This window comes from Populus nigra, chromosome 5 (genome assembly GCF_951802175.1).
Source record: "Populus nigra chromosome 5, ddPopNigr1.1, whole genome shotgun sequence".
NCBI classification, from domain to species: domain Eukaryota; kingdom Viridiplantae; phylum Streptophyta; class Magnoliopsida; order Malpighiales; family Salicaceae; genus Populus; species Populus nigra.
The window spans coordinates 17,709,288-17,850,997 of NC_084856.1; the positions used below are offsets into that span (position 1 = coordinate 17,709,288).

The 141,710-nt window shown below is 33.5% G+C and overlaps 13 protein-coding genes, 3 long non-coding RNA genes and 2 pseudogenes across 23 annotated transcripts; 9 read left to right on the forward strand and 9 right to left on the reverse strand.

Annotated features, from left to right (window-relative positions):
- The first annotated feature begins 862 nt into the window (after positions 1-862).
- LOC133693166 (putative GEM-like protein 8) lies at positions 863-1,970 on the forward strand. The gene is made up of 3 exons (XM_062114325.1): positions 863-1,166; positions 1,268-1,542; positions 1,630-1,970. Exons 1-3 carry the CDS (start codon positions 956-958, stop codon positions 1,825-1,827), a joined length of 684 nt encoding a protein of 227 aa, XP_061970309.1. The 5' UTR covers positions 863-955; the 3' UTR covers positions 1,828-1,970.
- Positions 1,971-6,879: 4,909 nt separating this feature from the next.
- LOC133693125 (GEM-like protein 4) lies at positions 6,880-7,960 on the reverse strand. The gene is made up of 3 exons (XM_062114260.1): positions 7,653-7,960; positions 7,274-7,548; positions 6,880-7,188 (listed from the first exon to the last, which is right to left on the reverse strand). The coding sequence occupies exons 1-3, from the start codon at positions 7,858-7,860 to the stop codon at positions 6,985-6,987; spliced, it is 687 nt and encodes a 228-aa protein (XP_061970244.1). The 5' UTR covers positions 7,861-7,960; the 3' UTR covers positions 6,880-6,984.
- A 4,597-nt stretch (positions 7,961-12,557) lies between these two features.
- LOC133694846 (NDR1/HIN1-like protein 12) lies at positions 12,558-13,205 on the forward strand. Its single transcript, XM_062116544.1, has one exon. The coding sequence runs from the start codon at positions 12,558-12,560 to the stop codon at positions 13,203-13,205; it is 648 nt and encodes a 215-aa protein (XP_061972528.1).
- A 3,446-nt stretch (positions 13,206-16,651) lies between these two features.
- On the forward strand, positions 16,652-17,263 carry LOC133694477 (NDR1/HIN1-like protein 12). Its single transcript, XM_062115996.1, has one exon. It carries the CDS (start codon positions 16,652-16,654, stop codon positions 17,261-17,263), a length of 612 nt encoding a protein of 203 aa, XP_061971980.1.
- Positions 17,264-19,220: 1,957 nt separating this feature from the next.
- LOC133693794 (valine--tRNA ligase, mitochondrial 1-like) lies at positions 19,221-27,852 on the reverse strand. The gene is made up of 21 exons (XM_062115115.1): positions 27,591-27,852; positions 27,141-27,193; positions 26,993-27,049; positions 26,744-26,901; positions 26,585-26,657; positions 26,367-26,432; positions 26,171-26,254; positions 25,813-25,890; positions 25,612-25,695; positions 25,393-25,472; positions 24,813-24,870; positions 24,435-24,737; positions 24,157-24,327; positions 23,647-23,846; positions 22,866-23,268; positions 22,518-22,769; positions 21,909-22,409; positions 21,690-21,796; positions 20,564-20,666; positions 19,636-19,784; positions 19,221-19,553 (listed from the first exon to the last, which is right to left on the reverse strand). Exons 2-21 carry the CDS (start codon positions 27,189-27,191, stop codon positions 19,391-19,393), a joined length of 3,141 nt encoding a protein of 1,046 aa, XP_061971099.1. The 5' UTR covers positions 27,192-27,193; positions 27,591-27,852; the 3' UTR covers positions 19,221-19,390.
- Positions 27,853-29,900: 2,048 nt separating this feature from the next.
- Positions 29,901-36,204, reverse strand: LOC133695039 (transcription factor SRM1-like). Of its 4 annotated transcripts, none has more exons than XM_062116790.1 (3): positions 36,086-36,204; positions 33,628-34,391; positions 29,901-30,826 (listed from the first exon to the last, which is right to left on the reverse strand). In XM_062116790.1, exons 2-3 carry the CDS (start codon positions 34,011-34,013, stop codon positions 30,325-30,327), a joined length of 888 nt encoding a protein of 295 aa, XP_061972774.1. In that variant the 5' UTR covers positions 34,014-34,391; positions 36,086-36,204; the 3' UTR covers positions 29,901-30,324. The 4 variants fall into 4 exon arrangements, with proteins under 4 accessions (XP_061972774.1, XP_061972775.1, XP_061972776.1 ...); XM_062116791.1 differs by lacking the exon at positions 36,086-36,204 and adding an exon at positions 35,809-36,007; XM_062116792.1 differs by lacking the exon at positions 36,086-36,204 and adding an exon at positions 35,382-35,689.
- A 5,925-nt stretch (positions 36,205-42,129) lies between these two features.
- LOC133695273 (uncharacterized) lies at positions 42,130-46,125 on the forward strand. 3 transcript variants are annotated; one of them, XM_062117190.1, is made up of 9 exons: positions 42,130-42,688; positions 42,930-43,132; positions 43,701-43,803; positions 43,903-43,968; positions 44,776-44,949; positions 45,085-45,181; positions 45,348-45,487; positions 45,586-45,702; positions 45,813-46,125. In XM_062117190.1, exons 1-7 carry the CDS (start codon positions 42,327-42,329, stop codon positions 45,468-45,470), a joined length of 1,128 nt encoding a protein of 375 aa, XP_061973174.1. In that variant the 5' UTR covers positions 42,130-42,326; the 3' UTR covers positions 45,471-45,487; positions 45,586-45,702; positions 45,813-46,125. The 3 variants fall into 3 exon arrangements, with proteins under 3 accessions (XP_061973174.1, XP_061973173.1, XP_061973172.1); XM_062117189.1 differs by having other exon boundaries at positions 45,348-45,480; XM_062117188.1 differs by having other exon boundaries at positions 42,131-42,688; positions 45,348-45,484.
- Positions 46,126-46,237: 112 nt separating this feature from the next.
- Positions 46,238-47,502, reverse strand: LOC133695274 (uncharacterized). The gene is made up of 2 exons (XR_009842418.1): positions 47,000-47,502; positions 46,238-46,868 (listed from the first exon to the last, which is right to left on the reverse strand). It is a non-coding gene; the product is annotated as an uncharacterized LOC133695274 (long non-coding RNA).
- Positions 47,503-55,749: 8,247 nt separating this feature from the next.
- On the forward strand, positions 55,750-63,125 carry LOC133695138 (cellulose synthase A catalytic subunit 2 [UDP-forming]-like). Its single transcript, XM_062116978.1, has 14 exons — positions 55,750-56,023; positions 56,849-57,044; positions 57,140-57,375; positions 57,474-57,576; positions 57,664-57,850; positions 58,565-58,831; positions 58,983-59,328; positions 59,494-59,631; positions 60,117-60,242; positions 60,382-60,594; positions 60,682-60,949; positions 61,038-61,234; positions 61,333-61,683; positions 62,128-63,125. Exons 1-14 carry the CDS (start codon positions 55,943-55,945, stop codon positions 62,707-62,709), a joined length of 3,291 nt encoding a protein of 1,096 aa, XP_061972962.1. The 5' UTR covers positions 55,750-55,942; the 3' UTR covers positions 62,710-63,125.
- Positions 63,126-67,881: 4,756 nt separating this feature from the next.
- LOC133693117 (uncharacterized) lies at positions 67,882-68,556 on the forward strand (annotated as a pseudogene).
- A 3,689-nt stretch (positions 68,557-72,245) lies between these two features.
- Positions 72,246-78,383, forward strand: LOC133695389 (ribonucleoside-diphosphate reductase large subunit-like). Its single transcript, XM_062117366.1, has 17 exons — positions 72,246-72,661; positions 72,967-73,028; positions 73,127-73,214; positions 73,505-73,768; positions 73,905-74,145; positions 74,233-74,309; positions 74,442-74,612; positions 74,706-74,798; positions 74,887-75,036; positions 75,127-75,213; positions 75,349-75,513; positions 75,601-75,720; positions 76,102-76,307; positions 76,390-76,539; positions 76,624-76,771; positions 77,059-77,142; positions 77,233-78,383. Exons 1-17 carry the CDS (start codon positions 72,434-72,436, stop codon positions 77,344-77,346), a joined length of 2,448 nt encoding a protein of 815 aa, XP_061973350.1. The 5' UTR covers positions 72,246-72,433; the 3' UTR covers positions 77,347-78,383.
- An 11,290-nt stretch (positions 78,384-89,673) lies between these two features.
- On the forward strand, positions 89,674-91,481 carry LOC133694425 (ethylene-responsive transcription factor ABR1-like). Its single transcript, XM_062115923.1, has 2 exons — positions 89,674-90,364; positions 90,612-91,481. The coding sequence occupies exons 1-2, from the start codon at positions 90,019-90,021 to the stop codon at positions 91,313-91,315; spliced, it is 1,050 nt and encodes a 349-aa protein (XP_061971907.1). The 5' UTR covers positions 89,674-90,018; the 3' UTR covers positions 91,316-91,481.
- An 856-nt stretch (positions 91,482-92,337) lies between these two features.
- LOC133694367 (26S proteasome non-ATPase regulatory subunit 12 homolog A-like) lies at positions 92,338-98,232 on the reverse strand. Its single transcript, XM_062115865.1, has 11 exons — positions 97,848-98,232; positions 97,545-97,739; positions 97,335-97,442; positions 97,094-97,198; positions 96,948-97,004; positions 96,455-96,651; positions 94,843-94,942; positions 94,645-94,757; positions 94,395-94,548; positions 94,212-94,289; positions 92,338-92,849 (listed from the first exon to the last, which is right to left on the reverse strand). Exons 1-11 carry the CDS (start codon positions 97,848-97,850, stop codon positions 92,631-92,633), a joined length of 1,329 nt encoding a protein of 442 aa, XP_061971849.1. The 5' UTR covers positions 97,851-98,232; the 3' UTR covers positions 92,338-92,630.
- Positions 98,233-99,514: 1,282 nt separating this feature from the next.
- Positions 99,515-102,950, reverse strand: LOC133694368 (protein S-acyltransferase 8-like). Of its 3 annotated transcripts, none has more exons than XM_062115869.1 (5): positions 102,686-102,950; positions 101,882-101,932; positions 101,103-101,408; positions 100,286-100,516; positions 99,515-99,863 (listed from the first exon to the last, which is right to left on the reverse strand). In XM_062115869.1, exons 2-5 carry the CDS (start codon positions 101,930-101,932, stop codon positions 99,705-99,707), a joined length of 747 nt encoding a protein of 248 aa, XP_061971853.1. In that variant the 5' UTR covers positions 102,686-102,950; the 3' UTR covers positions 99,515-99,704. The 3 variants fall into 3 exon arrangements, with proteins under 3 accessions (XP_061971853.1, XP_061971850.1, XP_061971854.1); XM_062115866.1 differs by having other exon boundaries at positions 101,747-101,932; positions 102,686-102,949; XM_062115870.1 differs by lacking the exon at positions 102,686-102,950 and adding an exon at positions 101,747-101,772 and having other exon boundaries at positions 101,889-101,910.
- A 3,900-nt stretch (positions 102,951-106,850) lies between these two features.
- LOC133693379 (uncharacterized) lies at positions 106,851-107,663 on the reverse strand. Its single transcript, XR_009842117.1, has 2 exons — positions 107,455-107,663; positions 106,851-107,361 (listed from the first exon to the last, which is right to left on the reverse strand). It is a non-coding gene; the product is annotated as an uncharacterized LOC133693379 (long non-coding RNA).
- Positions 107,664-121,411: 13,748 nt separating this feature from the next.
- On the forward strand, positions 121,412-123,829 carry LOC133693290 (uncharacterized). The gene is made up of 4 exons (XR_009842107.1): positions 121,412-121,666; positions 121,830-121,999; positions 122,087-122,236; positions 123,637-123,829. It is a non-coding gene; the product is annotated as an uncharacterized LOC133693290 (long non-coding RNA).
- Positions 123,830-127,131: 3,302 nt separating this feature from the next.
- LOC133694847 (probable serine/threonine-protein kinase At1g54610) lies at positions 127,132-133,646 on the reverse strand (annotated as a pseudogene).
- A 1,564-nt stretch (positions 133,647-135,210) lies between these two features.
- LOC133694277 (TSL-kinase interacting protein 1-like) lies at positions 135,211-137,844 on the reverse strand. The gene is made up of 7 exons (XM_062115768.1): positions 137,752-137,844; positions 137,389-137,525; positions 137,051-137,286; positions 136,726-136,969; positions 135,942-136,355; positions 135,500-135,592; positions 135,211-135,416 (listed from the first exon to the last, which is right to left on the reverse strand). The coding sequence occupies exons 2-7, from the start codon at positions 137,452-137,454 to the stop codon at positions 135,318-135,320; spliced, it is 1,152 nt and encodes a 383-aa protein (XP_061971752.1). The 5' UTR covers positions 137,455-137,525; positions 137,752-137,844; the 3' UTR covers positions 135,211-135,317.
- Positions 137,845-141,710: the final 3,866 nt, after the last annotated feature.

Consider the following 141,710-nt stretch of genomic DNA (forward strand, 5'->3'; position numbering starts at 1 on the left):
GCCAACACTGCACTTGTTCAGCAAAAGCCCTTTTAAGCCCCCCTTTTTCTTATCTTGATGTCAAAAGAAGGATAACATCAGAAAGCTAAAATGCCAACTCAGAAGGCATCAACGCCACACTGTCAAAAGACACACCACAATGCTTTGTTTGGATTTTGCATGATTTAAAAGTTGTCCCCACATAATTGGAGTACTGTTAATCTTCTTGGGCCCCTTCTCATGATGGAATTAACTTGATTTCCCCAAAGATTGCCTTCCTTGAATCAGGGCAAGGACGAATTTACGGGGTGGCCTGTTCCTCCCAAAGCTTGACAATTTTTAAGAATCTTCCCTACACTTCTAAAATTCTCAAGGAATTGTTATGAAATAGTCCCCCAAAATAAAAATTATGCATTTTGGCCCTCCAATTTGTCAAGTCTAGATTCGTCCTTGAATCATGGCAGTCTTAAATTTCGTCGATACACAAATAAACCCTCCACAAACCATTGAGTCTTTTTCGTTGCTGTTGTTGTTTCTTGGTATAGCAGAACGGAACAAAAAACAATGGCTAAATTAATTTCTTGAGCAAGTGACGACATTAATTCTACCCTGCCCCAATTTTTTCTTTTTTATTCCCCTATAGTCTAGACTTGTTCATTCTCTATGAAAAGAATTCTTGCACAGCGAGAGCCAAGTTGTTAAATAGAATTTCATAAAAGAAGATTTGGGCCTTTGCATAACTCCTTTTCTGTAAGCAATCAATCTTACCGAGTCTTCCTTTATTTTTATTGACGAGCCGGCCATAGATGATTCATGCTGTGACCCACCAGCAACAACCTATCCCTTTAAATACCTTTGCATAATACAAGATTTCTTCAACCATAGGAATCAAAGCATCTCTTCTTATAGATATCTGTTCTTGCTAATAACAAAAGACACAAGAGGCTAGAGTAAATTTCCAGTCTTTCCATCAGAAATGAAGAACACATTTCAGGATCAAGCTTTAGGACTTCCAATCAACTCAGCAGCATACACTGCTAGGAGATCGCCCCTGAGATACTTGCCAGGACCTGATGGCCAATACCCTCAGGCATATTTTAAACAATGCAAAGCAGACTCGATGCTTAAGATGATGAACAAGCTAGGAAAGAAAGCAGACAATTTTGCAAATGGTGTTCGAGAGCATGGTAACTACTTTTCTCCTGGAATCATCCAGTCTTCAAATTTCATGAGTTTTTACTTTATCCTAACAATGGTCTTCCTATTCTTGATACTTTTGAAACTGCAGTGAGACTAGGGCCAAAGATTAGTGAAACAGTCAAAGGAAAGCTGAGCCTGGGGGCTAAGATTCTTCAAGTAGGAGGGGTGGAAAAAATCTTTAAGCAGTTATTTGTTGTTAGCGAAGATGAAAAACTGTTGAAGGCTTCCCAGTGCTATTTGTCAACAACAGCAGGTCCTATTGCGGGCCTTCTATTCATCTCCACTGAAAAAGTCGCCTTTTGTAGTGAGAGATCAATCAAATTCTCTTCTCCGAGTGGAAAATCAGTTAGAGTCCATTACAAGGTAACTTCAACAACACGTATTTGAATAATTTCTCTCAGCTTTTCTTCCTCACACAATGTTTTAACATTTTACATGAATATTTTGCAGGTATTGGTTCCTCTCAAGAAGATAAAAATGCTTAACCAGAGTGAGAATGTAAAGAAGCCATCACAAAAGTATATGGAACTAGTTACAGTGGATGATTTTGAGTTCTGGTTTATGGGATTCATAAATTATCAAAAAACTTTCAAATATCTTCAGCAGGCAATGTCTCAAATCTCAGATGGGATGAATGTCGCTTTCTAGCTAGTGACTTAAATCTTCTACCTCGTCAGAAATTCAGAATATTAAGTTCATGTAGAGAGCAAAACTAGACAGAACTACCGTACTGTTATCAAATTTTGTTAGTGAATGTATAAATTCTTAAGAAATTACTGTAATTAAATTCTTGTGAATATTCTATGATTTTCAACAAGTTTCTGGCCAGGAAAACAAAATGTCATCTAGAGACAAGTTCTGAAATGCATGTCAACATTTATAATGTCACTAAATGTTTTCCTCATTAAGTGTTGAAAGGTCGAAATATAAATTGGGGAATCGAATCCTAGCTACAGAATGATTATTCAAGAGTTGAGCAACCAGCATATATATATATATATATATATATATATATAACAATCCCATCCGAAAAATAAATATATTTTCTCCATCTTTCTCAAAAGGAATACTAACCATGCCCGCCCGCACCATGTACAAATTAATCAGTCGGCTTTCCCTAACGTGTTCTTCCTTTTAAGCACCGAATACTTTCCTTGAAATGTGAAGATCTACCACCCCATTACTAAAACACCTTTCTTTGATGCACTCGCTGATAGATAGAGGATAGAAGTTCATTTTGTTTCAACTTGGAAAATTGCATTGGCTTAGGTAAGTAACTTTCAGACGTTCAATTGTGAGTTAGACTAATTTCATAATTGGAATTCTATTAACTAAATTGTGAAACAGGCTCTTCATTTTCAATGGAAGGCAAGGATTCCTTCTCTCTTTCTTTATATTCAAGGAAGAGGTAGTTTCCATGATGAACCGCCATGTATGCTGCGAACGTATTTCTTAGCACAAAAAGCATGGTAGGTAAATCTTACCATTTTATGCATGAGTAATCAAAGGCACCGCAACAACAATAAAGGCATATCCACTGACTCACAATAGACATTACTTAAAATATTTTTTGGTGGTGGTAAAGAGGTCCAAGTCTTGTCTGTTGAAATTGAACGAAGTATCAGAAGAATACACTTGGTGTCTCTTGTGCATGACTCTTTCTTTAGGCATATAGAGCTAATGGAAATAAAAGGTTCCAGACACTAAAATATCAGGAAAATGTTATGTTTTTCGCCAAGAAAAAGAAAATAAGATTATGACTGTAGTGTCTGATACAATGTTTCTCTATAAGATCATACATAAATCAAGAGACGGTTAACCAAAGGGATTGTTCAGTTAGTTAATTTACTTTATGGTTATACTTCTCAATGTGGTCTTGTAAATCATACAAAACTTGATTGATTCGTAAAATATCCCTAATTAGTTGGGACAACTTTTAGCCTTTGCTTCTTTTCTTTTTTCGGTCCAGACATGCAATCTCACAAGCATTTGTCTGTGCCTCTCATTTGCTCGTACATTCCAACCCTGTGGTGGTATGGAATTTATTATTTCGAGCTGGAATTCTATAGCTTTCTCTCCGATGCCAATTCTCTTTTTAAAATAAAAGATAAGAAAAAGGAATGGGAAAAGGATGGTGCAGAACAGAGAGATTACTTAAACTAGCTTACATGCAAAAAAGCTCACAATCAGTGATGCTGTTTGAGTTAGTCTTTTACCTTAGATTTCTTCAGATTATAAAACAAAATCTCCTCTTTTCCCCTCATTAGCCATAAATCCATAAAATGGCTCGTGGCAGTTCCCGGAAATTATAATCAGGGAACCATTTCTACGAGAGAAAATCAGTAAATTAAGGACTTGGACTTTCAGTAAATTCACGACAAAAATGCTCAAGGATTGGACTGTCTCCGAATCCTCCTTTCTAATTAAATTCCATTTTTTAGCAGGACATGCGATTTGGCATTTGAACCTTCATTTCTTGGAAATGATCACTAGCGTGCACAGTTCCAAGGAACTGAGACTCAAAGTTTGGCTGTTCTACAGATATCATACCACCATATTTCACGAGAAATTTGGCCATTTCTTTGCAAACAAGGTGCTAGCATCGGTTATTTATTAATGACTTTGAAATTTACAATAGAGCATTTCTGTAATATCTGAATCTAGGACAGCTAGCACAACTTTCTATGAAGAATCTTCTTATTATATCAGAAGGTAGCTTTAATTGATTAAGGGGCAATATGCTCGATTGGTCAAAGAAAAGAGTATGAATAAATTAAGGGCCACACGAAAACAAGACAAGTTCCTTTATGATTATCTGGAATGCAATCTTCTTAGCTTCCTTTTATCATTCTTTAATAAAGTTGATTTATTTAAACTAGGTTTGACAGATTGGACAGGAGGCCATGCAGATACAGATGTCTATTTCAGCATTAATCAGATCTTGGATACAGACCAACAGAAAATTACTGTATCTCCACACTAATTGACATTGTTCGCTTGAATAGTACGTAATGGTTCTTTTTACCTCTTCATCTAAAAGATTTAACATTAGTTGTCAAGATCTTTTTATAAGATACATTTATTATTACAAAATTCCACGAGAAAAAATAAGTCTTCTCTCATATCAATAACACAGTGAAATAACTAAAATACCTTTGAAAATAAAAAAAAGTTTAAACCTAGCTTCAAGAGACATTTTAGGATTTTTCACAATGTTTTTTTTTTGTTATTATAATGTGATCTGTGAGGCAATTTAATATTTAATTAAATATAAAAAAATAATAAGCAATTGAAATGAACAGTAAAACAACAAAACTATCCTTAAAAATAAAAAAATTTAAACCTAGATTCAAGAGGCTTCTTTGTCTTTTCACAACGATTTTTTCTTTTGAAATTATAACATCAGTTTAGTGGCACTTTGGTATTTGAATAAAAAAGGATATGCGTGTGTGGCTTATCCAGAGGTGCACGGGAGGCGCCCGTATCCTTTGTGTGGCGTCTCCTGGCATCCAAAAATGCCTTACCGTTGTGTCGTTAGAAGCATTGCTAAATCCTTTTCATGTTGGTGCGGTGTGCGTCTTTGAGTTTTTAATCAATGGGCCTTTCTTTTTTTTTCTTCATTTCTCTCTTTTTCTTAAAAAAAATTACAACTTAACCCTCTTGATTTTTTATATTTCAACTTCAATCCTTATTCCTTAGATTTTTAAGTTTTGGTCTTGGTTTTTTTGTAAAAGTTTAATTTGTTTTCAATTTAATCATTTAATCTCAATTTACCAAATATTATATTCTTCAATTTGATCCTCATTCTTTGAATTTCTAAATTTTTACCTTGGCTCTTTTGTAGAAGTTACACTTATTTTCAATTTCATTATTCAATTCAAATTGATGGTACAATGTTTTTCAATTTAGTCCTCATTGTTTTGATTTCTATTTATTTTTCTTAACCTTTATATTGTTTATGTTAATTTTGACCCTTTTTCTTTTCAATTTTACCCTTCAATCAAATATAAAATTTATTATGTATTTTAATTTTGATCCTCATTCTTTTAATTGTTATTTTTTAATCCTTTTGTATAATTAAAATTTTTTTTTAGTTTCACCCTTCAATATTTAATTGGTTGGAAATTAGACTTCATGATTTTCCAGATTAGATACTTCGGGTCTAATGATTTAGGTCACAGGTTTGAAAAGTTAACATAAGTTTTTTTTTTAAGCAAAGGTTTATAATTATCTTTTTTTATCGGTGTATTCTAATCTCATTATCAGGGTCACAGGTTTGGCGAGATATCTGGGGTTGGTTTGGCCCCGATTACCATAGTTACAGGTTTGTCATGACTAGTTTTTGTATGTCTTTTTTTTACCCCATTTTAAAATCTAAATGTTATTTTTTTACTAAAAAAAAACAACAACAACAATCAGGCCAATAGTTAAACATAAACACTAAAGCTAGTGTGTGTATATGTGTGGTTGGATTCACAAGGCGCAAAAAAAGAAAATAAGTTGGAGATCCACCTCTCCACCTTTTTTTTGGCATTCTTCTTTTCTTTGATGATCCACTTGACAGGTATTGGCTTCTTTTCACTTGGTCTAGGAACCAATTTTAATGTGTTATTCTTTTCAATTGATGTAATCTCCTCATCTATAGCCATTTCCATTTTTCATCCTTTATTGCTTCTTCAAGCACTATAAGATCACATGTAGCAATGTGACAATATAATGTTACATCATCATCAATAGGATTAGTTACCTCATATAAGTTACCAAGGCTTCTCATCTTTCTTAGTGGATTTGATGGAGTGTAACTACTTGAGCTTCCATGAGAAGAAGGAGAAGGAGAAGTTAAGTTCGTTGGTGTTTATGGAGGTGTAATTATAAGTTCTTGATAATCTTTATACATTTCCTTCTCTTCATCAAGAATCAGTAGGAAATCATATTTCTCATCATCATCATCTACCTTCTAATCTTATGCTCCTTCTTCATTGAACTCAGCATCTCTACTAATCACTATCTTTCCTTCATTAGGGTTGTAAAACTTGTATCTTTTGGACTTTTGATCATAACCCACAAAGATTTTTTTTTTTCATTTAGCTTGTTCATTACTTGATCATCTACATGCTCATAGTCAATGCTTAAAAAAACTTTCAAGTGATAAACACTTGGCTTTCTTCCACTCCATGCTTTTTATGGAATCATGCCATTCAAACTAAAAACAGTAATACAAAGTCAAAAGGCTCAAGAACAAGAAGATTGAGAGAAGTGTATATTTTTATTAAATGTTTCTCTTTAAACTCTCTTTGTTATTCTTTCTCTCTTGTGCTACTAAATAATATTGATTTACAAGTCTTTTATAGATATAAAGTCCTAAATAATCAAGGAATTAAACTAATACAATAAAATCTTAATTTGAATAGAAATTATGTTTTGTTGACTAAATCACTTGATCGTTTCTCAAACAGTTGACCACTTTAATTTATTTCACTCGATTACTCGGTCTCAACCAGTCGACCTGTTCTCAACCGGTCGACTGGTTCAACTAATTTTAAGCAATCAATTTACTTTCAACAATGAACTTTCAAGAATAGGAATTAGGAGGCATCTTTCTTGATTTGCCATACATTGCAAGACTAGGCTCTAGATTACATTTTCATAACGCTTTCTTGGTAATCTATTCAGAATAATCACAGGAAATAAGTACAGTAATTTCTCACGAATTAATATTTTCATTAACAAAATTTTGTACAATGTACTTCTGTTGAGTTTAATTTCCTATCTTAATTTATACAATATTCTGGTAAAGCACAAGATTTAAGTCACTAGAGTGACTTGCAGCTCATCTGAGATTTGAGAGATTGCCAGCTGAAGATATTTGAAAGTTTTTTGATGGTTGAAGAAACCCATAAACCAGAAGTCAAAATCATCTACTGTAACTATTTGCATATACTTTTGTGATGGCTTCTTCACGTTCTCGCTCTGACTAACCCTTTTTATCTTCCTGAGAGGAATCACTACCTGCAAATATTGATGTAAAATGTTAAAACAGCTTGTGTGAGGAAGAGACAGAGAGAAATGAAGCTAATATGTTCTTGTTAGTTACTTTGTAATGGACTCTAACTGATTTTCCATTCGGAGAAGAGAATTTGATGGATCTCTCACTACAAAAGGCGAGTTTTTGGTTGGAGATGAACAGAAGGCCTGCGAGAGGACCTGCTGTTGTTGACAAATAGGATTGGGAAACCTTCAGCAATTTCTCGTCTTCGCTAACAACAAACAACTGCTTGAAAGTTTTTTCTACCCCACCCTCTTGAAGAATTTTAGCCCCCAGAGTCAACTTTCCTTTCACTGTTTCTGTAATCTTTGACCCTAGTCTCACTGCAGTTTCAAAATGATCAAGAATTAGAAGACCAATATAAGGAAGAAGGGATGAAATTTGAAGACTGCATGATTCCTAGTTTGGCAAGGAGAAATATAATTACCATGCTCCCAGACACCATTTGCAAAATTGTCTGCTCTCCTCCCTAGCTTGTTCATCCTTTCTAGAATTGAGTCTTTCTTAGTTTTTTTCAATGCAGGAGGATATTGGCCATCAGGTCCAGGCAAGTATCTCACTGGGGATCTCCTAACTGTGAATTTTCCTGAGTTGATTGGAATTCCAATAACTTGATCCTGAAATGTGTCGTTCATTTCTGATGAAGAGCTGGAATTTTCTCTTTGCTCTTTGCTCTTTGCTCTTGTCTATCTTGTTATTTGCAAGACCAGATATCAAGAGAGAGAGTCGCTTCCTATGGTTGATGAAACCTTGCACATGCAAAGGTATTTAAAGGGATAGGTTGCAGCTGGTAGGTCATAGCTTTTTCCTTGCATGATTCACCGACGGCTCATCAATAAGAATAAAGGCAGAGATGGTAAGTTTGGTTGCTTACATGATAAAAAGTTAATGTAAAAAGGTCCACATCTTCTTTTATGATATTCTATTTAACAACTTGGTTCTTGCAGTGCAAGGATTCTCCTCATAAGGGAAATGAATAGGTCCTGAGGAATAAAAAAAAAATGGAGGCAGGTTCAAGTGTCGTCACCCTGCTCAGGAAAATTGATTCATTTTAATATCAACTGTTTTATTTCCTCGTTTTATACTAAGAAACAGAAAACAAAGTATAGAGCTTATTCACATTTTTCCCTTCTCAAAATTCAATATTGATTCAAGGAAGGCAACTTTGGGGAAATTAATCGAGCTTATCCCATTTTGAGAAGAGGCCCGACAAGGTTAAAAAAAAATAAAATCTGGACGGTGCCTTTTGAGTTGGCAGTTTGTCTTTCTGATGCTATCCCTCTTACAGTTTTAATTAAAAAAGAAGAAGAAGAAAAGGGGAGCTTAAAAGGCAACAAGATATGGTAATATATATGTCATCCATTAAACCACAAGAGCATACAAATTACGTCACCAACTATTAATTAGTAGAATATTGGAAACACATGCATGACGTCTTGCAGCAATGGCTCACGCAGATAGAGGTAAAACAAGTTCCTGTCCTTTTGTATTTTATCATGCAAAAGTGGCTAGCAGAAACCTAGTCTTCAGCTCAGCATTTTCTTTCTTTATACATGGATCAAGGATGGAGTTCTTATTCATACCCAGGGTCTTCATGACTTCCAGGACCCTAGACTAGAGTTAAGAGCCGTCACTGTTCAACCAGTGCCTTATTTGCATTTAAGTGCTTGGTGTTTTTCTGACATCAGAATTTATTACAAGTCTGCAAATTTCTACAGAGAATTTGATTAATCTGTGCTAAAAGAGAATGCCCGATGAAAAAGAGCAACCAGTTCAGTTGCTGGTTAATTACTGGTCAAAAGAGAAAACTTTAAAAATAAATTAAAATAAAACTCCATGACTAAAAGTGCACAAATCTTATCCGGAAAAGAAAATCCAATCCTTGTGGCTTCTCTCCTTTTCTTTTCCAGTACAGTCATAAACATTTACCTCGTCGACATCTCTCTGATTTCCGAATGCCCATATCAGCACTACGTACGTCATGATAGGGAAGACTTTGCCTTAATGGGAAAGGAAAGAGATGCAAATGGAGGGATTCGAAGGGCGGCATCACCTTGTGCTGACGAAAGACATGATGAGTTGTACTTTAATGCCAACATGGAAAGAGATTTGCATAATCAAAGCCACGCCACGCCAGCCCCTTTCCCCACCAGCTAAGCAAGAGCCGAATATGCTACTTTAAGCCAACAGGAAAGATATTTGCCACGTCAGCCCCTTCTCCCACCTGCCAAGTAAGAGCCGAATGTGCTATATGACACACACTAGCCAACTCTACCGCGCTTTGCTGCTTGTTGGATGAAAAACAAATAATAATAATAATAATAATATATGACGTTAATAATGTGTTTTCTATCATTATGGAAAACTTTTAATTATAAACCCACAAGTTGACGTATATATCTAATAAAATAAATAAAAGATTACTTATTCCAAAAAAAAAAGATTTTATGAGATAATAAAAATCAAAAGAAATTAGAATAAATTAGATAAGTGGCTCACGTTACACTGTAACCAACCCAAATTTTTTATAGCATGAAAAAAGTATGTTCAGGCGATGATAGTATTTTCAGTTGATAAAAAAGATCTAAAACACGGGCCATTGATTTGATTGGATTTTATAAGTTCAATTAATTTAATAATATAATTTTTAAGAAAAGTATCGATATTAAATAGTGTGAACAAAAAAATTGACAATAATTAACTATAAAAAAATAAGTTATCAATATCATACCAAGAAAGAAAAGATAGAAAAGCTCATAGGAGATTCACCATCGCTCCATCGTGGTCACTACAACACCACCAGAAAGAGTTCACTAAGATGATTTTAACGCCACTACAAAACACTATAGGACAACACTAAATAGATTACATATGGCATCAAAGCAACAACCTAGAAAGCAAACCAAGCAAAATATCATAAAGTATGCATCTCATGTTTATATTTAATTAATTTAATTTTCATTGAAAAAAGCTAAATTTAACAAATAATGAAAAATAAAAAGACCTAAGATAACCCAAGTCATTTTAAAAAATAATAAAAAATTCTATAGAAAGAAAATAATAAAAAAATAATGGAGCCTAATCTCCAATTAAATAAATGTTGAAGATGAAACTTAAAAAAAAAAAAAAAAACCTGATCTATAAAACCTAAGTTAATTTTCCAAACTCGTAACCCAAAAAATCCTAGACTCATGAACAATTAAGAATCTCAATTCCCAATCAATTTAATGTTAAATTATGAAATAAAAAAATTATCAATTTAAAACAATTGCCTAACAAACCGAGACGAATCTCTTAAACTTAGTTTAATCTTCCAAACTTACAACTCATGCTCAATTAAGAAGATTAATTCCCCCACCAATTTAATATTGAAAAAATCAAAAAAATATCAATTTAAAAATACTTTCAAATTAAAAAAATAGCAATCAAAAGAACGAGAATCGAATTTGATAGAAAAATAAAATTAAAGGATGAGATTGTAAGAAAAATTCAATTTTAGAAAATATCTCAAATCAAAAAAACAATCAAAAAAATAAGGATCAAATCCAATAGATAAAGAAATTAAATGATGATAAAAATGAAAATAAATTTTAATTTTATAAATTATTTCAAATAAAATAAATAATAATTAAAAGAAAAGGAATCAAGTTTGAAAGAAAGATAAATTGAATGACTACTTTAAAATTTAGAGACTCGAGCGCGGAAATTTCAATTAGACCATAGCATCGAATGATTAATTTCAAAGAAAAAATAAATAAAAAAAATAAAAGGTTGTTAGGGCTAAACTGGAGATTTGTTAGCTTAATTCCAGGCATAAGCTGTTAAATTTCAATTAAACCATAGCATAAATGGATATCCAACACAAACCACTATACGAAAAACTTAGTAGAAAATGTCACAGATGGAACTAGAATGACAAAATTGATAATATTACTTGTGAAGTCAAAACTCGTTGCGAGATCGACTTGTCTTCGTCCAAAGAATATTCAAAGTAAACCTCCACCGCGCGTGTCTGTAGGTTGGGCAAGTTTTTCCCGCAAATTTTGAATTCTGTTAACAATCTGCTGTTGAATATAGAGAATCCATTCATTAGGCATCAATCAAAAAAACAATCAAATAAGAATAAGATGGCACCACAAATTGGGCTGATCAAACTTAGATAATGGCTCCTCTGTAAGAGGCCAGTGATGCTGTGATGGAAATCAGGCTTCTATTCATCTTCTCATCGTCTAAACCAACCCCTTTGGGGCTTGCACAGATGTGCTGTTAAAATGATGAGCAGAGTGTCCAAAGGACATCAAGCACAGCAGATCCTGTCGATGCCCAAATAGCAAGTAAACTATGTAGGAAAGTATTTCCAGCTGATCTAAAATATTTCCTAACTTATTTATGCATGGTAATTTTCCTATTAAGCAATGCACGCATTAAATTGTCCTAGGAAAGTCATAAATAATATTTTCCTAATTGAAAAAATTGTCCCCTAGACGGTATAAATTTATGTGTAAATATAAATTCCTTTCTTTGGTTTCAATCGTCGTCTGAATTAAAGCTCTTTCTCTACGTTTATTCAGGTTAGTGATTACTGTTACAAACTCACAATATTGCAATCAGTTTCAGTAATCATGCATGTTAATTAGTCTTTACTGTGTAATTTTATTAAAAAGTTATGGGATGACCAATAAAACCCTAATCCTGTGTTGCTTTATTAGTAAGACGTAATCACTTTTCTTTGTCTTATAATCGAGAAACCATCTAGACTTCAATCACCTTAATTTGATGGTCTGTCTTGAACTATAAATCTTAGGATGTATGGCCATCACACTCCATAGTCCGAAAAATCAGACTTTCGGCTACAAGATAGGGTTGGAAAGTATTGAACTTGCAATCTTTAGTGGTTATTACTAAGTTATTATATATTATATATGCAGTGATATCTGTGCACCCTTGGGGTTGAATTTATTGCAAACTCAAATATTAAATCTATGTATCGTATAATAATCTCTCTTTTTTTTTCGAGTCATAAGTAGTGGCTTTATTGAAAATCAATGCTAGAGTCAACGTGCCATACTCTTGCAACTAGCTTGGTTTTGTTAACAGCATCAATCAATCTGACCATATATAGAAGTTAACCAAGCTAGAGGCTAGAGGCTAAGAAACCGAGGATTCAACTCATGTAATACATTGGATCAGGTAGCTTGAATGTCTTCAACTGATGTAATACATTGGATCAGGTAGCTTGAATGTCGTATAATAATCTCTTCAAATCTGTATACAATAAAGATCTCATAATCAATATTGTTTCTTGTGTATTTCCACAGTTAGGAACATCATTATGGAGGCTCCAAAGGTTGTTGTCAGAGAAGTTGCCCAGATCCCCAAGAAAAAGAGCTATTATTTCTACCTTATATTAGGTGGTGTTGTTTTTCTCATCATCTTGGGAATAACAATCACGTTTTATTTGGGCATTCTGCCACTTCCTCATAAGCCTCAGTTGATCCTCGACGAAGCTAATATCGGTGGCTTGAAATTTTCAGATCCAAACTTGCTAACTTGTAACATGCAGGTCACTTTATCTGCAAAAAACCCTAACATCAATTATGGGATATTCATTGAAAAGCTTGAGGCACGTGCATTCTATCAAAACCAACAGATAACTGTAGCAGCTGAGCTGCCTACGAATTACGTAAGTCCCAAAACGGTCAACGTGTGGCCTCCGTTTTTGTATGGCAATGATGTACTAATTCCTCCACATGAAGCGGCTAATTTGATAGTAGACTTGAATGCTGGCAACTTGCCACTCGAAATCAAGGTTGATGGTAGTCTGAAATGGAAGGTTAGCTCGTTCACGTTTGGAAAATATAGATTGATGGTGAATTGTCTGGCCGATATTCCTCTTGGCAGCAAGGTTAATGGCACCAACTTTGAGTCAGGAGTCAAGTATGTGTTAGACCAACCTTGTAAGCTGCGATTTGAGAACTGATTTTTGAGGCAACAATATTAATATAAAGGGAGTTGTTTGTGAAATTTTTTGCTTGATTATTAGAGTTTGATAATTACAGGTACTTGAAATCTATATATGCTACATTTTTCTGTTCAGTTGTACATGAGCTTTCAATTATAATTTTTTTTTAAAAGTACGTTCAGCTTTGATTTGTTAATTATTGATATGGTTTTAGATGATGAGGAAGTTAAACAAAGATTTATAACTTTAGATAACAGCACAAGATTTAGGACTAATTAGATTGATGTGCTGTGGCTTCGTATTATTTTTTAGTAAAATAATTAAGTGTCATTAATGCATTTTAAAAAAGAAGAGAAATATAATAATTCGGGTTATAACTCTAACCAATTAAATAAGTTGGTTTTATTTGAATCATATGAGAAAAGGTTTAAAAAAAAAGAGGCAACAATAATAAATGGAAAAACATATATTAAAAAAAAAAGATCAATGATGACCAAAATAAACAAAAAAATAATACACTATCAACTTGAATTGAAGAATAAAATTAAAAATAATAAAACTATTATAAAAGATCAAACTGAAAACATAAATGAAAAAATCAAAAGACCAATATAAATCAAGATATTTAATATTGTAACACGGGTCATTAATCAAGTTGTGTTTAATGAATTTGTTTATGAATCAATTTGTATTAGAGATTGACAACCATATAAAATTTATTGAAATAAATAAAAGAAAAAAAATATTATGCAAGGTTTACACATATTAAAAGCATTATAAAAAATAAATATTTAATCTATATAAAATATTCAAAAAAAAATTATATGTGAATCATACTAACCTATGCAAAAAAATAAACATGCTTAATATAATTAAAAAAATAATTGCTATTCAAAGAAGGCTAAAAAACCCATAAAACCATAGAGAAGTGATATTAATTAAAACATAAATTTAAAAATTATTTAAATATAAAAAAATTAAAAAAAAGTAGTGAGGCCAAGCACTACTAGGCGTGGTAAACCAGGCCTGGTGCCTAGCCAAATCAAGAAAGGCCTGTGTGCGGACCTGCAAGGCTAGACCCACTCGCACGGGCCTTTAATTATTTTTTAGTTTTACGGAGCAGACAACGCGTTGTCTTGAAATCCTAAAATCCGACTGCTAGTGTAGCTAGAAAATAAAGTTTTTTAATCCAAAAACTCATTTTTAAACCTTTTTTTACCCAAAACACCATAGTAACCTTGTTAAACCAGTTTATGACCTTTAAAACACAAAAAAACAGCCCAAAACCTGAAATCAAAAATCTTTTTAGGCTCAAATGTGTTTATTTATGTGTTTTCAAGGGACAAAACACATAATCTTAACCTCCCCCCTCATTATATAGAACCTTTTAAAATAAAAATCGATTGTTTTAGTGGTCGAAATATTCCCCAACAGCAACTTTCTCTCTCTAACTCGAAGTTCAGCGACCCCTTCTCTCTCCTCCGCTCAAAAAAGAACTAAAAAGAGAAAAATAAAGTTTGGTATCAAAATGTATTTCTTTAAAATTATAGGGACTGGTCACCTAATAACTAAAAAGAGATGAAATTGAATTTTTGAAACAAATTTTGTATCTTCCATCTATATTACCCGTGTTTTTCACTTCAATCCTCTTGATTTCAATTCAAACCTTTCTCCTAAAAAAACATGCAATTAGATGCTGATTTGAAATCAAAAAGGCTCAATATTTATAGAAAGAAAAAAATTTAAGGACCAAAATAAATGTTTTTAAAAAAATACACTATTACAATCAATAATGAATTGTGAAAGGGTGAATAGTTAAAATGTTTACAGTGTTTTATCCACAAGCTTTAGTTTTTGTTAATAAATAATTAGGGCTTGAATGTGGTTGTTGTCTATTTGATTTTGAACTTTGGAATGGAATCCTTATTTAACATGCGAAGTCTCTTATGATTTCTTCTTTTTCTGTTTTTCTCTAATTTCCCATGAAGAACAAAGGGTGAGAATTGAAATATAGGACTGATATGGATTCAGATATTTAGTTTTTGGTTGGAGAGAGTAAAATATGATCAGAATGCGAATAAAAGAAGATGATAATCTGATTGCTTAATCCTTTGTTATTAGCTAATTGATTGTTATCGATAATCATTCTTATTCCATTGTGTGGTTGTCTACATACACAGACCATAATGTTTAGAAATATCAGTTTCATTAATCATATATATTGCTCGGAGCATGAGAGGATTACATGTAATTAACAATTCTCTCAAACACTAAATTTTAATATTACTTGAATATTGGTTTGAATTTCACAAAAATAAAAGCCTGATTTTTTTTTAATAATTAAGAAAAAAATATAAACAAGAGGCGTGGAAAGAGTTCTTCACGAGCAAAAACGACAAATGAAGTGAATAGGAAAAAAAATTAATGTATACAATTTGTTTTTCGTAGTCTAAAAGTACACCTAGCATACACCGCCATTTACAAACCCTAATAAAGCTTAACCACGCATCAATGTTTCCTAATTACTTCAAATATTTCTATATAGGATTTTGCATTCATTGTCTTCAGAATTTCTTAACTTATTTGTTGTGATTTTCCTGTTCAGCAAAGCAAGCATCAAATTACCTTAGCTAGCATTAAGAAAAAATTAAACCTAATGAGCAGTCATTAAAGAAAATCTCGCAAGTAAAATCAAGATCTGTCGCCACATATATATATATATTCCATGCATGCTTTGGGTTCCTTCAACAAATTAAGTTCGCAATATTCTCCAAAAAAAAAAAACCTAGCTCGTTCATTATCTTCTTCTTCAATTCAAGGCTTTCTCTGCGTCTGCTGAGGTTAGTGTCTGCTGTTATAAATTATTTCTCAGATTCGAAATCATACACATGCATATTAGTTAGTCCGAGCAGTAATTAAAATTAATAAAATCATTTCATCAGACTTCTACCAATCAGTATCGTTCGTAGATGGGTATGCCTTATTTTCATTAAAAACAAAAAAAAAAAAAGATGGGCATGCCTTAAACCTAAACCATAGGATTTATGGCTGTATAAAATCCATACACATCTAAAAGCATGCCTTCAGCATTGTGATGGCTACAAATTAAAGAGCACTAGAAAGTTGTGGATCTGATTTTTAATTATAGATATAATCAGGTCCTGGGTCATTGCTTTTCTTCTTCTTTTTTTCATTACAAAGGAGAGAGGCTGAAACTCTTTGGGGAGGACGACACTAATAGCGATTGAGCTACAAGTTTTGATACTTATTAGAAACATATAATATGACATATGATCATGCTCGCATTCAAATGGAGAAATATGTGTTCTCCCTTCTGGGGTTAAACCTTTTTTATAAATTAATTGTATCACAATGTCTTCAAAGTTCAAACCTGTACAATAACTCGGTCTCAACTTAATCAATACTTATTATTGCTGTTTCTTGTGTATATCGTCTTCACAGTTATGGACTCCACAAAAAATGATGCTCCCGACGGCAAAACGAAGGGGCGCTTCTGTTTTTTAGCTTCTGGTGCGCTTATTTTCGTTGGCATCGTAGTCTTGCTTTATCTTACCCAATTTCAGCCCCATAAGCCACGGTTTATCATTCAGGACGCTACTGTCTACGGCTTGAATTTTTCAAACCCAAACTTGCTAACTTGTAGCATGCAGGTCACTTTATCTACAAGAAACCCTAATGCCCATATTGGGATATACTATGAAAAGCTTGATGTACATGCTATCTATCAACACCAACAGATAACCCTAGCAACTGCGCTGCCTAGGACTTACCTAGATCACGAAGAGGTCTCTGTGTGGTCTCCGGTTTTGTACGGTAAAGATGTACCGATTTCTCCACTTGTGGCTGCTGGATTGATGGAAGACTTGCAATCTGGCTGTGTGTCACTCGATATCAAGGTTTATGGGAGGCTGAAATGGAAGCTTGGCTCGTCGATGATTGGCAAATATCAATTGATCGCGAATTGCCCAGCTTATATTCCTCTTGGAAACCCAAGTAAAATGGAGTCAGCAGTCAAGTATGAATTTGTGCAGCTTTGTAAAGTGAAAGTTGAGTAACTGAGCAAGGCCAGTATTTAACTAAATTCAGCTGATGCTACCTTGCTAGGGTTTTTTTGGGGCACAAATATTAAGAGCTAGGAAGTTTATTTGTGTGATTTTGAGTTTAATCAGGGTTAAATCCAAGTGCATCAAAAAAATTATATATGTTCGATTAATATATAAATTTTTTTATATATTTTCGGGTAATTAATTTGAGCTTTAATTTGTTATTAATGATTTTATATGAGATAGTTCAGTGAAGATTTTACCTTTAAATCTATAATAGAATCTGATTCTATATGATCATGTTTTATAAATTATGTTCGATTAATGTACGCATTTCATCATATATGAGAGAGGAGATTAGACTGCTATAGTGCATGGTTTTTGTCCCTTTTTCTTTTGTTCTTGAAAAACTATACAGTTATGGTCATTAGATTTTTTTTTCTTTTTAATTTCATCCTCCAATATTATATTGATATGATTTTAAATTTTATAATTTGTTTTAATTTACATGCTCTTGCATATTCGCAATGGCAAGAAATATCTCAGCATTAAATTAAAGTTTGATTTTATAGAATAAAATTTAAGTTTATAATTAAAAAATATTAAAACAACAAGAACCAAAGTTAACACTAAAAAAATCTAGACCTTTTGGTTTTTATTGCTTATGGGGCACATAAAGCTACAATTTGCTCATTGAAGTTTTTAGTTTTTATGTTTGGTACTTTTTAGGATTTTTCATTTCAATCTTAAATTTTATTTATTTTTCTTTTCCTTCTCTCGATGTTAATAGAGAGAAGCGAAAGTCATTGAAAAAAAAAAGAAAGGAAATATTTGATTAGTCATATTCCAACAATTAAAAAAAAAATCTCAGTTTCAATGAATTTGTTTTAGAGAGAGGGTTGAATGAGAGGTGGTATTTCTCTTTGAATGTGTAGCAAAAACTAAATCAGAACTTGTAAAGTGGTTTTTAGTCTATTGAATTTTTAGGTGTTTAGAGTGATTATAGGTATTTTTTTGGATTGAAAATTGGTTTATTAATGTTCTTAGAGTTATTTTTTTATGAGTGTTTTCAAGTGAAAAAAAAAACATAAAAGCAAAAAATTAGGGTTTCAAGTAGGCAACTCATCTTATGGCCTATTAAAAAAGTAAGGTTAATGACACATTATTTTGTTGTTCAATCTACATGCACATGAATTTTTTTTCTAAAGCCAAATACGTCTGATCTTTTTGTTAGATATCACTTTAATTTTATTTTTATTTTTTGTAAAGTTTTTAATAAAATTCCATTAAAATCATTTTATTAAAATAATATTTAAGAGATTATCTTATTATATCATTGTTTTAAAGAAGATTAGAGCCTTTTATGATGGTATTAACAATTGTTTTATGAATAATTATGTATTCATCTAATATGTAGAATTTCTAAATTAATTTTCTCATTAATATTGAGTAAGAATAAAATATCTATTTTTTATTTATTTTTTTTAAAATTTCTTACATGTTTTCTCAAATTTATTGGCCTTATATTTTTTTCATATAAGTGTATGGAAATTAATGATCCGTTTATGAGTTTTTTATTTTTAAATTGTAACTTGTGTCTCTCAAATATTTAAGGGATTATCTTATTATATCATTATTTTAAAGAAGATTGGAGCCTTTTATGATGGTATTAATAATTGTTTTATGAATAATTATGTATTCATCTAATATGTAGAATTTCTAAATTAATTTTCTCATTAATATTGAGTAAGAATAAAATATCTATTTTTTATTTATTTTTTTGTAAATTTCTTACATGTTTTCTCAAATTTAGGTCTTATATTACCAAAAAGAATCCTAATTTTTTGAAACTTAATCTATTAACACTTAACCTCCATTGTTTAACTCAAAATTAAACACCATCTAAGGTTTTGGATTGGTTCTAATGCACTTGATTAATTTAAACTCTATATATTAGGCACATTATAAATATATGAAGATATTTTTTAATTACTTGGAAAACGTCGCTCTTTATAAAAATTGATCGTTATAGTTGCCTATCATTGTCACTAATGAAAATTCTAAAAAAATCATTTTGGATGAAAACAATTCCGCTAATGGCTATTCCATGCGAGACTGGTCGAGACCGAGTATAGCAAATTACAAGCTCTTCTCAGCTTCCAGCCGCTCGCTCTCTTTCTCGAAGAGTTCCATTTCTTGAACAAGTTTACTCAGTTTTTCAGTATCCTTGTCCTGAATCTCAAGAGGTACTTTTTCCTTATAGCCTGCTGCATTAATCTTCTTCTCCAATTTCTCCTGTTGTCTGGTGAAAATATTTACTGTAAGTAAATGAAAATATGCTTTACATAAATATGGTGCGTTGTGTTTAGAAGTTTTCGACTTACTTCTGTATCTCATCCATTTTGTTTCTCATCTTCACGAGCTCTACTTCTGCATTAACTTTTTCTCCAGCCTTGAGATAGACTGCAAGATTCTCGTTAACATTCTCAAATGCACATCCAGCTGGGGGGGCATCTTCCCCGCTCAACAGAACCTTCAGAATGATTTTATCTCAAAAATTATTATTTGAGCAAAGGATTAACATAAGAGAAAAAAATGCAACATTCTCAAATGTGGTAGCTCTGAAAAAATTGAATGAATTACAAACTCAGCGGGGTGGAAACAATGATGTTAAAAACCTGAAGGTCATATAAACCTGTTTTGGAGGGTGTCATATAGTATTATTGATCAGAATTAGTGTTATTTATTTAATATCCAAGTTAACTCAAGTAACAAGAGATTATGTTATCTTGAACTGGAATACTTTGTGCCTTAATTAACTTACTCCGATTTCTTCATTTCTTCTCACCTGGATAATCTGAATATGACACCTTTACATATAAAGATAAGAGGAAGGAGAAGGGAAGGGAGGCCAGGTGTAGGTTTTAAGGGAGGGGAGTGGAGGAGCTGCCACTCTTGAAATGATCAGCACCGTCCTGTGTACTTTGCATTCAATTCTAAACTCTGCTAAAACCAAAGGCAATAGCAGATACTTGATACTTGAATAATTTCCATCAGCAACACTAAATTTTAACACCAGCAAATTCCTTCAGAAAGGAAATTTTGGCACACATAACTGTTGTGTGCCAAGGGCTCACTAGTAATTTAAAGACTTGCAAGATATCTGTTAAAGTTGATAAGATGATGGCATGCATGTTAGGTCTCCTCCTATGTTAAACCAAAAGTGGCAGGAACTAAAGAAGAAATCAAAACAGCATACACAAACAAGGAAAAAGGAAGCAAAGCCCATCTATAGCAAATGTGATAGAATACCTGAATAGATGACAAATTTTTTGCAAGGGTTAAGATCTCGAAGTTGTGGCTTGTGAGGATGTCAGCAACTGCTCTCATTTTGCAAAATGCAAAAGCTGGCAGCCTGGGAAAAGAAATGGATTGTTACGGAACATTCGAATCATTTTTAAATACAGTAAAAAAACATCTTAAGACACTGTCAAACACATGTTCCCTTGAAAAAAATACTTCATCACACTCTACAATCGTCTTTTTTCCCATTTTGTTCATTCAACTCTACTACATCCCACTCTACCAGTCTTAACATTTGGGGTGAGTATAGAAATTAATTCAAAAGCATCGTGTTTTATAGATTCTTAAACATTTGTGACTAGGTCAAACATGACTCATCTTGGATGTAAGCATGAAGCAACACTTAATCATGCAAACAAATTAATATAGTTGAGCTTGCGATAACGGGTAATTCTGAGCAGTCAGGTATGAGTCTGCCATAACTAAATGAGAATCTATCCCGAATAGATTACATGGATGGCCTAGCAAATACATCTATGAACTAGAAAGGCAGGTCTAGGACCAGATAAGGTCTGGTCGTGCCAGATCAGAATAACAACTCGAAAGAACTATAACTTTTGATTCGACTACTAAAATTTTTACATGAGTTTTTTTAGACCGTTTTCCCTAAGGTAGCATGGACTCGCTACTTTGACCGTCGGATCTTTAGATTTTAAAAATTTCACCCCAGAGCCCTAGTTTTAGTAGTTTTTGTGATTTTCCTTGTTATTTTTTGATTTCATGCTTCTTTCTTTTGTAATTTCAGAGTTTTAATTTGTTTTCTAATTAAGGTAAGGTTTCTAATCTATTTAAGGCTTTATAAACCTTCTGGAGAATTGTTATTCTAGATAAAATAAAACCTACGAATTTAGAATTCATATTTGCAGCCCCTTTCGCTCATTAAAATTCAAGTGTTCTTTCTTTATTTGTTGTCGTCTTTAGTTTACGGTCTACATCACAAACTAACCAACCAAGACTGCTATATAGAAACACAATCAGAAAGACTGCTATATGGAAACACAATCAGAAAACTTGTATTGAACTAATGCACATAATTAAGCTAGCAACCAAAACAAAACAAAAATCCAATGTATACCTTTCATTTTTTCGGTCCTCAAACACCTCAGCCCTTAACGACCTTAGACATTTAACAGTAGATTCAATAAGGTCCATTTCATATTCCACCTCTTCATTTGTCCAGGCCTGTAAAGTGAAATGAGGATTGATCATCACTGATAACTGAATAAACCTTGAGCTAAACTATGTTGTTAGTCGCAAATCTATCATCAATAGCTAGTGTGCTCTTTGAACTTACATCTGCAGCTGATGGGTACTCAGATGTCACAATCGACTCTTTCCTTGTATGGCCCCTGACAGGAGGAAGGCGTTGCCACAATTCTTCAGTAACAAATGGCATAAATGGATGAAGCAATCTCAGTCCATTATCCAAACATACCCAAAGAGTATCTTGTGCAGAACTCCTCTCAAAGGCAAATGCTGGATCATCCCCAGCAAAGTAGGGTTTAATTGCTTCAATGAAAACGTCACAGAACTGATATTGCCACCATGAATACACTGTACTGGCAGCATATGAGAGCTCGTATGAATCCAAAGCTGACACAGCTTTGGAAATAGCTTTGTTGAGTACAGAGAGTATCCATTTGCAGCTAAAAGGCATGGTTTCTAGATTGAAATTTATTGGAGCAGTATAATCAGTGTCAAATTTGCTCATTGCAAACCGAACAGCATTCCATAGTTTGTTACACCACTGGCGATATCCAACAACTCGTTGGATGTCCAAATTTATTTTGTCAGACTGCAAATAGAAAATGATAATGATGTCAGTAAAGAAATTGAGTGCAAATAAAATTATTCAAGTGATCATAGCTAATTCATGAACACATTGACAAGCAGAAGTATGAACCTGAGCTGTGTAAGAGACAAGAGCAAATCGAAGAGCATCTGTACCGCATTCAGCTATACCATTAGGAAAGTCTTGCTTCTGTCCAGCTTTTGCTACAACCAGCTCTTTCTGATCCAAGTTACCTTGCTCAAGCCTCTTGTGAAGACCTTCAAGGCTTATCCCATCTATTACTTCAAGTGGGTCAATAACATTTCCCAAAGATTTCGACATCTTACGGCCATGTGCATCACGAACCATAGGGTGCAGGAAAACCTGCATGGAAAATAATACATCAATATATCAATGGGAAATAAGGGGTTTGGCAGCTGCAGGCTCGAAAATGGAATTTTAGGAGATGTATTCACGGACCTTCCTGAAAGGTACATCGCCTCCCAGTTGAATTCCTAGCATCACCATCCGAGCAACCCAGAAAAATAGAATGTCATGCCCAGTTTCAAGAACTGAAGTAGGATAAAATGTTCTTAAATCATCAGTATCATCTGGCCATCCCAACACAGATAATGGAAATAAACCAGAAGAAAACCAGGTATCCAACACGTCTGGATCCTGGCTAATATCAAATTTCTTGCCAGAAAATTTTTGGCTAGCCTCAGCTAAAGCCTCCTCCTCATTCCTACCCACTACCCAGTGGTCATTGTAGACTCCAAAATCCTTCTCTGCATCATCTTCAAGTGTAACATACCATGCAGGAATGCGGTGACCCCACCAAAGCTGCCTTGATATGCACCAGTCTTGTATGTTTCCCAGCCATCTATGGAGTTTCACAGCCATACAGAAACAGAGATATATTCAGGCAATGGACAAGCTAAGAAGATAAAACGTAAATGGCAAAATAAAAAAGAATAGCGAGAAGAATTTACTTTATCCATGTCCAAAAGCTATTGAAGAGACTGAAGCAATTACAACATGAAAAATCATATGATAACATTGTCAAAGAAACACATCGGACACTAGTCCTAAGCATGCAGAAACTTTAAACAACAAACGCAAAAGTACATGATCCTGTGGTCATCTCATGTTTACTATTCATTTTTATTTTAGTTTTTCAGTTTCTTTCGTTATCTATCCAAGATTTATATTATGTTTCTCAATTAACTGATGAGAAACAAATGCAAAGACATGAGATAACCTTTTCCATTCAGCCAAAAATTGCTTCGGAATGAATTCAAGCTTTGGATTTTCTCCATCTGTAGCTGCTTGAAGAGCTTGCTTTGCCAAACTATCACAATTAACAAACCACTGGGGCTTTAGCATTGGCTCCACAACATCATTGCTTCTTGAACAAAGGCCAAGATGCATCTCATTGTTTTCAGCACCTCTATACAATCCCTACAAGAAATATAAAGACAGATGCCATAGTAACAAAGACATGTGAAACAAGGAATAAATAATGGTAGAATAAACATAGTTACATGTAATTACATAGAAAATTAATGAATGCAAGATGCATTCTTAAGCATTACTGGACAGGAAACAGGGAAGAATAAACACACTGCCAGGTGTGCATGTGTGAGTGTTTGAAAAGAGAAAGTACAATTTTTCATTTAGCAATCCATCAAGTACGTATTATCGCTTAAAGCTTTAAAATTAAGCAAGAGTTTAATTTAATAGAGAATATTATAAGATGGAAGGATCGTACCTTTTTCTTCAGCGCTTCCTTCACTGCCTCGCGTGCCTCAAAACGTGGCATCCCTGAGAACTCTGCACCGCCATTATCATTTATCTTTCCATCGTCAGTAAAAATAACAATAAATTCAAGACTGTGACGCTTCCCAGCCTTAAAATCATCTTGATCATGGGCAGGAGTGATCTGCAAAACATCAGAGAATACTAACATTCCATAAGGAGAACTTAAAAAAAAAGTGTATATAAATATATATCAATTTTGACTTTCTAAGTTCCAGAATCCAGTCTTACCTTGACAGCACCTGTCCCGAAACTGGGATCAACAAGAATGGCATCACAAATTATTGGAAGTTTTCTTCCATTGAATGGATGATTAGCAAATTTCCCGTGCAGATGGCTGTACCTCTCGTCACCTGGATGTACGGCAATAGCTGTATCACCAAGCATTGTTTCCACCCTAGTGGTGGAAACAACTATTTCGCCTAGCCCTCCCTCAATAGGGTAGGCAAATGAGGTTAAAACACCAAACTCCACTTGTTTGTCATAACCAGGAATATTTAGAAATTTCCTCTCTTTGATATCAATTTTATCGACCTGCAAACCAGAAGAGACTTTTAAATAAGTAGAACATGATCTAAAAGAAAATACTACCAGTTTCAAGAAACCAACTTCATCATCAGATATAGCTGTTCGTAAGGTGCAGTCCCAATGTACTAGCCGGAGATCCCTGTGAAAGATATCATTATAAACCCCCTAAGACATATTCCCATCAAAAAGAAGAAAAAATAACCAAACAAAAATTTCAATATGTATAATATGCAGTAATTTAAATAATTTGTATTAGCTAAATAAGTGAAATATCCAGCTAAATCAAGACAGCCACGTTTTTCTGATTCATATGTGTTATGATCAAAAGACTTTATTTGAGAAATTAAAAATCGAGAAAATTACACTATGAAATCCATAACATTCACTTTGAAGGTTACAAGCCTTACCAATCACCATGCACATCCAAGACTCGTCATAGAAAGTTGGAAAAGGTACATATAGTTGTGTAAAGCACAAGGAAAGGTTCAAACTCTAGCCACAAACACATTACGGAAAATTTAAGGTGTGGTAACAATACAACCAAATTTATTGTTGGTCACACAACACAGTCAGGAGGACGCACCATGCAATCAGGTAGATTCACATTTTTATGTCAGGTATGAATGCCACAATCAAAGTTTCTTACTGTAAAAATAAATACCTATATATAAGACCTTCCTTAAATAGCCGAACAAATTCCTCTATCACAGCCTTTGATCTTTTTTCATCCATTGTAAAACACTAGAAAAGAATATGAAGAGAGAGAACAAGTTAACAATGGTGAAGAAAACATCTATCAAAGGTCTAATTCAGTTAAAAGAAAAAATAAAGTAAATAAATTCATGGAATAAAATCAAAGAGTGAAATTTCTAAATTTTACCTCGCGGGACCAGTCGAGGGATGCACCCAACCTGCGAAGCTGTTGTAATATGTTACCCCCATGCTCGTGCTTCCACTTCCAAACCTTTACATTAGAATTAAAAGAAGATAATGGTCATGACAAGAGGTAAATTTGATAACAGACAAGGAAGTAACCAGTAATGTCAAAGTAATTTTCTACTTATAACAACTCAAAACTCACTTCAGATACAAACTTTTCACGGCCTAGATCATGCCTTGTCGAGCGGCGCTCACGCATCAACTTCTTTTCTACTACGACCTGCCAATTGACATTCAAACATCCTTTTAAGCTCATATAATTTGAAAATTCAGATGTTTGTGTGGAAAAATCATGTGTGAGAGATTACATGATTATTCGAGTGCAAAACAGCAAGTTCACACCAAAAATTTAAGCAAATACTAAACATATCGGGGGTAACATATGAATATTTCATGTACATTATGAATAGCTAGCAGTCCAGATGCCAAGAAGATGGATGCACAGGTACAGATATCTAGAGAAGCAAACTGAAAATTTAAAAAGTAAAAGACGATGTAACCTGTGTCGCAATCCCAGCATGGTCAAGACCAGGCACCCATAAGGCATTAAATCCAGACATTCTCTTCCAGCGGATCATTGTATCCTACTCAAGAAGAACCATGGTTTATCAAGAAAATGAGTAATTGATAAACCATGGTCTATCAAGGGGGAGAAAAAAAGAGGGAGGGGGATGAGAGAAAAGAATGCCACCCCACCTGAATAGCAGCTGTGAGCGCATGCCCTAAATGTAGGTTCCCAGTCACATTTGGTGGGGGAAGCAACTGCAGACCAGATAATGAAGAAATCAAATCAATCAAAAAACACAGAAAAATGAAGTCAGCTACAAGAAGATTAACCCATCATTTATTGGTCTTTGAATAAGTAGCTTTGACGTGTAGAAAGTATGTGAATTATCTAGAGATGGAATAATTACTATAACAAAAGGGGGTTTGGAACTGTTGGCGTCGGCCACAAAAAACCCTGAAGCCTCCCACCACTCGTACCAACTGAAAATTTCATGATACAAAAAATGATAAAATAAATTTGAACACGGCTTAATCAAAGTTTTTTTATAAGGTCAGCAGACACTTACCATTTCTCTACATTGGAGGGATTGTAGTTTTTTGGCATAATAGCAGAAAGTCTTTTCTTTTGTCCAGAAGGAGTGAGGGGGTCTCTATAATCCTCTTCCTCCTCCACCACCTTCTCCTCCTCTTCTCGCCTTGATTTTTTCTTAGATTGGAGTTGTACCTGTGATAAAAAAAGAAGGAAAACACACAAAAACACACGACTTTAACATTTTAGATTCAAGTCAATTCTTTTTATTAAGTCAATCAAATACCTTAAATTTAGCTTCTTTTTGTGCAGCTTTAAGTTTTTTCAGCTCTTTTTCTCGAGCCTGAAATAAATATAAATAAATGAGAATTAAGAATGCAAAGTAATAAATAAAAAATAAAAATACCAGAATTTTAATTTCAAAGAGAAAGAACCTTCTCTTCCTTCTTTTTCTTGCGCTCTAGTTGCTCGGGTGTTGCTTCCATTGCTATTGATTTGTTCAATTGTCAAAGACAAGAATACAAACAAGTTATGATCCGTGTTGTCCTTTGTAAAACCTAACTCACAAACACCAATCTATAATAACTGGCTTCCTGTGTCTAATTCTTGGGTAAAAATGACAGACAAAACAGAACGATCATTGGGATGCTAATAAAAAGCAACCAAAGGAAGCAGCAAAATTTTACAAAATCACAGCTTTCTAGGTCACTTACAAAATTCAACAATTTTCTTCTTCGCAAAGCAAGACAAAATTCAAAATAATTTTCTGGGTCACTTACAAAATACAAAAAGAACAACATAAAAGCTCTGCATATGGTTTTCTTCTATTTTTTCGGAAACCAAACACTACGCAAGTGAAAGGAAAAGAGGATAGGAGAAGTTACCTGTCAGTCAGCAACTTGTTGGCGAAAAAGAAAAAACTTCTGTAAATACGGCTACCAGTTACAGAGAGAGGAAACTTTAGAGAGGAAGATTAGGGTTCTGAAAGCAGACGGCGGTGGTAACTGGGGTGCCAAAAGGGACCAATCATCAATTGCGTATAAACTCCTGAAAAGGAAGGGAGACCTGATAGGAGTCAGAAAATCATGGGTGAATGTGATATGGTTTCCTTTTTTATGGCGGGAACTCTTGCTTTCTTTCCTTTTGATCCATCATTCTGACCCACTTATATTTCTAATTCAGGAAACTGGCTCCTTTTTTTGTCCTTGTTCTCTTCGGACAAAGAAAATAAAATAATTAAGACAAAAAAAATTAAGTTGCAAAAAATCGTGGGTGAATGTAATATTTTTTTATTAAAACAAAAACATTTGGGCACTCGACTCAGCAAAAAATATTTGTATAATATATATAATTACATAATAAAAAAACAGATAACGAAAATAAATATACCAACATAAATTCTCATAAAATGAAGCGTGGAAAAAAAAACTAAGGTTATATTTGACTGACTCTAAAACTATTAGCTATTTGCTATTCATTTTAATAAATAAAAAAATAAAAGAAGAGAGGATTTAAATATTTGCTATTCATTTTAGGGTATCTCTTTTTGTAAAACACTATTAATTTAAATATTTTTCTTCTTTTTAAACCATGTTTTTTTATTTTAATTATATCCTTTAACATTAGATTTATTAAGGATTGGGTTTTATTTTTATATTTTTTAATTTATTTTTTATAAGATTATTATAATTTCTTGATCTAGAATGCAGGTTTAATCGATTGACTTAATTTTTTTTATTTTTCTAATACAATTTTTTAATATTAGATTTATTAAAAATTAGATTCTATGATTTTTTTTATTTTTATATTTTATAAAGTCATATTCATCACATGACTCGGATCATGAATTTGATAGGTTAACAAGAGTTAATTAAAGTTCTTTTGTTTTGTTGTTTTTTTAAATGATTTTTCAATTTCAATTACATCCTTCAACATTAGGTTTATTTTGGATCGAACTTCATAATTTATTTTAATTTATTTTCTATCGGGTTATTTTGATATCATGAACTGAGTCGTAGGTTTGGCAGATTAACCCAGGTTGACTTGAATAATTTTTTTTGGTTTTTTTAATTGGTTTTTTTTCAATTTCATCATTCAACATCAAATTTATTGATAATTGAGCTTTATAATTTGTTTGTATTTTTTTTCATGGGATTATCATAATATCATAATCTGACATATTAATTGGCAGATTAACCTTGGTTAACCCGAATCAATCTAGTATGTTGTCTTTTCAATGTTTATAAAACAAATATCATTTTGAATATTTATTTTGAGATTTTTACCAATCTTTTGGATAGCCTTTAATTTATCAAGGCGACCAAATTATATCGTATCGACCCTATTATGATTTTAAAATAAAAATTCCACTATAAAAAAACTGTAGCAACACCTAACTATTTTTTTATTAAGAAAATTAATCCTGCCAGCAGCACCAGCAAATAATATAATATCAACATATAAGACAAACCCATTAGCATGTTTTCAGTTAGTTTGAAACCCTCCAAAGAAACCCCAAAATCCGAAAACTAAACGGTGAGAAGAAATAAGAGGCTTTGCAAGGCCCTACCCATTGTAATAATTGGGCCTCATCTCTAGAGTTCAAGTAGGCCCATAATCAGCCCACCATCCTCCATAAAACCACGCTGTTTGATGTTTGTTTTTTTTTTTTTCCTTCTCATACTGAGTTAGTTCTCCATTGGCAAACATTATTCCTGAAGAGCCCAGGGTCAGTTTTTTTTTAAAAAAAAGATTTTTTGCGTATTTATTACTGGTGCTTACGTGCTGTACTGTTTGAATATTGACTAGTCCATTAGGAAAAAATAATGTTGCTGTCACGTAATTTCTTAGTAGAAATTGTTGAATTTTTTTTGCTACATGAACATGGCTGTCTAAATTATTTTCTGGTTCATATATGACTTGCCTTTCAGATAGGATCTTTGAAAAAAGAAAATAAAGCACCAAAGATTATCTGTTGCTGTCACGTAATTTCTTAGTAGGAAATCGTTGAATTTTTTTGCTACATGAACAAACAAAATACATTCTTGACTTTCAGATAAATTCGTGCTTGCCTGGTTATGCATTCAAACAGAATACATGCCCATGCCTGTGCTCCATAAAACTTCCGAGGGTTCGTCCCAGGCAAAGATCTGAGAACAATGATCCTTCAACTCGTCGAGAAATTAGTAGCAAGGTGCAGCAAAATATGTGATCGACTACATATGCAACTGTGAAGAGTTGAAATATAAACGGGTTCTTTACAACTTATGGTCATGAAAGAAAAAAAAAATACATTAATTGTCTACTTCTAAATGTCCAAGAGCTTGTAATGTAAAACTATAGAGGATAAATTAAACGGTTGTCCTACCCCATAAATGATGCCATATTTTCCCAAAGCTGCTGCCTATACAGATGTCTATAGTTCTTCTCTCCTCGTGGCTTATTTGAGACTTGAGAGGGGCACCCGAGTAAAGAAAATGACATGAGACAACTTTTGCTTGCCGATAAGCAGATGCGCGGAACCTTAATCAGGCTAAAATGGAGAACCCTGTAACCCAAAATGAGCACAAGCAAAAAGTCTTCTGTCTTTTGTATGCTTGTAGCCAACCACATATGTTTTTACCTATGAGTGGTTGTGTGCGGCATTGGATATGTCATAGGAACCATGTTCATCGGTGCACCAGGAACCACTGTTCCTGGTACTGGGGCTCTAACACCATAAGCCATGTGTGCTGGTGCTGGAAGATTCACCGGGGTGCCAACTGCCGAGACTAGGGGACCTCCTATAGGCTGGCCTATAGTTGGAGGACCATATATACCAACTCCTGGGGGACCAACTGGCTGTGCAGGTGGTTGTTTTGCTGCCTTTCCAGAGGAACCTGCAGCAGAACCATTTGTTTGACCAGTTATCGGTCCTTGAGGTGCTGCAACGTCTCCATTGCCAACACTGGTGATGTCATGAATGCTGGATCGCCTCCTATCTTTGTTCATTGAGTTGAGACGAATAAAATACTTTTGAGCATGGCTTGCTACTTGTGTAGGTGTTCTTGTCACGACAAAGTTTCTTGATATACTTCGCCAATCACCCTTCCCATATTTGTCCAAACCAAGAAGAAATAACCTGTTTATCAGAAGGATACAGGAATCAGCACCACCAACAAAATTCTACTATAACATGCTTATAGATTCTTACTAAGTGTGTTCACTGGAAGAAAACATCCACATTGCCATAAAAGAGAACTGAGGAAAATACAGCACTTATCCTTCAATAGGACATTAAAGGTTCTCCAATTCAAAAACCATGCAATTACAGCTCCTCAACAAAAACTTATGACACCATCTCATGTCTTCCTCTGATTATTTGTGTAAAATAGTGCAGGAAAATAAAGCGCGAGAGAGATTTAGAAGGGGAGATTTGAACTTTATTAATTAAAGAACCAGAAGCTTAGCATAGGCTACTCCAGACCAGACACGCCAGAGAGAACAGTGACTTGCTGAGAGTGCAAGTGCCCTAGAATTGCACTAAAAAGTTGGAACACGAATTACCCCTAGCAACCCCAACAGCCCAAGTAACAAAAACCCATGGTCAAATGCAAAGTGGTGATTACAAAGTTTTTTGAGACCTTTAAGAAAGAGTTTGAAATAATTACACTTCACTCTATCATGTAAAACTTTAAGGAATGCTAGCAGCCTCCACACCAAAGTCAGTCCATATCACCTATTCTGTTCATATGGAAACTTAATTTTTGCAAGCTTCAATGGATGACCCTAAACTAACTAATTACGATATTGCAGGCTATGGACCCAATATTATCACAATCATATTAAAGGAATCTCCGCGAGCGTGTGACCAAAAGGATATTGGTATTGCAAAACCACACGGTGAAAACAGATTCAATAGACCACAAGAAGCAAGACAAAGCTTTACATATTCAAGGCAATCCTGAGCTCATAATTGTGTTTTTAAGTTTTGGTTCCAAACCTCCAATAACAGTCACAAAGAGGCCATGATCACAAGCAAAATGTGCAATTGAAGTTAGATTCACTTCAAAGACTAAGAGAAATGAAGGGAGGAAAAAGAAAGAAAGAAAGAAAGAAAGCAATGATCCCACTAGGTCTTCTAGGAATCTCCCCTAGAAGAACCTTACTGAATTTTGACTGCTAAATGTTTGCAAATTTATGCATCGTTATTCTTCAACCAATTTCTCCAGTTGTTGCTGCAAGACTCCCTTAACAAAGCCAACATAATCTAGGCTTTGTGGTCTCCTTATTCAAGGAGGAAAGTGTTTTACTAAGAAACTGTTGCAACAATTCATAGATTCGTTGGCAACTTTAAAAGGATCCTTATCCCCGCAACCCCCAGCACACACCCATTGTGACCTTCTAATCAATCCACCACCAGAACACATCAAATGAAGCCATACTATCAGCTAGAGCCAAAAACTCGTGTATAAATAGCTCCATTAGTTTGATCTTTCTGAGATATAGAAGAAAAGGAGTGGAATGACTGACAACAAAGCTTCATAGATTTGTGAAAACAAGTCCCTAATCCTATGTACAGAATTTTTGTGAATTTCTCTATTAGAATAACATGACAAATTTATCCAAATGCATCCACTACCATGTGGATGCCAATGTAGAAACATAGACACAAACCACACTAGTTTTTATAAATCTTTAGGATTTCCAACCTCGTTATTGAAACCTAAATGCCGTAGCGTTCATACAAATAAAACATCCAAAAATCATTAAGGAGTATAATAGGTGTTAATGAATGAACGCGAGAAGGAATTTAGTGCTTCACCACAACTTTACATGTTTTAAGTCTTTTTAAAATGTTGAACATGATCATATATCATTTGATTAATCTCCACCCTGATCAAAAGTCTCGAGAATTTATCCAACTCCAAGGCCGAGAAAAATCAGAGGGAGCCTAAACAAATGAGATACAAACACATTCAATTCTTATCCAATGCTAAGGTGTTGAACTATGAACAAAGTACAAACTTGAGAATAATGTAATCTTCTGTTTTAGATAGAGTAAAAGTTTGTTTCAAGACAAATAGCTGTCTTAAGGCTAGGGCATGCAAGAGAGGGAACATACTAGATCTCCAGTTTTATAGTGATTCCTCCATTGTCTCTGTCAATGGAGCAGCTCAATCAACCAAACAATGTAAATCCTTCTTCTTTTTTTCCTCACTCTTCTTTAATTTTACCATTATTGCAAAGTGAATACAGAGAAACAAACTAGATTCCAACACCTACTAATAATGCACCAAGGAAAGATTCTACTTCATGCATCAGTTTCAAGCTTCCATTTACATTCTTGACACATATAGGTGCTCGTCTATTGGAACAACTTTTCAGACAATCAATCACATCATCTCAGTTATTCTCTGACAACTAAATCTAGATAACAAGGTTTCAAGCAATGCAAGTCAATTAGGTTTATTGATTTAGCTTTAGATTAAGACTAGTCATTTCATCCCCCTACAAAACCGAGGATCTTTCACTTCCCAGTCCCTAGACCAGCATCCTCAATTGTCGCAGGTACAACTATGTACTAAATGTTTTAAAACAAATAATCCAATGCAAAATATGAGGTTGAACACAATTCATTCAGGAACACATTACCATAAAAGAGAATAAAAGGTGTGCTCCATCCTAAAAGTCTCAGAAAGTGAAACACATTTGTCTCACAGTTTCGAAATCAACTATCATTCACTTGCTTCCTATCATCTCAAGATTTCCTAAACCTATGGATTTGATCACAGATTAGCTGGTCTTAAGGTGCGTTTGGCAGAAAAAACATAGCAAAAATAATTTAAGTCAGAGAAAATCAAAGATTGCAACGACTCAATCAACGATAACCATCAGAGCACTTGATTTGATGATGAATAAAATGATAATTTATTAATTTACCTGTGCTCATCCTCAGTCCAAGCAATTCCCTTACGGCGTTCCTGATCTGACCTTGAAGCTTTATTTCCATTATTGGAATCACTATTATGATGCCCTAAGTGGCCACCCTTCTTTCCAGTTCCTTCATCAATGGCATGGCTCGTTGAACCTTCTGAAGAAGAGGTATAATTAGGCAATGGTACACAGCCAGCTTCAATCTGGCTAATATCCTCAACCAGAAGCTCGTAATGATGTTTAATCTCTTCTACAGTTTTCCCAGGTACATCGGCTGTTATTTTCTCCCACCAATCTGAAGTATCTTCAGGATAAGTAGCAAGGGCATTCTCGAATGCCTTATCTTGTTCTTTAGTCCACAGAGAACCACTGCCCCCTTCATCCACAGACATCTAGCCTTCTCTGAGTTACCTACAGCTAATAGCACTCACAAGATGAGGAAAAGATATCTACCAAAGTGCTCCAGAATCTAGGCCAGCCTAAAAGCCACTCGCCGAAACCACAGATTTTCTTGGAAGTAGGATCTGAATTATTTCTAAATTTGGAATCACTAACAACCGGATTGACAACAGACTTTAATTATGGGAAACCAGGATATGTCAGGCAATAGAGGTAAGCAAGAAGAGAAAACAAAAGGACCCCAGGAAAGGCCAAGAAAGCTGAACCAGAGTTCACCTCCAATAAAAATCACAGCCCCAGTGGAGTATGTGAAGAGTTCAATGGTGATTTGCTCCACAATTCAAAAACTTGGACTCTTGTGAATTGGTGACCTATTGTTAAATGAAAAGGCATCAAAGTTCAGTTAGACCATGAGAAATATCTGAAAATCACTAATTCGAAGATGTAATAAATAGCAGCAAATAACAATATACAGAAATTAATGCTACGGTGAATTTAACGGTAAATGGTAATTAGGTTAAGGGATTGTGAGAGATGAAAGGGACAACGGAGAAACCAAACAAAGAAGAATAACCTAGAAGCCTGCAGTGAATAATAGGAGCGTTCACAAGGCCATTTCTAATTCCAACAAAAACAAGTTAACTGTGTCCCCTACTTGATAACAACAGTTTTAACAGCACAGGCCCACAAAGAATTTATCATGTCATAATCTCCTTTCATCCACAAGTTTTACAGTACATATAGGCTACAACCTCTTTAACTCTTTTGTTTTTTCCCCAATCTAACTAAAAAGTAGAATTAATCACAAATAAAAAGCAAGATTGCGTTCCAAAATAGAAACTTTTGGAACAAAGAAGAGAGACGTAAAGTTATGCTGTAGAAACATTTGAAATAGCAAATAATCCCATGCATCCCATTTGGGTCTCAGCAGTGAGGAAAAACTAAGATCAAACTACAAAACACTGAACAAAGATAGAAGCCTTCGATTTTTTGTCAAATTCAAAACCCTCGGCAAAATCTCTCCTCTTAGACTTTCTATGATAATCATATTTGTTTCCATCAATAAAGCACAAATAACAGTAAAACCCCTTAAGCAATACCTCAGGTATCAACCACAGATTTAAATACCCACTTGGAAAAAACTAACTCCAGATTCCTTCCTTTCTCACTGTCCAACCCCAGTAACTGTACGAAACACCATACAATGAAAGGCAGCCTACGACTCAATTTCACAATACTAGCACTGTCAAGACTTTGACATTGTAACTACTAACTAGCACTCAAAACTTTACTTTCAAAACATGTACTGCTTAAGTGTGAGAAGTTGCACAAAAAACAAACTGTTGAAAAAAAAATCTGACCTTCACAGTGCACAACCTTACTTCTCCCCCACCTCCTTCTCTATATCACTGTAAATGTTAGAACTTTACTTAGAAACTAATAAAAGTTGATGACTTTGCAACTTCTACTATGCTTCTATTGACAAAACCCACAAGTTCAATAAAACAGAATTAACCGGCTGATTGAACAAAAATTGGGAGAATCCAGAAATCAGATAAACCAAAAGAAAAAACCCATGAAAGAAAACAAAAAAAATGGGTCAAAACATCGCCTAAAAAGGGAAAGCAATTTACAAAGGGCAGCCGTAGAAATTATGAATGATGTTGATGGGTTATCCTGAGAGAAAAAAATCATGTCAGGATGGGTCAATTAGTCCTATCTTTTCAACAACAACTAATACTACTTGCTTACACATAAAAAAGACAGCTTGGACTGAAAAAGGCTCACCCCAAGTTGCCACACTGGAATCCTCAATACCCCATTAAAATCTGAGAAAAGATAGCAAAAAAAGAAGACCCTTTTTGAGAGAAAGTGGAAGAATTCGTTTTCTCTTCTTATGTTCCTTTTTTTTTTCCTCTTTTTCTTCTCTTTCTATCCAAAATGGACAGAGCCCCAGATTGATTCAGTAATTGAAGATAACCATGCCCAGTATGCAGAGCAAATAAAAAAAACAAATACCATATTTATAATTATAGAGGCATGTCACATGTGAATGATTGATTACCTTTGGTGATTTCTTCTTCACAGCCGCGGATATGAGTTAAAAAACTTGTAAAGTTTCAGACTTTGATTAGTTGGTGCTGCCTTTATTTACAGTTTCTGGGGAATGATGATGCCGCTGGCTGCTGCTGTTAAACACGTAACAGTCAAGAGTCACAGTTTATATATACTATACTGGTGTTTTTAAAACAGCAAGAAAAGGTTGTCAATAATTTTTTTTTGGATAATTTTTATATGGATGCAATGAACTTTCTTTTTTTTAATAATGGAATTTCCTATTTCATTATCTAAGGGATCAGGTATATGATTTCTTGATTTTCTTTTCCTTATAATTGTAAGATTCTTCCCCCAAATTTATCCATCAAATGACTGAATTTTATTTTTAGACACTCGAATTAATAAGAAGTATTTGAAATGATTTTTATTTTTCTTTTTAGATGTTTTTAAAAAATATTTTGATTTTAAAAAATATTAAAGTAATAATTTTGAATTATAAAACGATTTTAAAAAGTATCTGACATCAACTATAAACACGTTTTAATAGTTGATTTTTAAAATAAAATAAAAAAACTAGGATGAAATTAGCATTATTATATTTGTATCACAATAATTAAATTGTTTTTATAGTAAGAATATGTCAATGTAATGCGGTTAGAAGATGATGCAATATTGCAAGAACATGTGCACGGCAAATCTTGCAAACGTAATGTCAAATAGAAACGACAAGTTAAAGGAAGAAACTACAGAAAAGTTTGGCATCATTTTGAATAAATAGTCTTCACACTTCACAGTGTCTGCAATCTCCTAAATCTCTAATTACATTGCAATCATAGATTATATCATCTTAGGGATTTGCATTTCTTATTTAATCCAATATTATCATAGATAGCATCGTTTGATGTGATGGGTTTCATCTGAAATCTGGGCCAAATGGCTTCCTGCATAAATCTTCATAGTGCCCTGATAAGGTAAGATTCCTGCTTGAGGCACGTAAGAATTTGCTGGATAATATATATATATATATATATATATATATGGAAACAAAACAAATGTTACTGCTGCTGCTAGTATCGTGAAGATGCTGTAAAATTCACCCCAGTTTTGACGGACTGGGAGATTGTTTCTAGTTTTGTCTTCTCTTCGAAGGTTTCTTGCCTTTGCTGCTGAGCTCAGCAATGAACAGGTTGCTATAGAGCAATCATAACTCGCAGAACAAATTGATACGTAGCATTCATTGTATTTCTTTTCTGAATAAATAATAATAATAATAAAAAGAGGTCCAGATGCAATGAGCAAGTTGTCGTGTCTTGATGTGCTCCTTCAATTATCTGCCACATGAAGAAAAGATCAAGTGACTCAAGCTCTCCGGAACACATGTTCGGTTGGCAAGTGAATTTGCCTTGCTTGCTCCATTTTCTATTGAATTGATGATGATTCCTTTTTCCCAGGTGAGGAAACTGCTTTGTTTCTTCCTCATGCCCGTCTTCTAGTCTGTATATATTGTTCTTCGACTATCTTGGTCCTGATAACAAGGGACGGCAATTCTTATTTATGGGATTGTCAATTTGACCGAACCGAATAGAAACCTTTCATCAAATGCATGTAGTTCATCTGGGCAAAAATTAAAAAAATATATTAATTGCGAATCTTTCAAGAAAACATAAATGTTGATTTTCAAGCTTGGAATTAGGACGGGGAACAACGCATGCTTAGATTCAACTAGACGTTGACATGCGATATATCGTGTGGGTCCAGATTCTTTTTATAAAAAATAATATACTATATTACAAGTGTGTTTCAAATAAATAAATCAATCAATGGCTAACTACTTCATATCATGTTTTACTTTAATTAAACAATAAAATAGTATAAATTAAAAGAATCAAGGTGAAAAATAAAATAAAAATAAATTAGTTAGTAACTAGAAATTTTTTATTAGAGAGTTAAATTAAAAAGAAAAATAAATTTAATAAAAAGATAAAAAAATCAAAAGAATAGGGATCAAATTAAAATAAAATAAAACTCATAAACTTGGATTGAATGATAAAATTAAAAACTAATAAAATTTTTACAAAGAGACCAAGAAAAAAAATCAAAAGAATAAGAGCCAAATTGAAAGAAAAAAAAATATGATAATTTGAAATTGAATAACTAAATTGTAAATAAAAAAAATAAAAATGCCAAGAACAATAAACAAAAATTAGAAATCAAAAGAATAAAAACCGAAGTTGAAATATCAATAACAAAGTGAACTGGCATGTAATTATCGGTGGAGGAGAGAGAAAAGAAAGGGAAAAGGTTAACCGGTGACAAACAGTCTTGTCATCGTTAACACACACCATGTTAGGAGAAATAGGACACGACAAAAAAGGCATTTTATGTTACCAGGAGGCGCCGCATGCGCTGACCCGTGCATTGCACGTCCTAGTTACTTTTTTAATTTAATTAATATGTAATCTTTATTAAAGGATCATAATGCCTTTGATGAACCTGAAAATCACAAGAGCCAAAGTGAAAAGATCAAAAGGCCCCTATACACATGGCTTAATTTTTTTTATTATAAGGGTATGCATGTTGTTTTACTGTATTTAAAAAAAATAAAAAGATAAAAACACCTTTCTTTGTTGATTTTAAAATTTTTGACTTGTAGTGTAATTAGATAATTTCACTGTACTAAAAAAATTGAAAAGATATATACCTTCGGTCAATTCTTTTGTAAAAATATCAAAATACCCCCAAGAACAAGACCATTATTTTTTTAGGAAGGCCAATGGTGTAAATATACTATTATAGTAAATAGTAAATTGTGTGTGCAATGGCTTAGTAAGATGATCTACATGGTTCTCTTTAGTGAGTATTCACTCTATCTTTATATGTTTTATTTCTATGATTTTCTAATTAAATAAAATTATGTAAGTATATATTTTATTATTATTAATGGAACCTTAGTTTCTTTGTTTGTGTAATGGCTCTATTGTTATCATAGTACAGGGCTATTAGATCAACAACGCTAGAAATCACATTTCATTCAATGATGAACTTCTTAATCTAAACAACTTTTTTTTCCTCGAGCATTGAGGTATATTCAATTTTAGTTGTAGAATCTATTATAGCGTCTTATCTAGAATTTTTTCAACTCATGGCACCATTATTTAGAGTCAGATATAACTAGACTAAATTTTTTATTTTCAATATCTGATTGAAAACTAGCATCTAAATAACCATGAACTACCAGCTCATCTCCTTCATGAACTAGAAAAACATTTTTAATTCATTTTAAGTACTTAAGAACATTTTTAATTATCTTCCAGCGACTCTCACCTGGATCAGATTAGTATTTACTCATCATATTCGAAGTATAAGACATCTTCTTAATAACATTTTCGAAGTATGCTGAATCACTTACATCATATATCTCTCAATTTATGTTTTTAAACATATATTCTTATAGGGGCATAGCATATGCAAAATAAATAAGTATTATCTTTTGGATTCTTTCATGCTAAACCATTTTAGTATCTTGTCCATGTAAGTGAATTGAGACAACCCAAGCAACTTTGTAGATTTATCTTTATAAATCTTTATTCTCGATATAAAGGTTGCTTTCTCTCATATCTTTTATAAAGAAATTCTTAGACAACTATATCTTTATTGACTAAAGTAAAGTGATTATGTATTTTATAAATGATATGTTTTGTCTGCCTATAATATTAGAAAAAAAACCCCATTTCAACTAACTTTTTTTTTATATAAACACAACGTTCATTCATATTTTCTATAAAATCAAATTATTTAATTATTTCATCAAGATAAATATTTCAAACTCCCCGTAAATAGATTTTCATAACTTAAGACACTTTATAGATAAATTCCTTGGATTCAAACATATCCCATGACTGGTACAAAACAACTTCACATCATGTGTCAAAAAGTACAAAGGTTAAACCTACCTCATAACCATAATTCTTTCGTGAGCTTGAAATCATAAAAGGTTGAGCGCAGAAAGCGTGTAAATGTCAAACTTTATCAATGGTCGCTAAAAAGAGTGGTCCGTAGTTTTGGATAATCTCTTCCTGATTTTCTCTCCGGCCCCACAGATTTTATAATTTTTTTTTGTCAAGCTTGTATGAACTTTGTAGCAAATACTCTAGTTCTTATCAGCTGCCCAGGATTTATTTATTTTTTTTAATTGTGCTTTAAGAATTACTTTAAAGTAATCATCAGTGAAAAATATATTTTAACATGCCATGGTGTAAAACGTTGTCAAAAGCACGAGGCTTCATGCTAACTCTTGGATGTGTTTATGCCTAATCCATGTCGTTAATCTCGGCTTTGGAATGGAGAATCAAGCAAAGTTTAAGATAATCCAAGCTCCGAAGGACCAGAGCCATGGAAGCTTCGGCCTTTGGGTTTGGTCTTCTCCAGTTTATTGGGCTTAATTTCTTTTTTACATGTTTTTGAATTGATTTATAAAAATTATTATTTTAATATATATTAAAATAAAAAACAATTATATTTTTAAATAGTTCGTGAAAACATGAGTTCATTCATTCCACCGTTTATTTCAATTTCTTTTTTCAAGGGTTTTCAAGCGTATTTGAAATATGGTTGTAGTTGCTTTTCAAAGTAATTTTCACTCGTAAATATATCAAAATAATATATTTTTTTATTTTTACAAAATTATTTTTAACATTAGCACATCAAAATAATTTGAAAACATAAAAAAAAATATTAATTTGAAATAAAAAATTTTAAATTTTATTAAAAATATTTTTGAATTCAAAATTATTTTTTTTATTCGAGGTAAAAATAGGCAAGCAATTCATGCTAGGATACGAGGACTTAGATACGTTATCAATACATTAAATTGCTTAGTGTAGTTATATGCGTACACGTGGGTAAATATTAATCTAGTATTCTTCGTACTTTTAAAGCTTATGCTTAGCAACACTACAACATTAATAATATTTTTTAACAAATCAAATACTTTTTTTATTTTTTATTTGTTTGTCTTTGAATAGAATTTTACTTAGTTATGAGGTGTTTTTTTAATATTACGGGTCTCACAATTTTATTTTATTTTAATATCAAGGTCTCTCAAATAAAAAAGAAAATGCTTGATTTCAACAATGTATGGGGTGGATTTCTCATGACTGGGAGCTGAACTGAATATTACTGGGCTCGCATGTGCTAGTTGGGTCCTATCATCAAGGCCTTGTTTGTTTCAGTTTTATACTATCGTAGCCCATGCTCTAATTACCAGGCCTGGCCTTTTAGTTAATGTTAACACGACTTCTCATTAATTAACTCATCTTTTTAGCCTGCCTATTATCATTAATTATCTCCTCTAAATTACTCACACCTTAAGGTTTTCTTCCCTCCAGGCTCCTTCCTTCTCGAGGGGGCAAACCTTTTCTTCGAAACAAAGAAAAAAAAAAAAGTAATAGGTATAATAAGTAGAGAGAAAATCATACCTATCCCGTTAGAAGTTGTAAAAATTCTCTTTCATGTTAAAAAATTAATGTTAGATTCTGTTTATTTTTGTATTTTAAAAATATTTTAGAAAAAAATTAAAATTTTTTATTTTTTTTGCTTTAAATGAATATTTTTTAGTGTTTTTATATCATTTTAATGCGCTGATTTTAAAAATAATTTTAAAAAATAAAAAAATATTATTTTGATACATTTCTAAATAAAAACTACTTTGAAAAATAACCGCAATCACATTTAAAATATATAAAAGTTAGGTGAGACTAGTTAATATATAAACCATAAGAAATATGGACAAATACAAAAATAAAAGAAGAATCATCGATTTAATACATTAACAAAACATCAAAACTCTTTTATCCAAAAGATATTGTCATTATCATCCATATGAAAACTGAAAACTAAAAAAAAAAATATGAACAAGAACATCATCCTCTTGTAGCCTTCTACCTAAGATGAATTTTCTTAACAACATGGTTACTGTCCCAACAGCTGTTAAGGTATAATTAATATCAGGTTAATAATAATTCTCCACAAAGCAGAGAGAGAGAGAGAGAGAGAGAGAGAGAGAGAGAGAGAGAGAGAGAGTCGGTTGATCTCAGCTTCGAAGTACACACAACGTGATAGACTCTACTAGTGTTTCTTTTTCCCCTTCAAGTTTCAACTGTCCGACTCCAAATCGTCAAACCCCACCTCTCTCCCTCTAGAAACCCCTTCTCTCTCGAAAACCCTCTGTAATTTAGATCTCACTTACAATGAGCAAGACCTCAATAATTATATACATAACTATAGCTCTACTTTTTCTTTTACTAGTAACTCAAACTCCGAATAAACCATCAAACCACCGCAACCGCCGCATCAAGATCCGCTCTAAATTCGACTTCGAACCCCGCCACCACAACCACCACCATGAACCGGTGCCTTTTGACCCCCTTGTTGCTGACATTGAACGCAAACGTGAAGACAAGGAATGGGAGAAACAGTACTTTGAACATTCACATCCTGAATTTGTTCATGACTCAGCTGCTGCTGGTCACGAGTCACAGCCCGAGTGGGAGGATTTTATTGATGCTGAAGACTATGTGAATGATGAAGAGAAATTTAATGTCACTAATAGGTAAGTAAAGATGGGTTATTTGTGTTTTTGTGTTGAGGATTGGAATTTTGTAGGTGGTTTTTTGTGATGAAGTTTGGATTTTTATGGTGCTTATGCTGTCATTAGTAGGTAATAAAGAAAGGATATCTTGCATTTTGCTTTTATGTGTTGAAGATTGGATTTTCGATGGTCTTTATGTGATAGAGAATGGATTTTTATGTTGTATGTGGTATATATTGAATTTTTTAAAGTGTATGTATAGGTTGTTGGTGTTATTTCCAAAGATTGATGTGGAACCAGATGATGGTTATGTGAGTGAACATGAATTGACTGAGTGGAATTTGAAACAATCTGAGAAGGAAGTTATGCATAGGACTAAAAGGGAGATGGATGTTCATGATAAAAATCATGATGGGTTTGTTTCATTTGCGGAGTATGAGCCGCCCAGTTGGGTACGGAATTCAGGTAAATGTCCTTACTCCTCTCTTGTAATGCATTTTTATATGTATAGATGTTTGTGTGAATAGTCTTATGTTTTTGAGTTATATATTTGAAGTTTATTCCCATTCTGTATTAATAAAAGTATCGTGTAAAATCATCTTCTCGACAATGAAAGTTGACAAGTTATCCATTTTGCTGAACTCTGAGACATGTTGCCTTGTGCATAGGTTGTGGTTCTACCCTCTAAGTCAGTGATGTGAATCAGTATACAACAATATGGGTTAAATATCTAGCAAATTGCTAACCTTGTGGTGTTAGTTGATTCGGGGACTTTTTTAGAAGCTGCTCAAAAAACAGATGTTATTCTTGATACTGTGTCTGTAACGATTTTCTCAGACACCTAAGATTACATTTGAATCACGCTTTTATATGTACACTTTACCATTACCAACAAAGTTCCTTTTTTTCCTGAATTCTTTATTTTAGGATCCGTGTCAACATCCTATTGTTTTTTTTTTTTGTGCGCACGCAACTGTAAGTAGCTGATTGCAGAATCATAAGCCATCATGACCTTGTTTTATGTGATTTTCAGACAAGAATTCTTTTGGTTATGATATGGGTTGGTGGAAAGAAGAACATTTCAATGCATCAGATGCAGACGGAGATGGCTTTCTGAATATAACTGAGTTCAATGAGTGAGTTTCAACTTTGTTTACCAAGTTTAATTTTTGAAAAGAGAACTCGTTTACTTTATTCTGATTGATGTGTGCTATTCCTGATTTTCTATATTTCAGCTTTCAACATCCTGCTGACAGCAAAAACCCAAAGCTACTTCAATGGTTGTGCAAGGAGGAAGTAAGGTGACAGAGATTACATCAATTTGCCTCTCTTAGAGTTTTGTACTTGCTTCTTCTTCTAATCTGCTTATTCTTTGATTTGCCATTTGGCTTTGGCTTCTGTGGTAGAGATTGAGGGGAGTGAGGTCAAGCCTGGGGTTTGAATCTTACAATCAAAAGGAAAGAAAAGCTGAAACATGCTACTGTTTGACTCCAGTTTCCACTTTCTTCATTTTTCCTCATTGCAGTATGCTAGCCTAACTTGAATAGCTAGTGCTTTTCTTAGTGAGCTTATTCTAGATAGACTAAATCAGAGTATTGATTGAATGAATCAACATGAAGACCTAACTTTGTGGTCCATCTAAGTTCAGACAAAAAACAACAGTTTTACGTGATTTCGTATAATCCAAGGAGCTGTGTTCTAGAAACATTTCATGGACTTTCTCTGATATCCCTATGGCTCCATGGGGGACTATTTGTCACAATCATTTTACGTTCATAATTGTGGAAAGTTTTAGCAGGAAAATCTGGAGAAAATTTTTTATCTGGTTTGGAATTGATAATAACATAAGCTCATAAAAGGTCGTTTAGATGGTCTATCTAGCATGAAGAGTTTGGGTTTAGAACTCGTTGTCCTTGTGGATAAAAATAGGTATCAAAATATTATAATATAAGTTTGTAGAATGCAGTACTTTCTTCTTGGGTTCTTGGTTTCTGCTTTAATGAATTAAATGCATTGCAAATCAAAAATTCACTTATCAGTAGTGTGCTTTTACATTTAGTTACTCTCAGCCTCATTGTATCTTCTTTATTAATTATTCCTTCTCTCAGGGAAAGAGATTCTGACAAAGATGGCAAGGTTAACTTTCAAGAGTTTTTCCACGGGCTATTCGATTTGGTGAGAAATTATGATGAAGAAGGTCATAATTCTTCACATCTGTCAGACAATTTAATGGAGGCCCCTGCTAAGAAGTTGTTCGATGAGCTAGACAAAGATGGTGACGGGTATTCATCTGGTGTTCTCTCTGCTTTTCTTTTTTTTTTTCCTTGCTCTTTAGTATTCTTTGACTAGTAATCTTATTTCCACAAATGGTTTAGAAGTTCCATTAATACCTTGACCTGGCTGTGTGCCCTTCATAGATTTTTGTCAGACATAGAATTGCTACCTATAATTGGGAAACTTCATCCATCAGAGCGTTATTATGCAAAACAACAAGCTGATTACATCTTGTCACAGGTAATATCTTGACTGCAAATAGCTTTTATGTCTGATTGATAATTGATGTATGACTCTGTGCTTGCTAGCCTTGTTAACATTGTATTTGTGATGGCAAAATGACTGATTTAGAAGATATTTTGAGTGTAGAAGGTCCGTTTTGAATATTATATGAAATATATCGCAGGCTGATACGGATAAAGATGGACGTCTATCCTTGACAGAGATGATTGAGAACCCATATGTATTTTACAGTGCTATTTTCAGTGACGAAGATGACGACTATGACATACATGATGAGTTCCGTTAATTTCTGCTAGGCAGGTGGTACTGCTACTCTACCTTCCCTTTTTTTTTAGAAAAAAAAAAGTCGTTTTAGCTATGTTTTGCACTTAAATTTATTTATTTTGCATCCTTAATTACAGGATATTTCTCAAAAAAAGAAAACAGCAGTAGAACTCATTCTTTTGTGGTTTATACATTGGTAATGATAAAGTTTTTACAACGATCACGAGGATTGCGCACCACAACTTTCTTTTTTGGTGAGTGCTTGTGCTGTCATATAATTCTACTGTTTTTTATTTTCTTTTCTTTTCTTTTTCTGAATGATTTTAGGTGCAAAAAATAAAGGTTTTTATTCTCATTCTTGCAGATTGCTATGGAGCCCAACTCATTCTGTAGTGAAATTTACCACTGGATCATTTAGTTGGACTATCGACTTTCTGGCAAAAATTTGTTGAATTGCGCTTGTTTTTTAGAATTTTGGTTTTCAATTTGTGATATTTCTATCTAGTCAACATGCAAGTATGTATTATATAAGACTTAACATCATTAATTGTTTAGAGCGAGGTAATTTGAAGCAACAGACAGTAGCTTTTGTACACTGTCAAAAAATGAGTTTCTAAGAGTTTCAGCCATGGCGTTGCATTCGACTAGTGCAAATATAGCTTTTTTTGTTATTCTTATTTTTGCTGGTCATATTTTTTCAAGTTAAAGGCCTGATCTATCAATGGAGCAAGCAAGCTGGATTTAAAGGCCTGATTTACTTTACATGGTGCAGTTTGACTTGAAATGCCGTTTTTCTATATCTAAATGAATCTCAGATTCGTTCACTGATTCTGTAGATTATGTTTATGTGGGTAATCAGTCATTCCCATTGGTGGAGTCCTGGGAAAAACTTGATAAAAAACACAAATATTCATGGAAACAGGTTCTCTAATTACAAGGTTGACTAGGGCAACTTTGCATTTGCTGTGAGGTCTTCAAGAGGTTGCTAGAACATTTGCTCCCTTGAAAGTAATGGACATCCAAGAAATCGACGACGGTGTTTTTGATTTACGGGATATGTTCTGAAAGTGCCTTTGGAACCACTCTTAAGAGTCACCCTTTAATAAATCTGTCATCACGCAATCTCCTATAGGGAACCGACTCTGCTCTGCTCTCCTGTTGATGTTGCTTTGTTGCTGATCACACCTAATTTTCATTTCACCACCATTCCAAAGATTTCAGAGCATTTCCCCCTTATTTTCGCGATAAAAAAGTTTTGTTTTTTAACCAAAGTAAGAACAATGGCAGCTGCGTTTCTCAAGTTTGCCTAGGAGGGGACATTGGAAGGGTGGGCTCCTTCGCTGCTGAAGGGATCAGAGTTGCGTGGGGATGAAAGGACAGCTGCAAAATGTAAACGAGTCGGGAGCTGTTCTCCAAGATGCTGGGGAAAGGAAAGTGAAAGGCGAGCCAGTGAAAGGACAGGTGCAAAATGTAAACGAGTCAATGACATTAATAGAAGCTTTCTCTGAGATGCTGAGAAAAGGAAAGTGAAAGACGAGTCAATGAAGCTACCGTAGGTTACAATGCCGAAGAAGTTTTAGACGATTTTGCTTATGAGGCGCTTCGCAAAGACCAGCAGAAGGGAGAGGAATGGGATTTCTTTTCACTACACAATCCTGTTGCATTTGATATGAAATATTAATAGAGCCCTCAGTGAAATCAAGAAACTTTCAGTAAGTTGGCTGTGGGTTTGGGACTACATCTGCGAATAGAACTCATGAAGTTAGCTGGGATCCTGACCAGGAGACAGATTCCTTCTTTGACAGCTCGGAAATTGTCATAGAAATGGAGGAAGATGTGTCTAAAGTTATGGGATTGCTTATTAAATCAACAAGTTATTCCGGTCGTCTCGACTGTGGGGATGGCGGGTCTCGGAAAGAATAGTGTAGCAGAAAAAAAGCTTGTGTGTGAAGCAGTGAAGGAGAGAACTTTTTGATGTAACAGTATGGGTTTGTCTTTCTAATGATTTTAATGAAGGCTGGATTCTAGGAGAGATGCTGCAAACTGTTGGTGGAATTTTGAAATGTTGGTAGATCAAATTTTAAAAATAAATTATATTAATATTAAAAATAATTTTTTAAAAAAAAATATTTTTTAATACACTTTAAAAAATAATTACTTTCATATTCTAAATATTTTAAAATCCAGATAAGTTAAGCCATCTAGACGTTATTACAAGAGACCTTGAGAAAAAGCTGGAAAAGAAAATGTTGTGCTTGAAAAAGAAAAAACTTATTTTTTAATTTAAAAAATATTCTCTAACGTAAATACTATTAATATTTAAATATTTAAAATCATTTATAGATAAATAAAAAACTGTTAATGAGGTTAGTAAAAAATCAAAATTTTATCATAAAACTTTGTTCCACGTCGGATTAAAATTCTTCTTTGCTTTTCCAAGGCCTGTAGATTTTATCCCATATAAAAAAAGATAGAGATTATTCTTCTCTTCCAAGGCGTGCATGGGTGTAATTTGTTAAACTAAAATTTAGGGCACTAATTAAAAATATGATAACTCAATTAGATTGCATGCATGTTTATAAATCAAAATAAAATACTTAAACTTGCAATTGAATTAAAACAATTTTATAGTCTGCATGCATAATTAATAAGCATGTAGTAAAATATTAAAAGTTGTAATTGAATAAACAAAATCACAGCAGGCATACCAACACATATAAAACAAGGTATTATCCTTAAAATGTAAAGTACTATCCTTAAAATCAGTGTAAATATTAAGAAGAAACCTAGCTGGTCAGCTAGAAACATTGTGCTGTTCATCCACACTGGATTCAAACAATGTTTTTCTTTTTTTTTTCAATCCTTTGAAATTAGATTCAAATGATGTTCTTTATTTTTGTTCTGTCCTTTGAAGATTCTTGATTGAAGTTTATTTTTTAATTTCATTATTTTATGTTGCATTGACTTAGAATTGAACTTGATAAATTATTTTAATTTGTTTTTTATCGTATTGTTATGGTGTCAAAAAACATTGTGCTCTTAAATTGCTACTTGATTTTGTAAAATAATAATAATTTTGTTGTTTATAATAAATTAAAAAATCCAAGGATCAAATTTGACTATGAGGCAACAATGCAAGTTTTTTTTTAACTATCAATTAGCTTAGTTTCCAAGTTTGAAAGAGAATCCTAGGGGAATTGTGGATGAGAGAAATAGCTTATTTTATTCACATCTTAATTTCTAAATTCGAGAGAAAATAGCATAGAAATAGTGAATGAAAGAGAATGCGATCGGCTAGTCAAATATTATGAACAAAAAAATCCAAAATTAATATTAGTGTATTTCTCTTAACAAAAAAAGTATCATTAAGGTGTTTTTAAACTTTTATATTATTAGAAAACATGTATTATGGTTGAAATGGATTTTTTTTTGTTTAATTTTATATTTTTAATTGATCCATGAGAGTTTTGAATTGACAATTTAATTTATCAAGATTATAAGTATGTTTATTATATTTTTTAAAATGAAAATATAATAAATAAATGGTATTTTAGTCCAAAAAATCCTACTTGATTTTTCAGCCCCGCTTTCGGTGGGTAAAATTTAAACAAGCAAATAACATGCTGTTTATTGTTGTGTAAAAAATGCAAGGCACGCGGCATAGCCTTGGTGGCCCACGTGCGCTGAGCATTCTTTCCTTGGTCAAACATGAGAGCCCCCATTTCCTTGGCCCAAGCTTTTGTGTCCTTTTTATGTTTTTTTTTCAAGATTTTTTTTTATTTTGATTAAAATGCATTATAAAAAATGCTTAACATTATATTTAAATTATTATTAAATGTTGTCATGATTCTTAAATAATATTATATTTTTTTATAGGAATGGTAGTAAAGATGGGTTTTTACTTATTATTCAAGCATTGACCATTATTTTTATATATATTTGAAAACAAAATCCTCTTAAAATAAAAAATTGTAGTCATATTTTTAAAAATCATCTGATCGTACCCATTCTCTTTAAATAAAAGAAATCAAAAGAATTGAAATAAAAAATAAATTACATCGCGACCGACACTTGCCTGGTGAATTTTTGCTCTCTCCTCTTTCTTTTTCTGTGGTAGGAAATTCTGTGGTTCACAGTTCATTTTCCACCAAAGCAATCACAGTCGCCAGCTGTCATTACGACCCCAGGACAAAAATCAATCGTATTCGGCTGGCTGCAGGCCAACTTGGACCCACGCCGAAATGTGAAAGGAAGCCCCTCATTTGTCTGTAAGTGGACCCTACCATCACATGCATTACCGCGTGGCATGTTTTCAATTTGAGGAACCAGGGGTGGCCATGGTTCTGTATATTCCGTGGTATAAATCATTCTAACAACCAAATTACCGGATGTCAGAAGTTTTTAACAACATTTGTGGCACGTTTGTTTTTAGCTTTTACCGCTTTTTTTTTCAAATTATTTTTAAAATTTTAAAATTATTTTGATTTGCTTATATTAAAAATAAATTTTAAAAAATTTAAGATATTATTTTAATATATTTTCAAGTAGAAAGGTACTTCAAAAAACAATATCTAAAATAATATTGAATGGGCTCTAATACGGTATTTGAAATAGTGGTATCAGTTTTTTTTCAAAATATTTTTAATTTAGAAATTCATTCAAATAATATATTTTTTTTTACTTTTTAAAAATTTATCTTCAACATTAACATAAAAAAAATTTCAAAAAACACAAAAAAAAATTGAAGCAAATTCTTTTTTCAATAAATGACAAAATAATGGTTCAACCACTGCGCCAAAAGGTCCCTAAACCTACACCCTCTCCGTTATGGGTTGTAATTTTTTTTTTTAAAAAAAAGAGTTTATAAGCTATTTTTTATATTTTTTTATGCAAAGAAATTCAAATTGTAACTTAAAAATCTTATCCAGATATTTAATCAAATAAATCGATAATTATCTATGTAAACAAAAAAAAAATCATTAACAGTAACTAAAAGAGAAACAGTAAAAATTGAGAGAAAGATTTAGATTGTGATATTTGATATGAAAAAATAAGATATTTATCTACTTGTTTCTACTTTATTTGTTTATTAAAATCAATAAAAGATAATGGATTATATAAACACATACGAAACTGGGTGAATAAAAAAATATCATGTAAGGTCGGACAAATTAGAAATATTATTTTTAAATATTAATTTATTTTTTTTAGAATGGAGCTTATATGTATAATTTTTTTAAAAAAAAGTTCTTCAAACATAAAATGCAAAACAAATTTTAAAAAAAACCTCTATAAAAAAAAAGGGTTATAAAACTCATGGTCTAAATTACAAGATTGTGATAAACCGATAGAAAAAAAATTGAATATAGTCGCAAAACTATTTTTTATAAAAAAAACAATGTATAATGATAAAATCAAAATAAGAAAAAAAAAAGAATATCTAACAATGTTAAATCTTAAAACTGATGACTCATGTCATTAGATAGGAAACCCTAGTCTTGAATAGATTAGACGTCAAAGGATGACACTAAAAAAAATCAATTACGCAAAAAAAATATAAAAAATAAATCATAGGGCATGAAAAAAAATTAAATTGGAGGGTTAAATTGAAAAAATATCAACTTTAATTAAATTATGAAATTAAAAACCAATATAACTTTAACGAAAGAGCCAGGGGAAAAAAATTATAAATCAAAATAAAAAAGAGTGAATTGAAAAAAATCATATATGAAAAATTATAATTTAAGAACTAAATTGAGAACATAAAAAACTTTACTAAAATGGCCAAGGATGAAAATAAACAATAAAAAAAGAAATAAATTAAAAAAGAAAAAAGGACACACATGTACTTTTTATAGAAGAGAGAGAATAGAAAGAAGAAAAAAATAGACAACTGGCGACAAACTGTCCATCATCTGTTATCACGCTGCACCAAAAGAAAGAGAGTATGGTGGCGCTACTGAGGACACGATGAAAAACCAAGTTTGATTAACAGGCGGTGTCACACACGCCATCCAAAAAACATAGATTTTATTTATTGACACATAATATGCACGTGTCAATAATTTTTTATAATAAAAAATTATAAAAACACCAAAATACCATTTGTAACCTTTAAAATTACAAATAAACATGTGTGAAAGGGTAAAAAAACCATTAAACGCATGCCTTAATAAGGGTGGAGATGTATTTTAACCATAACTTGAGAAGAGAAGGACAAAAAAAAAAACATTGGTCAATATCTAATTTCCTTTTCTTTTACCTTAAGGATAATTAAATATTTTTAATGTTTTTAAAATTCACGAAAAGATAATAAAAACGTAATTTTACTATATAAAAAATATAGAAATGATTTAGATAGCTCGAACATTTTTTTAATAACCAACTAACCATTAGAAATACTAAATTACCCTTGTAACCAAGTCTCCCATTTTTTCCACTCAATAGTAAAATAATAATTTTATAATAGCAATTTATATTAAATGTAAAAACTCTACACGTCCAATATCAAAGCTGAGACGTCATAGACTCATAAAAACATAGTTTCAGAGTTCAAAATGTGTGCACTAAATAAATAAATAAATATATATATATAAAACATGTTGCCAGGTATTATAGTGGATTCTTCTTGAAATAAGTTACCAAGTGGCATGTTCTTAGCGGAGGAAAAGGTCCTTTCACCAATGATAACACACGCCAGATGGGAAGGTTACTCGGCAATTTGGTTCCTTCGAATTCACATTCCACTGATGAAGGGTCTTTAATGTAGGTGATTAAAAAAATTAAGTGCTATACTTATATAAAATTTAATTCTAATGAAGTAATATCTATTTTTGTATTTTTATTTGAGTGTTTATACCTCTCTATTTTTACAATTAAGTATTTATACTTTTATTTTTTGTATTTAAGTCTACGGATCTTTATTTTCTTCAATTAAGTTTTTATACTTTTTTCTCTCTACTATTGCTATATTAGCATTAAAAAAAAAGATGAAATCTTGAATTTTTTTAGTGGAATTATATTTTTACAAGTTATATAGATTGTTTGTAGATCTATATATTCAACCGAGTTATATCAGGTTAGCCCTCATATAATTTAGATTCTTTTCGCAGGAAAAAAACATCAATAACATTTGAACATTTATTTTACGTTCAATAAAAATTTAATCTGACTCACAGTGAAACGCAAATCAATGATCCAGTGTACGATAAATGGACACTTGCCTTTTTTATTGCAAGATCCAATATTTACAAATTTTTAAAAAAACATAAAAACAAAAAAAATGTAAAGAGAATATAAAAAAAATATATTTTTTTTATCATCAAAACTCAACAACCCTAAACAAGAAGAAGAAGACTAATCATGTTTCAACGGGGAAGTTTATCCGTTTATTCTTCTTGAATGGCTGCTTAATTAGTAACGGGTTATTCACGGGACACAGCATTGATTATTGACACATATTATACAGTCATAAAGTCCGAAGACATTTGATTAAAAAAACAAGTCACACTTAAATACATAAATAAATAAATAAATAACATTTAATTCCGTCAGAAATGAACCTTGAGGAAGCCTGTAGCGTAGAAAGACTAGGTGGGCCGAGCAAATCAATCATACACGGTCAAGTTCTGGATAATTATTGTTCACATGCACTTTAATCACTGCCTAACAGTACAAAACTATGTTTAATTTACGGTGGGAGCTGTTCGTGAAAGGAGATGTAAGCAAAATTACGTAAGGTAGCTTTTTTTCATGATGCAATGATTAAAGTCATCAAATCAATATCAAAATCATGTTATGTGAAAGACAAGTCTTCTCTAAAGTCTTGCCATAAATATCAAAAGTATGATTATGTATTTCCGCGTATCAGTTAGGTTAGCTCTACCCACACCCGATGCACAGGTGGCATAAAAGGACAAGCCACCTCATATAATATATAGTAAAAGCGTGGATATCAAAAGTTGCCACGCACTTTTTTTAAGCATTGTGTGTTAACCGTTTTTTTTTTAAATTTTTTTTTAAATATTTTAAATTGTTTTTAAAAATAAAAAAAATATCATTTTAATATATTTTTATATAAAAAATCATAGTATTTTTTTTCCAAAAAAGTGGATAAATGTGGAAAAGACGCTGAAAATAAGTGGTGGGTTTAAAGATCTTGCAAAAAATTCACTTTAACCCCCACCTTTACAAATTATACTCTATTTGGTCCCCAAACTAATGTGCAGTTCAATTTTAATATAAAAATTCATTTTCTTAAAATATAAATTTTGACGGGTCAGCCAAAACATCTAGGCTATTGTTTTTTATTTTTCTGATGCATTTTTTGTTGCTTAGTTTAAAAAATACAATCTCACTGTTTTTTTATTAAACTTAAAATTAACAGAAAAATACAATTTCACTCAATATTATCAAATATCTCACCCTTCTTTTTTGGCAATAAAGGTGGACAATTTTTTTTCAAAAATATTAAAGCAAACAATGCATTGCCCTGCTGCTTAGCTTTTAGGCTCAAGTGGTCTAAAACCCATCATAAAATGTCTTAAAATCCATTTTTGTTTTAAAAATAAATAAATAAATAAATAAAGCAGCCAAAACACATTTATTATGGTAGACAAAACATCGTTTGCTTTGTAGTTTCAAGTTACTTTAGTTGACTAAACACCTACCAAAAAGTCTAGTTTCTCACCTTTGGCCTAGAAAACATTTAAGGTTTTTTATTTTTTTCATATGAAACCACATAAAACAACATTATAGAAAGCTTAATAAACCTATTTATAACCTTTAAATAGAAAAACAAAACAATTAAAAACCACAAAAAAACAACCTGAAATTATTAAACTTCCTAAGTTTCGCTCTATTTTTGCCAACAAGTTTTGGATCGAAACAAATTGTTGTGAATTTGGGATTCACCATATATATTTTTTTATGTTTTATATTTTAATTATTTGTTTTTTTTATTATAATTCCAGACTCAATATATAATTAAACCCTAAAAGATTTCAATGGAAATAAAAAAAAATTGATGGTAGAAATAGAAAAAGAGAGAGGTTGAAACTTGAAAGTGAAAGAAAACAAAGAGGAAGTGAAGCACCTCGGTTTTACACATTATCTTTTAATATAGTAAAGTAACTAGTCACTTGAAAGATCATTATTATTGCAAGATTATTGTGGATGATCAAAACAAATTATCAAGTTAAATTACAAATAAAGCCATTATCAATGGATCAATTTGAAAAAAAAAAAGAGTCCAGGGATTAAAATAACAAAAAAGTTACATCAACTCCTCCTTTTACCGTGTAAATCATTCTCTAATTTTGATAAAAGAAGGGGCTAATTATTTGTTTAGGTTTTAAATATGGTCCCTAAAGCTCCCGTGATTGTAAATCAATTAAACTGAATTTTGTTTTGCAAAACATATAATTAACCGAGTGACGTAATAATTTCTTGACATCTCCAGATCCCCATACGCACACATGGAAAACAAGTTAGCAAGACCAATCATAAATCAAAACAATCTTGCAGGATCAAATTAGAAAGCGAATAAATTGAGGGATCAAAGTGTAAAACATTACAGGGACTAAAAAAATAAAAGCATTGTATGCTGTGAGCGCTGCGCGTTTTTCTTTTCATTCTCTTCTCCCATCTCCCCCCTCCCTTTCCAAAACAAGATTAAGAGGCTGTTTGTAGCTTGTACAGTTATACAATTATTGTTTTTTTAAGTATTTTTTTATTTATAAATATATTAAAATAATATTTTTTAATCTCTTAAAATTTATTTTTAATATTTGGAAAAATTCATCTTCTTCTTTTTTTTACAAAAAAAAACCCATATACTTAAAAATGAAAAAATAAAAATAAAAATTAATCTGCATCCTCGATTTCGTTTTCTGCTGGTTTGTTCGTCTCCTCTGTCCATCATCAACAGGAAAGAAATAAATGGGAGAGACAAATTAGTTGATAACCACTTGTAGTTTGATAAATTGACAGAGGAAGAGAGAGAGCAAGTAGGGTGGGGCACATGGCAGTGCCACCCTCCATTCTGGCCCCACTTTTTTATTTAATTAATTTTTTTCTTTATTAAATTATTATTAGTGAAGAAGAATCAAGGCAGTCATCGCTGCTAGTAGTACCACTATCACTTTTTACTTGTAAATCCGTTCTCTCTTATCTTGATTTGCAACAGATTGAAACCAGCTAAGATACAGAGAGGAGAGCGACTTGTCTTCTCAAGCAATCATTTTCATATATATATATATATATATATATATATATATATATATATATATATATATAAATTATAACAAAACCCTAAAAAAACAAACAGCCAGCCCTTCCTCTTCTTTCTTGTACCCCTCCTCCTCCACCCTTTTCTTTTATATCTCTTAGGAGAGGGAAAAAGGAACAAAAACTACACTGTGTGGGTAAAGTTGCGTGGGATGCACGAGTTGACTCAGTTTTGAGTTTGGGTTTTGATCTTATTTACACAACAAGATGAATACCGGGGGCCGACTCATTGCCGGTTCTCACAACAGGAACGAGTTTGTCCTCATAAATGCGGATGAGAATGCAAGAGTAAGAGAACCCATTTTCTCATTTTCCCGATTCCTGATCTGTGCTGCCTCCTTTTTTTCCGTACTCATGTTCACTGATTTCACTTTCTGGGTTGTGGTTTTTTTTTCTTTTTTTTTTAAAAGCTTGAACAAGTCGATGCATTTCATTTTTTAGTTTCATTTCTTACAAAAGGACGCTAATTTGGTAAATGGAGATTTAGATTATGATTTCTTTATGTAAATGTTGGAGTCAATCTCCAATTGGTAAGGAAATGAAAGTTGCAGTGCAGTTTTGCAGAGGATTAACTTATGTCCAGTCTTTAGGTCTTCCAGATCCATGTACATTATGTTGATCTGAGGTTCATGACACGAGGAAAAAACAAGCACTACTTGGTTGATGCAGTGTAGTAGCAATAACGTTTACTTTTTTGTTTGTACTTTATTATTTGGAAAGCTTTCTAGGATTTTCTTCTTCTTCTTCTTCTTATTGAAAGTTAATGTTTTATTAGGATTTTTATATCCTATGTAGTTTAGATCATTACTAGGTTTCTTGGAGTTTACGTGAACACCATATTGTTCAACCTTACACTTTAAATCCCGCAGAAGAGAGTTAAATTTCTAATTCTTGGTGTTTTGCTTGGTCAAAACTGATGAAACTCGGGCAAGCAAGAAAGGAGATGGTACATTAGCTTATGAATGGATTGAGATGATATATCAAGAGGAGTTATTGGATTTGAGATAACTTAAATCATAATTTTCCATGCATTTATTTATGTATTTTTGTTGAAGGTGTCATTCATGATCAAGTGTTGAGATAACTCATTTTGCGGTAACTGGGTATGTACAGATTAAGTCAGTGAAAGAATTGAGTGGGCAAGTGTGTCAGATATGTGGGGACGAGATTGAAATCACAGTGGATGGAGAGCCATTTGTTGCGTGCAATGAATGTGCTTTCCCTGTGTGTCGCCCCTGCTATGAATATGAGAGAAGAGAGGGAAATCAAGCTTGCCCTCAATGCAAGACCAGATACAAGCGCCTCAAAGGTTAGGGTTTCCTGAACTATTTTTGTGTGTGTTTGTGTGTTTATTGAGATTCCATTCATCATTTGGAGTATCAATAACGATCAACCATGTTGCAGGTAGTCCAAGGGTTGAGGGTGACGAGGAAGAAGATGATATAGATGATTTGGAACATGAGTTTGATTATGGAAACCTTGATGGTTTAAGCCCAGAACAAGTTGCAGAGGCAATGCTCTCTTCACGCATAAACACTGGCCGTGCTTCTCACTCTAATACATATGGAATTCCCACACAAGGGGAACTTGATTCATCTCCCCTCAGCTCTAAAATTCCTCTTTTAACTTATGGCGAGGAGGTAATTCAGTATGTCATTGATATGTGAACATTAAATGAAAACCAGCAAAAGTGGGTTAAGCAATGCTTTTTATTTGTTTTCCTCTTCCTTTGTTTTAGGATGCCGAGATTTCTTCTGACCGACATGCACTTATTGTACCACCACACACGAGTCATGGAAATAGAGTTCATCCAACTTCATTTTCTGATCCATCTATACCTTGTAAGTCTGGGCCTCTACTTGCATATCCTTCTGTTGATTGTTCAGTTGATCCTGTTATCAGCTAACTGAATGCTTCCAATGTTGTAGCTCAACCAAGACCAATGGTTCCAAAGAAAGACATTGCAGTGTACGGGTATGGGAGTGTGGCATGGAAGGACAGAATGGAGGATTGGAAGAAAAGACAGAATGACAAACTTCAGGTTGTTAAGCATGAAGGAGGATATGATGGTGGAAACTTTGAAGGGGATGAACTGGATGATCCTGATTTGCCCATGTGAGTGACTCCTGCAAACTTTTCTTTATACCATTCTTGCATTACATATACTTGAATCTGTGGTGGCAGGTGTTTGGTGTGAAAACATGCAAAGGAGAAGTTCTCCTGCAAACTTTTCTTTATACCATTCTTGCATTACATATACTTGAATCTGTAATGGCAGATGTTTGGTGTGACAACATGCAAAGACAAAGTTTTAGAAATCTTAAATATTTGTAAGGGTTTCTGGAAAGAAATCACTTAATATCTGAAATGCCTTGTTGGACATTGTTGCCTTTTGGAAAACTCACAATAACCACTGCTTTGCATAAGCCTTGAGACAATGGTGGATCACATAATTGTTTGTGATCGTCTATCCCCTTGGGGTTTGGGGTGACACTGAGGCAAGAAAGAAAACAGTTTGGTTTCATGTTAGGGTCAACTTTAATCTACACTCTTGAATGCTGACATGTACTACTTAAACAACCTTATATTTTTTTTTGTGAACCTAACCTTTCAGAGATGGATTTATCTTTTGAATGTTACATTTTCCTATGTAATACTCTTGTTGGAATCAGTAATCTGTTGATCAATAAGGTTTTAAAATCTTAGACAAAATTATTAGAATTTTATTCAAAATTGTTTAGTGTATTGGTTTTTTCTCTGTTTATTTTTGTTGGTTTATCCATTCATTTACTTGGGTTGCTTACAAGCTTTCTTGATGTACTTTGTCAGGATGGATGAGGGCAGGCAGCCACTTTCAAGGAAGTTACCAATTCCCTCAAGCAAGATAAACCCATACAGAATGATAATCATCCTACGTCTTGTGATTCTTGGCATCTTTTTTCACTATAGAATTCTCCACCCAGTCAATGACGCATATGGTTTGTGGCTGACATCAGTAATATGTGAAATATGGTTCGGGGTATCATGGATTCTAGACCAGTTTCCAAAATGGTACCCTATAGAACGGGAAACATACCTTGATAGGCTATCACTGAGGTATGTGGAGCCGATCCATTTAGTTCCTTGTGTAATATGTTCTTTGCTACCTGAAATTATCAGGCTTCATTTCATTCTTCCTCCTCTTCATTTACTTCTTTTTTGTTGTGTGCATGAATTACAATAGCTTATTGCTGTGCTCAATTATCAGGTATGAAAAAGAAGGGAAACCATCTGAGTTAGCAAGTGTAGACATTTTTGTAAGTACAGTTGATCCTATGAAAGAACCTCCGCTGATCACTGCGAACACTGTTCTCTCTATTCTCGCGGTTGATTATCCTGTGGATAAAGTTGCATGCTATGTGTCAGACGATGGTGCCGCCATGCTTACATTTGAAGCTCTCTCCGAGACGTCTGAATTTGCTAGGAAGTGGGTTCCATTTTGCAAGAAATTTAACATCGAGCCCCGTGCCCCTGAGTGGTATTTTTCTCAGAAGATTGACTATTTGAAAAATAAAGTTCATCCAGCATTTGTCAGGGAAAGGCGTGCCATGAAGGTTAGCGATTTCTCTTCATTCAGATCCATGTTGATCTAATCTTTACTGGATTAGAATTCCAAATTGATGTACATTCTCAAAACTTACATAAAATTTAGTTCAGTGACATGATGATTATTTCTCAATATTAGCTCATGATGATATTTGGTTCTATTTTTGGTTCAGAGAGAATATGAAGAATTCAAAGTGAGGATAAATGGGTTGGTTTCCACAGCACAAAAGGTTCCGGAAGATGGTTGGACAATGCAAGATGGAACTCCATGGCCTGGAAACAATGTACGAGACCATCCTGGCATGATTCAGGTAAGATTACGATTCTTTCTAGTTCTTGATTTGTCGATTGCAAAATAATGTATGTTTAGGTAAAAATTAGTCATTTTTCCTTGATAAACGCACCATGTTTTTTTATCCTGACATTGATGCTTATGCTTTGTTGTTCCTTTTGTATGTTTTTGGTAAGCATGATGTTACTTTTGTCTTTACTATTTTGCTGTTTGCTGGGTTTGTTACTTGTCAAAGCAGAATTTGTAATTTATTGAGGTGCTGCTCTTACCAGCTACCTGTCATGTTTCCTGAAATTCTGTCATCCAAATTGCTTTTGACATGCTGATTGTACCAATTCTACAGTTCTTGCTCCACATACTGTTGTCAAGTGACTAGTCAGTCTAAAAGTTACTAGATTCCCTCACTAATTATGGGGTTTACGCCACTCAAGTAGAGGATGAGGTACTGTAAATTGTAGGGATTCACTCATGCGCCATGTAAAGAAAATGCTCTTTTCTTTGCAGGTTTTCCTTGGTCAAAGTGGAGTTCGTGACGTGGAAGGATGCGAGTTACCTCGTCTGGTTTATGTTTCTCGTGAGAAGAGACCAGGGTTTGAACACCATAAGAAGGCTGGGGCCATGAATTCACTGGTAAGCGATGGATGTTGGATGACTTGTATATTCTTAACATCTATGGATGGCCTTTTTTTGTTCTGTTACATTTTTATCTAACATTTAACATGCGGCCAAGAACTAATAAGCTTTGTCTATTCTTTTATGATTGTAATAGGTGCGGGTCTCTGCAGTTCTGTCAAATGCCCCTTATCTTCTGAATGTTGATTGTGACCATTATATTAACAATAGCAGAGCACTTAGAGAAGCCATGTGTTTCATGATGGATCCAACATCAGGGAAAAAAGTTTGTTATGTGCAGTTTCCTCAACGATTTGATGGCATTGATCGTCATGATAGATACTCGAATCGAAACGTTGTATTCTTTGATGTATGTGTATTTCGCATTCCTGCATCTCCTTTTCTCTTATGATGTTATTGACTATGATGGAAAAGCTAATCTCCTAATTGAAAACAGATAAATATGAAAGGATTAGATGGTTTACAAGGACCAATATATGTTGGAACTGGGTGTGTTTTTCGGAGGCAAGCACTTTATGGTTATGATGCACCTGTCAAGAAGAAGCCCCCTGGCAAGACTTGCAACTGTTTGCCAAAATGGTGCTGTCTATGGTGTGGGTCTAGAAAAAACAAGAAATCGAAGCCAAAAAAGGAGAAGAAGAAGTCAAAGAACAGGGAAGCATCAAAGCAGATACATGCCCTTGAAAATATTGAAGGAATCGAAGGTTTTACTAAGCTACTGCTACTGCACCCATTGTGTTTTATTCATTTGTGTTTAAATTTTAGATCTCTTAGAGTTGGCTGATATTGCAGAATCAACTTCTGAAAAATCTTCTGAAACATCCCAAATGAAGCTGGAAAAGAAGTTTGGGCAATCTCCAGTGTTTGTAGTTTCCACTCTTCTGGAGAATGGTGGAGTTCCTCGGGATGCATCTCCTGCATCACTGTTGAGAGAAGCCATCCAAGTTATCAGCTGTGGTTATGAAGATAAAACAGAATGGGGAAAGGAAGTAAGTGAAAACAAAGAGACCTGAACTGTTCAAACCCACCATAAGAAAGTTGTGCTTTTATCTCCCACATATCATCTAAAATTTTTGTACTGAACCAGGTTGGCTGGATATATGGCTCTGTTACAGAAGATATCTTGACAGGATTCAAGATGCACTGCCATGGATGGCGGTCTGTCTACTGCATACCTAAGCGGCCTGCATTCAAGGGATCAGCTCCAATTAACCTGTCAGATCGTCTACACCAGGTTCTTCGGTGGGCCCTCGGTTCTGTTGAGATTTTCTTCAGTAGACACTGTCCAATTTGGTATGGTTATGGGGGTGGATTGAAGTGGTTGGAACGATTTTCCTACATAAACTCAGTTGTGTATCCTTGGACATCCATTCCCTTGCTTATCTACTGTACACTACCAGCTATATGCCTTCTCACTGGGAAATTCATTGTTCCTGAGGTAACACCCCGCTTTGTGTTATTACATCCAGTTGGAAAATTGAAACATAGTTATTCTTGATAAAAGTTAGTTATTCTTCCTAAAATCTTCGTATCTCATTGTTTATTGGTCATTGGATGTGCAAGTGATGCGAGAAATTTTTTTTTCCAACCTAAGACGTGTTTTCAATTAACAAAACTGAAAACGTGTCTGTTATGATCTGTTGTGGCTCTATTATCTTTATCAGTCATCCCTTCTTTCTACAAGACCTGTTCTGTTAAGTAGCTTGATCGCTTATTGTTAATCAGCTCATGGTTGCATGGGATTTGAAAGAATTATTGTTCTTTGAAGAGCTTGTTTTTCATGTAGTTGTTGTATAGCATGGAAATGATGCTTTTTTATGTGGTTCTAGCCGCTACTAATCATCTACTCTTCAATCTAAATCGGGTCTTTTATGTTGTACAGATTAGTAATTATGCCAGTATCGTGTTCATAGCCCTCTTCATATCTATAGCTGCAACTGGTATCCTCGAGATGCAGTGGGGTGGTGTCGGGATAGATGACTGGTGGAGAAATGAACAATTTTGGGTGATAGGAGGTGTTTCATCACACCTGTTTGCTCTCTTCCAGGGTTTGCTCAAGGTTTTGGCTGGTGTTAGTACAAACTTCACTGTTACATCAAAAGGAGCAGACGATGGAGAATTCTCAGAGCTATACATATTCAAGTGGACATCACTGTTGATCCCTCCTACAACGTTGTTGATCATGAACATAGTTGGCGTTGTGGTTGGGGTCTCGGACGCCATCAACAATGGGTATGATTCATGGGGTCCATTGTTTGGGAGGCTATTTTTTGCCTTATGGGTCATCCTCCACCTCTACCCCTTCCTCAAAGGGCTTCTTGGGAAACAAGATCGCATGCCCACCATCATTTTGGTATGGTCAATTCTACTGGCTTCAATCCTAACTCTCTTGTGGGTTCGTGTAAACCCATTTGTGTCAAGAGATGGTCCTGTCTTGGAACTGTGTGGATTGAACTGTGATTAGGCCACATCAAGATAATTATGGATTCAAGGGGCCTGGAGGCAGTCCCCAGACTGGACGCGACATGCCTTGTCAATGGCCGAAAAGGAAATTTTTTTGAGAAGAAAGCTGTAATTTGGGGGTGTAGATACTTTTGGGTTTTGGGGATGACACTTTTTTTTCTTTACAGGGTTTTCATTAATTCTTTTATTAAATTCTTGTGGGTTCTAGAGGGTTGTGTTCTTCACACGGGTTTCTGTATCTCAAGGGCATTGAATCATAAATTATCCCCATGAATGTGGGGATCCATACGAGTGTGTTAAACCACTCGACTATATAATTGTTTTCTTGTCTCGCCGTGTGCTGAGAGTGCAAATATTATGGCATTATGTGGTCTCACTTCTACCCTTTCCTGGAAAACATTGAAGATCCTTTCATCATTTCTGCTCCTGTCATTAATTATCCGTCTTCAACAGCTTTGTTGTCAAGCTAGGAATGTATGTCCATGGATCTCCTGAAGGGATGAGAGATCCTTTCAGGAGATCCATCAACTAAATTTAATTAGTGAAGCCGGTTATTATTATGATTGTAAGAGGATCCTTTTTTTTTTTCCTTGCAAATTTAATTATTTCTACTCCCTCCATTTTAACTCGGTATTTCGTTACAAGACAAGTAAATTTTAAATCTACAGCAAATCATATAACATAAAATTTCTCATAGAGCTCTATCGATCAAAATAACTGCCATATAAAAAGTACGCCCATTTAATTAAATAGCATCTCGTCATTTGATAAGAAATCATAAATAATATATTAAAATATGGAATTAAAGCTCTCTCTCCTTGAATATTTAAGTCGCAAGATTGATCGAAAGGTTGTCTAAACTGGGGCGTGTTGGACCAAAAAGAAAGAAAAAGAAAGTTATTTGGGTGCTGACAACCAACACGTCTACACGAGGAAGAAAGAAATTGTCTGTCGGACAAAGACTTGTTGTGATCATGGTGTAATTAATCCATACAATAATTATAGAACAATTTTCACTAAAATTCTATTTTATATATAGCAGTATCAATTTCTTTTTACAGATTTTATATTACAAAAGGCAGAAAATAATGTAAAATACTATGTTGCATAATCCCTGCATCGGTTTCAGCTAGACTCTGAAGAAAACTCTTGGCTAACTTGCAAATACCCACTTTGCTCCTTGCAAATTGTTTGAGGGTTGTTGGCAGACACCATAGCCAAAAAGTTGATTGGTGGTGTGTTGACCACTGAGAGGAAATTCGTTGAAGGTTCGGATCGTCGTCGCAATGACTCCACCACTAAGAAGCGCGAAGAGTGGCCGCTTTTTGTAAGTTTCATGGCAGATCAGCTCACAAATGTCTAGCTCGTACGTTCTTCAAGACCTCAAATGAGCTTCTCTGAATATATATTTCGAAAGAACTCATGAGGTATTAACAAGGAAATTACCAAGATTGAGAGTATGATGAAAATAAGGATGAGTTGATTAGTACTGAAGTATCACACTGCACAGAACACTTCAAAATATTATGGAGTGCATGATACTGTGCAATTAATCATGTTTTCTAGTATAATAAATAATCTGACATGCATTTACTTGCATGGTCGTTGTCAAATAAAATAAAATAGTAATTATTGCTAGTCTTATCACACTGTCATCAAATTATAAAATAGCGACAGAGTTACTTACGAAATATTTTTTACCAGTTATATACAATAGCGATCAGATATTTTTGTTGGTTATTTTCAACATAATTACTGATAGAAAAAATCAATCCCATTCGTAATTATTTACAATATCACCAATATAATAAAATAATTAAAAAATAAAAAAATATTTATTTAGTGATTTTGTTGTTAATACGATATATTATTATTTTTTAATGGATTCATGATGATATCTTTTGTTATAATAACTCATTAAAAATTATTTTTTAATGGATTTATGATGGTATCTTTTGTTATAATAACTCATTAAAAATTCCATCAACAACAATGTTGTTTGTAATTTAAAATAAAATGAATTTGTTTTTAATTTGAAGAAATTGATTTTGATTTTGATTTTGATTTTGATTTTGATTTGACTTTGTAATTTATCTGTGTTATAATGAAAGAAATGATGAGTTATTTAATGAGCAATAATCATATTTTATCAATTTTATTATTATGTTGGAAATTTCAGGGAAATTGATTTTTTTTGTGGAATTGATATCGATTAAATGGTATTAATTTAGATTAAATAAGTTTGAATTGAATAAATGATAGATAATTAGTTATGTACCCATTAAATGTTGTTAATTGGACTTATTTAGCTAATATTTTGACGCATTTATCATTACTTTTTTGCAGAATTTTTTTATTTGTTATTAGATTGTGAATTTATTTTGAATTATCAAAGTTCAATTTTGAATGGATTGTTATATTATTACGAAATGTTGTTATCATTATTCTATATAGGTTTTCTAAGTAATAAATAATCGTTCTTGAATGTATCGAGATTTACTCTAAAAATTGTACATGGAAGATTATTGTAAATGGCTTGAGGGTTTTATTAATCTTGCACTTTTAAATTCAAAGAATATTAATGGAGGCGGAATTAGATGTCCATGTGTAAAGTGTAAAAATAGAAAGTTTCACCAATTAGATGTTGTGATGATGCATCTTCTAAAAAAGAGTTTGTTGAGAAATACTTAAGTTGGTTTGCACATAAAGAACCCATGAGTTGTTTCCAAGTTGTTCATGATAATAATGATGAAGTAATTAGAGGGGGGATATGTTTCAACTAAATGAGTTAATTGATACATATCAACTTACTCTATCTACCGAGTTAGAAGTAGATTCAAATTTTTATGTCACGGAGAATATTTATATTCATGTTGATTTTAACAAGTTAAATGATATATTGAGTACCAATAGAAATATAGAATATGATGAAGATGAAGGGACCAACCAACTTCAATTCAACGAAGAAGATGATGAAAATAAAAATGAAAATGATGAGAATTCAGATTAAATAGTGGATCTAAAATGATTTTAGATGTAAAACATTATTATGCAATGTTTAACATATTTACTATCATTGTATATTATATTTCAACTTTATACATTTATCAAGTGTTTATTATTGTGATTGCGGTTTTAATATGTTATGAATGCACTTGTTGCTATTGCGTAATTAGGTTCAATAGGAATTATATCTGATAAAAAAATAAATCATTATAAATTTACCGACAAAATCCCCAACATAATATAAAATCATCGGAGGATTACAAAGAGTTCAGGGAACCATTTAGGAATCTAAATTGACAAATGAATTCTTCGACAATCTATTTTCTATCAATGATATTAAATACCAATATAATCACCAACGAACAAAAATATCATATAAGAATTATAGAGAAGAACTAAGGAATTTTTATTCTTTAACGGTTTTACTGATGGAACATGAAATCATCAAAGAATTACAAAGAATTTGAGGAAGGATTCAAGAATGTAAACCAACATATAGATTTTTTGATGGACTATTTTCCATCAATGGTATTAAATTCTGATAAAATCATCAACATAAAATAATATCATTGGGGAATTACAAAAAAGAATTAAGGAATTTTCATTCTTTGATGGTTTTACTGACAAAATATAAAATCATCAAATAATTACAAAGAGTTTGAAGAATAATTCAAGGGATTGGATTCACCTGCAGATATATCGACAGATGAAAAGTCATTGGTGAATTTAAGGATTTTTTAAAGAGTTTTAAAATTTTTAAATGAATGATGAATTTACCGAAGGAGTCACTGATGGTATAAAAAAATCCTAACAAAGTTTTTGGTGATGTGCTGACGTGGTTTATTACTAATAGATGAACCAATCAAAGTTTTCTTCAGTGATGTTAAACCCAAATATATCGAGGCAATCCCTAACTTTTTCCCATTTCTCCTCTCTCTCTCTCTCTCTCACTTAAACAATAATAGTCATCAGTTTTCTCTTCTCCGGTCCATAATTTCTCCTTTCTCTAGACACTTGTTTCTCTCTTTTTTAATTGAAAAATACTTTTGAAAATCATTATGCACTACAATACTAAACAAACATTTAAACATGATAACTTCTTTCTTATCGTTTTTTTATTTTACAAGTATTATAAATTAAAATACCTTAAAATAAGAATAAAAAATAAATTTCTTTTTTACTTTTACTTCAATTTATAATTTGCATAGAAGGAAAATGATCTAAGATATAGTTTGGTTATTAGTTTTAAAACCCGTGCTATGTCACGGGTAGGATTCCAAGTTAATTTTTAACATGATAGAAAAATGTACCAATGTTATGGATGCATTTTATTGTATCAATTTTTTTTAATTGAGAAATTCAAAGATGATATTTATATATGTTTAGTAAAATAAATTTAAAAATTATTGAATCGATCAACAATGAAAAAGTTGATAACGCTATTTAGATGAGTATAAAAATATTTAACACCTACTTTTCTTTTGAATTTATGTGTTTTTTTACGTTGAGTTTTGCAATTTTGGTTATCAGAATCATGACAATCCTCAACTTTATCTTTTCTATTGTTTTTCAACAAGTTTCTCTTTAATTTTTTAAATTTAAAAATTAAAAAATAAACAAAATAAAAATAAAAATTATCGTGAATTTAGAATTGATCATGTTATATATATATATATATATATATATATATATATATATTTCAGCTCTTTGTCTTTTATTTTGGTATGTTAACCATAATTTCAAATTTGATTTCCACTCATTAGCCTACAAGGAAAAAAAAAGAAGAAAATAGTGAAGCTCCTGAGAAAATAAATTCCAGGTATCTTACTTTGTTTTATCATAAAATCCAAACAAAAGCAATGGATGCGCGAAGTAGAAAAAGAAGAAAGCACCATAAAATAATGTTCAAATCATTCAATAACGACAAGAAAGTGACTCCCGAAAGGGCATATAAATTATAATCCCCGGGGACTTGATTCGAAGTACTAATTTGGAATTGATGACGTGGTCAATCTCGTGGACCCCAGACAAGAAGTTAAAGGAAGTCATGGCGTGGGTTTTCTTAAAATAATCCTTTATTTGCGTGACCCTCACAAGCTACCCATCTTCCTGCCATCTTCATGGAACCTACCTTACAGTTTCTTTCAGACTACACACGAACGTGCCCTCCAACGCGCTCTCTGCTGCCACTTTTGTCAATCCTATAAACCGAAGATAAAACCGTCTAAGATCAATAATGAGGAAAGAGATAACTGAGAAAGCAAGCTAATCTCCCACTCTCTCTCTCTCTCTCTCTCTCTCTCGTGTTGATTTCTTAAATCTTGATGATCATGGCCATGGAAATTATGGCAGAACTGGAAGCTTTACTTGGAATCCATCCCATGAACTTAACGGAATTGGACGTGGCTGCAGCGCAACAACTCGTCCGGCTAAGCGGCGAAGACTACAGCAACAACAATAACAATCAGAAGAAGAGGAGGAGAAAGAATAAGAACGAGGGAGATTTTGAAGATGATGAGGAGGAGTTCGATCGAAGCAGCCAGAATGAGATCACTTCAAAGACAATTGAAGAGAATTTCGGGAAAGAAGAGGAGGTTGCTCGACCTAGAAAGAAAAGATACAGGTCTCTTGTGAGTGTTTACCAGGCGCCATGAATAGTGTTAATTGGTATGGAAACAAGGTGAGCATGGATGAAAACCCTAATAGAGTTTTAGCAACGTTAGTGGAAGCTAATCGATATAGAAAAACACCCTCAATTAAGCAATGTTTTTCTTCCCTCTACTTAAATTACTGAGGATTTTGCACTCTATGGATAAGAATTAAGTTAAATTCTTCTTCTTGATGATCATGTGTTGCGTTGGTGTGGACAGGATGGCGATGAAACTTCCATTTTTGCGTTTTTAAAGTGGGATCACTGGTTAGCTAGGGCCTAAGGGGATGTTTTCTTTAATTTTGTTCGTCTCCTTTTCTTCCTCGATCCTTGGTTTCACTGTTGAAGTTGTTGTGCGCAGGCTTGCTAAGCGAGCCTTGTCCCCGATGAGATAATATTGTTGAGAGGATGGTGCACAATTAGCCATATATATACCCAGCTCATATACTACGGTTGTAAATTCCGGCAACAATAAGATGCATGAAATATACTATAGAACGTATGAGAAAAATGAACACAAATCCTTAACATCCCATGGAAGTAGAAGTTCTAATATGTCAGGAAGTCGAATCTTGCATGAAAACATATAAATGTTATACTTGAAACTTGTAACTTCTTAAATTTACAAGCATCCATTTTTTTTTGAAAACACAAGAAAGTTGCAAAAAAGAGAAAAATTGAAGGGAATTGATGGCGATTTTTTTTTTTGTTTGAGCACATCGATATTTTCAAAAATTTCAATCAAGCACTTTCATTCACCTTCTATTAATTTTTTTTATTTAATAATGTGTTATTCTTTCCTAAATCATTATAGTTTTTATTTTATGTCAATCAAGTACATGAATTTTAATATTTTAATATTTTTATTTTAATTAAGTAATTTCTTGAATTGATTAGCTAGGTTCCTTTACTCGAGGTGATTTTCTTAATGCATTTACTCCGTTTTGATTTCATGAAATTTCTATTTATATGTTAATATTTTTATTATTATTTTAATCAAGTAATTTCTTGAATTGATTAGCTAGGTTCCTTTACTCAAGTGATTTTCTTAATGCATTTACTCCGTTTTGATTCCATGGCTGCGACTGCCAACACTTCTGTATCAAACGGGGGATTCAAATCCTCAACGCATGCAGTTTTATCAAGCTAAGTGCGAGGTTGTAACTCATGATTTGTTCGTTTTTAACTCGTTTAGAAAATCTCACATTCATGAAAAGTTTCATATTTCTCTTTTAAATTAATTGATTAGAGATGAAGATTAAATTTCTCATTAGAACTTCCATTTTAGAGAATCAATTTTCTCATCAAAATAGATTTTAAGTGAATATATATTTTGACATCATTTATGATAATCAATTGATAACAAATTGATTATGATGGGCTAGAATTAACTCATGGATTTAAGGTTGCAATGAACACAAAATCAAACAAGGTTATCATGGAATCACAAGATCAAAATCAACAAGGATGAAAGACAGCTGGCTAACTGTCACGGCTATATATGCAATATTCTTGCGAGGCTTTAGAACGGGAGTAACAGAATCAAGACAATCACCATCAAAGTTATTGATCGAGGAAAGAAATTCTACAGTATTCAATGCTATAGATCAGGGATCATAGAATCAATGGCAGATAACAATCTTTATTTTGTATATAGCTTGCTATATCATCCTCTGTATATATAACCTCCGTAGCAATGTGCGGAAATATAACCACCAGTACCAAATCTCTTTATTGTGTACACAGTATCACAGCTCTTAGCCTAACTGCAAAAAGCTTAAAATTCTAGTTAAAGAAACATCCCAGAGCATCAATGGTGCTCCAACTCTTCGATAATCAAGTTCTAGTAGCAATCTTGTATCCATTAATGATGCTGCTTCTCCATGGTTACGACGTTATGGGTTATGTAGATGGCAATAAGCCTTGTCCACCTCAGACCACAGTGGAACTGAGGAGCTGTTATTTCCGATCCAAACTAGAGTCAATTATTACTGCATGCTATAGTAACATCAACATTAGGAACTGTTATGTCTTTTATAGCCTCTGCCACCACTTCAAGGGATGCTCGAGACAAACTTGTTCATCTCCATATATAAAATTGATCTCGCTAACATGAGCGTGAATGGCTTTTAGAGATGATTTATCCAATTTCTTTCAGGGAACTAGATCAATCGCCGAGTTTATTCAACCAGTCGAAATGATAGTGGATGAACCTGCGTTGTTATCTCTCCCTTAGACAAGGTCGATCTTGTTATCAACACGTTGAATGGGCTAGGTCTTGAATACAAAGGATCTGATCAGCCGCTATAAGAGCAAGGGAGAATCCGATAACATTTGAAGAACTCGAGAAAAAAGCTTGTTGGTTATAAGAATTTTTGAAGAATGAAGAGGGTATAAACAATGCATATTCCCAAAAGATAATCCAACAAGAACCACGCGTCGTAAAAAAATCTATCCATCTTGACCTAATAAAAAAAAATTAGCCTTGAAATTATGATAAAAATTCAAAATTAATTGTAGATTGGTTTTTTTATATATATATTTTTTATCGTATAATAAAATTTAATAAAATCAATTGAATTTAATAGAATCTTTTAATTTCTTAATAAATAACATATAATGATGCTGATACACAACTCATCTTTATTGATTTAATACCCAACTCATCTTTATTGATTTTTTCTTTTCAAGCGAATCTAATATACTAAAATATAATATTAATAATATTTCATGATTAAATTTTAAATTTTAAAATTTATAAATACTATATTATAAAAATATACATTTCTCATAACAATGCAATGAAATATGAATAATGCTTATAATCATGAGAGATGTAACTCAACTGGTCAGATTCTAGATTTATTCCATAGAAATCACCAGTTTGAGTCCCACGAATCTTAGAGCCACTAAAAATTTACATGATTGTTAACTTTAAGACTCATGTAATTAGTCGAGATACGTATAAATTGATCTGAATATCTATATTAATTAAAAAAATCAATATTTATAAACGCATGCATAACATTAAGTGTTTAGTAAAACCCCAGTATTTATAGCAATAACATACAATCAATAAAGCTACACTAAAGAAAAGGGTTCTAAAGAAAAGGGTTCTTACGAGTAACATCCTAGAAACCAGTAACAATAAATGTTATCAGAAAAAATATATGTGTTTGATATTGGTGTTATGATAGTTATTTTTTAAAATATTTTTTTATTTAAAAATATATAAAAATAATATATTTTTTAAAATTTTATCTTTAACCCTAACATATTAAAACGACATGAAAATATAAAAAATATTAATATGAAATAAATAAAAAATATATATTTTAAATTTTTTTATAAAAACATTTTTAAAATATAAAAAAATGGTACAGCAGTCTCCAGCTAAAAAGAGATTAAAATAGAAAGAAAAAAGAGGAATCATTCACACGAGTCATTGTCAACTCCACCGCATCCCGCGCTCCCTCCAAAACCCCGCCAACGCACAAGCAGGCTCCAACCCCCTTCCCTTTCCCATCCTCTCTCAAGTCCAACTCATCACCCCTTCTCCCATCGATTTCTTTTTTTTTTTTTTTTCTGAACACATTAATATTTTCCAATCATTTTTTTTCTCTTGGATTAAGTTTATCTAATCAAAGATAAAATATTCATATGATTCAAATATTTTATTTTTCACAATCTCAAAAAATATATCCTTAATAAAAAAAAAAGAAGAAAAAACATTTTATTCTGTAGGCTACCGAAGCCAAAGATAGGATCGGAATGGTAAAGGACAAATAATTGCGCGGGCCCCACAACACCACCCAACCTTGCCAGCTCCAAAAGTATTACCCGCCACAGCATCCCTTTGAATCTGGAAACCTACAATTTGGCGCCAAGATTCAAATTCCAAAATAACACCTAAATAGTCTTAGAGGGGAGGAGGGAAGAAAACCCAAGATTTTTTATTTAAAAAAAAACCCCGCGTCTCTCCTCCATCTCCCTATATAAGAAGGCGTTCATTCTCCTATTTCTTTCTGTGCCCAAAACCTGTCTGATTAAAGTCTTGAAAGAAGCAAAAATGTATGTGGTGAAGAGAGATGGGAGGCAAGAGACTGTCCACTTCGACAAGATCACTGCTAGACTGAAGAAGCTTAGCTATGGCCTTAGCATTGACCACTGTGACCCAGTCTTGGTGTCTCAGAAGGTCTGTGCTGGTGTCTACAAAGGTGTCACCACTAGCCAACTTGATGAATTGGCTGCTGAGACTGCCGCTGCTATGACTGCCAATCATCCTGATTATGCCTCCGTGAGTTTTTTCTTTTAATGAATTGGTCCCTTTTATTTTCTCTTGATTTCTGGGCACGCTCTAGGCCTTACAGTTGGTGCATATCTATGTGGATTTACTAATTGTTCGGTGGGGATCTGGAGCATATTCTTCCAGACTTAAACACACACACACACACACACACTAATTCTTGGGCCTGACACTATTTTTGTGTTGCAAAAACATTATTACTTTATAGTCTGTTCCTTAGGTTAACAAAATTGAGGACTGAAGGGTAAATGGCCTGTTTCCTGATTTAACCATTAAATATTATTTTGCTGATGCAGTTGGCTGCCAGGATTGTTGTTTCAAACCTGCATAAGAACACTCAGAAATCATTTTCTGAGACGTAAGTTTCATACTATATTATGCTACTTCTATTCTATTTAACCAATAGGCTTCATTGTTTGGAAATTGTTGTTTGATCTGGGTTGGTGGTTGCTGCAGGATCAAAATCATGTACAGCCATTTTAATGATAAATCTGGACTGAAGGCTGCTTTGATTGCTGATGATATTTATGAAATAATAATGAAGGTATTTTCTCCAGTCTATTATTCTATGGCTTGTTGGATTTAATTGTTTCTTTTTATTGAAATTAAAAGGAGAAAAAAGGAAAATGTTCTTCTTAACATTGTTGTAGAGTGGTCATGTTACCAAAAATGTGGGCTAAACACATCTAGCTGGTTCCTGTCAACTTGACTGAAATAAAATTTTAAATTTAATGGGTTGTTCTATTTGTTGTAGAGATAGATATATCCACTACCTGACGCTTCACCTAATTTTATGAGCCATGGATTGTCAATAACATTTTCCTTTTGCTTCAGAATTCTGCTCGCTTGGACTCTGAAATCATCTATGATCGGGACTTTGACTATGATTACTTTGGCTTCAAGACCCTTGAAAGATCCTACCTCCTGAAGGTCCAAGGAAAGGTTGTGGAAAGGCCTCAGCACATGCTGATGAGGGTTGCTGTTGGAATTCACAAAGATGATATTGATTCAGCTATCAAAACGTACCATTTGATGTCTCAGCGATGGTTCACTCATGCTTCTCCCACCCTTTTCAATGCTGGAACACCAAGACCTCAAGTGTGTATTATGTTGTGTGCATATCTGTTCATGGAAGTCTTCTGCGAATTTTTAATTTAGTTTACAAATATGGTGTTTGGGAAAGAGGTTTTATTTTTGCAGAAGATTAATCCAGATATTTGATGTCTTTTGGCAGTTGAGCAGCTGCTTCTTGGTGTGCATGAAAGATGATAGTATTGAAGGAATATATGATACATTGAAGGAGTGTGCTGTCATCAGTAAATCAGCAGGAGGAATCGGTGTATCTGCCCACAACATCCGTGCCACTGGAAGTTATATTCGTGGGACAAATGGGACATCTAATGGCATTGTTCCAATGTTGAGGGTGTTCAATGATACTGCCCGCTATGTTGATCAAGGAGGAGGCAAGAGGAAAGGTATGCTCATTTTATTGCTCTTGTATTGTCGTTTTAAATTTAATGCCCGATGGTTCTCTATTGAAACGTTGCTTATCATGTTCAAAGGTGCTTTTGCTGTGTATTTGGAGCCATGGCATGCTGATGTATTTGAGTTTCTGGATCTTAGGAAAAACCATGGAAAGGTATGACTCATAAGGAGCAAACTTCTCCACTTCCGCTTTGTCTTGTTCTAGTTTATGTGATAGCATCACTTCTTCGCTGCACCAACGTAACTTGCTATTTGACTTCGATCTGTAACTTTTTCATTTTTATAGGAAGAAAACCGTGCTCGAGATTTATTCTATGCTCTGTGGGTTCCTGATCTCTTTATGGAGAGAGTTCAAAGCAACGGGCTATGGTCATTGTTTTGCCCTAATGAGGCTCCAGGTTTGGCAGATTGTTGGGGCAAAGAGTTTGAGGAACTATACACCCGATATGAAAGAAATGTAAGTTCCTTTGGTTTCACCTAAAGTTTGTATTTTCTGAATGTCGATTTTTACTGGACTCTGATTGTTGTTAATTCTCATGCATATATCTAGGGCAAAGCCAAGAAGGTTGTCCAGGCACAAAACCTCTGGTTTGAGATCTTGAAATCCCAGATAGAGACTGGGACCCCCTATATGCTTTTCAAGGTGATTTGTGTGAATCTGTTGGATTTTAATCTTTTTGTATCATGGCTTTGTAGTATTTTGTTTTCTTATTTCTCTTCTGTTTTTCCAGGATACTTGCAATAGGAAAAGCAACCAACAAAACCTGGGTACAATAAAATCTTCAAATTTGTGCACTGAGATAATTGAATACACAAGCCCAACGGAAACTGCTGTCTGCAATCTGGCTTCAATTGCTCTACCACGATTTGTGAGAGAGATGGTGGGGAATGCTTACGAGCTTATTTGAAAATTTTGCTTTTTTTTGGGATGTTGTTTGTTTTGTGACCTAATGTCATGCACTTTGTTGCAGGGAGTTCCTGTGGAGTCTCATCCATCTAAACTTGTTGGGAGTAGAGGTTTCAAGAGTAGATATTTTGACTTTGAGAAACTAGCTGAGGTTTGTGTTTCACATTGGTGCATCAGGACATTTCCTAGCATATGCACTCACCTGCATCTTCTGCTTTGTGAAGCCTCATATTTTGTTTCATAAGTTCAGCCAGTAATTTCTGTTTTCCTCCTGCTTTTGGGACAGGTTACAGGAGTGGTTACATCCAATCTTAACAAAATAATTGATGTTAATTACTACCCAGTTGAAACTGCTAGGAGGTCAAATTTGCGACATAGACCCATTGGCATTGGAGTTCAAGGTCTTGCAGATACCTTCATCCTGCTCGGAATGTCATTTGACTCACCAGAGGTAAAGTTTACTCCCAACAGCTTTTCTCTTTTAACATAAACTTTCAATAGTTGGTTGGTCTGATTATTTAGTGGCCATCAATTTCAGGCTCAAAAGCTGAATAAGGACATATTTGAAACCATTTATTACCATGCCCTGAAAGCATCTTCTGAGATTGCTGCAAGAGAAGGTCCCTATGAAACATATGAAGGAAGTCCTGTGAGCAAGGTATGCTGGGTTTCTTCAAATGCGAACACCTCAAGTGCAGTTGCATGAATATGTTGTTTTCTGGGACACTATTTCCCATTTCAACTTATAAAAAGTCACAATTGTGCTGCTGTTATCTTTTTATTGCTTCTAGGTACTTTTGTTATGCACAGCCATACATTTTTGACTAATAACATTTCCACTTTGATTTGCCTGAATTGAGTTTCATTTGTGTCTTCTGTGAGAAAATTTTCGTTGCTGGTGAACATCAGTTATTGGTTGGTTTACTCTGTAGACTTTCAGCTTCCATTTGAAAGAATTTCCAAGACCTTCTGGTCCAATAACTAGCAGAACATGTAACTTTCACCAGCTTCTGAGTAAAGGATCCATTTAATTGTGCAGGGAATTCTGCAGCCGGACATGTGGGGTGTAACTCCTTCAAATCTGTTGTGGGACTGGGATGCCTTAAGGGAAATGATATCTAAGAATGGGGTTAGAAATTCACTTCTTTTGGCACCAATGCCAACAGCTTCAACCAGCCAGATTCTTGGAAACAACGAGTGCTTTGAGCCATATACTTCAAACATTTATAGCCGTAGAGTTCTAAGGTTTGCTATGCGAACCTATCCTATTCAGTTTATTTTAATATCAATTGCCTTGTGCTTGCTCTCTAATCCTCTTTCTCTCCAGTGGTGAATTTGTTGTGGTCAACAAGCATCTTCTTCATGACTTGACTGAGATGGGCCTCTGGTCTCCTGCTCTGAAGAACAAAATAATTTATGAAGATGGCTCTGTCCAGAACATTCCAGAAATCCCAAATGATCTGAAGTTTATATACAAGTATGGATAAGTGAATTTCTTCATAGCCAGTGCTTCTCTCCGTATTTTTAACCGTTGAGATAATTTAACTATTTTGGCAAACAGGACTGTTTGGGAGATCAAGCAAAAGACATTGGTTGATATGGCTGTTGATCGAGGATGCTACATAGATCAGAGTCAAAGTCTTAATATACACATGGACCAACCCAATTTTGGAAAACTAACTTCCCTACACTTTTATGCATGGTCAAAGGTATGCACATCGAAACGATACCCAAAAAAAAAAAATACATGATGACAAATATAACATGTTATATCTACAACGGTATTATATGCAGTCTGCTTGCAGCAGGTTTGTCCAATGATTTTGACACTGGCAGGAGCAATTTTATTTGTTTGCTATGGACAAGTGATTTTATAGCTATTGTCGGAAGTTTACATTGCCCAGTCAATTTTGACGAAACCCTGCCCTCTTTGCAAATAGTGGTAATGGGCTGCAATAATTTCAGTGTCTTAATTGTTTCTTTTTCCTGTTTAAAGGGTCTAAAGACAGGGATGTATTATCTACGATCACGTGCTGCAGCTGATGCCATCAAGTTCACTGTTGATACTTCTGTTCTTCAAGTAATGACCCGTGATAATCACTACTTTTTCTACCATTTTTTTTTTTGTGTGTATTTCACCGAAAGAAATTCTCATTTATGGGCAATTCAGGATAAGAAGCTGAAAGCGGATGGTGGTGGTGGTGCTGATGATGATGATACCAAAATGGCTCAAATGGTTTGCTCCCTTGCAAACCGTGATGACTGCTTGGCCTGTGGAAGTTGAGGGTTTGATTTAGGAGCCAGAAAAGATGTGATTTCGGTTCAGGTTCTTCTTGATGCTGGAGGACTCTGATACGGTGGCTGGGCAACCGCAGTTAGGTGTTGCTTTTAGAGGGCTTTTATTTATTTATGGGTTAAATCCAATCCAATCCAGTACAATTATATAGGTATATATATACATGTTACTTTCAATAATGTCTGTATAGGTTAATCCTGCTACTACAACTGGTTAAACCCATGGATTCGGTGGCTGATCAAATTACAATCGCTAATGGAAATGCCATATTTCCAGATTCCAATTAAAAAAATAGTAATCAAGTTTTTCGAAGGCACAGCCACGTTACTAAAACAACCGGGCTGTGAAGAATTGGTGGGCTGCAAATGGATTAAGCCTGAAGTTAAGATTGGGCCCATCTTAACTTGCTCAATTCCTCTCAAAACATTGTCTGCTGACCTTCTTGGAGTCAATGCTTTCCATCTCAAGTCAGCACCACAAATCAATTACTATGCTTTCAAATTTGTCAAATCCCATCGCTGGTCCAACAAAGAAACCAGTTACGCAACACACTTCCATGTTAGTCTAACAATTCTAGAAACTTTGACAAGTAACAAAGCAAGCAATTTGCAGTGTTTGTTTTTCTCAAGTTGCTCTGGTAGTGGCCTCCAGTAGTTACAGGGCATCGAATTAGTTGAGCATCCCCACACTATGCTCTTGTTGTCAAACAATATTGGTCGTGTGAGGCTCAGTCTACTCAAATGCCCAATTGCTTCTGGTGTTGATGATGAGCCATAGGCATGCTATTGACCGATACTTGTCAACGAACTTTGAATCTGCGGAGAAGACAGGGAATATGCGGTGCAAAGCTATGTTCAAAAGCACAAGCTTGAAAGATGGGTGGTCGATAAAGGATCATGAAACTGGTTTCTTTGTATAGGAATTTTGAAGCTTGAACATGACTTCTCAGCCATGGGTTGAGTGAAGGCTTAGTCAAGTTTTGATTGCAATAAAATAAAAGGCACCGAGAATTGATTTCAGGTAAACACAGGTGTTCCAAGTAATTGAAGATTGCCAGTGATAAACAACATTATATATATAACCCTGACTGTCATGGTAGCCTCCTACTTACCGATATGATCTTTCATCCTTCACTCCTGATAGTTATATACTGTTTATACGATATTCAACCATATAAAAAAATGTTAACCGTAACATGTTTAATCATCCCGTCTTCTAGAGAAAGAAAAATTAAAATAATGGAATTGAAAGTTGCTTTATCTCGAGATACAATGAAATCACTCTCAAATTTATATCTATACGAGTTTGCTTTAACTCGAGGTAAAATGTAATCATTTTATTCTAACTGGTTAGACAATGAATAAAATGATATATCATATATTGATCTGTAGCAATGAATTATGTAATGATAATTAATAAATTGTGTAATATTTAAGTGATTCTCGACGCAATATACAAGAATATATAAACATAAAAAATGTATGTTCTATCATTCAATCTGATTTTTTTTACAACACCCGGTTTAATAAGGATGTTGACCTTGAACATCTATTGTTCAGAGTCGAACAACATTGCACTATGATTTCTTGATATATCTATACTCATTGTCAATTCATTCTAAATTAATAGGGGGTAAATTACTTTACGTTGAATAAAATCATTTGCTTCATGTCTTCACTTGACCTAATACTTATTACAATTGTAAAATGTTAGTTACACTAGAATCGAAACATGCATGACACGAACACATTTCAGAACATGATTAAATGATTCTGAAAGATTAATTATCATATTACCATACTATTTACCGCCATCATAACATAATGTTCATTTTTCTTTTAGTTCTCATTCAAGCCATTCTTAATATACTAATTCCAACTTACATATTCTTTCATACCACAAATCAAAATTACCTTTAAAAACAAAATAAAAAATCAACATGCAAGGGCATGTTTGTATTTTCTGGTTATTCGGTTATAATTGATTTAACAAAGGGGCAATTAATTATTCTAATAAATATATAATATTAGGCACATGAGAGATCCCGCAATCTTCTTGTGGGGGGGGGGGGGTCAATTGTAGTACAAGACACAAAACATCATGGATTTGAATAAATATAATTATATTTTTGCTCTTCTAAAAAAAACTAACAAGTCTTGCTTTTGGGAGAATATTTTTGTCTTTTTCAAGGGATTAATTGGATATTATCAAATTGATTGGGAACAAATTAGCCTGTACATGTTTGTTTAGCATAGTAAATTGATTTTTTTATCCTTAAAAGCGAAAAGATATATAGTTTTTATATAGGGGTTTTTTGTCTTTTCAAATTTTTTATGAACAGTAAATTGATAAAATTACCCTTAAAAAAAAGAAGAAAAATTAGTGTGCAGGGGCATGCTTATTTTCATTCTGGTTTTCATTTATAATTGATTTGAAAAAGGGGCAATTAAATCTTTTAATAAATATAAAATATTTTTTAAAAAAAGGAAGGCACATGAGAGATCTCGCAATCTTCTGATGGCATGCAGTGGCTTTGAGTGGCCAAACCAAGGCGGCAATAGAAACCTCTCGGCAGCTTTTCCATCACTATACAGTGAGTGTGGTTTAATCACTTTCGGTTTAGCGTGAACAACCATTTTTTTATTATTTTATTTTATCTTTCCTCTTCAAAAATCACGCCGGCCCTCTAAATTTTCAAGGCAGCTCTTGAATTAGTTTTTTTACTCGAATTTGATTACTCTTCGTTTATTAATATTTATTTTATTTGAAATAATTTATAAAATTAAATTTTTTTTTTTAAATTTCATTCTATGATTTTTTCATCTAAAATTTTGTTTCTAGCTTAGATAAAATAAGAGCAATTTCATTTATTTTTGTCAAAATTAGTTGGCATCCAATCTTCAGAGATCTTGGAATCTCGTTTCCAGTGCCGTAGCCGGTGTCCAAAGATTAGGGACTTCGATACCACTTGGTGCAAGTTGAATATAAATGGAACCAACTCCAGGTGATCTTGATCAAGGAGAGGATGTTAGCCAACTCCAGAGGTAGAAGATGAGAGCTTGTTAGAGAGAGAGAGAGAGAGAGAGAACATAAATCATTAAATTCATTCTTCAATCATTTTTTTTGCTCGTAAGAAGAATGGCATTTCCTTCATCCTTTTACTGGCCACTCGTGGCTTTAACATTTAACGAACTGCAGTACTGCACTAACTAAAACGCATCGTATTAGTGGTGAAAATCCACTAAATAAAATGTTTTCGTATTGAACATATTTAAATATAACAGCTACGTTATTTTTGAAAGTAAGGTCTTTGCTGTTGGTGAGAAGTCTTCTTCTTCATTTATTTTTTGTCTCTTCTTCTGTAATTTCAGCCTTGTGACACTTTGCCACAAATGGCTCCTCTTACATTTGCCCGCTCTTACCATAGATAAAAGCTCTCTTGTCCTATGACTGCATCTCGTCCTCTAGCCTCTTTCTCCCCAAGAATGCAAGAAATGAATGCCTCTAAGGACATCTCCTTTTGCTTGTCTTAATGCTCTCACTATGGAGTCTTGAGCTTGGTGTGTGATGGATTTGCCCTCATCGATCGAAAACACAGCTTGCATTATATTTCTTAAGCACCAGCCTCTTCAGTATCATATTTATTCTGCAAGGCTAAATTTCCATATCTTGTTTTTATGGACTACGGATCATAAGTATTACCATAAAGATCACCTTAGCTTGTTGATCCCTCGTCTTCTTCATCGATCGTGTTGCTGGTGTGCCATTTTGAGAAGGTTAATGAGGTAGAATAACAGCTTTCCTTCCCATCTTTTAAGACATGCATCCTTAAATTTTACAGAAGAAATATTATTTAAATAATTTTTAGGACGCCATGTAGACGGATATCTCGTTTTCTTGAAAGAGATTCAAGCCTTTTACGGTCGTAAATTAAATATCAACCTGTCCCTTTCAATATTTAGAAAAAAAAAAGATTTTTATTAAAACGACACGTACTATATGAAGGAATTAATTAATGATTTCCGTGTCTATCCATTACATATAAGAATTAAGAAGGACGGAGTCAGCGGTCAATACATTCTCAAGTGTACTCCAAGGTAGTCAAAGGAAAAAATTCACATGTCCCTTATTTTTCTCCCTTAATTAACTCTAAATCGTTTCTACTTTCTATATAGCAGTTTTACCACATCCATTAGGGAAGTCAAATTAAAAACGAAAAAAGAATAATAAATTACTTAGTTTAAAATTAAAAAGAAAAAAAAATAAACCCAGAGGAGAAGTTATTGCAGGTAAAGACTCCTTCTTCTGTTTGTTGTACTAGTGTATTTACTTAATTTGCCCATGAAAAAAAAAAGCATGACCTAAGCTTTAGGAGTGAGATTGTCTTCTCACCATGACACAACTATCTTCAATATGTTGCAATGAGTTATATTTGTTATTTTATTTTTTTAATATACAGTAAAATTACAACTTTAACCTTGAAATAAATAATACTAATGCTTAACTCAAGAGTGCTTTTATCATTTTTTTTTTTCAGAATAGAGCAATTACTTTGGTATATTTGGAGACAAGAATAATGCAATTCTCTCATAAGAGATTTTTTGACATTTTATATTGGTTTTGTTGTAAATTCAGAGGTTTCTTAGGTACAATACTATAATAATAATATATTGATATTATTCTTTAAAACAAAAACATGGTGGCACATGCGTTACACACCAACGTGTGGACACCCCTCGTGTCATTCAAGCACCAATATGGGGTCATCCAGACGCCACCTTTTAGGGCAATGTTTGGAAGATCTTGGAGCCCTTAACACGGTGGCGTGACACGTGTATCATAATGACTGCTGGTTTGATAATGACAACAATTTCTTTATTTTTTTCCTTCTTCTTCTCTCTCTCCTCCTTGAGTTTTGTGCCACCTCCTCAAAAATTTCAGAATAACCCCTTCAATTTTTTTCCTTCATATTTAGTCCCTATGCTTTTGATTGTTATTATTTTATTTTAGAATAAGCTATAAAATTATAAATGACTTTCAATTTCACCCCCTATTATTTTTTAATCTATAAATAATCTTTCAAATTACAAATATTTTTTTATTTCACCCCTTACTATTTTTTAATATATAAATAGTCTATCAATTTACAAATATTTTTCAATTTCATCCCTATGATTTTTTTTAATCTTTTAAATTTGATCCTTATTCTTTTAATAGCTACTTATCTTGTTTAACATAATTTTTAAAATTGGTTTTTTTTCCTCAAATTTCATTCTCCTTGGATTTTTTTCTATCAAATTTTATTCTCATTTCTTTTGTTGTTAATTTTTTTTCTTTCGCTAGTTTATTTTATTGGTACCTTTTCATCAATTTCATTGTTCAAAATAAATTTGGTTGATGATTGAGCTTCTTGATTGAATTCGGCTTCAAGATTGTACTGGTTGAGAGTTTTAGATGTTAGACCAGGTTTAAGAGGTTCGTTTGAGTTTGTCTAATTGTTTTCTTAAGGTGATGTATTTTTTTATTTTTCATCCTTTTTTTTGTTCTATTTTTTTTAGTTTACTTACTATTTTTTTTTAGTTTCACTCCCTAAATATAAATTTGAATAAAAAGGTAATCCTAAAAAATACATATAAAAATCATTAATTAAAAAGTAAGAAAACTTTTTTAAAAAGAATAGAAAAGAAAATGTCAATAGCTATTGGGTCAGGTAAACCATGCTAGCTCGTTTGACCCATTTTGTTAGGGCCTGCGTGACTAGGCCCTCTTATGTTTTTGCAGCTGCGGCGGATGACTCCGCCCCAATTGTTTTTAAAAGAAAAACATTCAAACAACACGTAATCTGAATTGTCTAATTTTCAGCCACTGTGGTGGCCAGTAAAACAGGGTTGATGGTTTTTTAACCAAAAAACTGAATTTTCAGCCCATTTGTTTTTTACTTAAAACACCTAAAAAACATTATAGGCAACACGATAAACTCATTCATGATCTCAAAAGAACCTTTAAAAAATTACAAAACTCGAAATCAACCCAAAATAAAAAATCTTATTAAATCATATATGTTTGTCTTGGCATTTTCAGGGTAAAAAAAACACTATAATATGAGCTCCCCTCATTAAAAGAAACAAATTAACACCAATTTTTTAACTGTTTTGGTGGCAAGAATAAGTGCCAACAAAAATTTTCTTTTTCTAGCACTGGATTCCAAGTATGAGGGGCTAAAAGACGAGGAAAGTAAAGTTTGAGACCAAAATTGATTTTTCCTTTTAATTTTGAAAACTAAAGGGACCCAAAATCTATAATTTGTAAAGTATAGAACTACAATAAATATTTTGCCCAAACTTTTTAATGTTACTCATTCCCTATCTGTTTTTTTTACTTTGGTTCCATACCTTTTAATCTCACCATCCCCCAACAAATTGGTTTATAATCTTGTCTAATAAGGGCCAACTTATATATATATATATATATATATATATATATATATATATATATAGAGAGAGAGAGAGAGAGAGAGAGAGATCATTGTAAATAGTCTATTTAAAGTGTCATGTGAGAGGATCCATGGTACATTTTGCACAATGAATTCCGCGTGCAATTTTGGTTGTTAGTTAATATTATCGAGAGGCTATATAAATGTAAATTTTCAAAGTTGGTACTAAATTGACATCATCAATTTAAAAGAAAATTCTCAAGTTTAATTCTCCAAACTACTGGTGTTTGTATTGACCAGGAGTGAGGTTAGTCAATCCATCCAATATAGAAGAAAATATTATTAAGAGATTATATAAATATAAACTTCAATATTTGTACTAAACACCTCTCAAAGAAAGCCCCCCTATCTATAGTCGTTTACTAGATGCCATGCTTGCGCGATGCTGCGGGATTGTGGCATGCTTGTGCGTTGTCATAGATTTGTAGAAAAAATCATAAAAAATATATATATGTGGAGAAAAATTGTTGCAGCCCACAAAGTTTTCAAGGAAAAAACTACAAAGTTAAATTCTCAACTAGCTTATTATTAAAAAAAAAATTGACAAAAATAATTTTGGAAAAAATCATAACAAAAAAAAACAAAGGAAAAAAAACCATGCAGGAAAACACTATAGCAATCTATAGTGTTTCATGAGAAAATCTACAGTTGTAATTCTCAATCAGCTCAATATTAAAAATAATAAAATCAATAAAGATAATTTTGAAAAAAAATCATAACAAAAAAAAATCATATGGAGAACACTGTAGCAATCAACGGTGTTTTAAAGAAAAAAACTACAAAGCTAAATTTTCAACCAGCTTAGTATAAAAATATAAATTCAACAAAGACAATTCTGAAAAAAAAAACACAAAAAAATGAAAAAAAAAAGAAGATAATTTTGGAAAAAAAATAAAAAAAGGAAAAAAATAGGAAAAAAATTATGTGGGGAAAGTTAAAGCTAAATTCTTAACCAACTCAATATTAAAAAAAAAATTAACAAAGATAATTTTGAAAAACAAAACATGTGGGGGAACACTGTAGCAAGACAAAAATCATTCGGGAAAACATTGTAGCAATCCACGGTGTTTTAAAGAAAAAAACTACAAAGCAGAATTCTCAACCAAGTTAATATGAAAAAAATAAAATCAACATAAACCATTATGGAAAAAACCATAAAATATTATTTTAAAAAAACTATATGGGGAAACACTGTAGTAATCTTTAGTATTTTAAAGAAAAAAAACTATAAAACTAAATTTTCATCCAGCTCAATATTAAAAAATAAAATCGACAAAAATAATTCTGAAAAATAACACCAAAAGAAAGAAAATGAAATGAAAAAAGAAGAAGACAACTTTGGAAAAAAAACATGTGGGGAAATGCCGCAGCAAAACAAAAACCATGTAGTGGAAACACTGAAGCAATTCATAATGTTTTTTTTTTATATAAAAAAACTACGAAGCTAAATTCTCAAGCAGCTTAATATGAAAAAAAAAATCGACAAAGAACATTTTAGAAAAAAAAACATGAAATAAATCATAATAAAAAGAAAAAAACCATGTAGGGATATATTATAGCAATTTACAATGTTTTAAAGAAAAAAAAATACATAGCTAAATTCTCAACCAGTTCAATAATAAAAAATAATTGGCAAAGATAATTGTGAGAAAAAATACAAAAAAAAATTAAAAACAAGAAAAAGAAGAAGAAGAAGTCAATTTTTGGGAAAAAAGAAAAAAAACATGTAAAAAAAAAAAAAAAACATGTGGAGAATGTTACAGTACTTTCCCCACGCATTTTAGAGTAATGATTAATATTCTCTCTTAAGTGCATATTTGTGCAACAAGACACATTTTGAAAATTGAAAAATAGCATCATTTATTAAAAAGTCTTGATAATTTTTGAAACACGGTATTTTTTATGAATCCAAACGATGTTATACTATACTTTAAAAGATGTGAGAAAAACACTGTATATGTACTGTGAACATATATTCATTGCACTGTGAACCATACTATAGACATAGAGTGTTTATACTTTGAACGACATTGTAGTGCCATGAAAGACGTTGTTTTTGCTATTTTTAGTCAAAATAGGAGTGTTGTCTTTTCTATACCTAAACCTGCTTGGATGCTATTGGGCGTGGCTTGACAACTAGATCCAAATCACTTCTAAAAAATATTGGGTTTAGCTAGGTAACGAGACCTAACACTATTGAATTTAGCCTAGAAACGAGACCCAAATCGCTTTAAAAAAGGTTTTAGGTCTTGCTTAGGGTATGGCTGCCCAGCCAGACCCACTAATATTGGGTCTCGCTAGGCCGCTAGATATTTTCAATTTAATTTTTTGCATGTTTAGATTTTTTTTTGTATACAGTAAAAAAAATAAATTGATAGGACTTTTTTTATATTGTATAAAAGTTAGGTGATGATAATTTATTTTCATTTGAGGTTAAGTTGAATTTTTTTATTAAAGCATATTTATTTTTGCAATTCAAAAATGCTTTTAAAAAAAATTCAATTTTTTTTACTTTTTTATTTAATTCAAATTAATATTTTTGTTTGATGAAATAAAAAATCAATTTTAAAAAATAAAAAATATTATCTTAATATAGGGGTGTTCACGGTTCGGTTCGGTTCGGTTTTTATCAAAAAAAGTAACCAAACCGAAATTTTTTTTTTTTTTTAAAAAAACCGAACCGAAATCGGTTCAAACCGACCGGTTTCGGTTCGGTTCGGTTTTTTAGAGCAAAAACCGGTTCAAACCGGTTTGACTCGGTTTTTCGGTTTGGCTCGGTTTTGGCTCGGTTTTTTCGGTTTGGCTCGGTTTTGGCTCGGTTTTTTTCCGGTTTTTTTCGGTTTCGGTTCGGTTTTTCCGGTTCCAGACTTAAAAAACCGAAACCGAACCGAACCGGTCGGTTTTTTCAAAATTTTAATCGGTTTAAGCGGTTTTTTTTCACGGTTCGGTTTTTTCGGTTATTTTTTTTCCGGTTTTCTCGGTTTAATCGGTTTTTCGGTTTTTTTGAACACCCCTATCTTAATATATATTTTTTAAAAAAAATATTTTCAAAAATAACCGTTACGTAATAATATAATAACTAGCATATTAGTTCGTGCTCCGCAACAGGTCAATAATAATTTTTTTTTAAATGAAAAAATATATTTGCACCATCACCATCTTCAAATAAAATATTTTCAACAGTAGCTCAATGAATAACGCATAGCAAAGCAGCACCCAATACACACCATGAATAACACATTGTAGAGCAACGCCTAATACACCGACAACTAATTTCTTTCCCTTCAATTTTTTTCCTTTTAAGATATTTTTATTTTTTTCCTTTTATTTAATTTTTTTCCATATTGTAAAGAGAAAATAAATTGGTGGAAATTTTTTTATATTGTACAAAAGTTGGATAAAGATAATTTTTTTTTCATTTGAGGTTGGGTTGAATACGAGGTTGAATTTCTGTATTAAAGCATGCTTGTTTTTGCTATTCATAAATGCTTTTAAAAAAATTGATTTTTTTTTATTTTTTTACTACAAATAAATATTTTTTTGATATTTTTTTATTATTTTGATGTAAAGATATAAAAAATAAAGTTTACAAGAAAATTATTATCTCAATATATTTTTTTTAAAAAATATTTTAGGATATTATTAATTTTATTTTTTAAAATATTAAACCTAACGCACAAACAAAGTCAATACTTTTAGGTCTCGTTACACGGTCAGACCGGTAACAATTAAACCTAAAAATATTATATCTAACTTTTATATTTAATATTTATTTTACATCAAAAAAAAAAAAGTTATTATCAATCCGTCTCGAATTGCGAGCCACTATGCTAGTAAATATGAAAAGAAGGTGTGTGATGCAAAAGCAGATGACGGCATTCATCTATATTCCGTCAACCCAAACTTTGTTCACACTGGATAAGTAATGTCCTTTTCCCATGTCAAAGCTCTGCCACTTGCGGGCTCTAAAATTAACAGCTCTGTTAATTGCAATTAGCAGTGTGGATTAAGTGAGTAAAATACTGAGAAATGGAGACCAGCAACTTAGTTTTGGGATAAGATTTTATGGCACAGCACTCAATAAAGTAAAAGACTGCTTACTATAGATTACCACATCATCACTCCCTGTAAAAACGCGTTGGTTGACCACCGTCAACGTTGACTGTCACAGAAGCTTTTTGAGCGAAAGGAACAGGCCTTCGCTTTGCGTGCACACAACTCGCGAGAGATACATCTGCATCGGCAACAACAGGACAGCGTCCGATCTCAGAGATAAAGATGTGTTTGGGGACTTCTAGGTTATCTGAACCAATGTGGATAAGAGCAGGATGTACCTTCTCATGTCGACATCAGCTCTGGATTAAAAATCGATCTCGTGACGTGGACTTGATTTGATCGCATTGGACGTTTCTACCCTCCTTAACCATTGTTGGAGCGTGCGGTATCAGCAGCGGTGACGACATGAACTGCAGTTTTCACTTTGTTCGTGGGGTCATGGCTATTGCAATGATCTCAGTTTATCACTCTTGAGATAATACAATTCCTAAAGTGAAAAAGGAGGTTTAGTTAGCTTCTATTGATATACAAAATAGAAAAATATAATTATGCAACTCTTTCACCTCAACTCTCCTCGAGGAGGTTGGGTGATTCCTCGCATAATAATAAAAAAAATAGAAATAATTGAGATAAAAATATATTTCATTATAGAAGCAATGATAAAAATATAAATATAAATTTATTTCTAGAACAATTTTAAAATGAATTCTTATATTTACAAAATATGAGGAATATAAAGGACATATATTTTAAAATATGAGGAATTTATTTTGTGACCATATTTATTATTTTTATCCATAAAATATCATCGTAAAAAACTCTTAATTCTAAAATTATCAAACTATGACATAAAAATAAAAATAGTTATTATCATAATTTTAAAACTCAACTAAAGAATCAATTTGAGACAAAACCCGAGTCACTAGTTAACAACTGGGTCATGGGTCGAGTTAACTCTGGTGGACCCGAGTTATCGTAATAATAAAAAATATTATTATTTTAATTTTAAAAGTAGATTCCGGGGTTGACCCGAGACAAGACCCGAGTTAAAAAGGTCAACATAAAAATAAAAGTAATTATTGTCATAATTTTAAAACTCGATTTAGAAGCTAAGCTGGAGCAACGCCTGGATCATATAGGCATGGAGGGTCAATTCTAGTTGACTCGGGTTAATATAAGAATAAAAGTTATTGTCATCATAGTATCAAAACAACCTTGTTTTAACCAAAATAAATTTTCAAAATAATTTAACAGGTTTTTGAAGAGGTAGGATCAAATCTTCCCTTATTTTTCTTAAACTCTGGCCAATTTAAGTCTTTTTACCAAACATAATTTTATATTATTCCTGTTTTCTATCTTGTACCATCTATCTCTACTCTTTATATCTCTTTTATTTTGAACATCACCTCTTTGATTCACTTTAATAATAATATTCAACCCACAAACCATCAATTTTTCAACGTGTATTATTTAAAAGGAGGAATGATTTAAATACTTTATTTAATTCAATATATAAATAAATGTCAAAGATAATTTCGAACGCGCATGTGTGAAAAACACGATGGAGAGATAAATGATTAAACAGATATGTGGGTAAGGAGTAGACTATTTGTACAGTGAAAAAATGCTATTGGGCCGACTGGACACCCTCAAGGAGAGAGTGGGCCGACATACACTTGTCGGCTGTCAGAGTCTTCATCTCAGCACCGGCTTGAAATAATTTGTGGGTGTTTTTTTTCAAGGTTCACACCACAGATTTTGACCGTCTTTTGGCTTTAACCTTCCGTGATTGTCTTAGCCACTCGCTGCAGCTAAGAAACAAAAATTGAATTTTCGACAATAAATATACTAATCTTACACCGAATTAATTCCTTCACGATCAAGAAGAAGTATCTCCTCAATACCGACTTGAATTACAATGTGTCATGTCAATTGTGGCGGTTATATCTTTTGACAGACGACGTTTTTTCGGTTCCTTTAAGACATTCTTAAAAGGTCTTAGTTCTGGAGAGTTGAAACTTGTAGAATATTAATTAATTTTCATTCTTTCCTTCCATTTTTTGTTTTGCGATTCATCAGGTTAGGTAGCTACAGTTTTTCAAAGTCGCTGCATGTACAAGCTAAAAGTGGCGAACAAAGGAGATAAAATTGTTAAAAAAGAAGCGGGTAGTGTTGAAGAATGGCCACTACCAGTAATGCTTTCTGGGTTGAATAGGGAAAGAGAGATGTCAGTTATGGTGACTGCTTTGACACATGTAGTGGCTGGAAATGTGCCTGCTGATGATTCTGATTGCATAAGTGAAGCATTTCCAAATAATCAAGATAATTGTGCTCATGGTGATTTGTCAGCGAAGAGAGAGAGGGAAGAAGGGGGTGGTGGCAGTGAAGAGTATAAAAGGCACGGTAGAGCATTTGGCGATGACTTCTTGCATGGGTGCTCATCTTCTGCTGGAAGAGGTAAGCTAACTAGTTTTTTTTTTTTTTTTTTCTGGTTTTACGGTGAGAGTTATTCTGGAGCTGGTTAAATGAAAACATAATATTGCGTGTACCTTAATATAATAGTCTGCCCTGTCTTCGCAAATCTCTATTAACTTTATACGCGTAATTTCTGCCATCTCTTATGGTTGCCTGAGCTTGATTTATGCTTGTCTCATGCGCACCAAAATGCTGATTAATGATGTACTCGTCCCCTCAATATCTACAGCCTCAGGAAAATCCATCATCACCATGACACCTGCAGCCACACGGACGGCATTCACCCCCGTATATGAATATAATGAAACCTGCAGAGACGAGCCGAGGAGAAAATATAGGGGAGTGAGGCAAAGGCCATGGGGCAAGTGGGCTGCTGAAATAAGGGATCCATTCAAGGCATGTAGAGTTTGGCTAGGCACTTTCGAAACAGCTGAGGCGGCAGCAATAGCCTATGATGAAGCCGCTCTCAGATTTAGAGGCAACAAGGCCAAACTAAACTTCCCAGAAAACGTAAAGCTTCGACCGACTCCCCCAAATGCAATAGCAAACCAGTTGACCGTCTCTGATTCTCCGAGTAGCACCGGCCTTCTGTCCGTTCCTACATCCACCGAGGCCATAGTTCATTCCCAAGCTCTTCACCATACGCAGAACCTTGAGATTTCAAGAGAGCTGGTGAACCAACCTCAATTGATCTTAGGTGTTGGTGGCTATCAAAGGCAACCCATGAGTCTGTACGACCAAATGTTTCTGTCACCTCCACTTGTTTCGTCTTATCCTTCGATGTCTTCTTCAACAGAGTATTCCAATCCTATGTTTTTACCAGCTCAGCAACCAGGCGAGATCATGCCTGCCACTAGTAGCCAAAGTGGTGGGGAAGAATTTCAGTTGCCAGCGTGGTCAGATTATAGCCATTATTCTTCGTCTTCTGGATAGCCCATACATCTCAGCTTTTATTTTTCTTCTACGCAACTTTTTCCACCTGATTTGGTAGGATACCCGTGTTTCTATGTTACCATCGATTTTTTCCTTCTGGCGAAGGTGTAATTCGTTATTAAAAGAAAATAGAAGATCATTTATCAAAACATAAATCTCGGCAGCAGCATTTTTGTTCTTGCAATAATGGTGAATTCACAGGACTCTTCTGTGCCCACTATGGTGGGAAACTGGAATCAAAATTGGTATTTCAATTAAAAGAATTCTTCCTCCCAACTTTCATTCCATTTCCGGTGGGGAAAAGTAAGAAAAAAACATAGCGTCCGCACAGATCAAAACAAAACTTCAACATATGCACATTTTGTACTAGTGCCCAACACCAACACTCTTTTAGGAGGAGGATAGATATCAACAGCAATGCAAAAATGCAAAATAAATATTTTATTATTATTTTTGACAAAAAAAAAAAAAAACTAAAAAGACGCGTTAATTTAACATTTTTTTAAAACAAACATTTTTAAAACTGTTAAAAACACCCGTCATATTCAACTGTCACGGGTCAATCTCAAGCTGTCACGTGGGATAGATAGAGAAAGTCAAATGGGCAAACGACACCCCTAAATCCGGGTATCAACAATAATAAATCAAATTTGCCGGTTTTTAAATCTCCAGAATGGAACGACATCCAGCTATCTCATACAAACATGTACACGGGGAACAACATTAATTCCAGTTGATTTTACGTTTTAAAAACTTTAAAAAAAAATTTAATTTTTTTAGTTTTTTTAATTTTTTTAATTTTAAATTAATATTTTTTTTATATTTTCATATCATTTTAATATACTAATATCAAAAATAATTTTAAAAAAATAAAAAAAATTATTTTAAAATATTTCTAAATCAAAAACATTTGAAAAGTAAAACATATTTGCCTACAGTAAAAGGGACATCAAGAAACACAAAATAAATGCCCCCAGTTCTGATCACGAGTGATAAAGAGAACCGTGCTAAACAAAAGAATCTTAAACAAAACTCAAGAAATTTCCATCCACTGCTATAAACAAAGCCCCTTTGGGTTCCTGCCGTCAGTCAGCGGTACAGTCTGTGCCAGAAGTATACAACAATAATCTTACTCTCAGTTATAGAGGAAGCATACATGATTTAACAGCCTAACCAACAAAAGAAACATCTTTGGGACATGATGAATGTCCAATCAAACCCAGTCAGCAGATATTTAAATGGGTTCTCAGATAACTTCCATCTGCACACTGCCATTAAAACACAGACCTCCATGCATTCAGCGAAATCAGACCTTTCAAACTTTTAGAGCAGCTTTGTGGACCATAGTTTCTTTGTGTATTTGGTGGCAACTCTTCTCAACAAGATCAAGCAACTTCTCCAAGTTCATTGCCCACGAGTTGAGAATGTCATTGCTATCCTTTGCTACTTGGAAACACACTATTCCCAATGGCCTGTCAATCTTTGCCACCAGAGCTTTGGAAACAACCATATCAGATAGATGCTTCTCAGCTTCCTAAATTGGAGAAAAGGATGGATTAAATGCAAAAGAACTGGAACAATATACATACTTAACATCTCATTAAACATGGTTGATGACCTTTTTTGCTCAGGTACTGGTTTAACTTTTATTTCTTATGATTTCAGCATAAGAAACGAAAAAATAGCTATCATTGTTGGTCTATACGAGCTACCAGCTTCAAAGGGGCATCAATAAGATTCTTTACATGGTTCAAGAGAATGCAATGCCCTGATTTATCGTTTTTTCAAGCCCGCGTCACCGAAGAAGATAGATGGTTGTCTGCCAAATTTTGCAAGTCACCAAGAACCTAGATTTCACAAAATGTGTGTGGACAGATCTTATTCCCCTCAAAGCCAACCTGACCCTTAGCCTAGTTGTCTTTAACTGACAATAAAAATAAAATATGAAAAGCATACAGAAAGGGAAAGAAAGTGTAATACAAAGTAAAAGAATATTTATGGATAGGCAGGGAGGTTGCATGGGAATGTCAACTGCAAAGCAGAGCTCATGATTGCTAATAAGCTTACACCCTGGTATGTTTGAAACAAGATTCAAGGAGAATGCCTATCAAGAGGATTACAAAAGTCATTCTTCAATGCCAAGATCCAGTGCCATTATCAAACTTCCACTCAACTCAGAAGTTCAAGTTATTACGTGAACACAAAGATCATTTAACTATTAACCATCCAGATCATTAGAAACTTAATTGGGCTTCCAACATGGATTAAACACAAATGCATTAGCCACTGCAATGTCATCAAATTAAGTTACAAATAATGGGATTTCTAAGATTCCAACTCCTAAACATTAGGTCAAAGTGGCTCTAATACTATTAACCGACCACTCTACTCAAAAACTTAAGTTATCAGGTAACAGTCACAGATAGGCTTTTTATACCTTCAACAACCATATTACCAATTAATCTAAAAATTGACCACTTTAGATCTGAACACCAGACCTTTAAATATTACCTGTGAATCTGTTCAACAATTGAACACAACATCTAAATTCAGATAAAAACACCAGAAGTTACAATTAGGATGGAACGGTATAGTTTGAGTATTATGTTGACAAAATAATTTCTGAAGCAAATTACTTATATTTTAACCACCATTATAGAATATTAGAATAAATAGTTAAACAGAAGCATCATGCAACCATGAAGCCTTTATTAATTTAACCAAGGCCTGATAAAATTCAAATCTTTGAAACAAACACATTCACACAAATCTGCTCAAGTTCACATAATGAAGAACAAAGATCGGCATAATTACACCATGGACACAAATGCAAAAACAAAGATTAATGTGAGCAAACAAAGCATGTGCACAACACAGCCACAGAGAGAGAGAGAACCTGGATGCTGAGACACAATAACTCTGCTACTCTCTTCACAGTAATCTTCGAGTAATACTTTGAAACAACAATGATATTCTGAAAAGAAAACACGTTGCAAATGAATGAACAACCAAACTCAACAGTAGATTGAAAGAAAAAAGCATAACTGTTATGCAAATATGACAATTGAAAGTAGATTACATGTTCAATTATTCTTTGCCTCAAATCCTCTGCTGCTTTGTCACCCAAAGATCCCCCAAGTAAGTTCTTCTCACTTTCAAACTCATCCATGAATTCATTCCAAAGAGATGTCCACTGGATGACTTCCATCGTCACCAACTGCTTCAACAACAACCTATGGAATAGCATCCAATGAAAAGACACACCAAATGACAAGACTGGTAAATTAAATGACCAGCAACATGCAGGAACTGACTAAAGCAACACGTACTTGAATTTTGGAATTTCAGAAAGATTCTTATCCTCCAAGGTGGAATTCAGAAGGCTTGACTGCATTGGATCGTGAGGTGAAAGTACCAAGTACCAACAGATTTTCCTCAAGACCTACGTGTTGTAAAATATCAAGGCCGTCCAATAGAATCCATAGAAGTCTCAACAGACCAAAAACTAGGAAAAAAAAAGTTCTTACCGGAATCCATTGGGCAGGGTTTTCCTTTACAGAAGGAATCTCATATATTGCCTTGTAGCAACGGCAAATTTCCAGATAATCATTGTCGTGTGAGTAGTACCTAGAACATGAGTGGAAAGCACAAAGAAAAAAGTCATTGCATAGAGTTCTTACTCAAAATCTACTTAGCAAACAAAAAATCAAGTTATGGAGTTTGAATAATAATTGGTAGGGACATGTTGGATGCTTTGGATTTTTCACTAACTTTTAAATCAAAGGAATTTCAATCAAAAAGATCTCTTCAGTGAAAATTTATCACCAAGTAAACTTGGCCTTGTAGAAGAAGTATGTATGGCAATCACGTCACAGAGATATTCAGAAAAGATACTGCAAAGAAAGACCCTTTTTGCAGGGGGTTTTTTACTGTATTTGAAGGAAATTCCAGGTTGTTGTTCAAAAGAAAAGGAGACCATTCTTACAGCAGAATGTACAAACATGAAATCTCAACAGATATTTATCAGACTATAGAAATCCACAATTGCATGGTCATATCAGTTTGCCATCAAAAATCACAAAATATAAAATAGTATCAGCAATGTATTTGAAGTTCCAGTTTGCCTGCTTTCGATGTTAGGAACTTTGATTTTCCTTCAACATGTTATTTTAAATTGAAAAAAAAAAGTTGGAAGAAAAGGAAACTTTCCAGCATAAGCAGCAGAACATTCTGAGCAAGCATATTCAAACCTTTTATTAGAAATCATATTTGACAACTTATTACTTGGTTAAATCAAGCATATTAATTTGCTAGAGTTTGGAACTGAATGTGATCGTTAAAGAACAAATGACAACCAGGCTTAAATCCATCGCCAAACCAGATTGCTAACTATGAGAAGCAAAATATAATGCAAGATCACAGCGCTATTCAAATGTTCTCACTGCATGACTTAAAATCTTGGAAAGCAATACAGGGGCTTGCCAACTCAAATGCATGGTTGAAAATAAATCAACTCCCAGGATATATAGAATTGGGCATGGATTTGTATGCATATTAAGTTAGGCTAACATATTTATCTGCATTACCGCTCCAGATTAAAGAATAAAAATAATCTCAAAAGAGGAAGGCCTTTTCCTTTTGCTCCAAACAAGAAGCCATTGTATATCCACATGAAAAACATGTAATCTTGTGTGTTACCCTACCAACAGTCACTTGAACACATTGTATCTAAAAGCAACTCCAATTTACTTTTAATAAAGCTAACAATTACAATCCAAAGACCAAATCAAAGGCCTTGTACAGACCAAATACAGACTTCAGAACAAGTAAAAAACATCTGTTTCCAGCATCCCATGGGGCATGCAAGTACATAAATAGAATTTATAAAGATCCTGAGGACCGTTTCTGTAATTTCTTTGCATTAGAAGTAAATTTTGCTAAACCAAGAAGAAACACGGCCAAATAAGCTCAGCAAAATTCAAAGATGCACTTTAAAAAGATACAAAGGTTGTGCAACCAAGGAGATCATGAAACTATTGAACATCACATAAAACAAAGAAACTAAAGAAACTCAGTAAAATTATTCAAAAGAAAATTAAAGCAAGAACATGACATAAACAATATATGGAAATTACATACCGTATCATCAATTCATAGTAGATCCGCTTTAACTCCAACAGTGATGGTATATCAGCAGGAGCCTCTTCCACAACATTATCACCTTCCTTTGGTTTCTTCTTCGACTTAGAAGTATCAGCATCAAAAACCCTTGTACTAATCTTCCTTGAGAGAATTTGTGCACGAACATAATCCTGGCGGTCAAGGCATAGACGAACCTGCCCCAACAAAATTGTTGCACATTCAAATTAAAACCCTAGAAACAACCCAAATAAGGGCCTTGAACTTAACAAACCAGAGCTAAAAAGACCAATACTCGTCCATGGTCTACAGCAGTCAGACCCCCAGTTAAGGCACCTTAGATACAATCATATCCTTCACCATTAATTGCATATAGTTACAATTCTAGCCTCTTAGCCATCCGATTTCTTTGTTTGATCTCAAAGACATTAATTAACATAAAAGAACAAATACCAAATAGAAAAAAAAGCGCAAACAAAAGAAAGAGATGTACTTGCTCAAGAATAAACGCAATTTTCTCAGTTTTTGCCATAGCACCAAAAGTTTCCACCTGCAACTCAAAAAAATCAAAATGCATCAATCTTCTTACAGGAAAACAAACAGCTCTATAAATTAAGAATACAAGCACCAAAATCTTACCGCAACTTCTTGCATCAGATCTGCAGCTTCAGCTGTAAGCCCTTGTTCTTCCTTGATCTTACCTAGTTTTCTAATCAACCTTGCTCTCTCAATTTCAACATATATCTACACACCATATAAACAAACAAGCTTACCAAAACAACACCCACAAAATTCACAGAAACAAGCGTGTTTACACCCACATTACAAAATCAAATCCAAATAGATATATACATAAAAGGAGCGTGAAAATCAATCAAACCTTGCCAGCAGACACACTGTTAAGTGTTTTAATAAGTTCTACACGAGTGTCAAGATCCGGCGTCTCGTCAATGTACTGCATTGCTTGCTGGACCATTGCAGTTACAGCCTACACCAAAAAAAATAATTCAAAATCCACCAAACAAATCATAGCATACAAAACACATAATTTAGTTGAGTTTATTTACAAATTAATTAAAAATAATGTTACCTGTTTGAGTTGACCACGTTTTTTAGAGAGAAGGACAATTTGGTCATTTAGAGATTTCCAATCTTTAGCTTCGAAGCAGAGTTGGAGAATTTCGGTAACGGCTTTCTTAGTGCCGGCGACGTCTCCGGCAAGCCTCATCTGCTTTTCGACATTCTGCAGTTGTTCTATCGCCGCTTCCAAATTCGCTTTTCCCTCCTGATTGATTTTTTGTTCATAAATTAAAACAAAAACACAAAATCGAAGCGAAATCGAAAGAAAAAATTATTCAAATACGTTGATTTTAGATCTGATAGAGATTCTTACCATCTTGAGTCGGAGAAAGTTCTGCTCAGCTCAGTACCTTACTAACCCTAATGGAGGAGGTGTTTTGGTTGAGAGAAAGAGTGAAGACTGAAAAATGCTGGGTTATTTTATGCCATTTCATTAGATTATTCTTTAGTCCCTGTTGTTTTAGCAATATAAATATCTAATCCTTTCTGTTTGAGAAACCAATGTGAAATCCCTATAGTCGTATATCCATTTATAAATTATAACTGAGTCCTCCTATCTATGTCAGCTCCCATTTATAAATTTTTAAATTTTTTTTTAATAAAATTCCCTTATTATTTAGTCAAATTTTCTAACCTTATCTGAGTCCTATGCTTCGTTATTCAGCTGCAACTTGTTGATTATATCAGTAGATGCAACATTAAAACACATGAATTATTATAAATCATTATCAATAATTGCATCATAAAAGATATTGCAACGAACCCAATCTTCACGTACTCTTGGCAGAGGCGGAATCTTGTGGAAGTGGGTTGGCTAAAATGAGAAAGACCACGAGGGAGGAGGAGAGGACGGGCTGGTGGCGAATTTAGTGATGGCCGGTAGGAGAGGTTGAGAATTAACCGGAAAAATTTATAGTTTTTGAGTCGCATGTTTCAATGATGAAACTGAAAAGAATGATAGTGCAAACCCTACTTTGAATAATATCTGAAAAGATTTCCAGAACTGGATAGTCGCTTTCCAGACCAGAAAGATTTCCAGTTTCTACTCATGTGATAGATTTCCACGATGACTAATATCTTTATCATGTCCTCAACGATGAGTATATATTTCTTTTTAATTCTAAATAATAACATCTGGAATACGGTCAGCTTAAAGCTATCTATCCCCTTCTTATTTAGAGATAATATTCACTATCCTTCCATCATCCACCAAGACCTAACGAAGTAATAAGCCTTCGTTTTATTAACTTGCTAACTTGTTACAAATAGCTTTCTCAGGTGTACACAGTTCATGCATGTCAGATATATTAAAAGGTGCAGTTCAGGAATATTTAGTTATTTAAATGCTATGGCACGTTGTCCTGATAGAAAAAGAAGAGAGAATTTTACCCCTGTTTGTTGGTAAAAAAAACTTGTTCGAGTAAGTAATGGATTTGAAGACTCACAAGTCACAATGACTGTTCTTCTTCTTGGCAATTCTGATCAGAACTCCAATACATGCATGAAAACGTACGTAGAAAAGAAGCTAAGAACCATGCTCAGCAATATGGGAAATGGTTACACTGCCATCTTAATGATGGAAATCATCCAAACCCAGCTCCCAACTGAAAATCCTCATCTATATCTAAAATGGGGTTCCCCGATAACTTCCCAGGGTATATGCGCTATTATCAAAGAAATCACGAACAACGTGCTATATGCATCTAAATCTTGTAAATCTGGCTATAAAAAAACTACGTCCTATTTGCAAGAATCTCAAACAAATTCCCAAACTCCTCCCTTTTTTCTACCATGTTTCGAGACAAGTGTGTTTCATCAATGACTCAACTTGAGATTCCTGATGCAAAGAGAACTCCACATATATTGTCTGTTAAATAATATTTATATAATTTTATTTATTAAGAGTAGAATAATATTTTTAGTTTAACCTATATATACTTTTTTTTATTTAAATTAACACTAACACTCATAATAAACAAATTATTGTGAATTCAAGTCTTTTTTATGTTTGATCTTAATTATTTTAAACACTACTGTTAGTTTCAATAGCTATCAGCCTCAACAACATCACGACACTGGGATATCTTTAAGAGGTCATTATCATTCTCTAGATTGTCTTGTACTTTTGTTCGACTCTATCCCTCTGAATCATCTATTTTTTCTTCCTGAGCTATATACGCATGGGCGTCTCTTCCTGTACATAAGCCTGGAAATTATATCTTGAAGATTTTGTCTTGGTGCAGAATACTTCAAGAAAATTCCCGAAGCACCCTCGGTCATAGACATTTTGCATATTGTCTGCTCTACGACGACATTTTTCATATGTAGTCTGAAAAAAATGTTAAAGAGTTAGAAACCGGGCCATTGAAATGTTGGAAATAAAACACAAAAGTATTTGGATGAACCTCTCATGCTTTATTGATTAATTTACCCTCACATCAACACACTTATTATTCTCAATGTATTGGCTCTTATATTTATAGGGAGATTAGACTTCTAACTATCCTAATATAACTAGGAATCTAATTATCTAATTAAATAAAACTAGTTTAACACAAATTCTTTTCGACAAAGAATTCCTACTTACACTAAGATTTTTATCTAATCATGAAAAGCATATAGAGAGGAAACACTACACAGAACCAATATTGCCAAAAAAAAAAATGTTTCTCATTCTCTGAGGAAAAATATTTAACTTCAACAAAAATTAGTACTCAAGCATAAGAAGAGAATGGTTTCTAAAAAAATAACCTGGTTTCTGCCAATAAGATACAGATGGAAGCAGGTGAGACCTCCAGCAAACCAGAAGAAAATGAAGGAATAAACCATTAATATCACAGAGGCAAGTGATTCCTTCATCGTTTTCCAGAGAGTTCCATAATCATCCATAACAAATTTTATGTTCAAAGCTGACATTGCAAATATAAAGATGCAGAGAAGAGCTGATGAAGAAACAAGCAGAAAGAAGTAGCGATAGTTGCGCTGTAAAACCATAAAAATACTTGGCTTAATTATGACAGAATCCAATTTTTCACCAATACATGCAAAAGTTGAAAACACATTGTCCTTGATTGCAAGAAATCTTTGAGGAATTCAAATTCCTCCATGTAGTCAAATGATTTTTTCTAAGTTCATGTTCATTTCATTGTCCTCACTGTTTGCCAATGCACTAAGCTGGCAGTGGAATGTTGGATGTATAATCACATTGGCCAAATCCATTCAATCAATTTATCTAAAACTTCTCAAACTACAACTCAGAACGATGACATCCCTCAATCAGCAACTCTTAAAATGGACCATTATCCTTGTTGAACAAATGCTAGGGAACTCTTGATACTAGAGTTGCAATTTTGGTTTGAACAATAAATATATCAGAACAACAGGAATTTGTTAGCAAATCTAGGCCAAAGGAAATCATGGAAAGACTGCATCACCCAGTAGAAAATTCCAAAAAAGATTATAAAATAGAAATTTTTTTGAAATATATCTTTTTAAATGTTTTAGATGGATTCTCAATTTGAACCATGCATTCAATTCAATAAAATTTTGAGCAACCTGGACTACATACCAGTCCAATGCATTGGCCCAGCCAATGACAATGGTGATCGAATCGCTCCACGCAATTATCACATACAGAGCAATGTAAGCAACGTGGTGGACGATATATCTGGCATGTATCGCAATACTTCACTGTTACAGAAAAACCATTAACAAACACTTCTTTTGTGCGAGGTAACGGTGGAATTGGTGTGTGTCTCCCACTAGCATCAACTGGGACTGAAGAGTTATAACAAATCTCTTCCTCTAGTGGATGTGAATTGCGAGGAACAATGCCTGGGTCACGGGTTGAAGTGAGAAACAGGAGCACCAATACCTACCATGAGTTCATGACTACCTACGGTTATAATTGAACGGTTGTCAGATATAAACTACGGGAAAACAAAACATTGACCATGATAAAGGCCAAATATGAGAGATACGGGCCAGGTAAAAACATCATGGGTAAAAGAAAAGCGTAATTGATAACAAAATAAAAGATTTTTTAAGGAATATTGGGATGGTGAGACAATTAGGCAAGCAAATGGAAACATTCTGACATCATTATAAACAAATATTCATCATATTTCCCATATCGCTGCCTTCACTATGTAAATCAAACATCAAGGCTGTAACAGCAGTTAACAGAGTAGAGAAAGAATCAGCAGGACTCACATAGATGGTAAATAGAATTGTTACGGCTAGAATGACATAAACAACATTGTATGTTAGAAATTCATGGAGGACGTTCCTTGCAACATTTGTACAGAAAATAACAATGGGAACCACGATGAGCAGTAAGGTAATAACCAGGAACCTGGCATCTAGACCAAACATTAGCCTCCCTTTGATGAAGAACATCTGTATGATGAACTCAATAATTAAAAGAAGAAAAATTCAGGAAAGTATGAAGAAAGAACTTATCAATTTATATACTTAAATAAATACAATCAATATACATGTGTGTGTGTGTGTTTCCTTTTTTATTTATAGCAGAACTGCTAGCATTTTAGCTCAAAATCCATTCAGAATATTAGGCCGTGACATCCCCTTTCTTTCCCATATCAAGATTGCTTATCACTTTTCAATACCATATCCTATAGTGAAGATTTTTCTCTCACTAATCGAAGGTAACAACATCCAGTCATTAATAATGTCCATATACCAATCGATTAGGTCTTAGGCTCCACACTTCCAAACTCCATCTTGCAGTCGAACAAGGTCGGGGGCCTAATTCCCTTATGTGTGGAGTGGAGGGCCATATACCTCGAGATTTAAGGTTCAAGATATGTCCACTTCCACCGTAGGTGGTCGAGGTTTAGACTGGTTACTCAGTTATAAGAGATAAAATCTAAAAACAAGAACCAACAATATTGAACAATATTTGAAGAAAACCAAAAATGAAATTCTATAAAATGATGCTCAATACAATACAATACAAAAAACAATAAAATTATTAATTCATTGAAAAAAGCATAGAAACTTCAGTCCAACAAAACCCTGCCAATCTAAATCATACAAAAAAAACCATATAAACAAAAACCCATATCATAATTTCAACTATACAGACATGAATTAAGGCATTAGCAAGGAAGAGGAAGTTATGAAGCTTACATTGCGTCCCTTCCAAACTTGGTAAACACGCTTAGCTATTTAGGAGGCAACTAGATACTTTTAGTAAGAAGGGGCAAAGCACAAATAAATAGAGAAGAAGAAGAATATTTAAAACTTGTCGCTGGAAGAATATTTGAAACTTGTTGCTAGAGGTAACTGGATACTTCTAAACGAGGTTTCTAGTTTGGATTGCAAGTTTGTCGGATTAGCTCAAATTGATCCATAACAACATGGTCATTTAGGAGGTAGCTAAATACTTTTAGTAAGAAGGGGCAAAGTACAAATAAATAGAGAAAAAGAAGAATATTTGAAACTTGTTGCTGCAAGAATATTTGAAACTTGTTGCTGGAGGGAGCTAGATACTTCCAAACGAGGTTTATGGTTTGGATTGCAAGTTTGTCGGATTAGCTCAAATTGATCCATAACAACATGGTCATTTAGGAGGTAGCTAGATACTTTTAGTAATAAGGGGCAAAGTAGAAAGAATTAGAGAAGAAGAAGAATATTTGAAACTTGTTGTTGAAAAATATTTGAAACTTGTTGCTAGAGGTAGCTAGATACTTTCAAAAAAGGTTTATGGTTTGGATTTCAAGTTTGCCGGATTAGCTCAAATTGATCCATAACAACATGGTCATTTAGGAGGTAGCTAGATACTTTTAGTAAGAAGGGGTAAAGCAAAAAGAAATAAAGAAGAAGAATAATATTTGAAACTTGTTGATGGAATAATATTTGAAACTTGTTGCTGGAGGTAGCTAGATTCTTCCAAACAAGGTTTATGGTTTGGATTGCAAGTTTGTCGAATTAGCTCAAATTGATCCATAACAACATGATCATTTAGGAGGTAGCTAGATACTTTTAGTAAGAAGGGGTAAAGCATAAAGAAATAGAGAAGAAGAATAATATTTGAAACTTGTTGATGGAATAATATTTGAAACTTGTAGCTGGAGGTAGCTAGATTCTTCCAAACAAGGTTTATGGTTTGGATTGCAAGTTTGTCGGATTAGCTCAAATTGATCCATAACAACATGATCATTTAGGAGGTAGCTAGATACTTTTAATAAGAAGGGGCAAAGCAGAAAGAAATAGAGAAGAAGAAGAATATTTGAAACTTGTTGCTAGAGATAGCTAGATACTTCCAAACGAGGTTTATGGTTTGAATTACAAGTTTGTCGGATTAGTTCAAATTGATCCATAACAATATGATCTTAGTGTATATAAAAAGGGGTTCCAACTATATCGTATTGAAAAAAATTTATTGACAACAACCTAGGTTTTGATTGAGTCGCATTTGAACCAACTAGGTTGACATGGTCACATAAGATCAATCCCTACCGATTCAATTTGAAACCTGACCTGAAACAAAATAAAAATGGCAACTCTCTTTTAATATGTGTTTTGATTACTTTTAATTTTTATTAAATAAGTAACAAAGAACAAAAAAATAGATTTGTTTTGTAAAAATAAAAAAAATATTAATAAGAAAAGGATGAATTATAATAGTATATTATTTTATTTTATTTTAATAGAATTTAAATTATTATTTTTCTTACAAAAAAAAACTAATTCCCATATAATTAAATAAAATAATAAGAACTCTACGTGACACAAGATAAGATATTTTAAAAAAATTTCCCAGCTTCCCAATATAATTTTTAGTTAACATTGACAATCATTTTTAATATTTATTTATACATTTAATTCTTAATTTATTTTATTAAATATATACATCAAATTTAAATTTTACAATAAAAAATACTCTCATATAATTAAATAACAATAAGAGCTCTAATAGATATATCTTAATGTTTTTTTTTCTCCGCTTCTCAATTTAATTTTTAGTTATTATTCACAATTATTTTAAAAATTTATTTATACATCTTGATTGTTTTATAAATACACGTATCAAATTCAAATTTCACAATAGTTGTCTCCAATACAAGATTCTTGTCATAAGTTTCTCCAATGCAAATAGAAGAGGGTTGGGGTTTTCAGGGTTTATGCGTGATAATCATGGACGGCTATGATTTGTGTACTGGAACAATCCAGACGCTGCTGGCTGGAGGTCAATTACTTGGGCTGGGCGCCCATTTCGGGTTGAATATTATGGGCTCCTTTTATTTTTTATTTGTTGAAGCCCATATGTATAGGCGTTCAGTTGTTAACGTTCAAAGAGAGCGGTAGTCATACATATTTAATATTAAGAAATTGTTTATTTACTGTGAAGTTTTTTTTTAAAGTAATTTTTATGAAAAATAAATTAATTTTTTATGTATCATAAAAAATAAGTTGGAAAATACTTTTCAGTATTTGACTATATCATGAAAAATAAGCTGAAAAATAACTCATTGATGTTTTATTTTTTTTCAAGTTTATTAAAAATTAAAAACCAATTAATCTGGCATATAATTGAAATATGATGAGATTAAAAAAATTATAATTTCATAATTATTTTAAATAAAAAAATACAATAAAAAAAATAGAGATTGAATCTTATAGATAACAATTTCAATTAAGAAAATGATAAGAGAAAAGTAAGTAAAAATCAAAAGAATAAAGACCAAAATTGGTATAAAAATAAAATTAAATAAAATTATAAGGGATGAAATTGAAAAAAAAGATTCAAAACAAAATATATAACAATCAAAATATTAATGACCAAATTTGAGATAATCAACATATAACAAGATATTTATAATTTTTCACGGTTTTTAGAAAGTATTTTCCGTCCAAAATAAAAGAAAAACACTTTTCTGGAAACTAAATCAAATTTTTTTTGATTGAAAAATGTTTTTTGTTGATTGGTAAACAAATATAGAAGATAATTTCTAGAAAATTAACTTTCATGAAATAAGAGGTTAATTTTGATCTCAAGAGGTTATTCTCTTAGTAGTTTAAATTTTTAAAAAAACTTTAATAGTTATAAAAAATAAATAATTATTAAATTAAATTTGATGTTTGACTCATGAGGAACAAGTCAACTCACATTTTTTATGAATAATAAAAATAATATTATTTTTTTAATATCAAGAAATTAATATGATTGGATGACAGATTTGATTGGATTAATTTCTTAACTAATTTAATGTTAAAATTGATTAGGTTAGGTTAAGAATCATCAAGTTTTAATGTCAACGCACAAAGTTTAATAACTATATAAAACTAATTTATCAGTCCCACTCATTTTAGAAATTAGTCTTATTCCTTGTATTGATTGTTAATTATATAGTTCTCTAACAAATAAAGATCTCTTTTAATTCACCTAATATCTTACGACCATTCCTTCTATTATTTTCAACACAGACCAGATAAGGATTTTGTTTTCTATTCTAGAATATTATTTATATTTTATATTTATTTATTTATTTAAGTATTGGAGGGTTCTTTATTGTAATAATAGACTTGTTCTTCTGATTCCATCGGTTTTAATGCTTTGAAATATTCTAGATAGATTTATTATTCTACTGCAGCCTCACCATTGAATTGACTTTAATTACTCTTTCTCAAACAACTGTTTCTCGCACTTCCTAAGTTGATTTTCACCTAATTCTCCCATGATGAGCTAAGAGTGAACTGTCGATAAGTTTAGGCTTAAGCATATGGGACGTGCAAATAGTGTTTTTATTGTAGGAAATATTCACAGGGGCGATTTCTAGAATTCTGGAAAGTGACTTGATGTAGAACTTGGTTTCAATCTAGTAATGCATTGAAGATTCATCCTTTCAAGGCCCCAGATGATCAGGAAGGCACTACATACCCTCAGCAAGTGCATGTTCATCCATATATATCCAGCCAAGGAAAAAAGAAAATAGAATGCATCCATGGCTCACCTTCCAGTTTATAATTACCATTGTCGATCAGAAACTAAACAAACAGATGAGTTGAAATACATACACAGCCATGGCAGCTTCATAGTTCACGGCTTCTGATCTCTTACTGCTAAATGTCTGTATTACATTGTGAAAAGTCTTCAACAGTCTCTCTGATCATATCATGAGATCATAATTCTTTTGCCACTCATCAAATATTTCTGTACGTTATGGTTCTGCTTTCTTACTTAATATTATCATCCATTTGGTTACAAAGAAAATCGGAAAATGTCAGGAATTTATATGGGAGTACGTTGTTCAAACCAGTGAATTAAGAGTCCTCCAGAGGTACAAAAAAATAGAAAAGAAAATGGCACTTGGATTTCATAACCAAGGTATTACAAGCATAGCAGATACATCTGTATATCATGCTACAAGTCAGCTAACTTTAAGCCTTGATATAACCTAATTAACAAAAGATCAATTTCCATACACGGAACCCCCCCTAGTGTAACATGTATTGCAAGTTGCACTCTAAATAACCACAGAGTAATTAATATAGTGCAGTATTTGCCCCACCTATATATTAAAATGTATCTGCTAGGCACTAGCTAGCTACAGAGCTATATTAATTATTAAGCTCAAAATAATATATAGAAGTATAAGTACAAGAATAGGCTAAACTCTTACAGTTGCTCAACCAAAATTTTCCATTTTAGTTATGGATTGGAGGCTTCTTACTTGCTGGGGTGTAGTCCATCCCAGCTAGTTCATCCACATCATGTAACCCATTTTCTTTTGATGGAAACAGATTATTATGGTCCTTCTTCTCTACTTCATGATTGTTAACCTCTCGCAAAGTCCTTGCTGCTGGAAATACAAGAGAAAAGGAAACCAATTAAGGAATACTTTACAATATCAGAACTTCACAACTTTTAAAGAACATCAGACATAGAAATATACCTCTAGCACAGGTGGAAACAAAGCAAAGCAGGAAAAAAGCTACGAGAAGAAGATGATTGCGTGAAATCTTTGCCATCTTAGGACTTCTTTCTGGTTTAGGTGTCAATCTGTGTAGCCTCTTCAAACTGATGATCTCTTATATAGAGGTAGACTAGTACTTTGATGCCAACATGCTTGGACAATGTTGCAACCGACGGTGACCTAAATTTTTGTAGTAATTCTACGTGAGCAAATGCGGTCTTGTAAGTGTCAAAATCGATGTCTCACTGCTGTTTCTTGCTAGCATAGACAAGAGCCTTCTGTTGAAGGCAAGAAATGCATCAGTTCAGGCCTGAGGGGCTCACTTTTAAGTATAATCGGTATTAGGTAGGTGCATTTCATCTTTTCACTTCGTGTTTGTTTTACTTTGTACTAACTCACTTAACGTCGCTTTAAATTATTATTTTTAATTTAAAACTTTGTTTGATTTTCCGCCACTAAGCTAGTGACTTCATGTAAATCAATATCTAGATGCTCGTGTCCTTTTCTCACAAGAGGTCGAATTTTTCATCCAATTGCTGGTAAAATCTATCTGATAAGGCTACTTTTTCGACCATATATAGTCTTGATATATGAGGCCTGGCTTCAAATACTTTTTGTTCGTAATTAAGATGGATGGATGGATAAATAAATCAATAAAAGGATATTGGTTTGCTGGAGAAAAGGGGTGATTCTGAACAACGATATACTTGTTCTAGCTATGGAGGCCTAGGGCCCCGAGACTCTGCTACTGCCCTAGACTTTCTTTTATTTATTTATTCAAGATACTAAGAAATTTCGCAAACCGGTGCCCAAGGCTGCTAGTGATTCCTTGATGTAGCTGAAAAGCATGATTAGATAGCCAACCCCATAGAATTTAATTGTCTAATATATTATCCAAGCTTCATGCTATCAAATTCATTGTAATAAGAGGAGCACAGGAACTTTGTGCTCACTTTTTGTTGATTATTAATAGTGCAAATCATCCAAACCCTCATGACAATAATCGCACTTTTCTTATTTCTCTTCTTGTATTATTCATTTGTTGTCAAGCTTATAATAGAGAGGCAGCAAATCATAGCGCAGTGGTGGATTGAATTTATTACGCTCAAGGGATAAGGGAACAGCTTCAAGCATGTCAGATTTCTGGGCCCTCGTTCTGCTATACCTAAAAGCAAACTCTCTGACGTTGCATCACCAATCACAAGGACAGTTCCCCTCAGGCGGCAAAAGAAATCTGTGCATACAAGCTAGCTAACATGACAGAAGTTAAAAAATGCCTAGAGAACATGTATATCTTGTGCTTACTACCTTAATTTACTTTTGTTCACATGATTAACTCACTGGAGATTTCTTCTTGAACTAATTAATCATGCAGGAAACAAAGCATTGATTAATGGAGGGAGAAAAACCGACATTGATGGAGGCTCCGATGTTTTTCGGATGAGCTGATAAGCAATGTTTTGTACAAAAAAATCACGTGGACAATCTGCTTAATGGACCCTCCTTGCCCTCACTATGAGCATACACTAAACATGACTAATCTTGCAAATTAGGAGCACTTAAGACATTGACGTTAACACAGGTTAATTATAAGAAAATAATACGGCTAAATTACAATGAGTCGTATCAAAACTTAGAACTCAGTTTTAGTTGATGTATAAGCTATTTACCATGGAAAAAGGTGCGAATTTCGTTCTTGCCGACAGATTCTTGTCACATACAGAGTATTGTAGAATTCAGCTTGGCATTTTTGCCTGTGATTTAAATTGTGTTAATTTATTCCATGGTCTTCATTTTGTACCAGAACGTTATTTTTTTTTATTTTTTTTGTAAAAGAATAATTCTTTTTTTATGTTTTGAACTGTTTTGATTTATTGATCTTAAAAATAATTTTAAAAAAATAAAAAAATATCATTTTAATATAATTTTTTTTAAAATAATTATAATTACACTTTCAATATGTAATTTTCTTTCCCAGAAAATTTTGACAGCAACACTGAGATGGCAGCTTTTTAGTAAAGATCTCATGTGCTTTGATCGGACGAACTATAAATGGAGAGGATCATCTTAATTTTCAAACAAATATTTGGTTGAAGAATCGCCCTTAAAAAATCCAAAGCTTTATTTGACTAGCTATTCAAAATAAAGGACTCAGCACTAAGAATTTCTTGCTTCTTCGTCGTTTAGTTATTGAGAACACTGACCACCTTTTCATTCATTATGATTTTACCTAGAATATTTGGAAGAGAATTCTATCTTAGTGGAGAATTAATGGATGTTCTAGGTGTTTAGATGACATATTATAACTGAAAAGTTTTTATTGTTCTGCACGAGTTAAAATATATAGCTAATCCAAATTAATGTTGTCTTCTAAAAAAGTACTGTAGATCTTGATTCTTGTTTTATTTTGATTTTTTTATTATTTTTTATACTTGATAAAATCCTATAATTATCTGTTTGTATATTTAATATCTGATTTTCTAATTGAGATGCAGATAACATTAAGTTATTTGTTTTATATGTTTTTTTTATATCTCAATATAATTTTTTTTCTCTTTTTTATGGCTACCATCTAAATAATCATGTTTTTAATAAAATAAAATAAAAATCATTTCCCAACAATATTCAGAGAGTACCATGTCAAAAGAGTGGGAACAGTGGATGGATGGTAGTGGGTGAAAACTCCTCGAGCGAGTCGGAGTTAAAATTTAGGAATGGCCCCGGTGGCGGACTTACACTTGGCGACCATACGGGTGCGGGCCCCCGCAAGGTAACAACCTCGTTAAGGTAAATCTCCACCAAATGTCACGGAGCTTCGCCACTGCTAGTAGCAGCAGGGGATTTGAGGGCCCTTGAATACTGAGTTCTAATGATCTAAAATTTGTATTTCACTGTCAGTTGGGGGCCCTTCAATTCTCCTCAGAGACCTAACAATTAGAACCATCCAATCCACACAAGTGATTTTGGCCCACTAAAAAGATGAGAACTGCAGACGTTGGGCTTTTTCATCACTCTATAGGATACGCTTGTCACTTCATCGACAAAGAAAGCAAGCAAGAGTGCCTTTACACAATTAACTCCGTCATAATACTGTCACTTGCCACTTGCTAGAGCTGAGAGAGATGGAGTTTGAGTTAAGAGGAGATGACGCTTTTTAAAATATTTTTTATTTATTAATTTATTTTTAGTATTAATATATCAAATTAATCTAAAAATTTAAAAATAATTTAAAACTAAAAAAATAATTTTAAAAACAAAATTACACTTGAACCATGCAACGACAAACATCACCCTTCAAATATTACCTCTAGACCTTCTCACTTGATTATTACAACGTTGGGTAATTACTTCATATTAAACCATGTGAATTAACAAGAGGTAATTGAATCATTGTCTTCGTGAACATTAGAATAACTTTGTTAAAATCAAAATTATTGAGAAACGATATCGAAGTTTAATGGAATAAAAACATGAATTGAAAGTAAATAATGTTCTTACACTTATAATATGGTTGTTTGTATCTAAATTTTCCTTCAATTTGTTGACTTAGTGACCATTAATGACAACAATTTCTGTTCACAAATCATGCTTCAATCAAAAAGCTGGTCTGTCATCGAGACAATATAATTGACAATGGGGGCTGCATGTAACCCAAAACCATGACCAACCTCAGGATATGGAGACTAGATGGGAAGCTTGTGACCACTCTCCCGTAGCTGTTGAGGGCCATGCCCCATTCTCCCGATTGAACTCCCGCGTCGTCGAGTCGTAGGGAAGACGACCTTAAGCAGACTGGCCGGCATGATTAGACGCTAATCACCCCTAATCAGCCTTGAAAGTGAGCCTATGAGAGGGCGACTGGTACTAATATGTCATGGTCTGGCACAAGTCGGGGTGTTGGAGCCCATGGTCCATCACGTGCCATTCACGATGAGCTGGGAAAGAGCAATGGTGATTAGCATGAGATAGGAATATCAGGTGTCGATTGCTTTGCTTTTTGGACTCATTTGGGCCCTTCGTGGTTTTTGGACTTAAGGAAAGGGTGCGAGAAGCAGTCACAATAATGTTGGCTCCTGCTGGGTTGTAGTTTTAGGTCCATGTCAAGATTTCTGGCATTTTACTAGTTATTATTTTCTGGCGCTGCTCGGACAATTTGAGAGGTACAACAAGGGTGCAAGATCACATGCCTGTGTTGCTCATTTACACTCCATTGATGTGGACGAAGTTAGGATGGCCTAGCAAACCATGGCCAGGGACTTTCTTTTGTTTTCTTTCTCACTTACATTGAAATCTCCTCGTGTCAAAGTTGGTGATTAGTATCCGTTGTTAACGAGGAGTTAATTGAAGGGTGTCCTTGGCATTGCAGCTACAATATTGTTTGTCTAAAATTTGAATTTGTTTTTATTTAAAATTATTTTTTAGTATTTTTGGATCGTCTTGATATACTGATATCATAAATAAATTTTTTTATATAATAAAAAAATATTATTCTGATGCATTTCTAAACAAAAAACACTTTAAAACACAACATCCACCACATTCTCAAACAAGCATGAAAATACCTTTCGTACTCCAAATCAAAATTCATCCACATTAACATAAGGATTGTTTCACATGTTACAGAGTATAAAATTCAATGAATGTTTGATTACTTAGGTTAAAATGAGAACTTAATATTTAAAAATTAGCAGAGCTAATAAATAAATATATAAGAAGAATGGATAATTTGTTTTACGTTAATGGAACTTGGCTTAAACAAGCAGCCCTGTCCTTAAATCATGGGCCTTGACTTAAGCCAAGCGGACAACCTTGTCCACTAAGTTGTTTGGGCCTTGTCCCAACAACAAACCGCTATGTTATTTAGGTCTCGATCCATCCCCTAATTATTCTAGGATTGAATCCCAATCCTATGTAAATTCTCAGGAAGCCCAACATTGAAAGACACAATAATGCGGTGTTGACCTCTGAGAGGTTATTGTTGTGTCACTCAATTGTCCGTTTCAAAAGCAATCACAACCTATAAGTTTTTTCACAGTTTAACTCCTGAACAAATCATATCATTGGTCTGCGTCTTGGTAAGAAGAATATTCTTCTATTCGCTTACCATAACCCATGTGATCAAATCATTTTATCAGTTGTGTATATAGTATTTTTGTTCTTATTGATTAGGGAAAACGATATACAACGACAACATAATGACTTTCTCCTTTGAGGATGCATGTAAGCTACCATACTCTCCATCAAGTAAAACACATGATTTTTAACGGTTAATGGGTATAAATAACCCAAGACATACTCATATAGGATCATTAGAGAATATATCATACAACCCACAACCATCATAATATACATCACCTACACCCTTCATTCTTGTTTTGTTTACTATACCATATTTCTCTTTTACAATTGTTAACTTAAGCATTAGAGGATCTTCTATCTTGATAGAAGACTTGTTTTGCATAACAATAAAGGATAACAAAGCCTAGACACCTTATCCTAAAGGCAACCATGGAAAACCTAAAACCAATTTGAAGTTTTTATGACTTTATTAATGATGTTGACTATGGGACCTTGAATAAAAGCTAGTTCATTTCTATTTTACACATCATCCAAAAGTTCTTTCCATAATTGATGAGTGCTTATTGATATTGTTGTAGCTACACAACAACAACTTCGCATTCTTCCACCCTGTTTACAGGTGATACAACATCTAACTTTATTGTATGAACTATTGAGTGCACATAACCAACCCTAGTTTTTGAAGGAATAGGGCAGGACGACATACAAACAAGTAGAAACGAGAATACTCATACTCCAACCCTATTGAATGCTCCATATATGAACTCCAAAGATTAAATAGTAGAACCTCAACAAATCCCAACCATAAAAGTGATTTTCACTTTAGATCTCTCTTCAAGTTTCACTCATATGCCCTTTACAAAAAAAAAAAAAAAAACCATGATGCAAGATGAAATCAATAATGATACAAGTTTTTGGAAAGGAATATTACCCTTATCAAATGAAAGATTTTCTACTTTATTATCGAGTGCTGCACTCATATCTCTTCAATGATTGCAAGTCTATCAAGATCAACTTAGACAAATATGATAAACTTACAGAACAAAAACAAATATATATATATATATATATATAAAAAGAGAGAGAGAGAGAGAGAGTACAGATCAAAATAAAGTTTGTAACATAAAATAACAATGATATGTGTAAAGTTTTTCTAACAACATTCTAGGGATTTGCTTGAGTATGGCGTCATAATCTGAGGCTTGACTCCATCCTTGATTTTGGCAATTTCTATGCAAAACTCACTTCCCGCTTAAGCATAAGTATACCAGGTAAAAAAGGCACAACTAGGCTCTTCGTCATCACACGAAAAAAAAAAAAACAAGACCATTGGAGCATATCTATAAAGGTTTAACAAGAAAATGTTTAATGTGAAAAGTCTACTCGAATCTATTACCATGAAAGCCTTGATTAGTAGAGTTTACAACTATTCTTTATAGAAACGATCGTATACTCTTCTTGACTAAAGTCTTCTTAAAGTGAAACATGCAATGAAAAACCATATTCGAGTACAAAAAAGTAAGCATGACAAGATAAGAACACCTTTGTTTCTAATTTAAAAAAAAAAAGAGCTCAACCTCTCAAGAGCCATCGATCAACTTTAAGGTATCTAAAAGGAACATATAAGGATCCATTTATGTTTGACTAACATTTCTAAGCTCATGATTATACTTCCAACCACCACTCACATTAAGGTATTAACTGCCATTAAGAAAAAATAATTTATGCAATACCCACCTATAATGAGCGATACAAACACATGGAAACCTAATAAAACTTTTTCTTTCTTACCATGAAAATGGGCATAACATCGAGGATAAGTATGCCATAAAAAAGAGAGAGAAAAACTTATTGATAAGAGTTGCCTCTAATAATTTGTTAAGAAAATGCAACCCCTAAAAAAAGGTCACAACATCCATTATTCATTGTCCGAGATTAGATAATCTTCAAAGATTGTATTGAGATAAATCTTGTGAACTTTTTAATGAAGATATATTTTTTCTCTATATGTTTTTCTCCAAGGTATTATTAATCTCCATATCTTCAAATGAAATCTTTATATAAAATCTCCATGTCTCACACAAAATATCCATATAAAATATCCATATCTTCGATGAAGTCTCCATTTTTCCAAACAATGAGCTCTCAAACATTCTTCCTGGAAATTTCTCTATTTATCCTCTATTATCATTGTCACATTTCTTATTATAACAACACTTTCACTGTCACAAAGCATTCTCAATATTATGCCCTATAACTTGACAAAAAAAAGTTCATGAGCCTTTTAAATTGTATATAATTTCAAAAACTCTAAGCAATTGATGGACTAACACACAAGAAAATAATGGACAACTTGTTATCTATTAATGAGACTTGGCTTCAGTGGATAACCTTGTCTTTAAGATATAAGCCTTAGCCCAAGCCAAGTAGACAACCTTGTCCGCTAAACTATTTATGCCTTGGCTCAATAACAAATTGCTATATTATTTAGGTTTTGAACCAACCCTTTAACTATTTTAGAATCGATTTCTAGTCCCACATAAATTTTTATAAATTCTAGTATTGACACACCCAATAATATAATGTTATAACCTCTCAGAGGTCAATGCAACACCACCCAATTACCCATTTTAAAAAGATTCGTAGCTTATAAGATTTTTCATAGGTCAAATCATATACAAATCACTTGATTGATTCGTGTCTTGGTTAGAGGAATACTATTCTATTCTCTTAACATAACCTACATGATCAAATCATTTTATTAGTGGTGTACATGGTCTTTAGATTCTAATTGGTTAGGAGAAACAATATATAATGGCAACACAATAATTTTTTTCAATGAGAATATAGGTAAGCTACTCTACTCTTCTTCTTGTAAAAAATGTGATCTCAATAGCCAAAAGGTATAAATGCACCAAGACATTTAAAACGAAGGATCGAGAGAGAACATATTAAACAACACATTACCATCATAACATTCACCCTCCAACACTCTTTGTTTTTGTTCTCTTTACTATATCATATTTACCTCTTACAATTTACTAACTTAAGCACTAAAGGATCCTTTATTTACCTCATGAAGGTCAATGCAGTGCCATTTCAAGAAGTAATTATATCATATAAAATGTTTCATAGGTTAACTTATGTACAAATCACTTAGTTGGTCTTCGTCTTGGTTAGAAGAATACTTTTCTATTCGCCTGAAAAAACCCACATGATCAAATCATTTTATTAGTTGTGTATATGGTCTTTTGATTCTAATTGGTTAAGAAAAATGGTATACAATGGCAATACAATAACTTTCTCCAACGAGAATATATGTAAGCTACCCTCCTCCTCGCAAGAAAGCTAATCTACAATTTGTTGAGTAAAATAAGTGATCCTGGTGTAAATACACCAGGCCACTTATACAAGGGATTATAAGAGAACATATCACGCAACACACGTTACACCTTCCCACACTCTTTGTTCTTGTATTTTTTTTACTATACTTTATTTACCTCCTATGATTTACTAACTGAAGTGCTAGAGGTCTGCTATCATGATAGGGGACTTGTTTTGTAGAGAAATCCAGAACAAAAAAATATAAACACCTCATCATAGAAATAATTGTGCAAAATCCAAATTCAATTTAAAGTTTTTACGATCTTTAAAATTTTTATAATACTGATTAGTACTTAAAAGTGTATTTTTATTAAGACTTTATATCATCATATTGCACTAAAGTATCATTAAATTCCCTAACTAAAGCATGTTTTATAATAACAAGTCTGATAATATAATTTATGGTAAATACTTATTTTAAATACAGGTATATCTCACAATTCAAAGGATTGATTAATGTAATTAACTATTGAAAGTGAAGAGACAAAAAGAGGACTAGGCTAAGAGAAGAGATGCTGGTTCAATTCCAAATTGGAACACTATTTGGTTATTGGATCATAACTAGAGTTGTAGAACTCAGATTTAGGTCTACTTTATATGGATGGAAAGCTAAGACATAGACCTAAAACTTTCATGACAGTCCAAGACTCAATTCTGCCATTTTCAAGTTCAAATCTTAGCAACAACAAAGAAGTCAGAATCTATCCTGCAGCTCAGATATTGTTCAGTTTTCAGCTTAAGATGAGTTCTAGAAGTCCAAATGAGCTCTGGTTTTTTTTGTTGGAAAGCTAAGACAATTTCCCACAGCTTTCATGGAACAAAGGGCTCAAATTCTGATGTTAGCAATGATATTTTGACCAGCCAACAATATCAAAAATTAGCCAATAATATCAATAACCAGCAGCCAACAATGTCAAAAACCAGCCACCAAATCAATGGTTGGCCACCAACTATTTTCTTAGTCAACCAATCAATAGTTCTAAATCTTAGCCTATAAAAGGAGGCATTTATCATGTATTTAGTCATATTATTTTTCAGATCAAAATCATCTTCTTGTTTTCTCTCTTTGTAATGTTCAAGTTTTCTTTCATGCTGTCGCGGGGTGCGCGACGTCGTCTGACGATGGAGGAGGCTCTTTATCGTGCCTCCTGATGACTGGTGTTGTGTGTTGGGAAGGTTTTCAAATTTAATCATAAAATTATGATTAATGTTTAGGAGTCGCCACCTAGTATTATGGTCACTAGGAACCTATGGTCTGCGAGAGTCTGAGTAAGGGACTGGTTGTGCAAGGGGAAGACGCATCACCTCCAGTGCACCCTATCTAAGGTAAGCTGCATTGTTGTTTGATTTTTTTTCTAGGTCGAGTTTCTATTCGTTGGTCTTTTCTAAGGTTCAAGGCAGATCTCCCTTCATGAGGGAGTCTCTACCTTATCGGATTAAATCCTAACCATTCTAAAGTCTGAATTTTAGCATTGCATTTATTTACACCTTGTATCTTTAATACCCGAGGGTGTACTTTATCGTGTAATTTTACACCCCATAAATATTAAAGTCTACATCTGAATCATAAAAAAAGGATTGGAATTTTTTTTTACATGTTGGCCAAATCTTAATGGATAATCATAAACTGGTTACGATATCCATTTTTTATTTTTTTAAAAAACATGAAAAAGATGCAATTTTTGTTTTTATGAAGATATGCTTGAAAAATTTTAGGATTTGGACGTATGCAATAAAATATTTTTTTTTGAAAATGTTTTAAAATCTTTTTTTTTTTGAAATATTTCAGAGAAAATCGGGTATTTTAATACCGGATTTGTATTTTACAGTGTAAATATACACCTTGATATTATGCAAAATTGGTAGAAAAATATTTGAGAAAACCACAATTTTTTAAATGATTTTTTTTGAAAATTTTTGAATTTTTTTTAAAAGATATATTCCACTGCATGAATAGTAGACGTGAATTATAATTCACACCCACTGTTCATGCGTGAACAATAAGACGTGAATTATTCACGTCCACTGTTCACTCAGTGAACAGAGACGACGAAGAAGAAGAAGGGGAAAGGGAAGGGGAGAGAGGGCGGACAACCTGGCGCGAAGGTGGTCTGGCAGAGGATGATGGTGTGCTGCCAGTGGTTGCAGCGGTGGAGCTGGTAGCGGGTGGCAGAGCAGGATGAAAGAAGGAGAAGAAAATCTGCAGAGGGAGAGGGACCGGCGGTCATGATGGCTATTCTTCCACTGGTGTGGATTTGGGTTCGCAGGGAGGCTGCACTGCCGTCTGTTGGTGGAGGAAAAAGGTTTCTGCGAGGTCTTCAGGGGCTGAAGACGCGGTGGAGAGAGAAGGAAGAAGGAATGTCTTGCAGAGAAGAGAAAAACGTTCACGGTGGCTTATTACAGACGTAGTGGTGGCTGGCCGGTGGTCTTGGCAAAGTTTGGTGGTGCTAATTGCTCAAGGCAGAGCTGGAGGAAGAAATGGTGACGGTGCTGGTTTCCTGTGGTGGAGGAAGAAAGAAGAAGAAACAAAAGAAGAAAATCTGCAGCGGGGAGAGGGAGGAAGGCTGGTTTTTTGGCTTACTTTGGACCCGATTATCTCCTCTCTTAGGCCATCAAATCCACCTCTATTTATAGACGGTGGAAGAGGGCAATCTTGTCTACACTGGAGAAAAATTTCAGCCCCTAATTCAGATGGGAAGGATCCCAACCGTTGGCTCAAAGTAGGCATGGTGCACTGTCAAATTGTCAAATCTGCAGCTGCAGGCTGCCTGAATTGGCCTCTTTGGGGTGGTGCCACATCTGTTTATTTGCCAGTGAGCCGACGACGACCATACCCGGATATAGAGGGATGTCTGGTGACCAGTTTCTTGTAAGTTTTGGAAAATTTGGTGGACGTTAGCTACATTAAATGCAGCTGCAAAGTAGATAACTGGATCAACTGTTTCAAAGATTTAAAGAAGAAGATGAACAGTACCAAAGTTCTGATTTTGGCTAAAGTTCATTTCAGTCTTTCCTCTTTAAATTGCTTTCAATTGAACCTCTAATTGACCCTAAACTTTTTCAATTAAGCCCCTGATGAACTTCAATTGGAGCCCCAAAGTTACGCGCCTATTGCGATATGGTTTTTGGTCTCGGATTTCTTCAATTTAGCCCTTAATTGATCCCAAAACTTCAATTTCTTGCAATTTGGCCCCTAATTTCAATCAATTAACTTGGTAAAAATTAAATTTGGTCTTTTAAAATTTCAATATTCTCAATTAAGCCTAAATTAGGCTCCCAAACTTAATTTTTCACCAATTAAGTCCCAAATAAAATTAATTTGACCCATTTAAAGTATAATTAAATCCTTACACTTAATTAAATCCTTCAATTGGACCCAAATTAATTCTTAAACATAATCAAAATTCAATTTGGCCCATGATTAAATCAAATTGGCCTATTAAAAATTTAATTATGTCATTGAACTTAATTTTTATGCAAATTCGTCCAATAATCATTTAATTTAACCTTGAATTTGCATTTTTTTTCCATTTTTGGGCATAATGGGGCACAATCAAGTCTTGAATTTCCTCCAAAAAATTACAGCTTGATTCCCCGACCTGCTTTCTCCATGTTGCCAGCCTTTATTTTATTTTTTTGATTTTTATTTTGAAAAAAGAAATTGATTTTTGGGGAATAACGCAAAATTGGGTTATGACACATGCTATATTAACCTCTTGTTTATGCTTTTTCATTTCCTTTCTTATACTTAGTTAACTTGTATCATGTTTATGTTCTTATGTTGTTTATTTATGTTTTTCTTCTTCATTATATTTAGCTAAGTTAATTATGTCAAGGTGTAAGGTTTTACTAATGGTGTTAGAATAGGTATAATATAAACTCAACATGGACTTTAATGTTTGTATCCAAGAAATTTTGTTATTAGCATGTCTTATCTTTTTATCTTACTAATTCTTAATACCTTCTTATTAAATGGTTAATCTAGATTTGAGTTGTATAACACTTGCTACATCAAATGCTTGATCCTTCATAGTTTTCGGCCAACATCGTTATTATGGTAGGAACTTGATTTGTTGTTAACATAAGCTAACAACATGAATCCCTGATGATATTTACAAGTATGGTGTTATTTAGATAAGATGATTAATATGATCATGTTAATAATTTATAATGAGCTAATAACGATAAATCATCCGATTGGAATCTTTTTTGTGTGTGGTTTCCAATTGAGTAATAAAAAGAGTTTATATTATATTTATTTGAAATACCATTAGTGGATCCTCTAACCTTAACATCTGTTTTATTACTGTTTAGTCCTTACATCAATATTACTTCCCAAAACTCTCTTCAACTCCTTTTCTGTTATTATTCTCTTCAAATCCTTCTTTTTATTTGTAATTTATACAATTCACCTCTATGTGGTTCGATCCCGATCTTACCGGGTTATTTATTACTTTAACACTCCTGCATTTGGGATAAGACTGAGATGAAAATTTGATAATTTCCACCTCAATATTGTTCTATTATCACACCATACAAATAATGAACTCGCCACCTTTGTTTTTTATTTATTTATTTAGGGACAAAAGCTAAGATGCCTAGAGTATAAGATAGCTTGCTTTATCAAATGAACTGTCCTCAAAAGTTGCTAACAATTTTTAACCTAAGAGTTTTCATTTATTAAATAATTTAATGTAAAAATAGCATTTGGAATCCAAACTAAGAAAAAATCAATGCAAACCTTATGAATTTAATGAACCTGAGATCTTGAATGATCATCAATTAATTCGAGTTCTTGATAGATATGTAAAAATGATTTTTTTGATAAAAATAGCTTTTTCGAGACATAAAATCAGGGAAGAAAAAAATAAAAATTAATTTTTTTATTCTTACCTCTCTCATTGAAGATGCCTTTAATTTTGCATCAAAGTATACAACCAGAATTAATTTGAATTGTCATAAGAAATATCATTTAGAAAAATAAGTAGAGACTTTAATAATGGATAATACTTTTGAAAATATAGTGGTAAAATTGATATTTGTTCAATTTGATTGCGATTTTAAAAATAAAAGAAATATGCTGATGAGTGAATTATTGACGAGAGCATAAAATATCTTTGAAATATTGAAAAGTTGTGCCAAGAAAATTCATAAAATATAATTTTTGATATTTTATTTTAATGATTATATTAAAATAATTTTGTATCAAATCGAGTTATGGAAGCATTCAAATCCATGCTTATATAAGAGATAACCAAAATCTAATATGTTATATTTATATTTTAATATATATTTTATTAATGAAACTAACTTAACTTTTATGAAGAAAAAAACTAAATTAAATCTTAATATGAAATTTCAAAATAATTTTGTTTTCCAACTAAAAAACTGGCTAGGTGCATTGTGATATAAAAAAGAAAAGAGATGGGCCTTTTGCCCCCTTTTCTCTGTTTTCCTGTCTCCCGCGCTTATTCAAAGACAAACCAAACCAGAAACACACACACTCTCTCTCTATATGGTTTTGAAAGTGGAATCTAATAATCCTCTCCGATGAAGAAGAAGAAGAAGAAGAAGAAGAGAATCAAAGAACACCACTCCCATCTCTCCCTCAAAAAACCCCAACTTGACCCCACTCAAATCTCCCTCTTTCGTTCCCGAGACTCCCATGCTCGATGTCTCCATCGTAAAATGCACTTCCCCCCCAATTTCGATCATAACCTCCTCTCTGGTTAGTTAGGGTTCTTCCTAATTTATGAATTGAATTATTATTTTTTTATTTGCAATTAATTAGGGCTCTGTTTTCTATTTTGATATGCGTGGTGCTTAAAGTAAGTTGAATATGTGCCTGAATTTATCGATTTACATTTTCTTAACAATTAACATCGAGTCAGATACATGATTGCCCCAAAAAAGAAAGTTTTAGCAGGGAGCAGATGGCTAACACCATGAAACAGAAAAGGAAAACTAAAGTTAACCCTGACGAGGAAAATAGCATAGATGAAGCAGTGGCAAAAAAGGAAGAAAGCATTCACTTGATGGAAGAAAAGAAGCTAAGAAAGAAGTAGGTATTTTAGTGATGTTACTGTACTTATATAGCATATCAGTTTATACTCAAAAGTTGTCTAATTAAATTCTGCTGTGCAACAAGAGAAGTTGCAGGCAGCAACTCTGAAGGCTCAAGCGGCAGAGTTGAAAAAAATGGAGAAAGAAATGCAAAACTGAGAAAAAGGGAAATTTGCCCTAAATTATATTGTTGCTGAATTTGACTCTAGATTAATTGAGCATTGCTAAGTTGGAGGTAAGTTTCTCCTTTTCTTTTCCAATATTTTCCTCTAATATTTCTGTATATTGGTTATGCTAATTTATAGGTTTATGAACTTTTTATTTTTTTAGTATAGGACTTCTGCTTACCAAGCTTGCTGATAAGGGCCTTGTATATTGCATAAATAAAATCCAGTTGAAAGCTCTGTCCTGTGGAATTGCATAAATCAATTCCCTCCTATCTTCTAGAGGGAATTGCAGTTATCATCATTTACCTTCCAATCCATGTAATTGTTCCACTTAAGGCAGAACACTGCTCTTTTGGCTGCAACTGACATCTAAAACCTTGACATTTCAACTCTTCAGTTTTTTTCCTTAAAGAATTGCAGCCGGATGAAATGAAATTCAGCCCATCATCCTGGCCAAGGCATAATTTTCTAAGCAAGAACCTTGAATTGGTTGCCCTTGGCCTTTAATTGATCCTTGTAACTTGAACAGATTTGGCCGAGCCCTCTGAGTATCTTTACTGACTCGTAAACTAGAGAGAGAGAGCCACATCTTGAACCCCACTTCGAAGCTGCTGGTAAACACAAGAATCTGCAATCCCTTATCCTTGTAATCAGTAACCCAAAGGCTCCTGACTAGAGTCTGGATGACTTATGGAACCCAGCCTCAAAAAACTAATCTCCAGATTGTCATCTCTGTTTCTCAACTCGGCATATACTTTGGATGAGACCGCTCAAGTATTTAAGACTATTTTCTGTACCTTAATGTCCTCGCCAAGCTAAAGCCTTTTTATTGTCGAATGTGAATGCACAACATGAATACGTTGTCTTGGACGCCCTTTTCTGAGGTCTATGGGTTTGCTGAGATCCTTGCTACTGAAACCATGTGACTTTCCAGGCGTGATATTTTCAGGTTTTTGTGTTGTGTTCCAAATAACAAAGAGGTTGCAGAATTGTTTAACAACATCATAGATGAAAACTGAGTTGTCTTTTGTGTGTGCCGAACATTTTAGCAGCTAGAATGCCTTGCCAAACTAAATCAATGCTGGCTTTAGGCAACGGTAATCTGTTCCAGAGCAAGAGTGACGCCCTGCTGCCAGAAATGAGACAGTCCGCAAAGGAATCATTTGAGTTAATCACCATGTTCATATACATTAAATACAGTTGCTTCTATCTCGAATAACCTTTTAATTCCAGCTTCATCCAAAAAGAATGTTGTTTTATTGTGTAACAGTTTCCATCTCTCTAGCGTTCCCGTTTACTTGATAAATATGCTGCCGTGTTCGGTGTTGCTGTGTCAAAATAGAAATTTGTGATTGTAAGGAAGCTTGAACTATCTAGTTCAGGGTTTTCTGTTATTCCTTTGTGTTTATTATTTGATAACGTTGTAGGATTGTATTGCATTCTGACTTGGATGGTGACATTGTATTAGGGGAATGGAGCAGTCCAAGCAGAAGGAAAATGATAATGGTTGGAGATTTCCATCTGTTGAAGAGGTAAAAAAAAAACTTGAAATGCATACAATTCTAATAACTGCCTGTATGGCGATACATAGACGTTTGGAAGGCATTATGGAGTTTAATATATTTCAAACTCGTCTGCTGGTACTGGCGAAATTAACCGCACATTTTCTCAGGGTACGTTATACGCTGTGCACCCATGAAGCTGAACTCGTTGATCATTTCATTGGTTGAAGATCATATATATATACACAAATATACAAATGCAGAAGGCAGGATACTTTTTGCCATCACTAGAAGATCACCCTAAAACTATGAGATTATAATCACAATCAATTAGCCTAATATTTGGCCTAACTAATAGCTATTTTAGAATAGGAAATACAACTCATACTGACAGAATAGGAAATACTATTTATGCTGACACCCCCTTCAAGTTGGAGCATAGATATTAATCATGCCTAACTTGCTAATTGCTTAATGGAACGTTCTTCCTGAGACTGTCTTCTTGAGTACGCCAGCTAACTAATTTTCAGACTAAACAAAAGGAAATTATATGATTTTTTGCTCAAGATTCTTTTTAATAAAATGACAATCAACTTCAACATATTTTGTATGATCATATTGAACCAGATTACTTGCAATTTCAATAACAGCCTTATTATCAGTGTAGACTCATGGGCTTTTTATAATCAATTCCCAAATCTTGTAATATATTCTTAACCTATAACAACTCGCACATACCATGAGTCATACCTCGGTATTCAGTTTCCGCACTTGATTATATAACCACCCTCTGTTTCTTGCTTCTTCAAGTGACAAGTTTACCTTCTACGAAAGTAAAGTAGCCTAATATGGACCTCTTATCAGTTTGATTCCTTGCCCAGTCAGAACTTGTATATTCTTTGATTCCACAGACCTCCTATTCTTAGAGAATAGCAATCATCTTCCTGATGCACTCTTCAAATACCTTAAGATTTGATACATTACATTCATATATGCTTCAATTGATGCATGCATGAATTGGCTCATCACATTTACTGCATAGACTATGTTCAACCTTGTGTGTGATAGATAGAGAGATAGATAAATTAGTTTCCCAACTAATCGTTGATAATGTGTCTGCTGGAACATGATCTTCATACTCTCCAAGTTTATGGTTTATCTTTATAGGTGTCTCTACAGGTTTGCAAGTCAACATTCCAGTTTTAGTTGACAAGTCTGTCACATATTTTCGTTGTGATAGGGAAATTCCAGCCTTAGATCTAGAGACCTCGATTTCTAAATAGTATTTAAACCGGTCAAGATCTTTCATTTTCAAATCTTGATGCCAAATATTTTTGTAATGCTCTTCTCTACTTGTTAAGACCAAACCATCCACATACACAATTAATGTTATTACTTTCCCTTCTTTGTGTTTTATAAACGAAGTGTGATCTTAATTACTTTGCTTATAGTCAAATTCCATCATTGTGGAGGAGAACCTTCTTAACCAAGCCCGAGGTGACTCCTTTAGACCATACAACACCTTCTTACACTTCAACTTTGCTCAAAAACTTGCATTTAGCTCCAGGTGGGAAGTCCATATAGACTTCTTCATCTAAATCTACATTAAAAAATGTATTCTTAACATCGAATTGTTGTAAAGGCTAATATTGATTTCTTTTTATGGACATAAGAATATGGATGGTATTAATTTTGGCGATTGGAGCAAAGGTCCCTTGATAATTCATTCCATAGTTCTGTGTATGTCTCTTTGCAACTAACCTTGATTTGTACCTATTGATACTACCGCCAGCCTTCAATTTCACTATGAACACCTATCTACACCCAACTGTCTTCTTCCATTTGGGTAATGAGCAAATTTCTCAAGTGTTATTGTTTTTTAAGAGCCTCCATTTCTTCATTCATTGTCCTAATCCACTTCGAATCTGTCATTGCATCCTGCATATTCTTAGGAATAGATAAATATGATAATTTATTAATAGAGCATGTATACTAAGTCTTAGCTTTGGGATCGAGCTCATATTGTTTCTTAGGGACTCCTCTATTTGACCTTTGTTGATATGTTTGGACTATATCATCTGCAATTATAGGAAAGTTATTTGATTCATCAAGAATAGAATGCGGGTTTACCCGAGGAAGAACATTATGTGTTGATCCTTGTGTTAATGGTGCAGGCATGGGCAACTCTATAGATAAAGAGGGGTCATTACTGGAGATAACTTGATCATCATTGATAGAACTTCATTGCTAGAGATAACCTGATCACCATTGATAGAAACGGTCTGATCATTGCATAATTGTGGATCTGTATCCTCTAAGTAACCTTCAAAACATCCCTCATGTTCCTCCAATTCAAATAATTCTTTCCCACCTTTTCCATTATCATCATTCTCTTCATTGTGACTCTTGTGAAGCTAGCTTGCACCAATTGGTGCTAGCTAAGTCAACAAAGTGGGCACCAATTCGGTGCCACTTGCAGCACCAATTGGTGCCACTTGTCTTGCCCCTTGTTTTTTGCATGGATGTTTGCCTATAAATAGGCAATGCATCCAAGCTTATTTTGCACAACACAAAAGAGAGAAGAAGAGGAGAGTGAGAGGGAAAGTAATCCCATAAAATTATGAGGTATTTGTGAGATAGTAAGTGAGGTGTTTGCTCCTAGTAATAGAGAGATTTCAGTTGTTCTCCTATTAGTAGAGAGAGGTTGTAATTCCCACATTGCTTAGTAAAATCCTTCTATACTTGCCCATGGACATAGCTAGATTGGGTGAATCATGTAAATTCTTGTGAGTCTCATTTCTTATTTTATCATATCTCTTGTCTTTTATCTTGTCAGGTTTGCATACCGGTATCCTATCAACTCTCCCCTTAAGAGAAGACCCATAAGCTCCCCTTAAATAGTATGGCTTTGATTCATAAAATGAAACATCCAAGGTCACAAGTAACTTTCAATTATATAACACCAATATCCCTTCTAAAACTTCGAGTATCCTACAAAGACATACCGTTTCGCACATGGATCCAGTTTATTTTGCAGGACCCTAGGCACATGAATATAAACTATACATCTAAACACTCTTGGTTCAAGATTTGGGAGATGAGGAAGAGAAAGCAAAGATTGCATCTTTTGTGGGGGAGTTTGGAAATCTATCACACTGGATGATATTTGGTTAATTAGATAAGCAGCTGATTTCACAGCCACACTCTAGTACACCTGTGACGACATATTCAAGGCAAAGAGAGAAGCCCTAACTATTTCCAAATCTATCTATTGTTTCGTTATGTTAATCTATTTTGTTGTAGAGTATAGCTACAAGAGGTTTGATGTTGAATTCCATAGTGTCTCGGAAAAGCACCTAAAAATTGATTCTCAAATTATTTATCGTTGTCAGACTGAAGTGTACGAATCTGCCTTTGGTATTGAGTCATCACCATTTTATGAAATTCCTTAAATGTTGTTTTTACACAGGATTTGTTGCAGGACCCAAACATCCGAGTGAATAACTGCGAAAAGGCTCTGAACTTTTATTCAAACTTGGGAAATAAGAAATATGATGGCTCTTATCCTGTTAACAAATTTAACAAAGAAAATCAAAATTCCTTAAACCTGTGTGGCTGCAACTTGTTAAGATAGCCAAACGAGAGTTATGCCCTACCTTTCGGTTCCATAGCCATACAATTGCTCGAGCTTTATCTTCGCTGCTTGTTTGATTCACTTGACTGAGCTTTGACCCCCCTTTTTCTGTCAACTCCAAATAATAAAGTTTCCCTCGCCTAACACCGTAACCAAGAATCTTCCGGGTTAGAATGCCCTAAGAAACACAAGGAAGGCCAAAAGGTAACAGTGCATGTGAGGGTGGAGGTACTTTGGCTAATCAAAAGGAGATTATAGTCAAGATATGGAAGAACAAGAACGATGTCGAACGTGAGTGAATCACACAAAGTGACAGATCCCTCCCCAGTAATAGGGGAGGTACTGCCATTGGCTCTGAAAATAATTGACTGAGGAGACAGTTTAAAAAAATTTAACTAACCATAATCCATTTTCATATGATTAGATGCTTGTATCAATTATCCAAGTACTATTCTTAGAATTCACAAAGAGTACAGAAGCGTTACCAGGTGTATCTAGGTGAACAATATTTGTTGTAGGCTGTACTTGTTCCTCTGCCATAGAAGCTACCATAGCTTTTCCACCAAGATTCTTCCGAGGCTTCTTTGTAAAACCCCACCAATCAGGATAGCCAATAATCTCATAGTATCGTTGTTTTAAATGGCTCGATTTGCCATAACGAGTGCACACTAGGCCTCCAGATTTTCTAGTGGCTTAATTATTCTGATTTTTTGAAGGGCTGGATGTTGTTCCTTGATGAATTTGATTGACTATTATCGCTGAGGTCTTAGAGATTGGATGAGACTCTCCCATTGTTTTCTTCTGCGAACACTCTCTCCTAACATGCGCATATGCACTTTTGAGATCAAGCTTCAGATCTTCTCGCAAAATTTCTCCACGAACCTATTAAAAAAAAAGGTCAAGTCCATTTAGAAAATATGAACCCGAAGCCTTGCCAGGACAAAGTGCAACTGAACCACTCCTTCAACTGTTCCTGCCTGTGACACAGTCCTCTGATCAATTTCCTGAAAAATAGCAACAAGTTCATTATAGTATGTTGAAAGAGGATGTTCATTCTGCTTAACGGGAAACGACCTGTGCTTCAATTCAAAAGTACAAGTTTTGTCTTATCCATCATAAAAGGTTTTTGATACTGCTTCCCATATCTCTTTAACCGTGGGAAGACGAATAAATCATTGTATCAACGATGGGTTCATCGAGTCAATAAGCCAACTCTTGACTCGATGATTTTCAGTTATCCACGTCGCCACCTTTGGATCTCCGGGTTATAATAGCTATTTTAGCATAGGAAATACAACTCATGCTGACAGAATAGGAAATACAATTCATTCTGACACCTTTTATATTTGCGTCCATATATTTTCTATGTGGCAATTGCCTTAATTTGTGATTCTGCTGTCGGCATTCAGATTAGAAGCTTTGTTAGCTATCCCAAAGGTCCAGCCACGGTTTGCTATTGCTATATGGAAGAAGTACCCGGCCATGAAGTCTCTTTTGAGTGTTTGCATGAACCCTAACAAATCTGTGAGTACAAGGTCCATTTACTATACAATACATTGTTAAGTAGTCACCATTCAGTTTACTAAAGAAAATTGAAGGACCGGACCAAAATATTCGCCTGGTTCAATTTCCTATCGCTCATAGTGTTTGCCTGAACCCTGAAGGGAATTATCTTTAGTGGGGTGCTCTTGACAATTCTAATATGGAAAAGTTTCTGAGGTTTGTAATGGGCGTGCGGGCTTCATGTGATGGGAGAGGGTGGCCCTTTCTACAGTTAAGGTGTAAGGAACCTTCTCATGAATCAACAACAGGAAAACAGAAAAACACAATTTCCCAAGGATGAGATAATTGTTTTACAATTTTGTGACCCCTTGTCCTAGAATATTTTTAATAAGCTATAAAGAAAAAACTATGAGTTGATGAGTGCTAGAAAATGTTTCAAGGATGATCTAAAATACAAGGTATCAATAAATAAAAAGCAACTTAGCAATTGATGCTGTTGTGCAGATGAAATCACTATGGTTGTTTACGGGAGTAAACCTTAATTATTACTATCATGCACTCTGCTCTAGGCAATGACGTTGAATTTTTAAAACAAAGAAGATGCTTATTTCAATGTTTCTGGAGGATTTAGTTTTATTGATTTTCTTTATAATTTTCTGAAAGTAACAAGAATGAATAACCCTTTCCGTTGTCAAATGTAAATCAAAGGCAAAGCCAAATGCTGCTCTTGACACTGTTGGAAGACAGAACACTCCCCTAACTCTTATTTGTATCCTGACAGCGCGCCAGTGTCAAGAAGATGATCCTTAAACTGTGTAATTTCTCTATTTTGTGTTGTTTGAGGTAGCTACATTAGAATAACCATGCATTTTTCCCGTATGAAAATGGTAGGTGGCAAGAGTAATTTCTGAATCTGACCACCGAGGGTTTCCTTGGTGGTGAAAGAAGAGGTGGTCAGATTTGTTCCAAGCGAGTCTGCAGAATACTTATGGCTCAAATTGGAAACATCAGAACTGATAATCATCTTAAATAACTCCTTATTGTAATTCTTGGTGATCAAGATTAGAGGTCTGTGCGTACCAACTTCTTCAGCCATTCATTCTTTAGGAGGACAATTGATTTGTTACCTACACATAGTAACATGACCAAGTTGTGGAAGTTCTAGTTGGAATACACTCCCTCGAGTGGCATTTTTCACGTATCATGGTCAGTCGGTCTGTTGACAAACTGGAGTGAACAAATTCCATCACCAGTGTAGGTGGGGAGAGCTGACTTGTTTCAGTCTTGTTCTTGTCAGCAAGTTCTGAGACATCTTTTGCCTTAGCCCAATAACATGGCCATGTCGCTGGGCGTGTGCAACCCACCCCCCCGAGGGCCCTAACCTTGACTTCGAGCCTAATAACATGACCAAGTGTTCATAGACTTGTATCTTATATCCAATCACTTTTTTCTTCATTGTAAAAGAGATTTTTTTTATTAAAACACGAGTAAGAGATATATTTCTTCATTAATGTACGTATAATGAATTTTTATCTTTTATTAATGATACCTATGACTTCCGTAATTAATGCAAGCAAAAGTTGAGATCTCTAAGAAATATGAATGCATTGTACATTACATCACAGCAAAAGCTAGAGCTGAAGATGCAACTTCACATCGACAAATAAGTTGCAAATCATAACTAGTGAAATTTTGCTTGGCCTCATCTTTATCCAGTCCAAAGAGTTTCGATATCTTTTCTGGATCAAGAGTACGAAAATCCAAAGTAGAAACAGACCGGCGATAACCAGCTAACATTGCATTGCCTCCGTTATGGTTAATGATGTCTGTTATAGAAGCCTGTAAAAGGGTGAAGTTCTGGATATTCTTGGTGGCATTGGAATGAGCCTCAGTTCTTAGCAATCTGTTCTGATTAGAATGATTAAGAATTGGCGAAAAGGATGGGCGGTGGAGGCTTGGTTCTTGTATCTGTATTGGCTTTAGTACAGAGAATGTGCTGCTGCTACTTGCACTGTTTCCTGTCTCAAGGTTATTATTCGTACTTGGCTCTGAGATTTTCTCCACCTAAAACAAAGGAGATCGGAATAGATTATTCACAAGAGCATCCTAACTTTTTCATTGAATAATATATATACATGTATGTTGAGAAGATTAAAACAAGAATATACCTCTTTAGAAGATTCTGTTCCTTCTTCGGCATGTTGAGAAATTGATTTCTTTCTTCCATGACCTTCTCGACTTGCCCTGGATGATTGCTTTCTTGACCTGCACCTAAGAGATGGAAGGAAGGACAAACAAGTATACTTTCATCGATTTCTTGTGTAAAGAATTAAATTAATAAATTGAGGAGCATTTTTGGGGACGTACCTTTTCCTATCACTGATTTGAGCTGGCTCGTCCTCCTCTTTGTAAATTACTGGTAGATCTGGAAGTTGGCATGGCAGTGGACTTGAAGAGAAGAACTGCAGGGGGGTAAGAACTGATTAGAACACACAGTGGAATGAGCTAAAATAGTTTACATAATCAGCTGGAGAAATGAGAACAGATATACCAAAAGGTAGATAATATTAATCACATAGGGAGGAATCGCCATTAGTTCTCACGTACGTGACTTTGGAGAGCAGAAGCAGCAGTCCCACGATATGCTGGGTTCAGAGAGAGAAGCGTGGTCAAGAGACCAAATGAAGACTCGGGAAAATCCTTGAAGGCTTCTTGGAAACTAGGTTTGTAGTGTTGTGGTGGTCTGAAGCTTGTTGGTAGCCTCATTATCTTCCAATAGTCCTCTGGTGGTGAACCACAAAGCTTGAAAATCCTATGAAGTTGCTCGAACTGAAAGCAATAAAACTCATCCAACACACACTGTATTCAGGAAAATGGAAACGAATACAGTATGCTTCTCTAGAATTAGATTGTGCTAATTTCTTGATGGGTCATAGAATGTCTTAAATAAGAGTAGGAATTGATTCAATGAACTTCTTGATGGTCGCAGAATCTCTATTTAAGAAGAGATGATGTGGTTATGGAAAAACATGGGAAGTAGATGAAAAAGACCAAAAGCAAAAGAGCAGCTTGTGATAGAACAGGTAGATTGTATCACTTCAAATTACAAGAACAGATTTTCCATTGATTACTGACTATTACGGTATCATGTCGTCACACTGTTGCACAAAGATCTGGTATTGAAAACATTGGAGAAGAATCCAATTGTTGATTGTATCTGATGGAATGTCAAAGAACAACAACTACAACAAACAATTTCATTCAATTCGTTACCTAAAACGAGACTTGAGGCATCAATGATGGTAAAAGAAGTTTTACCTCTGTCCTTCCAGGCATGATTGGCCTTCCAATGAACATCTCAGCTAATAAACATCCAACATTCGAAAGATCAAAACCTACTCCATAATCTGAGAAACCCGGTAATAGCTCTGGAGCTCTATACCAATGGGTTACTACTCTGCTGGTAAGTGGCTGTTTTGGTTTAGGTATGAAGAAATTTGCAAGCCCGAAATCGGGCGATTCTCAGCACCCCTTTTTGCCTATTAACAAGATGGTAGCTTTAATGTCTCTGTGTAAAATACCCCTCCCGTGGCAGTGCTGGATACCTGAAAGCAGTTGCTGCATGCAGCACTTGACCTGTATCAAATTAAAGGCACCAAATCACCATATTTAGAGTTTCCAACTATAGAATTAGAGACCATAGGGAATTGCATTAAATATACATGCACATCTTTGCGTATACAACACTTTAGTATTGATGGAACACTAGTTTATAGAATTTCCATTTTTCCCAGTTTAATGTAATATTTGAAACTTTCTCCATTCCTGTTCTTCATACTTTCCAAGAGTTAATAGATTGCACTTCTCTTTGGGCTGCAAACCATTCATGAATGTTCAGTTCACCATTATGGCCCCAACAAACAGCTACAGACAACTGTATCTCACAGAAGGAGGAAGTTCAAACCTGTGGTTCAGTGAGCCTCTCGCCTGGACGGGAGACGATCCTGGTTAGGTCCGACTGCATGAAATCAAAAACGAGGTAAAGACTATATTGCATACTTGACGTGGCTACTCCTTCAAGCTTGATTACATTTGGATGATCTAACTTCTGCAGCATCATTATTTCTCTTGCCATAAACTTGACACTTTCAGGCTCTGATGTGTCAAATCTAACCTTCTTTAGAGCAACTATCTTTCCAGTGTCCCTATCTCGAGCTTTGTACACATTGCTATAAGTTCCCTGGCGTACCTGTAAATGAAAAACATAATCCCAATTAGATGATTTATAGCATATCATTTAAGAACTTAATCAAATGAAATGACAGTAAACATAGCTTTTCCAAATTCCAACTCTCTGTCCCCCACCCCCATTAATCTCCCACTAATCACCTTGGCCTCTATCTACATACAAATTGGAAAAGGAGTTCTTCGAATACTTGTTTGGGGGGAAAGGAAGTAGAGGAAAAGGTAACAAAATCAAACATTAACCTTAGCTAGCTTATTATAAGAATCAATACTCTTTGGAACCAAACCAGCCAAAACCTCACTAGGAAAGTTATCGACAAGCCATTTTGGCCACCCATCCACAAGTTCATCTCCCACTGCCTTCTTCAAAGAAAATCTTTGCGACACATTTCCAACATCATTCTTTAACCCTTCTCCCTCAACCAACTTCTCTCGTCCATTCTTTTCCAATTCTTTTCTGGACAGCTTCCCAGCTTCTCTCTGACCAATAGGTCTCCCTCTATTCTCTCCCTTAACATACCTATTTTCTTGTTTCAACTTCTCTGGTGACTGAGGTGGCGAGTACATTGAACTCTTGCTCTGAACACACCCCATTTTTCAGAATCCTCAACTTGTTGCGGGGAATCAAAATTACGATGATAGCTAGGTGACATAGTAATGTTAACGAGAATTACGTATGATATGATCGTGGGTGGCATAGAGGCTAGAGCAATATTCATTTTTGATCAATCAAGAAATGCGCAAATCTGCCGTCCTTTGACCAGCATATTGTTTGGATTTTTGCTAAATGGAATACCCTGCATCTTTGTTTGCCCCTGCTTTCTCCGCCATAAAGAGTGAGGAAGTCTATAGAGACGACGATTCTTTTGTCGCCTCCATTACCAATGAGCTGGTGTCTGTTATCTAGGGATAGTTTTAGCTGCTTCTTTTTTTCTTTTTTTACGGATTAGTGAAATTCAAGGATGTCTCTCCAGTCACAGCCAAGAGACCGCACATCAATTCAGATTTACGATAAAAAATAATTTAGCCCCCTGCAATTGTTGTAATGAACAAGCATTTTCCACTACAAGTCTAGCCTCATACAAGTCTAGCCTCGTAATTGAGCTGGTCTGTGTTTATTTATTTTTAGTTTTTATATGATAAATACTCTAGGAATGTTTGATAAGATAATAAAAATTATAAATCTTTTATTTGTAATTCAGATAATATTTATAATCCCTTAACTTTGTTATTTTGTTTTGTTAAGAGGGTGGAAAGTCTTTTTTGTTTTGAAAATTTTAATAAGAAAAAATATCTCTAATATAATATTAATGGAAATAATTTTTACATCAATATTAATGTTGATTAAAATATTACAGGTTCTTTGAAGATTTTTATATACTTAAAGGTATAGAGAAATAACTATCATAAATTCTTAGAATCATAAAAATAGTCTTGCAACCCGATATAAGACTTATAAAGACTATCATTATTCCAAACCCAATGATAATGGATCTGGATATCTTACGAGACTCATATGCACTTAAACTCAGCGCGTAGCTGAACTCAAAGGTGTTAGGGTTAGCATTTTACCAGACCCACATGTACTTGAACTTAGCGCATTGTTGAACCTATAAATGTTAAGTCCAACATCTTTCCAAACTCACATCTAATAGGCTTATTACGTAACTAAACATAAAAAAATTATGTTTAGCATCTTTTCAATCCCACATACACTCAAGCTCAACACTTAACTAAATTCAAGAATATTAGGTCCAGCGTCTTTTCAAACTCACCTGCACTTGACATATAGGTGAACCCAAGAGTGTTGAGTCTAACATCTTGCCAAACCTACATGATTAAACTCAACACGTAGTTAAACCCAATAATATTATGTTTGATATCTTATTTGACCCACTTATGATTGAGTTATCATGTATTTGATCTCAAAAATATTGATCTTAACACTTTATTTGACTCATATGTACTTATAGCTTAATTAAAAAATATAAGATTTAGTATAAAGTCAGACTCGCATAATTTATGCTTGGCATTCTACCAAGCCAAGTATAAGTTACCACCTTGCCTTTAACCCTTTCAATTATAAACTTCTTAAGCAAACACATCGTGCATAATACGGCAATCCATGACTAGTCATCACTAAAACATATTTCAAACATTTTGAAAATGATACTCTATAGGTTTTTATTCAACCATCAAGCCAATAGCTTTGCTTGTTTCAATTTCACGAGTGCAGAAAGTTCCAGCATAAAATATTAAAACAAATCAATCAGAAGCTATAATTCTGCCGATGCTTAAACTGTCACCATTGATAATCTTTCTAGAAGACGACAGGCCGAGGTCAAAGGGTCCCAAAGAATCAGTCTGCATCAAGAAAATTAATCAGATATTTGTAAGGTTATATGCAAGGAGGAAAATAAAAATATTTCAATTGTGGATTCAAGTACCCATTTGATTCCTGAAAGCCCAAGGCTGTTTTCATGATTATACATTCGAGAACCAAGTGAGAGCTCTGTTTCAGATTCTTTGCACCCAAGGTCCTGTCGAAAGCCAGATTGGTTATTGACCACAAAACAAGGCGAAAAAAATTAAGGGCTCACCGTAGATTCTTTGAAATCGTGAAATATGTGGTCTCAACAACTTCAACTTTTTATGAGATTTAAATGCCCACAAAAGTTCCTAACCAAAATATGTATCGTACCAAATTATCAAGTGTCAATTAGCAGAGCTCTGATGCACTTCAAATTACTAGAAACCATCAAACATTTATATAAATCAATTTAACAGGTACGCAGCATCGACAGGGGTCTAACAATGTGACTAAACTATAACTAGTATCCTCATTCATATTTCCATATGTAAATTACAGTATGGGAGAACTTAACAAACCTCAGTTGTAGTTGGATGCATAGGTGACTTTGAATCAGTATCTTGACTGCAGGTCTGAGAATATGCACTTCCACTCAGAGTTCGACAATCTTTGCCTGAGGCAGATAATTTTTTAACGGCAAAGGCGTGGCATGTGTCCTCGGCATCCAAAATAGATGAGCTAGAACTGTGAGGAGGAAGCCTTGGTTCTTGGAAACCATTTACTTGTGCAGTAATAAAGGCATCAAATGAATCAGAGATTATCTGAGATGGCTGCAAGCCTAGGTTACTCCCATTTGATCTTGGATCACAGGAATTCAACAGTCCTTGCAAGGACGCTTCAGATAGCAGACCCCCAATGCTTATGTCAGTTAGACCGTCATTCCACAGCGTTGATGGCTGCCCAATGCCAACATCCATCTTTGTTTCATTGCCCTAGTTAGACACAAATAAGCAAATTTCAGAAAGATACAACTTTGAAAGGCATATTCCAACCAAACCTCCATGCTAAGGTATAGAATAGTTAGTTCAAAGATCATATTAATCAAATAATTTTGGGGAATAGATCTTACAGTTTCTCCAATAGCTTCCAAAAATCATTAATAATTGAAATCCTATGATCATTGTGATGACTTGGCAATTATATAAATGTTTTCTTAAGTTACTGAATGCTGAAATTTAGACGCACTCACAAGTCATAACTGAGCCAGGAAAGGATTGCTGAATACTCAAATGAAGCAAATTACTCGATAACACAATAACAACAATCAATACAGAAAATGCCAAAAAAATAATAATACAGTACCTTAGGTCCAATTGATCCATCGGAAGATATCTTATCAGCCAAAACCGCATTCATTGCTCCAGTTGAAGTGCTTGGTTTGAACTCTTCACTTGTTTCCTCCATCCGTTTCACTTCACCACAAGTACTCTCTGTATTAATACTGCTAACTTTCTGCACGAACTGAGGTTGTAAACAGGCCTCGTCGGCAGTTGACGCTGAAGGTACTCCAACGGGTTCAATTTCAGATTTAGAGAACCAACCATACCTTAAAAAACAAAACAAGTCAAAAAACTAAACCTAACTATCAAACACCCAAATGCAACAAGAAAGTCATCGGACACAAAACCTTAGACGGAAAACAGAAGGGTTCCCAATAGCGGCATAGACCTCTCCTGCAGTGATATCAAAGTCACTCAACGTCCACTTCCTCCTAGCTAAACCTTCAGCTACGTTATACGGATATAGAACCGGCTCCCCACTAGCAATTTTGGAAGAACCCCACTTGTCATTTAAATGCTTAAGCACCGAAGATACTTTTTTACGAGCGCTTAGAGTGAGTTCCAAGTAGGGATGATACCCATCCTGCAGAGATCAAATAAATTCAACATTTAAAAATAATTTCAGAATTTCTAGAGTCTAAAATCTTTTTTTTTAGGGGGGGGTCAACATTCCTTTGATTTTCACCTTTTCCAAGCCCACAAGTGTTGCTTCATCAATTGGGAAAAGCTGCAGCTTTATCTTCTCAGGCATTTGCTGTAATTCCTTTGCTTCTTCCGCCAATCCCCACGATACCGAAACCGAATTCGAATTTCCACTCTTTCCTGATTGATTAAAAAAAAGGCAAACTTGATAATTTAGATCGGATGGGTTGTTTGGTTTTCAGCAGATTTCATGAGAAGGGCTTCTGATTAGTTTAATCGAATTAATAAGTGATTTAGTTAGGGTTTTTGAGCTAATAATTAATCAGAATTTTATTTTGATACAATAATTAAAAGAGAGAGAGATTTGAAAGAAATTAAGAGGTTGAGATGGAGAAAAATAGCATACCTGGATTGGATACTGAAAGCTGACGCCGAGAGAGATTTGAAAAGTGTAGAGAGAGGGGGGGGGGAGATTAGGAGGCGTCAAAATTGTTCTTCTTTGGCGGGAATGAGTTTTTTCTTTTTCCGTGACAAGTCATTCATGAAATATAGGGGAAAGGGTCGGGCTTTGCTGACACGTGTGGGGGCGTGGGGCCTACATTGTTAAATGGGCCTTTGATAAAATTGACGTGGTGGTTTTTTTATTTACGTCAGAAAAAAATTTGTTGCATTTTAATTTCGTTATGTTTTTTCGGAATTGTGGGAAGATAAATTTTCAATATTTTCTTATATATATAACCATTATTATATATTTCGTAATATTTAGTTTGTTTCATTTAATTAATGTATCTTTTCAAGTAAATTTGTAAACATGTTCTCTTTTAATATTTTTATACTTTTAAAACACAACTATTTTTAGTTATTTTCATTCAAAAACAGAGTTTGATTAGTATTTAATTTATTTTATTTTAGAAGCAAATCAGTTATCATTTAATTAGAAAACTGATTTAATTTTAAAATAAAGTAGAGTTCTCCTTGCTTTTAACCAAAAGTACAGTCGTTTATTATGAAAATCATTTTTTCTACTTAAAATAACAGTTAATTTCCTCTATTAATTATTTTAATAAGTTACATATATAGCAAAATTCTAGTGTTTTATATAACTCAAATAAAAAAAACTTATGTTAGTAATTATATTGAAAATTATTATGGAAATAATTAGCCTAACAAGATATATCCATCCATGCGACGTTGTGAATTATTTAATAAAAATAAAAATTATTTAATACAGATTCCCAATTTAATTTTGTTTTGTTTGTGGATTTTACTGAATCATTTCTAAAGAGAGGGGAATTGACAAAAATATATATATTTAATTTTACTGTTTAAATGTTGATGAGAATACCTTCTCAGCATGAGACGTATCCACCCCTCCATCACGACCAATACCATGGAAAGTATAGTGTATAGACTCTGCGATGGACTACACATCATTATTCAAACTCATGGCTGCGATTAATTTGATTTCAGTGACGATAGAATATACTGCCATGTTATCGAATAAAAAATGGGATTTGTTTGATTAGGGTTTGAGAAAGAAAGGGCGGAGGAAGAGAGAAGTTTGATTTATTTTATTTCTCTTCTGTTTTATTTTCAAGAAGTCATGGATTTTAAAATAACAAAAAAAAAAGTTGTAAATAGTATTTGGTTATTGTGCTGGCATTTAAAAAACGGAAACAGTGAAAACAAAAGGAAAGAAGATATTCCAGAAAATGAAGATAAAATTATGTTTAGTAGGGATGTATAAAACTATATCATGTTAGGTTATTAGATACTACGGCTGAACTTTTATATATTTAAAAAATAATTAGATATTTTTTTATATATAATTTATATTAAGAATTGAAACTAATAATATTATAATAAATCAAGTTATAAAATTTAAAACAACCTGACAGGTCAACCCAAGATCTAGAACCTAAATCGAGGTTAAAGAAAACATATAAGAAGAATTAACTCAACTTGTATGGGTTAAAAACCCGGGTCAACTCGCAACTCGATTCACATGGGACCCGGAGCATAGATTACTTCGGGTTTCAAAAAAATAAATGAATGATTAACTCGACCTGCCTAGGTCAATTCACCACCCTATTGACTCGGGATCTAGGGACTATATTGGTTTGGGTTAAAAAAATAAAAAAAAAGATTAACCTGACCTCACTAGGTTAAAAACTTGAGTTGACTCGTGCCCTAGTCAAATCAAGGTAAAACCCGAGTAAAAAGAAACCATTGACTTTTTTTTAAAAAAAAAAACCGATGTTGTTTTGATTATTTTTATTAAAAAAAAAACAAAGATTAACTTAAGTTGACTCTTTTGGCCTATGACCAATGCCTTATTCCACGTCAATCCTCTAGTTGAGTTTTTAAAACTATAATAATAAATATTTTTCATATCCTTGTATATTTTAGTAATCTTGATACTAAAAGTGTTTTTACAAAGATGTTTTGGGGATAAAAAATATTGTATTTGAAAACATGTTATATATTTTGTTTTAAAATTACAAAAATTTACTTTAAAATTATCTTAGAAATATATTTATCTTTTATCCTAATTTCTTCAACCAAACTTATTTTTGTCCACGTTATCTCTATATTTTTTTGTCACCGTAACCAAATGCTATCATTTGAATAAGTAGCATGGATCACGACGGCTTGAATTACTTTGTCACAGCAAATTATATTATAGGAATTATAAAAATAACAAAAAGAAATTGGATAAATCACTGTAGCTAAATTTCTGGATTAAACTATGTAGTTTGTTTTTTTTAATTTTGGTCATCAATCCTTTAAGTCTTGCAATTTCACCCTCTTAAGTTGCATTAACATAATTTTTTGCTTACAATTTTTTATTTTGAATTATCTTGCATGTGCTGAGCTTTGAGAAACATTTAAGGATAAATTAAGTTTTGATTTTTCAGAATCAGAATTTAATTTGAAAAGATAAAATAAATAAAAAACAAGAGCTATCTTTAACAAAAACAAAAAGCAAATGCTTCATTTATATTTCGGGGCAAAAATGTTTAGCTTGATCTCTAAAGTTTTAGTTTTGGAAAAGTTTTAATGAGAAAAAACATGTTCCGATGACTATTTTTCTATCAAAAAAAATATTTTATGTCGATGAATTTATTTTTTAAAAGGAGTTCAATTAAAGATTTTTTTTAATTATATTGAAAAAATAAATTTTTTAAAGTGATTAGTTGTAACCATATTGAAAAAAAAAATCACACGAAAATAAGTTTCTGGGTTTTTATTATTAAAGGTGACCAAAAAATTATAAACTACATGACACATGCTTATAACAAAAACAATTGGTTAAAAAAACCTGCCGGGTCAGGATTTAGACTCAAATGTTTATAGGCTTTTTAGACGATGTTTTGAAATGCAGGCCAACCCGTGTTTTTAAAAAAATTTAAAATATTATTTTTGTTAAAAATTATAATTTTTTATTTTTTGGATCGTTTTGGTACGCTGATTTCAAAAATAATTTTTAAAAAATAAAAAAACATTATTTTAATGTATTTCAGCATGAAACACACTTTAAAAAGTAACTACAACCACATTCCCAAACATGCATAGTTGGTCAAGCCCTTGAGCATGACTTTATTTTTCTTTTTGTTTTTTAAAAAATATCATTTAATACCTCCTCTCTTATTTCTTTTAAAAATTGTTAAGTTAATTTTTTCTAAAATACTAATTGATATCTTAAAATGTTTCTTAATTTTATAATGCTTCAAAATATTATTATAATTTATCTATACTTTTTTTCTTTATATTTTATATAAATGAGTTTATATAAAATCAGGTAGCACTTGTAAAAACAAAAATAATTTATTATTAGTAATAAGAATTAATCTCTAACATAAAATAAATGAAAATGTGTAAAATAAAATGAATGGCCGGTCTTCAGCTTTTACCAGGGAAATTAGCTTGTTAATTTTTTATTTAATTAACATTAATAAATTTTTTTTATTTATCATTTTATTTTTTTATTAAGCATAAAAAATATTTTTTTTGTTTTCCAACTAAAAAAATCATGATATTTGAAAAGGCATCCAGTTTTCTCATCCTGTATTATAAATTAAGTTGAAATCCACGTAGAGGCCTAGTAAGATTAAAAATAAATTTCTTTGAGAAATAAGATTTAAAAGATATTTTTTTTAATTTTTTAAGTTTATATCTCGAGACTAGCACCTGTAAATTTTTATTAAATTTCTTTGATTACACAAAATTCGATATAAGAGATGTGTCGTTAAAATCACCCGAAGAGAAAACTTGATGACGTGTAAACTAATCCGAAAATATCTCTTACAATCAAGAAAAAAAAAAGCATCAATCTATAATTGTGTATTGTTTGGTATCGGTAAA

Coding starts and splice junctions, on each gene's coding strand:
- LOC133693125 (XM_062114260.1), bottom strand. CDS start 7,860: ATGAACGACACATTTCAGGATCAAGTTATTGGAATTCCAATCAACTCA. Junction 7,549..7,652: donor AAATGGTGTCTGGGAGCATG/GTAATTATATTT, acceptor TTGAAACTGCAG/TGAGACTAGGGTCAAAGATT. Junction 7,189..7,273: donor CAGTTAGAGTCCATTACAAA/GTAACTAACAAG, acceptor CAATATTTGCAG/GTAGTGATTCCTCTCAGGAA.
- LOC133694277 (XM_062115768.1), bottom strand. CDS start 137,454: ATGCCTGAGAAGATAAAGCTGCAGCTTTTCCCAATTGATGAAGCAACA. Junction 136,356..136,725: donor ATGGATCAATTGGACCTAAG/GTACTGTATTAT, acceptor GTGTCTAACTAG/GGCAATGAAACAAAGATGGA. Junction 135,417..135,499: donor GGCTTTCAGGAATCAAATGG/GTACTTGAATCC, acceptor TTCTTGATGCAG/ACTGATTCTTTGGGACCCTT.
- LOC133693166 (XM_062114325.1), top strand. CDS start 956: ATGAAGAACACATTTCAGGATCAAGCTTTAGGACTTCCAATCAACTCA. Junction 1,167..1,267: donor AAATGGTGTTCGAGAGCATG/GTAACTACTTTT, acceptor TTGAAACTGCAG/TGAGACTAGGGCCAAAGATT. Junction 1,543..1,629: donor CAGTTAGAGTCCATTACAAG/GTAACTTCAACA, acceptor AATATTTTGCAG/GTATTGGTTCCTCTCAAGAA.
- LOC133693794 (XM_062115115.1), bottom strand. CDS start 27,191: ATGGAAGCAACACCCGAGCAACTAGAGCGCAAGAAAAAGAAGGAAGAG. Junction 25,473..25,611: donor CCCTCGACTGGTCCCGCGAG/GTAAAATTTAGA, acceptor ATTCTTTTCTAG/TGTTTTACAATGGATGAAAA. Junction 23,269..23,646: donor TTTTTGGCTGAATGGAAAAG/GTTATCTCATGT, acceptor GAAACTCCATAG/ATGGCTGGGAAACATACAAG.
- LOC133695389 (XM_062117366.1), top strand. CDS start 72,434: ATGTATGTGGTGAAGAGAGATGGGAGGCAAGAGACTGTCCACTTCGAC. Junction 73,029..73,126: donor CAGAAATCATTTTCTGAGAC/GTAAGTTTCATA, acceptor TGGTTGCTGCAG/GATCAAAATCATGTACAGCC. Junction 73,215..73,504: donor TTTATGAAATAATAATGAAG/GTATTTTCTCCA, acceptor CTTTTGCTTCAG/AATTCTGCTCGCTTGGACTC.
- LOC133695273 (XM_062117190.1), top strand. CDS start 42,327: ATGAGCAAGACCTCAATAATTATATACATAACTATAGCTCTACTTTTT. Junction 43,969..44,775: donor TTGTGCAAGGAGGAAGTAAG/GTGACAGAGATT, acceptor TCCTTCTCTCAG/GGAAAGAGATTCTGACAAAG. Junction 44,950..45,084: donor CTAGACAAAGATGGTGACGG/GTATTCATCTGG, acceptor TGCCCTTCATAG/ATTTTTGTCAGACATAGAAT.
- LOC133694367 (XM_062115865.1), bottom strand. Junction 94,943..96,454: donor TACTATGAATTGATGATACG/GTATGTAATTTC, acceptor CTCATGTTCTAG/GTACTACTCACACGACAATG. Junction 94,758..94,842: donor ACCCTGCCCAATGGATTCCG/GTAAGAACTTTT, acceptor TACAACACGTAG/GTCTTGAGGAAAATCTGTTG.
- LOC133694425 (XM_062115923.1), top strand. CDS start 90,019: ATGTACAAGCTAAAAGTGGCGAACAAAGGAGATAAAATTGTTAAAAAA. Junction 90,365..90,611: donor CTCATCTTCTGCTGGAAGAG/GTAAGCTAACTA, acceptor CAATATCTACAG/CCTCAGGAAAATCCATCATC.
- LOC133694368 (XM_062115866.1), bottom strand. CDS start 101,932: ATGTTCTTCATCAAAGGGAGGCTAATGTTTGGTCTAGATGCCAGGTTC. Junction 101,409..101,746: donor CAATTCTATTTACCATCTAT/GTGAGTCCTGCT, acceptor AACTCATGGTAG/GTATTGGTGCTCCTGTTTCT. Junction 100,517..101,102: donor TGGGCCAATGCATTGGACTG/GTATGTAGTCCA, acceptor ATGGTTTTACAG/CGCAACTATCGCTACTTCTT.
- LOC133695039 (XM_062116790.1), bottom strand. CDS start 34,013: ATGTCTGTGGATGAAGGGGGCAGTGGTTCTCTGTGGACTAAAGAACAA. Junction 30,827..33,627: donor TGGACTGAGGATGAGCACAG/GTAAATTAATAA, acceptor TCTGATAAACAG/GTTATTTCTTCTTGGTTTGG.
- LOC133695138 (XM_062116978.1), top strand. CDS start 55,943: ATGAATACCGGGGGCCGACTCATTGCCGGTTCTCACAACAGGAACGAG. Junction 57,376..57,473: donor TTTTAACTTATGGCGAGGAG/GTAATTCAGTAT, acceptor CCTTTGTTTTAG/GATGCCGAGATTTCTTCTGA. Junction 59,632..60,116: donor ACCATCCTGGCATGATTCAG/GTAAGATTACGA, acceptor TTTTCTTTGCAG/GTTTTCCTTGGTCAAAGTGG.
- LOC133694846 (XM_062116544.1), top strand. CDS start 12,558: ATGGAGGCTCCAAAGGTTGTTGTCAGAGAAGTTGCCCAGATCCCCAAG.
- LOC133694477 (XM_062115996.1), top strand. CDS start 16,652: ATGGACTCCACAAAAAATGATGCTCCCGACGGCAAAACGAAGGGGCGC.